We start from the raw sequence: 118,154 nt of genomic DNA on the forward strand, positions 1-118,154 counted from the left end.
CACACACACATATATAAAATTCGAGGAATTGGTGTCACAAAGACAACTAGCTCAGCTTTTGCCAGTGGGAAGGAGGGGGTGAGGGGTGTGTGCTCTCTCTCTCTCCACCCCTCTCCCCTTCTTTCTCCAGCATTAAATGAATGGCATCAGACAGCAAGGGTGGGAGCGGGTATTTATTGTCACATAAATGAGGACGCATTAATGAATGAGCAGGGGTGGGAATGGGACACTCCTCTGTTCTTCCAGATCCTTTTTACTATTAATGATAATAATTTTGAATGCTATTTATATTGTAAAACTTTCTCAGTCTACACTTTCTCTGTAGGACACCTCTCATCCCTGCTGTTCTGCCTGTAGGGATTTAGCTGAAGTAACTTGGGAAGAACACAGCAGGCGGTTAAAGGGTCTGTCACACTGGAGGACTGGGGTTAATCTCCCATCCAGTTCCATCTCATCCTGACTCCCAGGTGCTTCCTCTCTGTTGAGGGTGAGGCGTTTTTGTGGTGCTTCAGTATCCCCATCTCAGGAGGTTGTAAACTGACACTCTGTCCCACGGTGCAGCACAAGGAGCACCGTGCTCACAGAAGAGCGTCCTAGCCATTAAAGCAGCCTTGAAAATACTACTTGCTCTCTGACCCACGCAGTCGTACGATGACAGGTATGTCCCTGGTCCCCAAGCCCTCGTCCCCAGCCTTCCACTGCAGATGGGCAAGTCTCTTTCTGCATGGACCGATACAGATCTCTGGTGACTTCTGGGAGAGAGTGAGGGCACCACTGAAGAGGGAGAAAAGGGCAGGGAAACATTCAGGATCCCACTATGGGATGTCCTGCTCGGACTGGGGGTCTCTTTGGCTCAGCGCTGGGGCTGGGGAGGGGGGGACTACACTGTTCTGCAGCACCTGTGTAGCTGTTGGCCCAGTCATGGTTTTTTGCAGCTACAAAAACATGAGGCTGCTGCAACCTACGCAGCACAGAGCACTTGAAGATGGGGGAGATGCCAGGATGTAGTCCAGCTAGGAATTAGTGCATTTCTGGGTCCATGCTGATGAATTTTGCCAAGTAGGGCTAATAGCTTGGGCACTGCATATGCAAATGCAACTATACTGTGTCCAGAGCTGCCACCTCCAGAAGCTTGGGCTTTCCCCTGGTTACAAGCTCTTCCCTGCTCTCTTTTCCTAACCCAGTCTGGGAACACACACTACAGGATACTGTCCCGGACTCTGACAGGTGAGACAGTAGCTGTTTGACCCCAAATCCTTGCCTGAGTCTGAAAGAGAGGGCTTGTCTACACACACCTGGGCTCCAGAAGGACTAGCAGTATGAATTAATTCTGATAATAGTTATTTCAGTGCCAGTTTGTAAGTATACCAGCCTAGCAAAAGGTTCCTTGTGTCTGAAGTTTGTCGTTTGTTTTTTTTTTTTTTTTTTTTTTAAAAAGCCTAATTATTTTTTCTAACATCATGCAGGCGCCCCCTCCCCCTCCATGAGCACTTCAGCTCCAAGGGATCCCCAGAATTTGTTTTCACCCTGAACGGATAAAGGCCTCAAGAAGTTTAGGTTGCTTTTTTTTTTTTTTTTTTTTTAATTATTTCCCTAAGGACTGGTGCAGATCAGGTCTGATTTATAAACAAGCAGCTCAGCTGTGTAAATGTAGGGACAGAATGTTCAGATAATGTTTCAAAAGGAAAGGAAAAAAAAAAAAAAGTTCTACAGTATTTTTCCTGTAAAGGTTATTACTATATATAGAACAAAAGAGAAACCACCAATGCCAGGGGGATGAGAGGGGTCACCTGCCTTCTGGATAGCCCTTAGATATGGTTAATTGTGTGCAATTTTTTTTTCTTTTTCTTTTTTTTTTTTTTTTTTCTTCAATGTAGTGTTTGTTTGTAGGGGGTGGCAGGGGAGGGGGGGCCTTAATGCTACGGTTTGAGGCTGACTTCACACTCCTAGCACTGACCGGAGCTGCACGATTCCGAATTCTAACTTGAATTTTGTAGAAATGAAACAAATGAAAACAAAACAAATGAAATATTGTTATTACTAGTTTGTAGTATATTTAATTCTTTGGAGTTCTTTTCCTCTATCAGCTATTTGTGTGGCTTTTATTTTTATAGGGTTTTATTTTTTTTTGTTTGTTTTTGTTTTGTTTGGTATATCCCCTGCCCTCAACCGTGTGTTTCTAGCACAACTCAATTCTTGGATATAATGAAGCTCATGTTCCTGGGGCAGAGTGAGGGAACGAGGCCCTGGAATTTCTAGAAATGGGATGGGGCAAAAAGATTTGACTGTAACGGCATTTACTGCAGGTTCTATACTTGTACATTTTTCCCATATTCAACTACTTAGATAGTATGGTGATGGGCTCCAAGAGGAATCCTTGGATGTAACACAAGCCACATCTTGCAAAACAGATGTGTTTATTTTGTACCACTGAAATCAACACGATGTGTATCCGTGACTTTTGTGGGAGCGGGATGGAGCCTGCTGCCTTCAGCACAGCATCCTCAAGGTTTATCCAAAACCTGCCTGTGAGCGTTGTTGACCCTGAAGGCGAGGCGGGGGGGTGTCTGGTTCCAGTGGCACGGCACGGGGTTCACCTGGGCCACTTGTTTCCGTTTGGGATAGACAGGCTGGTTCCCTGCTGTCAGGAGCTGGGAATCTGCACCGGGATGTAGTGGTTTTACTTCTCCCCTTTCCTATCTCACCAGACTCCACTGAGTGAATCACTGCACAACAGTGGGAGAAAGCAGAAGCGTGTGGAGAAAAGGGGGTAAAAGATCTACCAGTGGCCCCACTAACGCTGGCCCACTTTGGCCGGCGCTGGATGTCATAGATCATCCCGGGAGGCAGCTTTAGGCAGGTGCGGCCGGTGTGACTGCAGCAGGATGGGCGCTGGCACGGGGCCCTGTTTCACACGTCCTTCCCGTGTGGCTCTAAGCGTGCAGGAAGGGCCTGTGTTTATCTATGCACACCATTTTTTCCCCCCATGCACCCTACTTCTCCCCCCTAACATCTCAGCCTTTCTCCCAGACTTCTATCACCTCTTCTCCGGGAGCTGGCACAGGGAATGAGATCTCTTCCCTAAGCGGCTACTGCTAACCGTGACGCCCGAGCAGGGCCTGACCCCACGGAGGGTCAGACACCCTCACAGGACAGCGGCCACTCTGCCCTTCCAGACGGGGCCACCCTGGCCCTACCCCCAGAGCGCGTCTCCCTCAACCTTCTCCAAGTCTTGTTTCTGTAAATCTATGTCTCTATTTGCAACAACAACAACAACAAGTCAAGAAAGTTTAAACCCGTCTTTTTATTCTGCCATGTTAAGGCTTTAATTCAGTAGAACTCTTAAGCAGATGCTTTCTGAAGGGGCAGGGCTTCCAGCCCGTGCTTAAGGGCTTTTCTGAACAAAGGCCTCAACAGCACAGAGATCCCTTTTACAGCGAGGTGTTTCTGGCACTTCAAACGATCATATCAATAGGACTGTTAATACAATACCATTGAGATACGTGCTTAAAAGAGTAAGGAGAGCGAGATTCAGCGAACTGTGTGAGGAGGGGGAAAGAGGAGAGAGGAAATGGAACTATTCTGTCCAAAACAAGATAAAAACCAAACAAAATAAACCTTGAGATGGACCCTCCTGATTCTGCTACCATTCACTGCTGAAGAGCAAAAAAAAAATGAACTAAAACCTATTGACTAGATTGTTCATTCTAGCCACAAACTCAACTGGATTAAAGTCTGTGTGGAAGGAATTTTGTAAAGAAAAAAAAAAAAATTTAAAAAAATTTTCCAATGTAGCAAAAAAAAAAAACTTTAAAAAAACAAAAATGAAAAAAAAAGACAAAGAGGGAGGATTCTAGCCTTTTGTAATATCCATATTGCACACTAGGACTATAAGCCATTGCTAGCTCATTTTGAATTTTAAATGTGTAATTTTTTTTGTTTTGTTGTTGTTTTTTTTTTTCTTTCCGTGGGGGAGGGGGGGAAATAAATGCTTGAACCACCAATGCTCTTTTTAATGTTTTATAAATATGTATGTGTATATATATAAATATAAAAATAATATGTATGCACATATATATGTGTGTGTGTATATATCTATATGTATATACATATATATAGATATATAGATATATATATAGGTTTTGAGACAAAAATGCAGAAAGTGAAAAAAAAAACACCCTAAACAGGATGGTGTGCTCTGATTTACTTGAATCTGGTCTCTTCAGCACCTGCGTTATTAAGAACTGAATATTTTTCCACTTGAATTTAGTGCTATTAGAAATTTAATATATGTGTTTTATTTATTTGATTTTTTTTTTGCATGACTGATGCAAGGTTTGACATTTTCACTCAATAAAAACTGGAAAAAAACCCCAAAGTTTTAAGTGATCAAGTTGTCTTCTTGATTGAGGAGGTGGTTTATTTTTTTAAGACCTAACAAGTCTTGGAGCAGTTCGGGTCTTTTAAAGCACCCGTTTTAACAGCCACCGTTTTAGCGCTAGTTCTAAGGTGATAAGTGCAGTAGGAACAGGGTTCTCTTCATACGGACTCTGGCCTCAAGCCTTTTAAGCAGCCTCGTAGTTTTATTTGAAGTGCTCTTGGGGGCCCCTGACAGAAGTGGTGCTTACGTCTCCATGACTTGCTAATCTGGGACCTGGAACTGGAGACGGGACTACTTACATTTTGGCTTTTCCCTTCCTGCCTTGGCCTGCAAACTCTGGGTGGCGAGTTGGGATCCATGGTGGAACTGTGCTTGCAATAACCCACTCGAGACCTTACAATGACATTCAAAGCCCACTAAATCAATAGACGTTTGACTGTCACCCTGACGCAACAGAGAGGAGGAGCATGAATGAACGATCCTGTCTGCGTAAAAGGGTGGGGCTAATAAATCTACTAATCTCCAGTAAAATGCAATGTTGAAGCCATATACTTAGAATTTAGCAACAACGCATAAAGCTGTGTGCTGTGCATCAAAGATCGGAAGGAAAGCGTTCCTTACCTGCCCTCGCCGTAGCTTTTTCCTGCTGCAGAAACTTGTATACGCCATGCGCTTGTGAAGTACGGCAACTGCCGTCTGGGATGAGAAAGTCTTCCAGGCAAGAGGGTGTCCCGCCGGCCACCTGCCCTGGTACAACCGATCCAACAGTCGGGCGTGCTGACTGTAATGGAACAATAGATTAGCTGAACCCACTGCACACTCAATACAGCTTGTCCCCACCATTCTCCTCGCCAAGACTCGTGCCAGGCCTGGGCACTTCCACACCGGAGGTGGGTCTAGAACAGGATTTCAGCAGCAGCCCTGCTCTGCTTGGAGCAGACGGGGACAGGCAGTGGATGCCATTTTATGAAGTATGGGGGACAGTGGGAGAGAGGGGTGGAAGAGTGTGTTTTCACAGCACCTCACATGCTCTAAAGCAATTGCCCTTGTGGTATCTGCCAGGTACCAACATGCCCCTGAGTACTCGCCCCTCAGTGGAAGGCCACTGCAGGACACATCCTAGCAGTCCTTGTGGAAAGTTGTACATATATGAAGATGTAACGGTGCACAAGAGTTGCCTCTGCATTGACTTCACACACACACACACCCCCCCCCCCCGTCACCCAAAGTTTTTTTTTTCACTGGTGAGGCACGGCGATTGCACACAGACCAGCACAGCCCCTGCAGTGCCGGATGAACGCTCCCAGATGCTGGCCTGGCATGAGACACTGCTCTGATGCCTGACCTGCCAAAGTGCTGTTGAGGATGGGGCAATGTCAAAGGTCTTGTTTCACCCAAAGAATGCAAAGAAACCCTCTCCTGTGTGGGTCTCGAAGCAGCTGGGTCTTAGCTCCTCTCTGCCACCCGTCAGAGAACCCAGGAGCAGCAAAGCAGTGCCTGCCAGGCCTGATGCAGTGGCAGCAGTTGCCTCCTTATTAGCAGAGAGGATTAGACTCTCTCTTTCAAAGCCCCCTCGTTGCTCTGCTGCAGCTCCCAGCCATCCTGTTTTCAGATGTCATTATCTGAACATGCTCCTAATCCGACCTTGGAGCACAGAGGTTTGCTCTCGCTGGAGCTCTGCCCACAGCACATGGGATATTTACATGACTGTGTTTCCGGGGCGGGGGGGGAACAGGGGACGTGAACGACACAACTCACTGTTTGAAAGTTCTTGCTGGAACTTGCCTGCTCCCTCTGGAACCGACTGCACTTCATAAAAGACTGACTGTCATGGGAGAAGCTGCAAGTTGAACAAATCAAAGCCTCGCTCTTGCTTTCATCCCAAGCTCTTGCACCCGGTGACGCTGCAGCTCTGCAGCCAGCCCTGGTGAGCCATGGTCAGCAGCAGACACCTGCTGAGGCTGCTTGTGCTAAAGGGAAAAGTGCTTGTGCTTCAGTCAGGACAAAACACGGGCAGTTGCTGCTTCTATTAAAGGTTGATTACATCACGTGTACCCCTGTAACAGCATTTCTTTTGTGAGTGCAGGACCCTACAGTTACACACACGGAGCCACAAAACTACACTGCCTGATTTATGTAAGACACTGGACATCATCCACTTTTCAGCACACTACCAAGTCTTCTGCAGCACCCACAGCGAGAATAGCCTGTGGCACCAGCCCAAACATCAACCTGAAACGGAGAAGCACTGCTTTCCCCTTTCCAAACAATTCAAGACTTTTAACCAACAAACAGAGGCAGCAAAAGTTCAATGGCCTCAAAGATAAAGCAGCAGCATTCAAGGTATTCTAAGACACAGGACGGGAGACCAGATGGTTCTGCTGCTGCTTCCAGCCATCCCGGTGTTTAGATGTCATTACCCAAACATGCCTAGTCCGGCCTTAGCACATGGAGACCTGTCCTTGCTGGAGCCATAGGGGCCAACCAGGACAGAAATAAAGACACCAGTTTATCAGTGTTGGCCAAAAATTAAGGTAATGGCCATTACGGTGGCTCAGAAAGACAATCATCACAATTCATCCAAGCACTTCTCACTGACAGTCTAGCCAGGGTATTTCTAGGGATTACTAGGAAAATAATACTTTGGGTTACACCTCTCCTTATGTCCCTAGCTAGAGTTGTAGGCCATCCAGGGGTCACCCCTGAGCCATGCCATGGGGTACGCAGAGCTGGTGCACGTGCCCAGCGGAACACTGCTCACAGCCCGCTCGGCTGAGTACAGAACACAGTAAAGCACGTCTGACTCTGGGAGGATATTTACTCTAGGAGCACAATGTGTCCTACACCCAGACAGAAGGAAATTCAGAATTCTGATGCTTACTGGTACAGAGGAAAAGCAGCTGTTGTGACGCACAACACATACTGGGCAGAACTTACAGCTTGCAAGGACCAATGCTCAGCACTGGCATAACGACATCAAGAAAGACCTGGAGACTTCCTAAGGAAATAGGTCTGTTAAATAAGCCCATCTTTATACCTCTAGATCAGAGAATCAAATTTGGAACTGAGCAGGATGAAGTCCCTGGGTATCAGTGTGTCTGAGATGCTCCCAGGAGCCCAGTTTCAGGGGAATCCACAGGGCAGGAAAGGGGCGCTACACGTGTGCTGCTGCAGCTTTAGAGAAACCTACTGTTCAGAAAATAGGGCATGTCTCCGATGGGGTGGCAGGGCTGGAGACTCCTAGCTCTCTTAGAAGACTAGCACATCCTCCTCTCTGTAATAGGACAAGAGGCCAGAAGTAGACATTTTGACAAAACAGAGACACAAAGGGGGAATAAACATTCACACAATGGAGAAAAAATTAATTGAGCCAGCTTTTGGTACTGCCCGCGTTGCTCAGGTATGGGAACTAAGATAGAAACCCGCCACTAACAGGTAAGAACCAGCTAATAGATAACAAATGCCTTGAGACTTCCTGGAAAAAATATTTTCAGTGGGCATTCGGTATAACAACACAAAGCAAGAGAGAAGTATTACGACACAGAAGTGAGCAAGAAAGTGTGGACCAAATGTTTAAAGCTAAGACCTTCACCTGACCTCTAAAATTTCCTTCTCGGTTCCACACAAGCCCTTTCCACCAAGTAAGGTTCTGAACCAACAGTCCTGCTCCACGGTACATACCGACTGCATCAGCTGCTTGTGTCACAGCTGAGTTTTGCATTGGCACTTGTGGGCTTTCACACACAGGCACAAAATTGTGTTCACAAACCTGCAGGTGCCTTTTTAAAGACGATGGGAAGCCCTTTTAAAGAATCAGCTCTTGAGGAAAGGGAAGGAGAGGAGCTGTAACCAAATATATCCCCCTCTTAGTCTGCATGCGGTCTGCACAGAAGACTGAAGCTTTCAAACATGACAATAAAATCTCACATCATCTTCAAGGGGAACATCAACTTTAAAGACTTCTCTGAAAGTCAATGATCAGCTTGTACCTATTCCAAACAAAAAAACCATGCAGATTGTTGGGAATATTTTTGGAGTTTCACATAGGCACATACACACATGAATAAATAAATTATTTCTGTCTTTCTCTACAAATCAAGTCAGAACTTGGTTTAATATGACCAAACTTGGAAAGAGTGAGAGCATGCACGAATATATCTGTACACAGGACTTGCATAGCTGCAGCAGAATATGCAGGTTCTCCTAATACTCGTGTGGAGACAAGGACAGTATGCCAGCTTTGGTGAAAGCAGGCACTAACGTGTGAAAGAACTGCATGTGTGATATTTACTATACCTGGTATATTTTATGGGCATCTACAAAAAGGTAAGGATAGGCAAGATGCTTTTGGGTCCCTCTGTTGCAGACACTATTATGTGGAAATCCAATATTCGGGCAGGAAGCTCCTGCTTTTCAGGTCTCTGTCTGCTGTTTTGGACAAACTTTACCAGCACCTGAAAGCTGACAACAGCTGATTCTGAAGGCAACAATCTCTACCAAAGGGGTGAGGACAAAGAGGGGAGAAAGGCACTGAACAGCATTTGTAGGTACAGTAGGTGTCAGAAGAGGTGACAAGTTCTTCAGTCCAGCTCTGGGGCAAGAAGTGGGCTCCCTGGAGTCCCTAATGTGCATCTTCCCTTACAAGGACCAAGTGCCTGTGCAGAAGACGGGAACGTGGCCCCTCCAGAGGCAAATCCCTTCATCTCACCCGGGGGAGGCAGAGTGCTCTGGCCCTTAGTCCCACTCTTGCCCCTGAAGCGCCCCAGACCCATCCTGGCTGCGGAGGGGTGGCCAACAGAGGCGGCTTCCCTCCTTCCTTTTGCTCTTTTTTGGCAGGGAAACTCTTAAACAAACAAATGAAGAAACACTGAGGATTTAAGTAAACAGACAAAGATTTATCTGACAGGCAGCCCGAGCCTTTCCCTGCCCCCTTCCCTTCCCACAGGGCAGGGTGCTGCCTGTGCTCTTGCTGTGAAGCCATCTACCAACAGCACTTGCCCCGAGCCCCAGCTGTCACCAGCAGCCCCTAGGACCCTCCTGTCATCCCAGGCCACAGCCAAGCTCTGCCTAAACCTCAGAGCTCTACAGTTCAAAACATTAGTGAGGATAAAACACAGACATTTGATCTGTGGGCAAAGCAACTTAGGGAGCCCCTCACATGGAAGCAAGCTCATCCATTCAGCCACCAGGCACACACGCTGCAAGCCACCTCTCAGCTAGAGCCAGCGGCACCCACGAGATGGCCGGGGGCCAGCTCTGGCCTGTGGCTGGAGGCCACACCGTGGCCTGAGCCCTGTACCAAGGCCAGTAACAGCCCCCTGTGCAGAGGTGGTTCCCCACAGCTGAGACAGCCCCTCCACATCCCCTACGGAGGGGACACCCACTGCCAGGGGCATTCACCACACTTCTGTTTTACACAAATTAGCAGACCCTGCCTGTGGCTTTCAGAGTTGGGGAAAAGGAGGTAAGAAACAGAAGCAATAGTGTGATGTTCCAGTTGCAGTTGAAACATAAGGCTGCCTCTAGCTCGTTCTGGGGAACAGAAGAGACTGTGAAGCCCCGAATTCCATCTCACACCCAAAACTTGCTGGCTGCTGCGGTGGGAGCGTTGATATTGCAGTACAGCGATGCACAGACACAAAACCATCCAAGTGAACAGGCAAATAAATGGGCATGCAGAGATGCAATCTACTGTCCCTACTGTAAGAGGGCAGGAAGCAAAGAACAGTTCATCTGCACAGGAAAGCTGCAGCAACTGAGCACACGGTCTTTTGTGCATGCACGTATCGGTTGAGACTGCTTAAGTAAAGCAAATCTGTTCAAAGAGATGGAAGAATGTCCACCCAAGAATTTGCTCGGGTTTAATTAAATCAGTTAAAGAAATTAATTTTAAAGAGGTGTTACTCTAGCTCCACACAGATAAAACCTTAGTGCTCACCTACAGAAGCAAAGAGATAAAGTTGGAAGGAGGCTGTTTCTGAAGTGCTTGAAAGAAAAAGGAATGAGCTTAGGCATTAGGAGAGGGACAGGCATGATAGAAGACTGAAAAACCAACACCGGGGATGCTGTACACAACAGACATGCCAAGCAGACAAAGTGACTGAGACAGACAAGCAGGCTGGCAAAGTGACAGGTGCAAAAAGAAAAACAGGCAACAAATAAGCCAGTTGTACTCCTAGATCCTCTGAATCAGCCCTATCCAGCCAATCACCTTCTCACTCGGGTGACACAGTACTAAAGAAAAGCAAGTATTTTACCTAAAACAGAAAAAAATACAGTGTCAAATCCCCCCACACTCCTCTTCAGGCATATTCTTGCAGCCATCATCATAAAATATCTCTCATTATTTGCACAAATATAGAAGAAAAAACATCCTGAAGGGTTAAATCCTTCAGCAGATGCAGAAAGGAAGGGCTTGGTGGGAAAACAGGGGTGTTCTAGGATGCTCCATATTGTAGTAACCCCTGAGCAGTCCTTGCAAAGCATTTGGGGAGATTTTTAGTCTGAAAGACACTTTACAAAAATAAATTGTAATTGAGTTTAATAATCTTCCCCTTTTCAGAAAGGGCCTGACAGATGCTGCCTAGTGCTCACTTCTGCCCCATTTCAAATATTTTTACCTTATTTGGATGAAATATATTATTTTTCTAATGAAAGGAGGTTGGTGTTTTTTTTTTTTTTTTTCCAAAGAGCTGGTTTTCCCTTCGTCCAGCTGGTGCCTTTATTAGGTTAGTGCTTGCTCCCTTTTGGGGATGGGATTGTTTTTTTCCCTGAGCTGGGAGAGACCATGCCAGCCCCTCAATCTACAAGTGCGCAGTTCAGAGCTTCTACTGCACAGCAAGTGGAGGAGCTGGGCCCTGCCCTCCCTCTTCCCCGATACCCCAAATACACCTTGGGTACATTTCTATCATTTTATTTCATTTTTTGCCAGCGCACATAGTGGTAAAAGCCTGCCTTTCATCACAATAATAGGCGGACACAGCTCTAAAGGTGCCTACAGAGGCTGACTCCTGAGGAAAGAGCATAGTCTAGGGATAAGATGATAAAAGGGAAAGTGAAGGAGGCTGGAAGTTCTCTCCTGTGCTCGTAGGTAAATAATTTCCTATGTTTCACCTCCCAGCATCCCTTTACATATGTTTTCAATCCCTGGAGGCCAAGCCTCTCTCTTGCTTTGCACTTTTATCCCACCCAATGGTATGAGAGGTCAAGTCCAGGCTGGAAGACTCTCTGCTCAAGCTTAACATCAGGTTTTGGTGCGCAGGGTCTCCACCACATACAATTTGTGCTTACTGCAAAGCACACAGAAGGGATCTTCCAAAGCTTCCTGTTGTCAAAGCCCTTGGGAAACATGTGCTTTACAACCTGCTGGGTGAGGAGGGTCTAGTCAAGCATGGAGACCTTGACTTTAACACAGCAGGTTTGCAACAAAGAGCTACTCTGGACTTGCTGTCCAGCCTTTGTTTTCCCCAAGCATCACGCTGCCCCACCAAAAGAAAGGCAAAGGCAGCCTCCATTTCTGTAGCAGACATTGCAAATGAGAGCAACGGAGTAGACACAGACTAGGTTTTTCCATTCCCAGCTGCAGGCAGCAGCCCAGCATGTACCATGCTTCCTTCCACCAGTACACATCAGGACAGACCTCCTGGCAACCCTTCTAAAAAACCCCAGACCAGGGAGAGGGAGCCACTGGAAACACAGCCAGTTCCCCCACTCCATTGAAGACAAAATGAAGAGAGAACATAGTTATTAAAAAACACTTACTTCCAGAAGAATCCCAGCTGCAATAAGGAAAGCCCGTGTCCAAAATGTCTGCCTCCAAGCCAGGGCACGCTGGCTAATTGACTGACACAGGCTGCTCCCGGAGCTCGTCTGCCACAGCTGTGCAGCCCAGGCCATTAGGGGACAGTGGCTACAGCTGGGTGCTGTGGCCTTGCACTGTGCTTGCCAAAGCACAGCCAGACACGGGGGCTGGGGGGGAGCTCGCTCCAGGGCACAGCAGTTCGTGGGGGTTGGAAGTTTGTGTGAGCTGCAGGACCTAGCATGAAACCTAGTTCCCAAAGGTGACTTTCTCTGCAACTTGTCTTAGTCACATCTCTGTATTTCCCAGCCAGTATTTTTTACCATCACATGTGGAAACCAAGGCACACTTATAAGTAAAATACTCTGCAAAGCGTCATGCAGCAAAGCAGCAAGATCAGAAGGGATCCTACAGTCCATCCTCTTCCTTCTGCTCCCAAACACTGTTAGGTTTTACACCCCCAATATGCAAAAAGCAGTAAAAAAAATTCTTCCTGCTTCAGACAAAGATGCACATAGGACTTATTTGTCCCATCTAGGGGTGAGGAAGGGTGGACAAAGACAATCAGGAGACATCTCTCTTAACCCTTTCCCACTCTGAATTTTTTGAGTTCCCCACATTTCTCTCCCAGCTATTAAAAAGGGAGCTTTTATATCCTCAAATTACTGGAAAGCACCAGCCTGATACTATTTCCTTTAGGAGAGAGAGCAGAGGCTCCCAGGGTTTCACTGAAGTGTGCTCAAATGACACTGTTTAGGGGAAGCTCCCTTCACCTGCTTTCTATATGCTATTAAGGACTTACAGAAACCATGTTACAAACCCACTGAACTCGCTCACAGGGGTGTTGTTATTCTTCTTCGTGTGTCAAAACAAAGGTTGATTACACAGTAAAACAGAGTACTTGAATAAGTCACATGGAAGGTAAAAGTTGCTGCTGTCTTCCTTGTTCTGCAAAAGAAAGGTTCACTACCTGGTCACCTTTCAGCTAATACGATGCTACTCTCAGTGGCTACTGGTCAGTGGTTAAACATTTCCCAGGGCAGCTGATCTAAGAAGTTTGTTTCTAGTAAAAGAAAAAAAAAAGGAAAAAAATTACAAGTCAGCAGTCAGGCTACACAGTTCATAAGGACCAAAATACTCACCCTGTAACTGTTGCTAAGCTGGAATGACAAGGAACACAGAGACAGAGAAATAAGACTCATGATTCACAACAATACCTGCTGGTAAGAAGGTCTGGCTTCGTCCAAGTTCTCTGCTGGTAGGTTGGATCTCTTCAACAAAGTACACAAACACCCCATCAGCAGCCAGAGGCCCAGAGTTAGATTTTTTGAGCAACAACGGCTATGATGGAGTCTTCTGGGTTTCATCAGGTTGGGGAAAGGAAAAACTGTGACCTATTGAATTGGTAAAGGTTGTAAGAAGCAAAAACTAAGGGAGGGAAAAGGGCAGTTGAAGGAAACTGCCTTTTACTCTGCACCAGAAATTTTGAGGTAAATTAATTGAACACTGGCAACATGGAGGAAAAGGGGGGAAAAATGAACCCGCAGGGATGCTTGTACTGTAAACCTCGTAAGTCACTCTGCAAGGCACATACCTCAGCAACATATTTTCCACATTTCACCAACTGCTGTTGTCCAGGCACTTTCTATTTTCAAAACCTTCTATGTATATAAAATGTACACAGGCAGGACAATACTTTTTCATCACATCCCTGCATTCAGTCGTGTTTTGTTTTCACAAGGATTTTTGGCTTGGAGAAATGAAAAGTGCCATCTCTTAAGAAAAGACTTTCCTTTTAAACACTTTCAAATTTGCCCTGTTTTAGCTAAACGTGACGTTCTTTCTGAACGTTAAACAGTGGAGAGAGAGACGGCGAGGGAGAGGGAGAGAGGGACACACACACACACACACTCACTCCTGGGGAAGATATTCGTCCATTTAAGGAATGAGAAATCATCACATTCAGCAGCAGGTCTAAATACAGTAATATGAAGGTCCCTTTCGCTCCCCCTGAGCAGGAAAATGTCACTGTGTACCAGACACCCAAATACTCAGGAATCAAGTAAATCCCTCATTTTTAAGAAGGGAGCCAAAGACTTCTGTTGAACAAAGATGGGACTGCAGTAGTTACGAATTACTTGCTGTACGCCATTTCTTCCAATGGCTTCTGCACTGACATGGCAGGGTTAGCCCAGTCATGGGATATGGCACAGCATTCCCGCCCGGCAGATAAGACTGAGGGGCCATGGGATATCTCACACGCTGCCTTCAGCACCTCCTGCTGCCGGGGGTGGAAAGGAGCCGGAGGCTGCATTCCACACCCTGCAGAGCCTCCTGCTGGGAGGAAAGGCACCGGAATGGCTGTGTTTTACTCACCGGATGATACATCCATCTCACCCTCTGCAACACTGGAGGCAACCGAGCATTACAGTGGTGTTGGAGCTATTTATATTGTACCTTATATTGCACTTACACCATTCTCGACACTGCCTCCTGCTGATATAACCTAGTACTGGAGCAGCCAGAAAATCAACCATAAAAGTCCTTCAGAAAACATTTTATAAGGACTGAATTTCTGTAATAATCCCTTTCCCCTCCCTCTGCCCCCCTGCATGTGTATTTCTCCCCAAAATAACAGCCACAGTAATCCAGTAACAGCCTGGTGTTAAATAGTGGTAACTCATATTTATTACAATTATATACAATCGTATTTTATATTTGAAATCTATACATGACCACACAGACGAGCACACTTGCTTGGTGAGGACAGTGAGACTCAGTTGTTACAAGAATTGCTCTGCTAAGAGGCTCTGATGCAGTGAATAATATAATTGGACACCACCATTTTACCAGCTGAGAACACAATGCCGCAAATGAGAGGTTTCAAAATTCACTGTTTTAATTTGTGCATAGCCCCAATGGGGCAAAAAAATGGCTGGACTGGGCAAGAAGGGCCAGTGGTGTACCTCAGAGCTGGAACTGTTCTCTCTTCTGTAAAGATTGCTTTGCTGAAGCAGGTGCCTGTCAATGGGTAGGTGCAGGTCTCAGCTGATAATTTAAGATGGGTTTTCTCCTCATTTAGGGAGAAAAACAGGCTGAGAACCATTGCAAAGATTCAGAATTAACCAACTATTTCAGCATCTGGTATCACCTCATACATTCATTCATTCAGGGCAGCTATAAATAAAATGATAGATGTCAGAAACTGATGTGAGCTCCTTGTCTTTGGAGGAGGAAGGGTATCATTGGGACGAGTGGGGTCAACTTCTTTTAAAGCCTTCTTTTACTGGGGAGCAATCAGTAACAAAGCCACCCGTTCTCATGGATTTTACTGTGGCCATGAAACCTGGACTTGGTCCCTAGCAAGAGGCCACTTTGATAAGTGTAAGCTTGTGGGGTACGAATAGTATTCTTTGGACCCCACAGAAATTTAGTGTTTTTAAATGCTAGGTAGTTTCAGGAATTTGAGGCTTGACATAGGCCTTGAAAGAGCCAAGACTAAGATCTGGTGAGGAATTCAGGGTTAAAATGTTCTTTTTTTGGCAACAGAACATCAAGTAGTTTGAGAAATAAAAGAGAGGGTTATTTTGGGAGACGGAGAACTGGTTTGGGCCTTATGTGGGGATTAAAGGCTTGTGAAATCAAATTGCTCAGGACAGATTGGTGTCTGCAATTGGATAGAAGGACCCTGGGATGCAGCAAAGAGGCTGTTTCAGGAGAGATGGCGGTTTTGTAAGAGGACTTATTCTGTAGCTGTGGTGCATGATAAGGCGATTGGTCTTCCAGCCTAGGCAGTGACCCCAGCTCATGGGGAGAATGTGGGTCTGGGAGGGGAGAAGAAGCCACTGCAACACTGCGAAGCCCTGTGGTGAAACAGGGCCCACCTTGTTCACTGGGCAGTCATGACCCCGCTCAAGGTCAATCATGGGAGAATCACTGGAGGGGATAGTGGCACTTCTCTCCACAAAATGGGAGAGGCACCGGGGACAGTGCAGGAGGCTAGGGAAGATGTACAGCAGCAGCAGCAGCAGCCAGGGCGCCTTAGTCAATCTCATTCTCGTTGCTGGCCCCCTCAGGTCTTCGTAGCTTTTCCACCTGCTCATTAATCTGACCATCCCCTCCTCGCCGGTCCTCAGTCTGGACACCCAGACATTCCTCCTCATCCACATGGCTAACATCATCATCCTCATCGTCCTCTTCCTCCTCTTCATTCCTTTTGGTTTCCCTTTTCTCCTCCTCACCCTGCACCTCCATCCGCACTTGGCTCTTGACGTCAATCACTGCCTTGCTGCCCTCCTCCGTGCTCAGCAGATGGCAGTTGACCTTCGAACCCTCAGGGCTGTGGTTCTCCTTGACTGGAGATGAGGTGGTAGACTCGTTGCTGACGGGTGAGATGTCACTGCTGCTGTTATGGTTGGCAACAACAGGGTTGGAGGGTGAGCTTGGCTTCACTGGGATCTGCCATGACGGGATCTTAGGAGCCGAAGGGGAGGGAGGAAACTGCCTCCTTGGAGGGGAAGAGGGGAAGAAAAGGAGAGAGAGGGGCTTTTAATAAAAACACTGAGGGGTTATCATTAGAGAGAATGGTATTTGCACTGGAGAACTCATGTAAAGCAGGACTGGAACTGCAAGTCTCCTTTGTCACAAATGAACAAAACCAAAGCCACTTCACTTCTTCAGCCAGAATCTCAAAGCGCTTTACAAGCACCCGGTAATCAAGCCTGCACACAAGGAAAATACCACAGTTGGGCAATCTGAAGTACTAAAATGTTCTGGTTTGGTCAATCTCACAGAGCAAGCTAGCACACAGGAATGCTTCCTCTGGAAAGACATGGGTGTCCCTTTATAAAACAATCACTAATTAATTGGTAAAGAAAATTCCCACTGGAGCAAGAAGTCAGACACACCAGGTCCTTGTGCCTGAGCCAAGGAATTTCACCACCTGGCTCTTGCCTCCTCTGTGATATACAGCTATTGCATTCTGGCTCATTACAATCCAGAGCCTATGTCCTAGTCCCAGCATGCACTTTACATGTTTGGGCCAGGTCCTGGCTGCCGCAAACTGGTTCAGCTTCTCTGACTTAGTCATGCTAGTTTGCACCAGCTGAGAAAGCTGGCTGCTCTGTCCTCCAGTCCTTTCCAGGTGGGCTTTAAGGATTTGATAATGGCAGGCTAATACCCAGCCCTAAAAGGAGAATCCAAGTACCAAACAGGACAAAGGTAAGTGCAGTGGGGAGCTCTGGTGCCATCCATCATGAGGAGCAAAGCAAAAAAGCATGTCTGATCTATCCCCAAAGAAAATCCCCATCTTTGCTTGCGTATGTGAGAAGTGGGAGTATGACGAGGTATGAGATCAAGCTCTGAAAAGGATGCTGTGTGGCAGGGAGTCCTCATGCCCCTCAGAAGCTGGCTGATGCCATGGGCAAGACCAGAGCAGCAGCTGGCTGTTGTCCTACAGTGAGTGCTCCAACACAGCAAATTACATTTTCTTAGACTGAGCTAGGAACAGTAGTTGCTCTCACCTCCCTCTTCCTGCTGCCACCACCAGCCATTGAAGAACTCTGCTGATCTAACCTCCATCTCCTGTGCGTGCAATAAGCTAACATCTGCATTATTCAACCAGTATCATAAATGCAATCAACAAATTCAATTTGGAGACTTTCTTGGCTCCAGTGTTGCTGCTGCCTCTTCACTGCAGAAACGTTTACCTTATCATTAAAAAACAACCCCCCAAGAAGTTTTCTTTTTTTCCAAAAAGCACTTATCCCCCAGCTGCAGCTTTTCTATTGCTGAAGAGGTGTCATTAAGTAATACCGTCTACCCAGCAGTGATGTTAGTACAACCCAACTTAACAGACGGTAGCTTGGTATGTGTCCTCAGTCCTCCAAAGCTTTCTATGGTGAGTCCTGGGAGGAATGGGATGTGTAGCGAGAATTTAAAAGGATACTAAGGCCAATACACTTTTCAGACTTCTGAAAAGCCCACTTGCTGAGATCTAGAACATATCTAGTCCAATCTTAGACTGATCTTTGAAGCTCATCACTTAGGAAACAGATGACTTGAGTAGATTTAGTTACATGTAGAAGGAGGCAAGGGAACCATATCAGTGTGAAAGGATCAGTAACTGAAAACTGGATAAACTCTTCAGTACCATACTTGGAAAAAAAAAGATTCTTCAAGAACTGAGATCTGATCCCTGTTCTTATGACTGTCCCACAGGCAGGATTTATATCACCCCATTTCAGACATCTCCTACATTGTAAGATGTCTATACCTGAGCTAGCTAATTGAGGGAAACAGGCTCTGCTGAACTGTGGTACTTTTCATCCTGGTTATGCCCTAACCATGAGCAGGTCAGCTGAACTGTATCCAGAAGTGACTCTGTAACAGAATGTAGGTGCAGATGCAGTCAATACCTCAAACTAGGTGACTGTGATGAACGGCAGAGAATTCCTCTACTGTAAACAAAAGGGAAAAATCTTATTAATTACCCACAGTGCTCTTTGATTTAAGGCAAGTTTGAAAAGCATTTTGAGACCTGCAAAGAGAAAGTGATAGTGGAGTGCAAAGTGGTATTATTAAAATTAGCAATAACAGGATATAGAGCTAGTTCCTGTTGGAAATGCCTTTCCTCTCCATGACTGAGAAAATCCCAGAAAGCAACCCTTTCCCCACACAATAATCTGCTCACATATTCCATCCATACCGGTTCAGGAGAAGTCCTTTTAACGAGTAGATCTCAGATTTTAATTCATTAATATTCTGCGACTCCAGAATCCAATTGGTGGAAGTTGTGGCCTAGAACAGGAAAAAGAAGACATAAAGATCAAATTATGAACTGGGAGATAGTTCACAAATGTCACTGCTTTTTATGTTATCTTTCCTCTCTTCCCATCTGGGAATCTCTCAGATCTGAGCAAAACAACTTCCACAATAAAGAAGGACCCAAATGGATCCCACGATGATCAGAAATAATAATTATCTCAAGGTCCTAAGACTATTAAAATATTTGCTTTCTGTTTGGGGGACTAATTAATCTTGTCTCCAACATACCATGCACAACCATTGCTGAAGAGAGATCCATCTCAAGAGGACCTTTATTTTTTTGGTAAGAAGGAGGTCAGCACTTGTGAGGATTCAGACAAAGCTAGGTCTGCGTAGGACGTTTTCTACCAACATATCAGACAGAACAATAAACAAAAACTACATCATTTGACACTGACCTAATGAATGATTTCTAGAGAAGAAGAACTAGAACTAGGATCCTGAAAGGCAGTGGAAGTTGCACTGAATCAGGCCCTTTAGTCTTCCAAGTGACTGCACTTAGCTGAGGCAACAGATTCAAATATTATATATTAACAACTATTTTACAACCATTTGTTCATTTCTCCTAAATTATGAAATAAAGAATCAATTATCTGCACTCTGTGGTGTTTAGAGGTGGGCTGGTAAATCAATGCTTGAAAGTTGCAAAAATGTTCCCTACTAGATGTGAAGAATTAGAGCTACGCTTGAGTTACCAGACTCTATCCCCAGGAAGCAGCTGGACTAGGCACTGTCCTGGATATTCCAAGGCAATGAACGCAATTTGGTGGGGAAAGATGATAAGTAACTCATGGAAGCCTGGTACAGCTGCTCTCCACACTGCATCTCAATTGCTATGGGATATCAGGCAAATATTGGCAGAAATTGGAGTAAGGTAACAACTGAGGAGAACATGCTGCAGATAATATTTTTGTCAATCTTTCTTTTAATCCTTTTGGGAACTTAAGAAATGGGAGGAACATTCTGAAAGACAGATCATGGCCTATCGTTACCCCATCCTATCACTCTAGCAACTCCTGTAGCGATGGGCTGAGTATGGGACCAAAGAACACTCATGTCTACCACTTCCCATAGTAATTTTGGCTAAAAGCCTTAGGAATGAACGCATTTTTAAGCATTGCTCCAGAGATACTCCTAATAAATCCCCTGACAAAGGAAGCCAGGAATAACATAAAACTCCTCCTCAGCAGTTTGTACTAGATGTAGCCAGCACTGGTTGTTCCTACTTATTCTTTAATCAGACTTCAGCTAGCGCTGGGTAACCCTGAACACCTTCACAGCCAGCACTCCTCAGAGTGACTTCTGGGCTGTGAACCCAGTGAGCTGGGAGAGGCTCGGGCTGTAGTAGCTGTGATATACACAGATGCGTTCCCTTGGGATTCACACTCCCAGCCCTCAGACAGCAAGAATCCAGGAGCCACTGTTCTGGCTTTCCAAGACCTTGAAAGCTACAGCAGCACATTAACAAGGGAGTGATTTCCACTCACTGGCCTGCAAAGGACTCAAATTTCCAAAACACATATGGTGCCAGATGCCTAGGATTTAGAAATAAAATCTGACATCTGGGGCTTTTTAGCCAGTCTCTTTAAAAAACAGTTGTAGAAAATTCAAGCCTTGAATTTTTATGTACGTTTTTTAATTACTTAAAGTCCCTCTTTTTAATTTTTTACAGCATGCCAGTAGGAGTTTGAAAAGCAGATATAAAAACTTACATTACAGCTGAGAAAACACAGCTTTTATTCTTTGGTTTGTGGGGTTGCCCAAGTTTTTCTTTGTACACATGAGGTTTAGATATCATAACAATGTGTGCTACCATTTCAGTGCAGGGGGTAGAGAGGGGGGAGGAAAAACTTCTTCAAGACTCTCTAAACCACCAAGACTGTTATGCCCTTTTTCCTTCTTAAAGCTCAACATGTGGTCTTAATCTTAACACTTAAGACCTGAAAACAGTTTTCCAATTTCCGGACTGGCTCCAGGCCACTGACAGGCCACAGTTCCCAAGGAAAATTGAAGCAGAGTGTTGTGACCATAAACTGGCTTTCATGGTTGGGTTTACAGCTGTGCCACTGAGGGATTCCTACTGTACAGTGTGCACACCACACAGTCAGCTGTGGCCCACCAGTTACACACCATCAAAGAGTTTGTACGAGATTAAAGTATAGGTAAGGGAAGAAGACAACTGTTCACGGTAGAGGTAAAAGATTGTCTAAGGGATTGTCTACGGGATTTCACAGCAAAAAGAAAAATCTCTCCCTGTAGAGAGAATACTGCAAGATGACTGGGCCTTGAATAATTACAAGTTTGTGAGTGAGAGAGACTTCGTCTCTATGTGGCTGGTTCACATCCATCCCACCTCACATGTAACCAACACTTACTGGCTGATAGAATGCTTAGACCAATGGCTGCAAAGTACTCTGGAGATGAAAAGCACTAATTCTCATTGCCAGAGAGAAAATCAATTTTGGTTAAAAATGGTTACTTGTAGTTACACATGTAACAACACAAACTAGTCAGAACTGATGGTTTTATTGCCGGGGTCAAGTCAGGAATCAAGGGGAATGGGCCACTGTGAGCCACTAATGTGGTTGTGATGGGGCCACCTGTTACACTGAGGTGACCAAAATCATTGAAACAAGAAACCAAATAGTAAGGATGTTGGGCCATTACCTGGCCCGGATCTGAACAAGTGACTTAACCACAGTACTTCAAGTGTGGGCTTGGCTGAACAGGATTAAGTCATTGTTTTGACAATGTACAAAGGTACAGGAGAAATATAAAGGTGTAAATTACATATTAAACACAAATAAAACCTCTGCACAGCTGGTCTTTACCTCTTTTGGTCAGTGAACTAACAGCACAATTATTTAATCTCAAATGCAATGCACAAGATAAAGAGCTAAGAACAGGTCTGAGGCCTCGGACACACAGGCTGCATACAAAGCTATACAGCAAAGCCCTCTCAGAAGTTAGATATATATCAGTGAGTAGCCAATTAATATCCAGTGCTTTAAACAGACCGCCTATGGAGAAGTCAGATGCAGAGAAACTGGCTGGGGATATGACAGAGTTGAAGGCTGGATTGTGAACCTAGTAAGGTGTTTTCCACGTGCCCACAAAAGAAGCTATGAGAAGATGGTGATGTAAAGGTGAAGAGTTGGAAGTGGATACCTTAGAAGCAGCCAGTTCTTGGGTGAGCTCCTGGATTTTCTGTTGTTGCTGGATTAGCAGTTCCTGGACAGCGGCTAAAGTTGTCTGTAACTGAGTCACTGTGAGGGAAAAAGCAGGAGAGTGTTAAACTGAGATATATGCACATTACGCACTCACACACGTCCTTCCTGCTGTCTAGCTACAAAGATGCCTCTATTCCTACTATATTTAATTTATCTATGCCCGCCTGCTCACTTTAATCCATATGATTTATCTGCACTACGGGTAATCTACCTGCACTGCATCTAACCTCCAGTATTTCTAGTTTATCTTTCCATTGTATAGATGTCTATAGCCCACAGTATATCCGTCCAAAACCTCTCCCTTCTAATTATATTGGTTTATGATTTGTACATCTCCCTGAACTTATACAATGTTTGTATCATTTATCTATCTTGGGCCTCACGCAGGCAAACACTGGGGCTAGCTCCAATCTGGGAAAAGGCTGGTCTCAGGACTGACCTTAGGGTACCATGAGAAATGAAAGATGCTTTTCTTCTCACCCTTCACGAAGAAGTGTAATTAGCATCCTCCCATTCTCAACCCACCAGCTCCTTCACCCCCAACATCTTTAACAAACTCACTGCTGAAAATCACATTTTTATTTCCATCCCACTAACTGAATATACTTTGCGCTTTTCCCCTTTTATTTCAAGAGAACACCCTGTATTCCCCTCCTATACGCCAGCAAACACTGAAGAACTTCTGCTGGACTCAACTCCAGCTGTAGGAGAACTTTTTCTACTTCGGTACTTTATACAAAGCTTCCAGGCAGTAAACAAGCTGATAAAATAAAATAAAATTAAAAACTCTATTGGTGTGACAGGTAACAGCTAATCCAGACCATCATTAGGGCATCGGGTAATGAACAGACACCCTATAGAGTCAATAACAGAGAAGGTGGCTAAGGTCAGGGAGGCACAGTAATTACAGACTCTCCTGACCCTTCCTCGGATTTTCAGATGGAAGGTGGGGGGAAAACACCACAAAAAAACCCCTGAAAACATCAGAGAAGCAGAAATTAAAAATGAACTTTACAGCCCTCCGAAAGGCTGTCATTTTATTCCCCTTATTAATATTCTGAGGTTGGGAGCCTTTCCGTAAAAACATAATTAATTGAGGCCGCGCCGACAGTAAACAAGCAATTTCAAATTAAACCGAAATGACGGCGGCTTCATTTGCAAATGTGAACAGATTCTCAGAGCAGATAAATGAAGTCACCACATAAAGTGGAGATGGAGGGAAAGAAAAGGGTGGGGGTCTTGGCAGCATGGAGGATGCAGGGAGAAAGGCTTTGAGGGGTGAATTGATGGAGTCATTAATCTTTACCTGTCTGTGTCACACTGCCACTCATCTCAGAAATGTTTGACTCGATCCTCTGAAGTTGTTTCCTATCTTCTTTTTGTCCCATGATCAGAGGAAGCAGGTATTTCTGCATGGAGTACAGAAACTTTTTTAGGAAATAGGGATATGCAAAGCGGTTTTTCTAATCTACCTGAAACATCCTCAAAGCCGACCACCTCAGCCTTTACCACAGAGCCAGTAATCATTTATCCACACACCTGGCTGAGAAAAGAAATTCCCTCTACAGTAGGTGTTAAAAGAAGTTGCAGAGAGAAGATATGAGTTCCATGGTTACAATTATGGGGGTGCTAAAAATCAGTTCCTAACTCTATTGAAGGTTTCCTGGGACACCTCTCAGTCCAGAGAAAAATGCATCACAGAGTACAATTTCAGATCTTACACTCTCAAATGTGAACACACTGATGCGTCACAATATCTGAGCTACATCCACAAGGCAAGAAATGTGGAAGTGGGAAGAAGAGGAGAAAGGCCCAGGAAAGGCCAGAGGAAGCACAAGCCAGGGAATGAGAGTTATTATAAAATCTTTTGAACTTTGGCAAGGGAAGGGTTATGAGTCACGGAGGGAAAAGGAGATATCTGGAGCTTAAGGAAGAGAAAGGAAAAGGAGTAGAATTAACAACAGTAGGAGAGAACAAAGGAACCAGGGCTAAAGCGAGTGAGAACTGAGCTACTACAGGATGGGAGGCAGTTCAGTGACACTGTACACAGCCATGAAAGCTACTTCATTTTGCCTTGCAGAGGATGGACTGGATCCAGTAGGTCACAACTCTCCTCTAACTACCATGGATCCCTCTGCGCACTGCTCCTATAAGCTGAATGTGCACTTTAACAAGGGTACAACATGGCAGGTGAAAAAAATGTGAGAGAAGGATGGTCTAGGATGTGGAAATAGCACCGATAATGCCTATCAATTCTTTATCAGCCTGGCTTTTGATCCACGTACACGCACTGCAGGGGCATACATACAGGATGGTTTCTGAGACAGAGCTGATTATCCAAACAGACATGTGTGGGACAGCTTTCTTTTACACTTAATAGCACTGGTTTAAGATTTCACTGTGGCTGTACACAGCTCTTACCCTCACAAAGCACATGTTTACACTCAGACATTCTGAAAAGCAGATGACTTTTGATGACTTTCATAAACAGTTCCCTATTAATCTTCACAGAACACACATGGACAACTATGTTGTATCCTAGCATCCTATCTTTCATATAATTTCATATATTTTCAAACTCCCCCAAAAACCCATGAAGAGCAGAGGGAATTTGCCAACTGTTTCCAAAGACGTCTTACTCCTATAAAAGAATATGGGTCTCTGCTAGGGACACAATGTGCATTATGAGGTTTGGATAGACAGCAGAGCAAGATCTGTAAACAAATAATACAGCACTAGGATACATTAACAGCATCAGTGACATTATGCCAAAAAATTTATGTAAATCATCAATATGTGTTAGATATGTGTCATTTAGTAACAGAAATATATGCAGGTCTGCAAGGCCCAGCAGCTGTTGTCTTAATATCTCTCTGGACACTTATCAGCTCCACCATTCTTTGCAAGAATGAAAAGATCAGTGAGGTTGGCATCACTACTTCAATATAAAAACATAGGGACAACATATCTCAATAAAAAGCCATTCTCTTAAGCCATGTAACTTTACTTGCAGAGATAGAACATGTTGCTTTATCTGTCCTCTCTTTCTTAGCCTGAGACCCAGAAAATTAACGATAGGACAGGATAAGATAACTAGTTTTAAACTAGAGGGCCATCACTTTTATTTGTAAAAGAGACTTTACTAAACAAGACAGTAATTGTTAATTAAAGACCAAACAAACATGAAAACCATCTACCTCTTGTTAAGTCTTCATCTCCGTCCCTTTTTCAAAAATAAAACACACCTTCTACTGGACCAAAGCTCTTTACACTTTGCTGTGTTGACCTGAACCACTTATGTCTTTCTATGCAGCCACAGAATGTGATTGTTTACCAAAGACATTATCTAATGTCACTTACCACATTGCTGGAAAGCAAATGTAGAGTGAAAGAGTATGTTCAACTGGAGAAACATTGCACAAGAAATAAGAAGGGGCTGCTGCCTCTACGGCACACAAGCAGACACATGCCTGGTCTACCTTGTGCTAAGCACATTGGAGTAGAACTACAGGATGTGTGGCAGATCTGGAAATTAGCACTTTCTTTTCAATGTTCTAATCAGTCAAAGAAGATTATTTCCTAACCAAGGTGCAGGATGACCAGCGGACAAATCATTAGACTGTGGCTATGACAGCACTGTCTGCTAGCCAATGCTGGGACAATCCCTTTACTAAACTGTGCTTGGTTTCCCCAACTTAAAAAATTCCAAAATATATATACACGATGAAAATGACCTTGTTTCTAGCATTTTGAGATCCACTGCTAAAAGCTAGTTTTGTTTGCTTGCCACTTTTTGACCCTGCGTTGTCTACATTTCTCAAATATACCAATGGCAGTGCCAGTAAGAACAGAGACTCTTCACCAGCTGGGAACCAACGTGATCATCTGGACACAAGCGGCATAACATTGTTCTCGCAGAGTACAATGTAAGAGTACTAAGGGAGACATTACCTTGAATCCAAAGGCAATTCCTGCCAATATAACAGCCAAGGCCCCACAATCTCGCCATCTGTAGCCACGTGGACCTAAGGGCCAAAATCAAGAAATAATCATAGTCAGAACTGCAGGTGACAATACTTTCATACACCCATTTTATGAGAGAAAAGAGTAATGACTAAAGCCAGTTCTGCTGTTTCTTAGCAGGCATAGATTTACTGAGCAGAGGGTATTAAGGTGCTGGTAGTCCCTCAGGTACAGTGTGAAGGCTGCTGGCCCTAGGACATTGAAACATCTGTGCAGACCTCTAGCATTGACACCAGCCTTGCACAAAGTGTCAAAGGGAGACAAATCACAGCAGCAATTAAAAAAATTCCATTAATCTGTTTTGCCCTATTATTTCCTTGCAGAAGGCACTGTGAACCCTACTGCAGTTTCCCCAGATAACTGTCTATGGGGTTAGTATTAACTAAGGTTAACTCATTACTTTAATACCAATTGTTCCCCACTATCATAATTTTTGAAAATGGGGACAGAGTCAGAGACCCAGAAGAGTGCAGAAAAAAAGAAAGAAGGAAGCATTTTGAGAAAGAAGAGAAATCTATTAGGGGAATAAATGGGTTTATGAACACTGCGTCAGCAATTACGGACCATTTCAATAAGGAAGGATCCAGTGTCTTTCAAATCTGAATTATGAATGGGGACCAAAGCACACACAAACAGCAGAGAGAAAATATGCAATTAAATATCTACAGAGAGAGGCACAGAAGTAGATAAAAGCTTGAGATATTTAACACACAATTCTGCACAGAAGCTTACAGACTCCACAAAGCAAAGCAAAGATAGGGTATGCTCTGCTCCTTCAAGCAGAATCAGAAGATACCTGTAGTTTTCCATCAGCTTTATCCTTTCACCTCCCTCGCAGTTCCCTTAACGAATCTTGTACTGCCCCCGGTTTTCTTTAATAGTAAAGAGGATGCAGAGTGATCTTTCCTAAAGTTCAGTGGCAGGATGTGGGCAGAACTGATGAGGTGGAGGCCGGTGTAGTCTCCAAACAGACAGATCCAAATCTACATGTGACCCACAATGTCTCGGAAATGCATTCTGTTCTCCAAAGTTTCAATTTAGGCTTTCAAAGGGAGTCTTAACTGGCTGAAATGACAGGAAACTCATCTCCCTTCTGCTTTGCTCACCTATTGCCATTTTTCCTGTTGCTGAGATCTTCTACAGGGCATTTCATTGCAAGAGTTACTCCTAATCCCAGCCCTCAGGCTCTACAGACAGGCACTGACTCTCCAATACTGGCACTCAGAGCTTCTTGCTATGTTTTAGGACACAGATCCTCAAATTATCCACTGGCAAGAAATCTGAACAAATTCAAGCAGCTCTGTCAGAACTAGTGAATAGTGTCACCAGCAGTATTTTGGGTTGCTGCAGTTGCAGTTTTGGAGCTTAGGCACATGATCAAATTATCATAACTTTTTAACTTAATGAGTTAACACACGTCAGCTAAGCTGCAGTAACTGGCTGTGTACATGTCAGGATTTAAAATGATCTCCGGCTAATCGTGCTGCAAACCCCATTCCTCCATCCCACCTTCCCCTCCTTACTCTGCTCCCACTGTCATTTCTGGGATCTGAAGTCTCTCAGTTGTCCAGTTCCCTACCCTGAACTTCTGACTACAAATACCCTTCTATGACAATGCAACTTTTTCCAGGCTGAACTGCCTATTTAAAGGGTTAATTAATCTCAGAGGGTCTGTGGGTCCAATTGTGCCCTGTCGATGGCAGCCCTTGCCTGGCTGTCCCTAACTACCTCCCAGCTGTGGTGACCTCTGAGTAGAAAGGAGAGACACCTGTAGGACCCTGTCCGCTTTGCCCCTTCACCTCACTCATCTCTCCCTCCGTTCCTGTAATGCTTGAGCTAAGAACATTTTATTGCCCCCTGGTTTTCATTATTAATGAAAAGGGACCAGAATGATCTTTCCTAAAGTTCAGAGAGTCTATAAAGACAAGAAGCTGAAATGCCATTTTACTCGTTTTAGAGATGTGTGAAATAATTCTGTCTTGTGGCAAAAAAAAGTGAGGGGGGTGGAGAGGGAAAGTGAGTGAGTGAGGGACACAGTAAAGGCTCTGCATTGACCACATCAACTTTACAATGTTATGAAGAATGTCACAGCTCTGCCTAAAATCCACATTCAATCTTCCTTCTTCTCTGCAATACTCTAATATAAAATGTAGGCTGGAGAGAGGGTTAGAATTTTCTCAGTTGTAACCACAGTGCTCACACTGACATCTTTGCATATCCTCAATTTCCCCACTTGTAAAACTGGCATAAAATTCAGAGAAAGTGAAAAAGCACTAATAGCCCAGTTACTCTTCAGTTTAGGCACTGGGGAAGTAACAAACCATCCTACATAAGAGACCCTCAAAAGGCAAATGGAAGGGACGCAGACATTTTCTCCAGCTCTGTGTTTTCTGTAAGTATATTTAATTTTCACAGCAGCAACTGTAAATTGCAGTTCCAGAGTAAACGCTGTTTTTAAGATCCCCATTCATCTCAGAATTAACTTTCCTGACATCAATTAATTAGGCCTGGTGCATCCAAGTAAGGTCAGCCTCACCAGTATCCACATTTAAAACCGCAGAAACTGAGGCTGGAAGAGGTGATCTTCCAAGAGCAAAAGGTGAAGCCATGGAAAGGAGTTGGGAAAAGAAAAAAAAGAGTTCAGATTCTAGTTACCATGTTTAATTGTAAGAGAAAACAGTCTGTATTCTACAGCCTCCCACATAACGAAGACACAGGGGTGGGAGAAGAAGATCCAAATGGCAAGAAAACCAGTAACTGGAGCTGATTTTTAAGCAGGTGTAAAATCTGCACAAAACCCCATAAATGGAGACCATAAACACCATGGGGAAGAACACAGACAATACCTGGATGATAAGCATGCACACTGCACACCTTGCTCAGAAACTCCCCTGAGTTTGCTTGTAATTATAGGGGTTAGAAAAGCAAAAAAAAAAAATAAACCCAATTAATCATTTAAATATTTTAAGTCAGATTTTTGTCCTCACTGCTGGATTAGTATATTTCATAACGCCAACAGCAGACAGCCCTGGTTTTTTACTGGGGGTTCATTTTAGAGCATGTTTAAACTAGTCAGATTGAGTGATGCTTCCAGCAACTAATCGCATGTCAAATAAAAGATATTTTATGTAATAAATTACTGCTACAAGTAATTCAAATGTCATTTATCAGTTTTATTATCAGTCAGGCAAAGTCTTGTTTCTCTATATTAATCAAATTCAAGCTTTTTTTAAGCTTTTTTTTTAAAGCAGTTTTGACACCTCTTGGCAAAAGTACAAACTGGAGGGAAGGAATTACTCCTCCAGAACAGGAGGAGAAATAGTAGAGATGGTATTGAGCTAAAATACAGTGTCTAGAAACTTAACTTAATTCTTGTCTCTTCCTCCCAAAAGTTATTATTGTTTCTCTTAAACCAAACCCAGGAGGAGTTCGGCATACAAGAACTATGCTACTCTGACACTAGCCACTGCTTTTCAGCACAGTACCCTTCTCAGCTGTTTCTCCTTTTTGCTCCGTGGAGGGTAATTCTTTCTCTCTAGTTTTGTGATTTTGTGTAGGGGTGTCAAATCTACCCCCAAAAAAACTTTAAGAAGAACCAAAAATATCAAACACAAAGTGGTTCGCAGTCTTCAAGACCCAAACTCCAGCAGATCAGATGCTGCTTCACAAGAAGCTCGGATGTCTTCTTTGGGGAAGGCAAATATAGCTCATAATCTTTTCCAATATAAGCTCTTCCAATACGAGTTGTTCCCATCAACAAGTCAACTCAGAGATTCGGCAGTCCACCTATCTCTTTAGTTCTTTAGGTATACTTTGCAACTTCAAACCTTGAAGCATTCCAACACTAGTGTCATGAATACTTTGTAAGAAGATAAGCATAACAGATAGACAGAAAAAGTAGTATCTATCTTTCTCTGTACATGACAACCCCTGACAAATCTGCGAAAGATAAATTGACTGAGTAAATTATCACAGAAACAACTATCCTGAAGCAGATTTGGACCAATTCAAAAATATTCATTACAGGATTAGCAGCCAACTGATACAATAACCTACAGCAAACAAGGCACCTTGAAAGAGCACTGAGCCACTGCACAGTCCCATCCATCAGCTCTAGAGAAATTCACATGTTCTTTTTGCAGTTCTGATACCACGGAAAGCACTTAAGAGGAAGACACAAAGATGGATCCATCCTTAACAACACCAGTACTACACCAGTCAAGGACTAGAATAGGGCACAAGTAACACCTAATCAAAACAAACATTTTGATCAAACAAATACCATGTATATTTAGCTATTTATTCTTTTTATACATCCACTTACAGGTTAAGCTTAAATAGAAGGTCTACAAAGAATGGCAAGAGAGGGAAGGAACAATACCCGGTGAACCTATTGTCACTATTTCCCCAATTTTGGGGGTTGCTAAAAAGGACTGGCTCAGATGCAAAAGCTTTTGGTGCAAGTAATTTAGAAAGTACCAATCAGATCACAGAGCTACAGCATCAGTTTACAGTGACAGCCCTACAAAAAGCTTTACTTTGGTGGCATTTTTATTCACCTCTGGTTTCTGAGCATTACAGAATGCTACTTTCAGACTTCTCTTTGGAGCTGTTACTGCGAACATTTTGATGTTTAAATACTAGCTAAGATTCTTACCTAGTAAGAAGAAATTGGGAGCTGGAGCTTTGAGGAAAGCCAAAATAGTAAAAGGAAAAAAAAAAAACAAAGAGGGATAAAGCTGGAAGGGTTAACAACAATGACAATGTTTTCCAGTTTGAATTGCACACTTCCTTTCTGCCCTACTGATATTAGTGGAACGCTATAAGGGAAGATTACCTCTTCCAATATTGGGTTGTGATAAGAGTTAGCTGAATGAGCAATGGATAGCACTAGGAGGGATCTGGCACTATTTCTTCAGCAAGAGACTACATTCTGCTTTTCTGGCATTTTTTTGTGAACTACAGCAGACAGGTATTAGCCCAGCAGGCAGAATTCAGGCCTAGAGTTCACCAGCACACCCAATACAACAGTCAGAAATGTTCCAGTTCTGAGCCCAACTCCATCACAAACGTATTTCTTCCCCAAACTGTGCCAAACCAGAGTATTTAAAAACTCAGAAAGCATGTCTAGGATTGTCTCTAGCAACAGCAAAACTATGCCATAAACCAATAAATGCAGCCCTAAGTGGACTGCTACATCGGTCAATATCTGACCTAGAGCTGTTTAGGAGCAGCATCAAAATCCTATTCTTAATACTTGGCAGGTAAGTGAAGTGATTTTCAAACTGCCAGACACACATGTGAGCTGAACAGCTTCTTTTGATGGATTTTTAATGGTGTGTACTTTGGTTTTTATTGTTTGGAGCTTAGATACTTTTTTGCGAGGTTTGTTTTAAAATGCAAATATATATGTAAATTTTGAGTCTACACAGATTATGTTGAGACTTTAAAAATTCCTTGTGAGTGTATTTTCTACACAAAATCATACAATCACATCCACACAGTCTACACAGAATTTTTGCTGCCACCACTCAGATTATTTAAGATTGAAGAGAGAAAGCTTGTTAAAACTAAGGATCCATATAACTGCTTATTATTATTTGTAACCTGACAGCACTCTTAAAACTCATTTGTACTGGGGGTCCATTGTGCCAGACCTTAAACTCACACACAGGAAGACTAAGTCCTGAAGACCTTATATTCTACCTCACTGATCACGCTGAAAACACACCTCTTGCAAGTAACTGGTCAAGGCATTAACTGTCAAGAGTTCAAGGAGCATTTGGATGACGCTCTTAGTCATGTGGGTTAGTTTTAAGTAGTCCTGCGAGGAGCAGGGAGTTGGACTCCATGATCCTTATAGGTGCCTTCCAATTTGACATATTCCATGATTCTATGAACTGATCGGTTTCCTGACTAGTTCAGAAAATAAGTCCTCTAACTAAAATAAAAACTTTATGATGATGTCCAACAGTTTCTTAAACAGAGTCCGCTGTTGCAGTAACTAAAGATGTAATAGTGTTGCACTTTTACAGGACCTTCTATATATATTAATCATCTAAGTATTAGAAAACCCTACTGATGAAGGGAAGCACGTTTCAGTTTTAGAAGGGAAGACTGAGTCCTACATTGACTAAATGCTTTTCAAGTCCTTATAGTGGGTCAGAATCTAATTTGTATTGACTACACACCTTCAGGTCAAGAAATGTCATAGGCTAGTATGTACGATGTTTGTTTGTAGACACTGATCATTGGTATCTCATTTTCCTTGTGTAATATAATCTTGTCACAGACATCAACAACTATGAAGTGCATGCAAAGTAACACTCGGTGTCCGATTCTGACAAAAAGCATGGCATTAGTTGAACTGAAATGTAGGATTTTGCACAGAAATCTGTGATATTGCTGCAGGAATCACTGCAGAAAGCAACAGGACCAGATGTTTTTCAAAGTGTTACTTACTATATACCACAGGTTGAGAGGGCTGAGTCGGCACCAGCTGTGTAGGAGGACCTGGGGATGGTGGCTCATCCGTGCTTGTGCCCGACTGCTGGAAAGCCAGGTCAATTTCTTCATCTGTCAGGCCTGGGGGAGCAGAGGAAATGAAATCAGTTTAGCACCTTTACCCACTTGATGCACGCATAATTAAATTCTCAAGCCAGGCAGAACCCTTTCAAGCTGCAAAGAATTTTGGCACTGACTTGAGCAGTAATGCCTCCCCAATTTTGGATTCACTGGAATGTCTCCCTCTCTCTTTCTCTGTTGCAATTTAACCTTAAGCGACAGAATATTAGCCTCAACGCTGCTTCCAAATGTGGCTCATTCAATTTCCTTAATTTATCCTTGAGTTTATTGCTGCTTTTGAAGTAGCTTTCTATTGCAATTCTCCATTCTTCCCCCGAAAAAAAGATACCATCAACTGCAAATGTGGCTCATTTTAATCTGTAATGGTGTAAAAAAAAAAAAGAGGGGAAAAAACTAACAATAATGCATGAAAACAGACAGGGAAACAAAAAACTAATTATTGGGTTAGACGACTAATTAGTCTAGATCGTTTCCGAAGACGGGAATAATTTGCTTTATTTTATGACAAATGCAGAAATAAAAAGAAAAAATCAGGACTGACTGTGATTAGTATGAATGGGACACAGAATGTAAGGAGGAAATAAAACTATAACAAAACAGATCAAAACAAGGCCAAGCCCAAACTTTCAGCTTAGCATTGCCCCGGCCTATTGCCGCATGATTAGATTGCCCTAGGGCAGCCTGGTTTTTATTTCACGCAGAGCTGTAGTAACACTGCACACATGGCACATGTTGGTGCAGTCACTCCTGCCATCAGGAAATGCCAGGATGACCATCTGTAATTGGCCACAACATATGGAAAGGATTTGGCCAACAAGGGGGAAAAGAAAAGCAGCTCAAGGATTCACAATGACCAGCATCTGTGAAGAAGGAAGCACAGCTGGATTATTTTTTCCAACAGGAGAAAACATCCTCTAGAAAAAGAATTTAGTACTCAGCTGGCAACCATGATGTGGGGCCTGGACAGCTGTGTATTATTTGTTGTGTTATCCTCCTGCACAGAAGCAGAGAGAAAGCCAGTGTCCCTGCTATGAGGAACATGTGAAGTGATTCAGAACCTTTGACTATACACGCAGCTGTATGCAAAAACCTTCCGAAAGGCTGGAAGTGAGAATACAGATTTAAGGAAAGAGATTTAGAAGCTAAGAGACAGACCACCTGATTCTCAAACAGCTGTTGCAGGGACTGAGCACGGTGGGGAAAATGGTATGAATATGACAGGAGTGGGAGAAAAATGGGGGACTACTTTCTCTCCATCAACCCCACTTGAGATCCATGAAGTACTGCTGGTAGATGAAATTTCTGAACTTAATCCTTTAAAACACTTAGCTTTTTAACATTACAGGGAGATAGAATATAGAAAATGGCCAGGCTTCTGGACGTATTACCTAAGTTTCGAGACATTTTTTCAGCATCTTAAAATTCACTGCGTACTGGGGGTCTAGACAGAATAATCTGTAGCACATACAATATTGCCAGAAATAAATAGCCAAGTCTGTCTCAAATCTGTTATTTAATATCATAAAGCACTAAGACAGTGCTTGTGGTATTCAGAAGGCTTTGTAACTATTAACAGATCTTTTCCCTATTCCTATGAGTATGTGAGATATTGTGAGTTCCTGTGAGATACTATTCTATCTACTCTAGAGTGCAGATACGGATGCACAGAGAAGTGAGGTGATTTCTCAAACATAATAGAATATTGTCAGCGTCAGAAACAGTATCAGAAATTTGAAGTACCTGATCTCTGCTCCTGCAATCTAACAAAATCACTCCTTGACCTGTGTTTGAAGCATTTCTCAAATAGTAAGGAACCAAAACCACACACAGGAGTGTAGAACAAGACTTGCAGTGAGAGTAATAAAAGGCATGAACACAACCCACCCTACTGTTCTAGTTACAAAAGCAGTATTTATGGTGTCTAATCCATGTTAAAAAGCAATGTCCTAATCAGAAAGAAACTGTTTTAACCAGCTCCTAATCATCCAATGTAGGAGAAAGTGTAAATAGATGCCAACACTGCAGATCACTAGCAACTATGGAATTTCGTAAAGAGACAACGTTAGCTCTGGCTGCAAATGTGGCTCCCACTAGAAGAGGGCATTTTGTTCTCTTTCCATGCAAATACAGATAGTCTGATAATATTTAACACTTAGAAATGTACAGACGTTATGGAGGATCCTTACATCATTCTACAAAAAGAGCAGGAAACAATGCTTATTTTTTCCTAACCATACTGCCCCTTCTATTCTCATCCTGTTTGAGAAAAAACACTCCTAAAATCTATTGCGGATGAAATGCAGTTCTAGAAACCAGGAACACTCAAGTATCACCGTTTCCATTAAAACCTTGCTGTACTGTGAAGAAAAAGCTGATGTGAATGACAGAATGATGGGAAACCTTTCACATTTGAGTTCCCGGTTTGAAGCCTGTGCAAAGTAGCGCAAATTAAAACTGTTATTACTTCTCTGGACTATTCTGCTGCCTTGTGAAGTGGTCTTGTTCATGGTACTAGTGGTGTTACACAAAAGAACATCACAACTACATCCCTTCTTAATTATCAGAGAAGACTGGGAGTGCCATCACCTTGGAACACCTCCTTTTTATTCATCTAAACATGATGTTTTTAAGGCCCTGTCATCTTGGCCTCCAAGCATCAAGGGAATAATCTCCCGGAGCTGATTCCTTAAGCATATATATGGAGTAATGTCTGCACTGCAACTAGTCATCTGTGGATTCAGAAATATACCTGTCTTCGTGGCTGTCATTTCTCACACACACTAACAAAAACGTACAAGATATCCTAAGACTGTCTCCAGGCAATTATAACTAACACATCAAAATTCCCTTTGGCCTGCTTTTTTTTTCAGATTCACCACCTACACACATGTATGCACACACTATGAGTTTTCCATGCCCCAAATTATTCAATCTCGATATATTAACTACATAGAACAGTGGGAATTTCTAAAACAGATCAAAGTGTCGTCTGTTCCAGTATCTCACTTTGCTTTATCTTACCACAGTCGTTCTGTCACTGCATTGTATAAAAAAGTAACCACGGTCCATTCATTTTTCTAATCCAGCAGGAAGTTGGTAACCCCAAAATAATACCACTTCCCTCGGATGCAAAAACAGTGCCACAAAAACCAGAGCTTTGTGTCTACTCTCTCATATAGGTATGTCAAGAAAATCACCTCAGTTTAACAGAAGAATTGCTCTAAATTCACTTTCTCAACACTTAGAAAACAAACATTTTAGTTCTTCTGGAGTTGCAGCAAAATCAAGACCATGCAGAATGCAAAAGGTTAAAAGGAACAATAAAGGAAACTGCCAATTGTAAGTGAATTATATTTGGCTTTGAAAGCTGAGCCACGGCTATATTATAAAAGGCATCTCTTTGCGTTGTTTACCATCACCCTGACTAATGCAGACCTTTTTTTTTGTTTTAAATAATCTCATGCAAATTAGACACACACTTCCTTCCAGTTGATTGCTATCTGCAAGGAATAATCTAACCGCAGAGGGTACTGAGCAAGGACTGAGCTGAGGAGAAGGATGCAAGGAAACAGTCTTCATAGCCCTACAGAATGCAAACCTACTCCCTTCCCCCAACCATCCATTTCATTCCTCTACAGCATCACAGCCATTGCAAAGAATTAGTCATAATTTTCACAAAGCCTTAAAATTTCCTTTTCAAGCTCCAGGGTGTTGATTTGAATAATCCAGCACCCATGATTGTTTTGCACTCAAAGGTTCTTGCTGACCCTCTTTTGTGATTGTCACTGCAGCCACTCAATTCTCAGGGATCACTCAGCCTCTGTAAATTGTAGTCAAACACAGAATCAGAGCAAGTCAGGGAATAAAATGAGTTGTCACAAACATCTCTTGGTGCCTGCACCTCAGGTATTGTATAAAAAGCTCCTTTGCCCGAGATCTTTTAAGACCTGGCTGTCTGTTTAGGGCCTTTTATCATATCTACTACTATTTAATATAAGGACCTCATGTACATCAAGATACTGTTCCTCTAGTGACCACTCTGAAGTAGAGGAGTACTTGGAGCAGTACCGTTATCCATATTTTACAGATGAGGAAGAAGTGAGGCGTACAGATATGAGAAGTGCTCCAAGGTCAGAACCGAACCTCTGACAGTCAGAAAATTAAACTCAGGAGATGTGAGTGCCAATCTGTTGTTTTACCATAAATCCATTCTTTTCTATTTTCTGCACGAAACACAGTAGCAATAATTGCAATGCAAAACCCTTGCATGAGCTTAACATGATGAGCTACTAAGTTTTTTCTTCTTCTCTGACACAGGCTCTGACATTTCAGTGACAACCCTATTTCCCATCCCATCCACTGAGCATATCTTTTTCTTCCTTATATTCCTCCTTGTATTGCTCAATCCAATAATTCATGCAAGATTTTTACAACCTGAAGGCAACATTAGTTTTAGGGAGAAAATTTTGGTTAGGAAGAAATTGAGAATTCTGCCATAACTGGGAAAGGTGGCGGAAAGAATTAAGTTCCTTTTGTGGGTTTCCAAAGCCAGCTCTACTACCACTCTGACAGACCATCCTGGAGCAAGCATCACCTAACCCTGTGTGGGGACAAAAGCCAGGGGAGGGTATCCTGTTTTCCTCACACACGCACACACTTTCTCTTAAGAAGAAAACAAGATAGAACCGGGTAACTTGTTTAGTTACAACAAACTATATGACTACCCGAAGTTAGTGCCTGGAATCATATGACTAAAAGGAAGATCTACTGGTAGACACCCTGAAACGACATTACACTCCTGTTCCTGGAAGCCCCTGAGTCAACTCTGCTCAGAAAGAACATGGCCACATTTTAAAAGAATCATCATAAAAACCTTCTGGGATCTGATCCAGACTAATGATTCCACCTGTTCAGTCAGTTACATGCAGTGCTGGGTGATTCTTTTATCAAATGTTTGTCCTATATTCTACCCTGTGCTTAGTTGAACACATTTCTAAAAGGTCAAAAAGGCATAGTCTCCTCATCCGTTTTCTTTCACACATCTTGGTTCACGGGGCATTCATGAGGCTGAGCCCAACCCAACGTTTGAACAAAACCTAAGGTCTCGGAAACATCACTCTGATTTTTTTACCCTTCATTTACATTAAGAGGCTGTATTTGAATGTAAACATCCTGCTGCTGCACTTCCAGCTCAAACTTTGTGTAAAGGAACCCAAACATCAAAGGGAAATTCACTGGTCTCAACTGTCAGGCTGAAAAATGCAGAAATAAAAGTAATTTGAAAAGTTACCGAAAGGGCTTTGAATTCTTACAGGTATATTCATCTACGAGACAGTTAATTATGCAATTGCAGTCTTTAAGAAGCATTATATACTTTAACCCATCAGGGTGACTAAGCAGCAATCAGCACTGATAAAGGTGCTCTAACCTCAGTTCCACAGCACTGAAATAAGGAAGGAAAACCTGACTGTTGGTGCAATGCTAAGAATTATAGTAAGCCACCCAGGAAGGAAAAGGTTAAAATAAAAAGGATTTTGGCATAACAAATATAAATAAATAAATAAAGCTGGCAGCAGTTTCTCTTCCTGGCCAAGCTTTTTGGAGTCTATAATAAAATGAAGTGTAATGGAGGAGAGGAGGGCAATGTCAGAGGGTGAGGGTTTGGGAGAGAGGTTGTTAAGTATCTCCCTCTCCTCAGCTGTGTTTACTCCATTTACAGGACCCCAGGTGATTGATAGACAGACAAAAGAAAAGCAAGCAGATAGTAACCCCCCTCTGGGAGCATCAGTAAAGGGGATAACTCCTGACATCATCTAGAGCCCCAAACTCTCCTTAGCCACTTGTAATTAAAAAGACAGAGCAAGATATGCAAACCAGAGAAAAAGTGAAAGAGGATTTTTTTTTATTTATTATTAACATTTTGTTGGAACAGGAGAGTGCAATAAGGACTCTCAGAGCCGTTAAAAGTCGTCGGGTGACCTGCAGACCCCTATTTCCCAGAGCCTTGTATAAAATTGAATTTTTTAAACATAAATTACACGTAATGACGACACTGTAAAAACTAACAGTAATGGAAAGCTGTGCTGTATTTCATTAGCCTGTATTATTCCGTGCCACCTGATCCAGCCGGGCCTTGTTTATGAGTTAGTGTGTTAGCAGATGCCGATGGAAGCATTTGCTTCGACCTTGCTCTTCTCATTGGGGCATGAAATTACGACGGCAGCACCTTGATATTACAGCCATAAATACAGTAAACTGCAAATTTAAGCCAACGGCTCCTATTGTCTCTGAACATAAAGCTGATCGGTATTTATTTAAAAGGAGAACGAAAAAAAATATTATATATCACCTTGTTTATGGGTCCAGTCCCCCCCCCTTCCCCTAATCTGCCTTATTCACTTGGTTAAATACTAAACAAACAAACTAAATCCTCCCTATTTTCTACTGATTAAATATTCTTATGAAATGAGTATTGTCTTCAGAAAACTGGATCAAAGTATTTTCACTCTGAATAAGAAAGGGCAAGTGACTTGCTTAGCATGTCTTGGAACGGAAAAAACAGGAACAAGTACTACAACTTTTCTTCTCAGTTTTCTATATATGAGAAGTTCAAAACGTAAAATGAAAAAGTTGCTTCTGGTCACTCATTCATGTTTGTGTGTAACACGTATGTGTATGCACATGAGAGAGAGAAAGAAAAATATATTTCCTGCCAGTTGTTTTCTATTTAAAAATATCTCCCTTGTTAATACTATTTCAAAACAAGGAGGAAAGATACAGGGAAAAAAAAATTGCAGTAAGATTAATGGGAGGGGAAAAAAATGCATAGGATTCCTTCTCTGAGGCAGAGACAGCAGGGAGAATGCCTCATTCTCCTCTGGGCATTTTGGGCAAATACCCCTGTTCACTGACAACATACCCACTAAAATTTATTAGAGGGGAAAAAATCAAACACAAAGGCAAAAGGACATTGTAATATCACAAAGCATATCACTGCATAAATCACAGCATTGTAAGTCAGTGCAAAATGTATTTCATTGGTAGTTTCAAGGCAGGGAAAATACAGTTTCACTTGTACTAAGAGAGGTCAGGTCTTCCTCTTCTAATGTAAAGTAAGCTCCTTCCTTATATGTTATCTCTGTTCCACACAGAAAAAAAAGGAAGGGATACCTTAAGTAAAAGCTCCCAATACAAAGCTGTATATTTCAGGGGCCAAAGCACTAAGGGGAGAATATGAGGAACGACATGCAGGATGAAGTGGCTGGATAATGGGACTCAGACTCAGGATTCCGAAATGCAGAAGTCCTACTAGCTGCGGTGGTATCACAGTCTTAACAGGATTTGGACAACTCATTTTTTAAATTAATCTACAACAAATCTTCAGGTAGCAGACAGCATAATTTAACAGGCACAATTTTTGCTTCACAAAAAGTTCAAATTAGAAAAAAGACAAGACAGCAACATGACTCTAAATCAAACAAGATGTGTCCAGAGCCCTCAGTAACCTGAATTACAGAACCAGTAGTTCTGCTACAAAGTCCAGTTAAATTCCTACACAACAAGCGTATGAAAAACCACAGCAAAACTTGCATTTGGGTACCTTCTTCTGAAGACCTATCTATTACAGAGTCATTCTAAGAATACCAATATCAGCAAAAAAGACAGAAGAAACAAGTCTTTCTGTAACATAAATAAAAATCTCTCCTCCTAAAAACGAAGGGAAATTTTATTTTATCACCATCTATGGGTTTTATTTTTAGGTCTCTTGCCTTCTGCTTTTCCTTTGTATTATCATGCAAGCAGAAGAACAGTACCTGACAGAAAGCCTCCTTTGAGCGGACAATGGTAGTGGTGGTCCACCTGTCTATTGCCCTACTGGTGACGAAGAGACAACGCGTGTGACTAAACTGGAAGCCAATGTTGTAACACAGGAACACATGATGTGAGAACACTACATAGAGAACAAAAACCTCTGCATATTAGAAATTATTTCAAATTAATATCTACCTTGGGGTTTGAAGGCTTTGAAGACTCTATGCCAGGATGCCAATTCCAAGGTAGTTTATCAGGAACAGAACATAACCAAGGCTCTGACATTTGTTTAAAAGAAGCCCATATAGGGCAGAAAATCCAGATAATGGAAGAGACACTACTCCAGTAACCATAGTGCTGTCATACTTTGTTACCACAACTGACAACCTCCCTGGAAGTAAGACTATGCATTCAGAGAAAATAGGTATTAGATACGCTAAGCAGGTAAGTTTCCGAGCACACCCAACCTGTGATCTGCAAATGCTTGCTGTTATTCCTGCAGAGAAACAAGTTTCATGGTGGTGGTTCCTGATCCTCATTACTTGTATGATAATACTCTTTAGAGACCCCAAAAAGGCATGCACTGTGCAGGTATTGTGCCAGGTACTGTGCAGAAACAGTCAGACCCAAAGCATTCAACAGTCTATGTGAAAGACAGACAGGTTGGAAAGAAAAACACTGCACGCATAAATGCAGTAACTTATCCAGAGTACGCACCAGGTCTATGAAATTTCCTTTCTATTAAATTGGCAACTATAGCAAAAAACATTCTATAAAGGTAAAAGGATATTAATTTCTTCTACAAGTTCATTTCCAAAAGAAGATCAGTTTGGCACACAGTACTTCAAAAACCTGGAAACTAAACTTCATTACCAAAACTTACCACAGATTTAAAAAACAGCAGTGTCGGAAAATGTTTGTGCTTCAGATCCATTTACTTTGTGTGAAAGAAAAATACTTTGTTAAGCAGCTTGTTGAGCAATAGTAACAAAGTGATTGGCCTGTGGCTATTCTTTGATCTGTGATATTATCTTTAGGAGCTTCTAAGGAGAAAGCCAGAGGTTGTCTTAAATTCTGGTAAGGTAAAACACTGGCATTACAGGAGGCTTGGTTTTGGTCTACCTTTGGAATTCCAATTTTAAACTGTATTTCCAACAACTTGAACCAGCACGTCACAAGAATTCCAGCACTGAAGTAGAAGGAGTTGGCCACTCAACCCAACATCTGTAACTCCAACCTCTCCTTTGTCATTGCAGCAAAGAATAACCAAGCCTTTCAGTGGCAGGGCCCTGAATACGGTCCGTATTAGATTTGACATAGCAGACTGCCCTAATGTGAAGTAACTCCAGATCTGAAGTCACTGCTGATCTGTTATTACTGAACTAGGCTGCCCTGCGATTCTAGAACCACTCTCTTTCTCCCCAACTCGCTTTCAAAAGAAAGGAATTGTGAAGCCATTATAAGGAATTCTTTACCCAGATTTGTCAGAATATCTGAAGGATGACTTTGTTTTATATATAAGAATGAGAAAGCCTGTCCTGATGCCCCATTCCCAGTTCCTTATACTACTCTGGAATTACTGACTGCCCCAAACACTAACAAGAGCACCTGGATATTTTCTACATTAGACAATACCTGTCAGAGAGTAACCTCTGCAGACTAAGATGAACTGCAATGTAAAGAGCAACTTGCCTCAATGTTATTTATTTTCTCTTTTACTTTCAAAACTTTGAACTTTAGAAAGGAACAATGTAAAGAAAGAAAAATTTAGAAAGGAAATGTAAAGAAACCAACACTGGGTGAGGAGTCACGAACACAGCAGCCTAAGTCCTTTTTCTGACAGATATTTCCTCACAACCTTATGGAGCGTCTTTCTCCTCTAATGCAGTTTTTAAAAAGTGGAATCAGTGTTAGACACCTAGGAGTCAGGTATCATCACACTGAGAAGATAAACTCAATTAAGAAAAATACATCTAAATACTACATATTTTATGATTATTATGGTAGAAATGTTTCAGGTAAATCTGGTTTGCACTTCCCCTAGAAAGACAGAGACGCTAATACACTATTATAAAAAGACATGTCAGCAAGTATTCATTACAGATTATAAATCACCCTCGTTCTTCTTTCTTTTGTTTTAGAGAATTTTTTTTACGTGCCATTAAAATATTGTTTGCTGAATGCTACTACAAAGCTAGCCACCTGTAAAATTAAAGGCTGATGCTGCCAATAAGTGTTGAAATACCTTCTGTTTAAAAGGCAAACCTACTTTGTAATTTTTAACACAACTGTATAAATATTTCTCCACCCACCCTTCACAATTTTGTTGGTTACACTGCGTCCATTTAGACAACAACCATCTATGTCATCACACAGGATGTTAATCTTGGGTGGAGAAGAAAGACACAATAGCAAATGAACTTTTAAGAAACCAAGATTACATATTCAAGCAGGGTCCTTCGTGATAAAAGAAGAGTGAAGACAAAAAACATTAGGGGACAAGTCAACAAAATAGCAGAAGTTTCTAAAGATCATTTTTCATCTTTTGATTTGTTTATTGCTATTTTTTTCTGCCCATGTGCCTTCAACAGCTCTTCAGAGTTCTGGAGAAAATTAAAGGAGTCTGGATTAAATGCCCAAAGGACGACTAATGCTAACAATAGTAAAAATAACGAGGTTAAGTGGTGGAAAAACTATGGTGGCCACACATGGAGAACTGGAGTGGTAAGGTAGAAAAGGAGTTTCATCATTGCTCCCTCGGGACATGCACAGAACATACTAACTGCTTCTAGTTCTCTAGGGTTCCGATTACCATGCCAAACACACCTCCAGAGTTTCCTTATTAGTATAATAAAAAGCCTCTACACATTTGTGTTCTATTCCCAGCCTTGCTATTGACCTTGTGTAGGTCATTTAACCTCCATCTGCCTCAGTTTCTACATCTGTAAAACAGGAATAAAATTACACAATATCCTTTGTAAAATGTCTGAGACTGACACAATTATCATGTACAAAGACTAACAGTTTTGAGAATCTATACATACATTATATGCATTTGAGCTAGGTAAGGCATTTGCAACAAATAATTTATTCAAATAACAAGTTTATCCTATTTTTTATGCTTGTAGATCATCTTCGGGAATACTTCTAGATTTCTACTCTCACGGAACTGCACAAGGACTCATCATATCTATCCTTTGCTTTGAGTGAGTGCTAAAATACATGGCATTTCTCTGGTGCCCTTTTGGCTAAGTGTTATCCTCAAAATCCAATCACTGAATGTTGAAAATGGAAATATCAAAATATCTATTTTTTTAACACACACTGTTGTCTTCTAGAGCCTCACAAAAGTTCCAGCTCAGGAGTTAAAACGGGAGTGGCTACAGAGAATTCACACAGAAACTGGAGTGAAGATTAAGAAAGGTTTATGGGCATGTTCCTGCAACATAACACAAGTCAGATCAGTAGGTGAGGCAGCTGAAGCAGCTGAAAAACTTGCTACTAGTATCAACTCATACTGTATGAGGATAGCTCTTGGAGTTCTGGGACCAGGAAATATCCCCTAAACAAAGGAATCACCTCACAAATAAAAAGTTAGTGAATAAAAATGGGAAGATATTCCCTTCTGGGCACTATGTAAGAATGAGTCTCCTTTCCTGGGTGCCAAAAGGTTAATCAACACCACCATACAGGGGTGCCAAAGAGCTTTTCACAGTCGGTATCAATGATGAAGGACCAAGGATGCACTTTGCAGATCCCTCTCTCTCCAGGTAATTTTGCAGAATACAGTCTTGAAGCAGAGGCATCACGCCAGGCACGAGCAGAACACTGTCACAGGGGAAGTGACTGTTTGATGTGCTGTTTAAGGGGCTGCTCTGAACAGCGACTTCTCCCTTGGTCCCCCAGGGATGACACAGCCCCCACACTCCTGAGTGCCAAGTCCACCAGCCAGATACAACAACTTACCCTTTACAGTCACCACAGTAGATGAAGCTCACCAAAAAGACTCCGATGCTTTTCTTCCCCCATTTCCTCCCTGATTTTCTTTTACTGCTAAGTCCTGTCTGTCTCGGGTGGCCTAGCGTGGAAAAAGCTCTCCTTTTATGATGCAGTATCTGGGACAAGGTGAGGCCCTGACTCTGCAGATAACCTAACAAATGGGCAAGAGCAGCTTGTGTTCTTATTGACAGTGCACGTGCTAGTAAATACCACCCTCCAGGGCATTCTCAGTAAACACACAGCCATCCCTAGCTTCCAAGATACACACACGCGCGCAAGCACTTGCTTTACCCGACACTGAACTCACACCTCACAAACAAATTATTTAACTACTCTATCCCCCAAGGAAGACAGTGATCATTTCAAATGCAGCTCCCTGCTCGTCTCTCACATACACGCAACGGCCTGATAGGTTAAATGCTGCCATTTAATTACAGTAATGGAACCTGCTATTTTTTGGTTCCCTTGAATCCTCTCTCGCTCTCTTTTTTAAACACATAGAGAGTCATCTTTTAAACATGTATTTTATATTTCTGAGTTTAACAGCTGCATTCTCCTGGTTACTTGAAGAGCAGGAGCAATGATATTCTGATATTCTTCTCTGTACCTCTCAGTGACTTCACCTTTTAAATGCTACATAAAAAGGAAGACAGGTTGGGGAAGATGCTGTAAGAAGGGATACATGCTAACACTGCAGAGACAAATCTGCCCCTTCATTTACTTAGATGGTTTGTGTTGATTTTACTGAATAAAACTAGCTTAACCTCTCGCACCCCCCCAAAGCAGCTGGGCCCTGGAGAGGATAAGCATGAAAATGCTTTGAAAATCCTATAAACATTAGTACATCACACTGACAGTATGGCACATTTGGTTATATTTTTATATCTATATGATTGGGAGTCAGAATTATCTCAGATCTACCTGTTCTTAATACACCTGACTCGGCCTCCCCACCTAAAATGGGGATGGTATTTCCTCTGTTTCCCACTGAAATTTGTTGTTTGCAAACTGTTTGGAGAATGTAAGGGTCTAACGAAGAGAGAAAATGTAATCAGAAGTACATTAAATTAATCTTATAATCTTGCCATTCCACAAAAGGTGTCACAAGCTTAGGCAGTTAATATTTGAAGAGTACTTTGAATATGCAAAGTGGTATACAGATATGGGATATATGTTTATTAAAATCTTAAGCATGCTGCAAAACACTTCTTTTTCTCAAGTGAATTCAGGAAGGGGGCTGTAGGTGGCCAAAGACTAGAGGGTTTTAGGGTTAGTTATTATTGAAGGAGGACACGTAACACAGTATTACACGAGTAGCACAATAACTATTTGTGGATCTTACATTTCATATTGTGTGGCAATTAGAAAAAATCCAGAAACAAAGCATAAGTACTTCCAAGTCAAAATCAATTCTTACCTATGCTAAGGCCACAATACTCCTAGAAAAATACCCATATTACACCTGTCCTCAGCTTTATTTGTCCTCTAAATGTGAAAAGCTTATTTATTTGTTCCGTGGCAGTTGGCTCACAATCAGCCAGCCAGCCATGCAGCGATATTGCCCATCTTCATTCTCTGGTACAGATATCCACTGGTGTCTCTTAAGGATGGAATCTTAAAAGGTGAGGCAAGGCAGAGACAAAGACAAATTTAATTTTATCACCATAAAAAGGGACATTTCCACATGGGCAGCAAGGACATGAATATCATGTGTATGCGGGGGCGGGGGGATTATAAACGCATTTTTGGCGAAATTCAATAAAGCTGATTCCACTGCATAAGGTCAGCAATTTACTTCTAAAAAATGATATGATTGCAACTTTTAATATAACCCATGTATTTGCTGCAAGATGCTCTAAAAGATTGTGTAATGTAACCACCCGACCTCTCCACAGGAGCAGAGATCACCCCATTTACCCTTTATTGTCTTGCTAAAAGCAATGCACATTTGCACGGTATGACAAAGTCAACAGCTTTTACTTCAGAGAGCCTCAGGTTTCATTGAGAATGAATTCTCTGCTCTCCTCCTAGGGGAGTGGAGTCTCGTCCGGACTAGGTTCCATCGGAAAGAATAAAAAGAATGAACCAAAAACTAAATTCCCCTTTTGGCAAAGGAAAGAACGATTGCACTCCACATTAAAATTAAGAGGGAACAGTGTGGAGCAGAAAAGCAAACAGTAGGATTTCATGTTCACGGGCACCCAAGACATAGTTTTAAACAGAGTAGAAATGATGTCTAAGAGAACCTAGAGAATTATCTCATCCAGGAACTTATTTTATCTTTCCTAGCAGGAAAGTATCATTAGGTCTGAGATGGATTTCAGCAGAAGAGCAACACAGATTACCCTAATTACACTCCTTGTTTCAGCCCCAAGAGAGAAGCCTGTCTCTTTAGGCTTAGAATACCAGGTTCGTTCACAGAGCAGATCAGGAACTGAATTCCTTTACTTGCTGCAGGAAGACTGTGGGGAAACCCTGGGCTGGATGACCATGAAGAGCAAATTCCTTCTATCACAAAAATATTTTTATACAAACGTACATAGATTTCTTCAACTGTCTCAAGGTGAAGCTTGCTTCAAAGGTCAAAGCTGCAGGGCTGGATTAGGATTGCACGCAATCTGCCTGAGCCTTGACATTCTGACATTCTAAAGTTTGCAGCTCTCCCCTCCCAGACACAGCTGACGGAAGTGAATTCTCAGCCTCTCTGCAAGTGTGGCTTTTACTGCAGCAAGCAACTTCAAAAATCACACGCTGCAGCACCAAGAACTCTGAAACAAGCATATCAATTTATATGCTCAGAAACAAGCAAAGCAGTTTATAAACATAACTAACACAAATCTTACTAAGTCAGTAATGCAAAAGTGGAAATTTACCCCATTTTACAGATAAGCAAGCTGAGAACAAGTAACTCACCCAAAGCCAAGCAAGCAGTCATATCTCAAATCTCCAATGCCCGCTTTTAGATTGTAACTACAGAAGTGACTCTCTTTTGGCACTCTGCATTTACTTTCACTTGAAAACGTGATAAATAAACTATTAAATTTACAAGTCAAACACTAAGGCTAATAATTTCAGGACTCAGAATATAACTGACTATTTTAGCATTGTCTTCTAGAATAGATTTCAACTCACTCTGCTGCAATCATATTGGTTTTTCAATGCTACCAAGAATGGAAATATTATTTTGACAGTAAACAAGGCAGATATGACTCAAAACACACTCAGTGAGCAATAGGAGTTAATTTTGCAAAGCCATTTTTAACGGCTCTTTTACATTACATAGTTACTGTCAGAGAGCCAAGTGGAGAGACATCATTAAACCCATGACATTCCAATTATTTGTTAAAATTAAGCTTACAACCAATATTTTGTAGCATGCACAACTTCCCGGGCACCAAACCGGTCTATTCCAATTTATCAATAATTTTCAAGCTACAAAAACATGGCAAAGGTGATTTTGGACTCTTCACTGAAATCGTGAGGAATTTCTGTGGCCCAACAGAAATAGGAGATGTAGCAAACTGTTTATCCAATATACTCTAAATTAATCACCTCTCTTGTTCTGTGGAGTATAGACCTAAATGGTTCAAGATCACTGTGTGCTGCACCTGAAGCGAGAGAGGAAGGATTTTTACTGTAACATTATGGTACCTATTATGTTATTCTATCAACCTATTTTATTATCAGTTACAATATTAAAGACTCCAGTCTAATCAATACAAAGTGATCTGACAGGTCTATAATATTTCATTTAAAAAGTCTGTCATTTTTAATGTTAATCCCTATTTAATATAGAAACAAATTTCCAAATCTCAGCATTTCCACGGATAGAGATGTATCGTTCAACCTAATTTCTAGATACCATTGAGCTACAAAACCCAACTGTTATAAAAGAATGAAATGTACACCGAGTACAATGTTCTTACAAAATAACAAACTCACTTGTAAGTAACTATAGTTTCTCTCAAACAAACACATTTTTATTAATAATATGGCTATTATAAACATTCAAAGGTAGGACAAATGCTGCATCCCATGGCTAGTTATGACTTAACTCATGTCAGGTGTTTTTCTGCCCTCTTGTGAATCACTAGTGACTGGGGCAAGGGTCAAAGATGAGATTTGAACCGATTTCTCCATGTGGATAGGGACTAAATAGATTATTTTCCCAAACTTCCTTCCAAATCTTGAGGAATGATAGTGAATGCATTCTATCAAGCATGAAGATTTTCTTCCTAAAAGCCTGACAACTTAAAGAATAGCCACTTCTGATTCCCCAGGATGTCCTAAGGTTGATCAGTTTATGACATTTTGTTAGCCCTCGTGCTGCAGGTCTCTTCTTGGCAAAGAAGCCAAGAAAATCTGTGAAGTTCATGACAAGTTCAGACGTCACAAACAGTGGTAAAATTGATGGGGCAAAAGAGTCAGCATGATGAATAGGCTGGTACTGAACAGCAAGTGACAGATATGCAGACGGAAGACTGGCAGGACAGGGAGACATCTCCTTCGCAGCAGATGGATAGAGACTCTCAATCATTTTCAGGAAGAAAAAAGAAGGAAACTAATGCAAAATACAGAACTGTGGAACTAATTTCTGGATCATGAGCACATCTATTCTTCTGGATTATGAGAGTCCAGCAGTGGAAATCTTCCCTGTACGTTGAACGTTATCAGCACTGGGCAAACATAGCAGAGTGCCAAAACTGATGTGAGTACCGATAATGCTGATTGAGATAGGAACTGTTGGGAGTTTGTTAGCAATGAAAGCATTCATTCTCCCGATCCCTAATAAGTTCCTTGGGAGACAACCAGATTTCCCCATTTATGCAGGGTTGTATTGACTCAAAGCTTGGATGGGAGGCACCTAAAGAACAAACTGGTTGCATGAAAAGATGTAGAACATATTTTTCTTTAATCTAAGCAAAATATTAAAGGCACGTTAGCTGTCTTTCAAAGTCATAAAGTGAGGTCTAAGCATCTTTAGTAATTAAATATCCCATAGTGCTTTTCAAGAATCTTAGTACATTTTTTACTCGGTAATTACATTCTCTATCCCTAAAGCTCCCTTCTGCAAGATCACTTAGATAAAGTATTCTTCATTTCTCTCTCCTAAAAACCACGTAGTGATGTTAAGCAGCTGCTGTGCTGTACCTCAGAGGTGGATGCTTTTTAGTGGAAAGCACAGTAAGATCTAGATAACCTTATACCCACCATCAAACATGCTCCATGCAAAAAGCTGCAAAGCTTCAATGGTTAATGGGCACACTGTGCTCTAAGAACCTCAGATGAAAAGCATTATGAAAATGTACAATGCACTGACTTCCGTTTAACCTGTACAGTCATTTCTGTAAGTCTACACAAGCTGTTAGACTTACTTTATGCTACTTGAGCACCTGTTGCAAACTTCATAATAATCAGAAAGCACAACCTCCCTGGCTCTACCTATGGTAGTGAACTTGCTCTCATTGCGTGTTAATTTCTTCTACATGCTTAATTCTTGCAAATATATTTTTGCAAAAATTTTTGTTATCGGTATCTGAATTCCAGGTCTCATTGTAGCTTTGCAAGCGCAAGTGATGAGGTCTGTGAAGGCCTTGGCACAAAACACTTATTAGACAGCTAGAGAACAAGTCACCCAATCTGCAAGTGCAAAACAGGACGAGCGCTCGCTCACACAATCACTTGTGCAGTGAAGTTAAGTCTTCACTCCTTCTCTCCACCATCTCTTAAATCCACATCCTGTCAGCAAATATGAAGAGAAGGACAAGTCATCTAGCATTCCTTGAATAGTCTACACTTACGGTCTAATCACACATTCTTCTATCAAACATGGTCATTTGTAGGAAAGCATAAGGTTTGGAGGGCCTAACAGTTTGGCCCAAATAGGTATTTTGACAGCGCAAGTTACTAACTATATTTTTTTTTGTACAAGTTGTCACTGGACTCTACTGGCTTGCATTGTATTTTCTTCTCAAAAAAAAAAAAAAAAAAGCTTTGTAAAAACTGTTCGAGCTTCACTGAGACATGTTAAAGAATTAATTATAAAGTAAAGATGAAGGAGAAAATTAATTTCGGAAACACAAGAGGTTACTTTTCTTTTCCTCCCTTTTCTGGAAGTGGGGGAGGAAAGGCAGTTATTTTCATCTTCATGCTGGGGGCAGGAGTTGGGAGCCGTCCAGTCGATAACCTGGCCATCAGAACAAGGTTTGTAATTAAAAGGTCAGTGACCTGGAAAGCTAGGGCCTCACTCTCAGGGCTTCTCAGTAATGACGACGCTATTAAATTAAGACTGTTATGAAATCAATGCTAAAAAAGCTTTCATGGTAACGAGATTCCATTCAAGGACATGCAAACTGCCTCGTGAAATGGACTTAAATTATAAAAAAGAAAAGTAATAAAAGAGGGTTAAATTGAAATCTGCTGAAGAATTTACTTTCTTTAAAGCCCTCCAGCAGTGGGCCGTGCCCCCTTCTCTCAGGTCCTCGAGGTAATCCACTTGGGTTTCTTTGGCAAAGGAGAGAAGACAGGGGTTCAACTTCCAAGAATGCTGACTACAGAAATAGTAAGAAAATTAAGTCAGTTTTCTACTGGAGATTCTGGGGCTGACAGCATTTGTTTCCAGGGAATCAAGTGTCTTTGAGACACTTTTTTTTTGAGTGTCTTTTGGGAAGGGGCATGCACAATTAAATAATTTATTAATTTCTTCAGAAATCACCACTGGCATCTTGACAGAGGCAAAATTTTCTGGAACTCTGATGCATTGCAAAAAACTGTGCAAGACCTACAGGAAAAACTTGTGTAGTAACTCGCTTCCTATCAGGCAAAGTAATGAAACAGATTAGTGGATACAACACGTAAAAGGGCAATGGTTCCAACAACCTCCAACTCATCTCACCAAGCAAAAGTGCAACTGCTTTTAGAAGCATGTAGCCCATTATGTTACATACATATACAAAAGACCAATCCAGGCAGCGTATCTTCTGACGGCTGTCCAACCTTCTGGGTGGACATTTTCCCAATATAACTCAACAATTATACATTTACTTGCCCTAATGCACTTCTGTTCTCCCATCACCATAATTTCTAAGCTTGTCATATGCTTTTGTCTGTTCCCACAATCCCACTCTGGGAAGGCATTACTGTACTCGTTTTACAGATGAAGAGAACAAGCAACTAAGAAAAAAGTTCTTCATCCATGATTACACAATAGGTCTGTAAACTGACAGTTTTTCCCTTCCCCGCCCCAAAAGACTAGCACCCTGAAAAATAGAGCTCCACATTTATAGTGCACTTCCACCCCCTTTCTCTATCTTGCCAGAAGTTACAGATTCAGAGTAGACAAAATTAACAAGCCACATGAGTTACCGGATGGGTAACTGAGCAGTACAGGACATCTGAGGCACAACAGTTAGATGACAGACACATTTCCACAAGGGTTTAAACCCCACATGCTGTCTAATTACTCCCAAGGCGCCGCTGATTCTGTGGCATGTCATCAGCAGAATCAACGAGTTGGACAAAAAACAAACAGCGTCTTTTTTTCCTTTCTTTTCTTTCAGATACTCTGAGGGGAAACAGCTGTTTTTCCCTTCATCTGAAGAAGTTCATGATAAAAAGGAGGAAATGTCATAAATTACACAAAATGCCAGTGTAAGCTTCAAAGAAAATGATAAACGATTCTAATAACTTCATGTTTCTCATTAATGCCTCTGTATTTGGGAGTTTAAAAAGTGCTTAAGACAACAGAGAAATCTCATCCAACTTTTGAAAGACCTTTTACAAATCCAGGACACCCTCACTCTCCCAACTGTCATCAACACTATCATTCCATGTTCAGGAGAGAGCAGTTCAGCAAAGGCCTGACCTGCAAGTAACGAGGAAAGCCTACTTTCAGCCTCTGCAACTACTGTTTCACAAGAAACCAAACCCAGTCCAGCTGGTGATCCTGCAGAAAATTTCATTTCTCGCTGCACTGAAATTTATTAAACAAAATCAACTTTCTATATTAAATATGAAATAATATTAAAAGGAAATAAAATTTGATTGCCCTTTTTTAGGAAGGAGACGCTTACAAAAAGAAGAAAAATTATAATTCAAGGTGGAACCATCTCTGCAAGTCTCACAAGTGAAATTTCTTAAGCAAAGTCGGGATTGCAGGACCTGAAGCTCACCCACAGCTAATGCTCCAATCCTGTCCCTGTAGCTGGGGTAGTGGGAGGCTCCTGCAGGGATAGGGCACCTGGCTTTTGCCCTCCGCATTCACAGACACAAGGTGATCCAGCCACAAACCTCTCCTGTACGGTTTAACAAAAGTAACTACAAAAGACAAGTTCATACATGGTGTACAACTATCTCTAGATATGAAAATTCCCCTCCACTCAAATTCTTCCAGGGTCCATAAAAAGATTTTCTACTGCAATTTCTGCTTGAAGAAACATGAATCAGAATAACTGTGGAACAAATACAATAGTTCCTCTGCGTTATTACCTACAAAGATAACTTTAAGAGATTCCTGTAACTGAAACGGTTTCTCTACAGAAAATGCTTTTTTGACTGGCAGCGAGGACTTCTCTACCAGACAGCCTATCTGTAAACTGGGGATAAACACTACCATTGGGATGACAATGACTGTGTATCAGAGAACAGGGGGAATAGCCTACCAAACTGTGTAATCCCTCATTTACTCAGGAGTAAACTAGCCACCACATCTACGTTTCAAGAATAATTGCCTCCATCTGGTAGAGCATGTAGGTACCATGACAGTATGTACCTTCTGCTCTCGAGGTCATGAACAGAGGTCATGTTGAAAGCTCAACGTTCAGATTCCATATGGACATATTTCCAGTGACTGTCAGGTACAGGCACTACTGGACCCTGCTCCTTCCTATCTCCTACTGTTAAGTTTTCAAACAAACAATTAGCACAAAGGGAAGGAGGGCTAATTAACAAACAGGAACAAACAAACAGCTCTACCAAACCATTTCTGCTCTTTAGTAATTATTAGCCAAGTAATTCATAAGAAGTATTAGTCAGGACACAGTTTCTCTGTGCCTCCATCTCCCCACTCTTCCTCTTCTCCCAGTCAGGGATTTATTAAAATTAAACAGATTAGATGGAGCTCCTGATACTAAAAACTGTTCAGTGAAGCCTGCGGTGGGGAAGTGCAGAGCAAACACCAGAGACATTTGTCTCTAAATTGCTCTAAATACCTTCTGCAAATGAAATTCTAACCCAGCTGTGTTGAGAGAGAAAATGAGGAATAACTGGTCATTGTCAGCACAGAAGAAGATCAGGCAGTTATAATATTGCACGATATACTGGGGGCTAAGGATCTCTCGGCAACAATAGATTTTGTATCAGGTTACCCCGGGTAATCAGCACAGCTTTTAGGCTCAGCTTTCCTTTGCTTCATTGCTTCGATGATAGAGTTGAAATCCCCAAGCTTTTATGATTAATTACTCCCCGTAGGTCCACATATTTCAAGGAAAAACTCATGGAGCACAGCGGCCAACAAACTCCAAATTTTAATGCCATCCTGATGGCAGAACGGGGCAAGCAGCATACCTATGTGATTGGAATGTTCTCTAACTGGCACTAGGACAAGCAGTGAGAGGATCACACTCAAAATGATCCATGAACTACTTGTCATGACATCATTGCTAAAACAGAAGACTGCCATTCCTTTCTAGGTCCTTTGCTATTCAAGATGAGCAAAGTGGTGCGTATACTTGAACTCTCCATCTCATGACATCAGGTCTCAGGTGTCTCAATAAACAGTTCATAACCCCAAACAGAATAATATATATTTCATAGGCTTCCCTACTTTTCAAAAGTGAAAATCTTTAGCTACAGAATTTGATGTACCCTGAAGTACTTATGACTTCAATGTATAAGTGGGTCACTCCCCTCTGAAGTTTGGAGTTTGTATTTTCAGTATCATTCCAAATGCTTAAAGTGCACCACAGTGCACGTAATTAACTCCAAGGTAAGATTGTCCTTATTATTTACATCTTGTGGTACAGATCTAAGCAATGTGGTCCCAGAAGGGTAGCATAACATGGAGTGAACTTCACCTGAAATGAACTGTAAGTTGTGGACTAAAAACTTTAGAAAGAAAGAAAATAATAACAAAAGATAGTTCCGCTGTGAGTCAGAAAGTAAAATAAATTCTCAGTAGGCAATGGCCAAAGTATGTTCCATCTGTCTAAGACAATATAGTATTTGTCAGGATCTGTTCTATCTCTGCTATAGAAAAGGGCTAAACTCAGTCAGTAGTTTACCATTTCAGCCTGAAAGTCAGATTGACCCCAAGCTTGACCTTAACCTGACCTTGTTTACTTTCACCAAGTCCTTTGCCCTTCATTCCTCTCTCTGGCTCTCTTCAGAAACATTCGACCTTTTCACCTAGAAGTTGGTCATTCTAAAGCCAATGCCACTAAGGTTAGAACTGACCAACTAGTCCACAACTCTAAACTGTCCTCATTGCAGAAAAGATCTGATAATAGTTAACCCAAAAACTTCCAATGTGTCTTCTGCATTCTACAATTCCACATCTGGTGCCAATATTGTTCTAGTCAGTTTGGAAGAAAAGAGATTGGTATTTCTTACAAATTTTAAATTTTTTTTTGAGACAGACTACTTGCTTTGTCCTTAACATCTAATTTTCCATAGCAATACATTTTGGCTTTACACTAATTCAGGCTCCTTTTTTATCACTGAGACCACGAACTTAACAGTCCATACCTTTCTTCTTCAGAAATGCTCTTTTGGTTGCAGGAGGACTTTGGCGAACTCGTGGATTCTGTAAAAACTTCACTGCTGTCACAATCTGATAAGGGTAGGAGGATTGAAGAAACAAAAGAGAGAAAAGATCCAAGTTAGGAATGGTCAAATTCCTATTTTACATTATGCATTCTGTACTGCAAAGTAAGGCATCGCATCCAACACATGGAGATGGTCTGGAGCCGACACCAATCCAACTTTCAGAAACAGTTCAATGAGCGTCAGAGTTTGTGGCTTAACCCTAATCAGACAGCACAATTACTGTATTTCAACCTAGAAGTTTCTTGTTGAATTACTCTTTGAGCAGCTCAACCTGTACAAAAACTCCACTAAGATTTCTTAGGGGTTTCTGTCATTTATATTGTGATCTTCTTACCTAGGTTGGCTCCTATAGTTGAGTGCAACCTTGAGACAACACGTGTGATCACTAGTAAGAACGCTTCCTGTCTATCTGACTTAAAGCTCCATGAAATTCTAAGAGTTTAAGGCATTTTCTACCATCATTCTAATTTACTGAAAGCAATACTTCAGCTTGTCATGACTGGAAAAGAAGCAACTTCACATGTTTTGGATCACATAACAAAAATATCCAAAAAGTCACTTTTCATGACATAAATGGGTAGGCGAGTAGTTAAAATTTATGTTCCACACTGGCAGAAATCACATTAGACATTACTTTTGTCCAAAGACTGACTTCTACATGCTTCTTTAAGGTGATGGAGCACTTAGACCACTTATTCAAACAAAGGATAAAGTATGGGATAATACTCAATGGCATCAACAACAATGGCACTGGTTTTTTTACATTTCCATTTAGTGCCAATGAAAAGTATTTGATTTTTTTCTTCCATGTGGTAGGTCAACTTTCCACATACTCTCCGATACTATCACACACGTTACTGCACTAGTGATTCACTTTACTTTGATACAAAGACATCTGTTCTGACTGTAACATCAGGGGCAATGATGTGCCTGAAATTAACAGCACTTAGGAGATGGACACATCCATGTGAACTAGTGGAAGTGATTCCTTCCTTCCTTTAGAGCTAGAAATAACCACGCATACATGTGGAAGAGGTTTTTTCTCCCCAAGCAGTGGCATAAACCTTCTCCTAAAATGGTGGTATATGCTAGACCTTTGTTAGATAGGTCTTGAAGAGTTTATCTTAAAATAAGAGTTTCTGGAATTCAGTTCCAAGAAGGTTTTCAAAACTTTTCACAGCAGAAAAAGAAGTGAAAAAAATAGCATCACTACTGAAATCACTAAGTTTCACTTTGTGTTTGAATCAAACCCTTCGAATATGCATTTCTGGTCAGAGAGCAAAGTTCTGATGGGTTTAATGGCACTTTCAATGTACTCCTCAGTGCATTCCATCAATGTTTTTTTTTCTTTTAAATTGCATCTCTTATTTCTTTAAATACATTAATCAGGCTAGTGTAGGCAAAACGGATCCATTGGACAATGCAATAAACATGAATTATCATCTATCCAACACGCATAATGGCTTAAAAATACATAATAGCAGGTGTAGTTTAAATGATTAGTTATTACACCTGTGGTGGGTCTGATTCAATTGGGGAAAATCATCTTTAATAGGTTAAAAGGTTTAGATCACCAGGCTTCCCTTAAAGTGGCTGTAGAGAGGGTATGATGGAGTACGCTGTCATTACTAATTCATTTAAGAAAAACATGGGGGATACAGCAAAGAACAGCATAAACGAGCGAATCCAATTTAAACATCAGGTAAAGCAGAAAACACCTTTTAAAAAAGCATGATAAATGAATTTGGAAGAGAGATGAAATTGACATATTTATTTTAACGGGAATTTGACAAAGTCCCAGCACACTTCAAAGTTGGGAAGGTAAAATGGAGGGAGTATTTTTAATTCTTTTCCTTTTCTTATTTTCCTTCACTTTTTTTCCTTAAGTTTACATTCAGTAATTTTGAACCATAAAATACTACAGCAAAATACCCTACATAAAGTACACTTCGGTTTCATTTACGTGCACTTGATCTGTCTCCAGCTGAAATGCAGGTGACGGGCAAATCACAGATTTAAACTGTGCTGATATTGCGATGCCAGATGCAGAAATATAAAGCGCCCAAACTAATAAACTTAAGATAATATGCTGAATAAGAAAGATGCCCAAATGAGCAGACCAACAGATAGGTGAACATATCAAAACCACTTTCCTTCTAACAATAATTACTTGTTTGTTTCTTTAGAAACTCCTCAACGCTCCCTCCCACTTTTAGAGAGCTGGAGACACAGAGGCAAACGGCCTGCAGACCTGAAATTCTGCAAGCTCTCATATTTAATTATCAGGTTTTAAGCATTAAAAACCCTGTAAGAAATATGCAGTATTTTTCATCGTGCTCTTTTGCTCACAACCATGTGAGCATTTTATTGATTCTAACCCTTTATTAAAACTTTTTTTTGCCCTGTAAAAATGTAAACATTTCAGTAGTAAATTTCAGTCCAAAATAAACTTCTATTTTATCTCTTCCCTGCATCACTTCCTCCATTATTCACAACGTTTTTAATCTTAAAACAAAATAAAATTACAAGCAACAACAAACTTCATAAAAAAGAATCCTGGACATGTATTCCTTCCCCCAGTAACCCCATGTTTCTCATATTTCTGTTTGCATTTACCTCTGAACATTCCTCCTATAGGCTAAGCTGAAACTTCTTCATTTTTATAATTCATTTTGTATACATGAGCAACTTAGGAAGCAATTTTGGCCATGTCACAATGCCAATATTTTCACCAGACATACACAAGAACTTTCCTACCTTCTATGGATCATTTTCTTTGCACAAACAAGGGCAACTGCAGTCCATAATTTAAACAACACAAAAAGGAGGAGGAAGATGAGAAGACTTTGCAGTCCTGTGTATAGCAAAAAAAATCATGCAGCAAATAGCACTCTGACTCAGCTGGTAACACTGTTCCATACTATTTCTGTATCATTTGTAACACTTCTCCACATTTTTATAGTATTAGGACACTGCCAAATAATGTGCATTGTATCACTACTCTGATTCTCAGATTGCCAGCACACACTGGCCAGCAAACTAGCTTTATCTAGCGGATCAGGTATGTATTTCTCTTCCTGGAAGACAGTTTATTTGGCTTTTAAAAGCAAGCCAGTTCCATAAACTCGCTATCCCACCACCACTTCTCCTGCAGTGGTATGATACACAAAGACGTTTTTCCTACTGGGTGGTGGTGGGTGGAATCCTGCAGCAGGTCTTGTCCTACAGTTTGATTTTCTAATTAGAAGATAAGTGTAACGATTCATGGATTATATTTGAGTCTGGCCAAATTACATAAATTCAGGCCAAATATTCTGCTTCAATGTCAAAGATATAAAACGGACACGGGAACTTTATTGCAGATGTTGTGGGAGTGCAGCAGGCTGGCGAAATTCTGGGCCAAAGCACAGCACTTTGACGTTATAGCCAAGGTCCCTCACTCCTAATTTCCCTCCCTTTTGTGTTAATGGGGAAGGTAAAACCAGCCTTATTTCTTATTATGCTCAAATCTGCAGGGTTTCCAATGAAGCAATCTAAGCTACTTTATCAGCTTAACTAGCATTAGAAGAATAAAACATGAAATTTAAAATACTGTGGCAAATGAATACCCTCTACCATCTAAAAAAACCCCAAACAACAGAAACAAAACAAAACAAACAAAAAAAAACCCCAAATCCAATCAATCAACAAAAATGTAAAACAAAATCACCTTCATTAATAAAAGTTTGGTAGGATTAGGTAACAGAGTTTCACATGGAAAAAGGAATCAAAAGCCACAGCCTGTAAGAGCTCTAATAGATTTCCTAATACTGGGAACCCTCTGTAGGTTATTACTAAACAGCATTTGTTGATAGACTGAGACTTTGAGATGACCTGTGATGTAAAGGTTGGGTCTGAATTATACGTTGCAAGGGATGGTATTTTGTCTTTCTGAGTGGATCTGTATCTGTTTAAATGCAACACTTCTTTTCATTAAGCAGAGGCGGCACAGGCCATGAACTATGCACAGACAGTTTACATTACATGTGCGGAAGCAATCAACACTGGCAATATACATGACGTATGTAAAAGAAGTTGGAATTAATTTTTTTCCAGTGTATTAAAAAATAATAATATGGCAGTATCAACAAACACTCAACCTATTTCAGCCAGAGCAGAAGGCCACAGCTATAGGGCAAATGGAACTGATCAATATATTAGCCTACAGCAACACCCCCTCAGTGTACGGCTGTATGTTTGCAAGGCTCAGAAGATTAAATTGTCTGTGAAAGGTTTCTGCACTCCTACTCTAAAGGAGATACCCAGAATCCTGTTAACAAGCATCAGGCTAAAGCCAACTTACGTTTTAACAAGGGCTGACTTAAAAGCCTGGCACTGCAACGAACAAGAAAACCCCCTTCAAACAGAAATGCTGCATTTTAGTAAGAAATCAGTGCTCTGCCAGGACTAACTTGACAAATATGGTTATCGGTGGCACACGGAAATAGTTGCAAAGCAGCTGTTAATCAGGGAAACACATCATAGAACGCTGATGCTAGCACTCATGAAAAAATGCAAGGGGCTAATTATGAAGCCATATATCTCACTAAAGAGGCACCGTTCCTTGAGATTCCAGGCAGGGCTCTCGGAGTCGGGGTCCTGGGACACTACACACACAATGTTCTCTCTCTCACACAAGCTTCCTTCTCCCAGGACAAACCTTTTCCCAATTCAGTGTTGTGGGCCCCAGAATTCCTTTGAAATTCATATTTCACAGAAGCTGCTTGTTATTTCTACAGAAATTATCTGCAGGTCAGTCAGGAGAGAGAAAACACTTTAAAGCTGCTATGAGTTCACTGAAATTTATATAAAGCCATACAGAAGCCCAGGAATTCTCTCTGTGAGAGAACCTAGAAACCTACCAAGTTTGGCAGATCTCAAAGTCACACAGAGAAAAGTTTACAAACACAATAAGAATAAAAAGCCCCTCACATAAAACAGAGCAAAGAAAAAAAAAATACAATTTAAAGCAAGATTCACAGGAGTCAGAAAATGAGAAAAGAACAAAGGCAAGGAAGAAACAAGCTTCAAACCTATCTGAGATTAAGAACCCAGAACTAAAAGAATACAGAATAGTAACCAAAAGAAAGGTAATACAAGCTAAAAAGGAAAAATCCCGAGGCGCCCGGAATCTCGGACAGCGGAGAGTTCTATGGATGAAATCTAACTCAAAATCATCAACATCACAGCAACCAGACCAAGGGTAAGGAAACAAATTCCAGCCCTGCATTTATGGCCCGGTTTTCACGCACACTTGAAAGAACACGGCTCCCGAAGGCAGGCAGGGGGGGCGGGCCGGGGGCAGGTGCGTTTGGGTTCCGCGCTCCGAGGAGAAGCAGCGGGGCCGGGAAGAGGCCTCAGCCGGGCGGCGGCGCGGAGCCAGCGCGCCCCCTAGCGCGGAGAGGCGGGCGGGATGAGGGGGCTCCGCGCTGAGGGGCAGACGGGGCCCCGCGCTGAGGGGGCTCCGCGGTGAGCGGGCCCGGCGCTGAGGGGGCCCCGCGGTGAGGCGCTGAGCGGGCCCGGCGCTGAGGCGGCCCCGCGGTGAGGGGCAGGCTTCACCCGCCGGCGAAGCCCAAATTAAGTGTTTTCACTCAGTGGAAATGAAATGTTTTGCAAGATGAAACAGAAAGAAAATTGAGGTTTTAGGTAATTACTAGTTGGCATTTACATATCACAGGCTGGTTCAACACCTATTCATTTTCCTCTTTTATTTTCAATTTTTTAAAATTGCTCATTAAAATGAACACATGACAGGGACGGGGGGAAAAATTACTCTTCCTCTTTTTCCTGAGGACTACAAAATCCAGATCTACTTTAAATACATTTATCTATAATTATCACATACAAAAAAGCCTTACTTAATTTACATTAATAGGGTGACCAAAAAAAAAAAAAATTTTGATAAAAGCCAGAAAAAATCCCAGCTGAGCTGTCTTCGTGTCATCTTGTTGTGCCTACTCTGTCCCAGGAGGGACCCGGACACTGCCATTCCCTGCATGTGCTGGAGGGAGCAGAAATAAGAAGCTGAAAGACCCTTGGGCACAGGGTGCTGTCCTGCTCCCACCAATGTCACCCACCAGGGTAACCCCAGAGGTGGGCTCTCAGATGCTTCCTTTCCCCTCAGTGCAGTTCCCCCTCATTTCTTCTGCTGTTCTCACTCCACACAGTCCCTATTCTCAACTTCTTTGTTCCAGGAGCCACTTCACACTTCCTCCAGCTGTTCATAGCGGCACGACCTCCTCCACCTTCTTTATTCCCATACACCAGCCTTTCCTCACCCAACCTTCCCACTCCCCAGGGATCCCGGGCTGCAGCTCCGGTCACACTTACAGTCTCCCTTAGCTCCGTGGCCTCTCCATTCAGATTCCCATTGTTCAGTTAAATAAATATTTCCTATGCAAAGCTCTTAATTTTCCTGTGCCCTTCAGCTTTTTTTTAATTTTAACCTTGTGAAAATCTTATTTAACCCCACAATGCATTCTAGGATACAATTTGTATGAAAAATGCTATATAAAATAAAGTTTTATTGTGTCATATGTTAAGGACATAAAACATCCCTGATAGAAGTGTACAGGAGCTGACATGATAGACTAATATATTTTAAGGTCTATTGTGTAAATATGTATTTAGGGAATTCTAAAGCATGGTATTATTGACCCAAGTCTCTCTTAAAACACATTGATATATGGAGTAAAAGCCCTTATGAAAAGTAGCAACTTCGTCTGTGTAGTAGTCACCTTTCAAAGTGAAATATCTCTATCATCTTCAGTTTTTTCTGATTCAATTTAAAACATAGTGGACATCTTGACAAAATTCCTGTCTTTTTAAGAGGAATAATATTCAAGTAATACTTACATGCATAAAACTAAAGAGAACAAGAAACTTTTACACATGCTTTAAAAGAAACATACAATAACTATTTTTATGCAGAGAGAAAATGTGCTATGTATTTTTTTTATTTCAGAAAGAAATACACCTCCAAATGAGACTTCCCAAGACCAGGTTTAACACAGTACAAACTGTTACGGGGAAGTGATAAATGCTGGAAAAACATCTTATAAGAAATACGAGCAGAACAGCAAACTAAATGTATTAAACTGATCATGCAGCCACAATAAATTTTAACCAATCAGTAGCCTTTTTTCTAGAGTTCACATATTTTAACTTTTTATTGAAAAGATATAATCTCACTTTCAGAGGAAAAATAAACTTTAAAAATCCCCTTTTTGTGCTTCTGCCTAAGCTTCAGTTGCAAGCTTCCTATAATCCCCAGTACCACCAAAGAAGGTATTGCAGCAAGATGAACGGGAGGGGGTGCGGTGGGAAATAATGCTTGCAATCCAACTGGCAGCAAATTATTTGAAGTTCTGTTTACACAAAAACGGCAATAACCTCAGCGCTGAATGTACTGGATCATTGTGGATAATATATGGACTAGAAGGTCAGTGCCTCATGCAAGTAGCTAAGGTATCCAGCTTCCAAGTGTGGGTGAAGCCAGGGTGCCATGGTAAGGTTAACAAACTGATTCAACGGGGCCTAAGAAGAGAGAAGGTGAAAGGTCAAAACTGATTAAAGAGAATCTGATTTTTATAACTTTTCCTGACAGGACCCAGTTTATACATCTTGCTTCTCCCTTCTTACAGAAGGAAGCTTAGGGATCACTGAGGCTCTGTGCTGTGAAATTAATGTAAGTGTCAAGCTGTTGAGCTGAATCACTCCAAAGGAATGTAATGAGTCAGTGTCCAAGATGCTCACTACAGCAGAACTAAGATCATTCCGTGGCTTCACAGCTAAAAAAAATGCATGATACAGCTTTCAGGGGAGCACATGGCAGCACCTCCAACTCTTTACCTTTCACACTCCTCTCTCCATATTGCCATTACTGAAGAGTTAAAAAAGAAAGCTTCTGAAAGAAATTTCTTTCACCCTATTATCTTCACATGTGCAGAACGTAAGAAACAATGAAGCTGTAATTTATTACATTTTCATTCTTTTAACTATAGGGCAGCCAAGGACTGCTGGAGGTTCATTCTCATGCTTGGGAGCTAGAAGATGATGTAAGGATACGAAGCCCGTGTCACATCTAACAATTGTGCCTGAATACTTAAAATCGTTATTGAATGGTAGACTCCAGAAGGCTAAATCAATCAAAGAGATGCACTAGAACAGGATCATTGTTCAGACTCACTTAGACCCTTCTAATTCCACAGTCAAGGGACTGGAAAATACTAGTAACACAATGGCTTAGATTTAGTGCAAGAGGATCGAAACACTAGAACCCATCTGTGGAAGATGCCATGAAGACATTGTAGACTGAAATGACTCAAATGGACAGGAAAAACCAGCAAGCTGTTATTCCTCGAACCTACTATTTCAAGAACACCATTTAATAGAATTCTTAGTCCATGGGAAATGGAGATTAGAAACTGAGTGTCCTCCTTGCAGCAATAAAACCCCCAACAATTAGGGGTGAACTTGGGGGGGGTGTGTGTACGATGGCATTATTACCTGGAAGATCTGAATGACTGAATGAATAAGGAGATGCTGGAGGAAACTACTTGGATCGCCAGAATCTAACAAACAAAAGGTTTCATGTTGGAAACATTAAAGAAGCTGGAAATTGTGACAGCTGCGCAATAAATCATGCAAACCACAGCAGTTGGGAAGTAATAGCAAAGGAGAAGGACTTAAAACACTGGAAGACCTTCATGTAAATTTAGTATTTTACTTAGAGTTCTTTGGGACAAGAATTGTCCCTTTACTCCGTATTTGCACAGTACTTGGTACTGGTCTGCAACTGGCCTCCTAGACATTTATTGTAACACAAATAATAAAGACTGAGCAGACCATGCACTTTGTTCCTGCTGTTAATTGCCCCATTAAGGGAAAAACTAAGTAAGGGGCAAGAAATCTGATTGGCCAGAGCTGCCTAGTCTATGGGGATTGCAAGGGGAATAATTTTATAGATTCGAAAGCAGCTGCGTCCCTTGTCTTTGTCCAGTTCACAACAGAAAGAAGCTCACATCACTGAATTTCTCCTTCATATGTAGGAACTTGCATGAGCAGCCTCAAAAGCAACTGAGCTTCCCTGTCAACTTTAAGGATGCTTCCTTTACAACGGAGTGAGAAACACGATATAAGGGCAAACATGAGGAACATTTCCACTGTAGCTGTCCGTGCCATAAATATTCACCAAACAACGGGTCCACTTCATTTTCCCCTGGGGTCAATTTGGCATTTTTCATGGATGTTACATTCACTATTTAAAGAAACAAAGCATATAGATGTAAGGACAAATTCCGGATGCTGCTCAACCAATACAGTACCAAAAAGTCATGTGTACTGATCACCGGCTCCTCTTTCTTGGAACACTTGAGTAAGATCCCACCATCCTAAACTGAGTTAAAATGTCCAAGAGAATTAGTTCTATAGAGTATTATACGCAAGCTTAGTTTCTACACAGAAATTTGGGTCCAAACAAGGAAGGCCTACAAAATCAGACAAGGTTCAAGATGGCACTTCTACTGTTTTTTTGTTTCCCTTAAACCCTGGCACAGCCAGCGCGTGTCAGGGACTATTATAATTATACTCTTTAAGTGCTGAAAAATTAATAAACAATTACTCACTTCAGGAAAAAAAAAAAAAAGAAAGCAGCCGTTTCCTTGATAAATGCTGCAGAAAGCATCAACAATCTCTCTGAAATCTGGGTCCACACCACAGCAAGGGATTAACACCAATGTAAGAATGGCCGCTGTTGCTACGGAGAACTGGCACAACCGAAAGCTTGAGTCTGTAACGTTGCGGTTTTCCCAAGACTCTGCACCTGATCCATAGGAGCTAAAAGGCATTTTTCTATCTTTGTAACACAAGAAAGCAAATTCAGTCTTTAATGCTGCTTTGGCCCAAGTACAGGCTGCTCAATCAATTTCTATTAAGCCACAAAGTCCAAAATTGGTGGCATTTGAAATGCACTAGTTCCAATCCTGCTAGGCCAAAAAGGGCTTCCACACTGCCTTTGTGGCTGGAAACTAAGGGTTACTTCTACTGTGATAGGAAGTCAAGCTCAACTTCCCAGGAAACCAGAAGAACGGTAAAAAATACACGCTTTCCTGAACAAATAGGTGAGACACCAAAAGTCTGAGACCTTTATAAATTCTTACGGAAATTTATTTGCAGCCTAAATCTTGACTAAAATCTGCCATTCAATTAGTTCCTCCCTAAAATATTGGCAAGTTCTATATTAATCTCCTTGAGAATCCAGAGGGAACTCAGGTGCACTTGCACTGAAAGGCTTGCAATTTTCTTTAAAAAATTAAATAAAATAAATTCCATATATCCCTTTTTAAGCAGACCCATGCTACTCAGTCTTCTCCCCTCCTTAAATCAATGGTAACCCAATTCAAATGCCTTACAGCCCTGTCTGAGAACTAGTGGAGAGATCAACGCTTTTTATCTTAAGGATTATGGATCGCTACTTGGCTGACTAACATACCCAGCAGCCCATTAGAAATACCACAAAGGGCACACTGTTTCTCCTTCCACCCCTCAGACTTGAGAAAGCAGCATATAAAGCTTCACCCCTTCATGTTGTAGTTCTTAGCCTGCCTGCCTTGTTTCATACTCTAAACATACCAAGATTTATTAACCTTTACAGTAAAAACAAATAAAATAATGATGAAGTAAAAACACAGTGATGTAAGGGCTGCAGCTAGCACCGTTTATCTGTGGAAATCCAATTAGTGCTCAAGTGGCAGAGATACCTGGAAAAGTGCTCACAATCAAATCAAAAAATGATACAAAAACATTAACCTGATGGCTAAAAACTCCACATTTAAACATTTAAAGTAATAAAGGTGCTTTTATTGAGTATTTTCTATATTTCATTAGATCCCAAATTGACGAGGAGCCCTAGAGACGCATTTCCTGGGCTTTTGGATCCTTCTACCAAATGCTTGACTTTGTTGTTGTTGTTATAAAACAAAAAAGAAAGAGTGTTTCTTGCTAGAATAGAAAACTTCTTTCTGCAGCAGCAACTACAGCAACAATCACATATGCAGGAAATGCTGAGAAGCCTATGAAGATATTCTTAGATCTGACACATTCGTTCTGTACTCACCATGACGTGAGCAGAAATGTTGTTTGAATTACTTCTGCATGTAAGAATATCTGGATTTATCTCTATTGTTGTGTTCTACCAGAAATTCTTCTCTCAAAGCCATCGTCTCATGACCCTTGACTGGGAAAGTGACCATATCAATGAGACAGTTGCTAGAAAGACAAATACCCACTGTACACCTTGACAGACTCGGAAAAGAAGATAGGTACTGAATAAATCATGAGATTAGTCAGGCCCCTAGCAGCAGGGCCCTCAGATTAGGTCTGCTTACAAGACTTACAGAAAAAGCACAAAGTACAATGTCCATCTATCCTCCTGAATACTGTGACTCTGCTGCTTTTTGACAGCATTAAATTCACTTAAATGTATTAAAAGAGGAATCAGGAGAGAGTCACTGTCAATGAAGAGAAGACCAAACTTCTGAGTAACAATTTTCTTCATCTCTCTAAAACCACAGAACAAGAGACAACGATACTTCATAAGTTCGCAAACATCTAATAGAACTTTACCCATTGGTTTGCTTCTAGCAAAATGTTGCACTTGCTTCCGGTATCAGTTTATGTGTGCTGCTCTTAAGCTTTATACAGAGGAGGTGAATATATGCATTCAGAACAGACTGCATTAAATGCAAAATAAAATGCACTTAAACTCCATTCCAAGGTGAATTAACTGAGTTAAAAGAAGCAAACTTCCTCGAACTGTGCAGAAAGTACATTTACATTTCAGAAAGAATTTGTATTTTATCCAGCTATTTTTAAAAGTACAAAAGTTTTTACTACTCTTCTAGGGAGATTTCATGATAGATCACTGTCAGGATTTTTACCCAATGCTAAGCCTTAACTTCTGTTTTTTGTAATATGAATCCACTGCTCAGAAATAAATTTAAGACTTAAGAATATCATATGAACATGGCTTGTACTGGGTACCAGAAAAATAGTTATTTCCTGACTTTACTGTTTCACTGGGCTGCTGCTGACACTCAGATGTTGTGGACTGACTGGCCCTACGTGTGGTGTTCTCCTTCTACAGAGAATATTCATGAATCAGCTTTTAGATGCCAAAGAGTACAACCTGTCTTCAGGGAGCAATTTCTACGTCTCTTTAAGTTTAGTGCTTGGTATGTAGCAAATTATAAAGAGGAATGTGATACCTAGGATTTGCACACTGAAGTGTAAGATGTTTAAAATAGAAAATTAAGGACAAAAATCCTGTATCAAACAGATTCAAGACAGCAACGTTCAGATTCCCCTCCTCTCCATCCCCTGTAATCAGCAGGAATGAGTTACTGGGTAAGAATCAGTGGTGAGAGACCTCCGGCTCCTGTCTGGAGTATAAAGAGTCCTGGCTTATTATTCTGCATTTGCATGTGGCAGCAAATGTGTAAATGTTTTAATAATACAAAAATCCCAATAGAGTGGAGGAGGAGGATATGAAAGAAAGAAATACAAGGACATTTACTTTCTTGAGAGTGAGATAGAAAGGAAAAGAGAGAAAGAAGATGACACGATAAGGGACAAAGCAAGCTTTCTGGGGTATATCTGGAAAAAGCTAGAAGAGAAATCATTAGGAAGTCCATAGTGCATCTACAGTGATACAGTGCGGATCAATTCATTTAACACTGCCCTGTACATTTACAGAAAAGTACTTTTGATATAATAAAGGCTCATAAACACACAGAAATTGGGTTAGACCTGTTTCGAATTCCTGCCAAACAATGGTTCAGAAAAATGAAGCTCTATTTTAATTAGCTCGACTCAAGAGTGATTTGATAACAGCAGATGCTGTCTGGATGCTTTCAGCTTGATGGGCTCCACATACATGAACTTAAGAGTGGCTTTGATGCAATTAGATATCTCTCTCTCCTTTAACATGTGTTAAGCTGAACCAATGGCTTGTGTCTATTTAACATCTTGAACTAGAAGGATATTGACACTCTTCCTCATTCTTCTCCAAATGAGTGGAGCTAAAGCTAAGAGAAGGCAGCTGACTTGGGGCTTACACATGCAGTTCCCACAACTTGAGGCCAGAAAGGAAAGGGCACTAATACACTACCCACAATATAATATTAAGATCTTAACGTTAGGTCTGTTTCTACCACAAACCAAATTTCCTGCCATGTAATTTTTACAGGCTTGGTTAGTCTCAGTCAAAAACCTGCCCTATCAGTTGCTGCTTCAACTTACATCATCTTCTGTAAAAACAAGAGGGACTCAACAATAATTCCATACATCCCTTTCAGTTCTATATTCCAGAAGACACTCCATACACACACTGTACCATTAGAGGAACTTCCATTCCGTCATGGTACAGCTCTCCCACCTACTATCCACCATTTTCTCTTACAGGTAACTTCTTCCATTCCTGGAAATATTTGTGCATTGACATCTTAGAGAACCCTTTGCCTTTCTAAAGTGATCTACCTACCTCACTCTGTAGGCATAAAGTACAGGCATTTGCTAAAGGACACATGCAACATAGGAGCTGCTTTAATGCATCAGGGACAAGGCTAATAGGAGGTCTTGATTTGTTAATTATCTGTCAGTTTGTCACAGCTGGGCTGCAAGGAGTGGGTGAGGGGGAATCTTTCTGCTTGGTTCTTTCTCTAAATGCTGAATTAGGCTGTCAAAACCTTCATCCCACCACAAGAGGCTGTGAAAAGAAGAGCCAGACTATCCTTTTCTTCCTCCTTTTCCCAGCAGGATACACTGCTTTAGATGTCCTAGCCTCCCACCATGTCTCCAGAAATGTATATGGCATATATAAAACGACCTTCACACCATCACACCATGCCCAGTTTAGTCAAGGGACATTAGCAGACCTGAGCATGATAAATCAGAGAGGAAATCCCAGTGCCAGGGGAGCACGCAGGAGGCATTTATTCTGCAAGGAGTCCTAAAGTTGCTACCTGCTTGAATCAGCAATTTCAGAGCAGGGTTTTGGAAGGCAGAAAGCTTAGCCTCTGTGAGAGGAGAGAGATAGATACACATGGAGTTATAGAGATAAAGAGGTGGAGTAGTGGCAAGATTCCCTTTCTTCTTACATCTCTGCCCCATGTAATCCTATAAGTAGGGGAAAAAGTTCAGGCTGTCTAATGGGATAAAGCATAGAATACCCCCATGGAGACAAAGCTAGAAAAGCAGAAAGCGGCTGTGATATAGCAGTAGAATTTACTATAAATGCTTATGCCTCTTAAATCCAGCTAAACGTGGCCGTTAAGCCATGAGAGCCTAGGGAGATCCCCACCCACTCCTCTGTTTTCCCTGCAGGCCACGTCCAGAGCATCCCATCACTCAAGTCCTCTCCTCAACAGGCCCTGAATTATGAAAAATCCCCTGCAGGATCTTCCCACATGCAACAGACACACCCCTTTTCTACCACCAGCGATGCTTCTCCCTTTCAGGTGTGGGAGGCTCAAAATTTATTCCATGAACACAGGGGAACTGCCTGCTTGAGATGGGAAAATTGAGGACATTCAGCTCTGGCTTCGTACAGGTGATCAGAAGCTATAAAGTCACCTGAACTGGAAAAAAATTACCATGAGCATTCCCCTAGTCCATTGCAATGTAAAAAAAAGTAGTGACTCAAGTTAATTTTTTTTTTTTTTATTTTACACTTATGGCAGCCAAGGAGCACGTACATATAGTCACTACACAAGTCAAGTTCTCAAAACAGTTTTCTTCAGTGGACCATCTTTGCCTATAGATCGACAAAACTGGTGCTTTTCATCTTTTGAGCTAGAATCCCCTAGAACCAGCATTTCATTTTCTAGCGTGATCCACCTACCAGTATACAGCACGTCAGCCATAAGGGTAGAGCAAGAGCTACGGTGTCCTCGCCTCATTATTTAGTCCTGAGCACTAAAACGAACAATACACTTTTGCACACACAGTCCTACCTTCCTCAAACGGGGCCTACTGAGAAATCCACTGGGGACAAAATAACTGTCTTTATCTTTCACCAGGTAAAGTTAATAGGTCTATTTCTGGGAACATTTGCAGAGCTTGTTCCTGGAAAACAAAATTTGCTAAAGCACTGCTGCTCAAACTTTATGCAAGCTTGACTCCCTTTTGCACTCATCTGTTGGTGACGGCTCATCCCACATTCCTCAGCTGAGACGGCAGCAAGTTCCTTCAGGAAAATGAGAGTTACTAGAATAAATGCTAACTCTTCAAACTAGGAGAAACAGAACTCCTAATAGCAATTACAAGTGGAAAGCTGTTTACTGGCTAGTGACTTTGCGACTGCCTTTGAAGCCTTTTGTATCCCTTTGGGGGTTATAACCTAAGTTTGAGAAGCACTGCTTTAAGGAACTTAACTATAAAGAGACATAGCATTGGTGATGACATAGCATTGTTCCCCACCCCACACCTACAGAAGAGTGTAGGAGCAATTTCCCAGCAAGTCCTGGTGGCCTCAGCCCCTTTGCCTTCAAAAGCTCTGCCCTACAGTGATACAGATTCATGGGTGTTGAGATGATGCTTGAGATAAAGACCCAGTAGCACCGATAATACAACCAATGCAGCAGTCAGCATTAATTATTCCAAACTACTATAGGGCTAAGCCTGTGTCTCTTAAAACATCTGCCTCTCAATCTTCTGGTCTTTAATAAAATCACCCTCCCAGCCATAGGGTGTAACTGGAATTGTACATACGCATGTGCATGCAAAAACATAAATGCATAAGGAGAGATTCAGGTCCTCATTAAAAAATGGAATAAATAAGAATTCACCAAGGAATTCTGCCAGAGTCTGATTTCCAGATCTGGTTTTGCTGCATTCTTGCCCACAGACTGCAGAGTTCTGGGTGCCTCCCTATCCTTCTCCAGCTGCACAGTCCTCTTCAAATTCAGACTTCTTGCACCTATAATTACTAGGTGCCCTGTGCCAGGCTCCTTTAATTAACCAACCCAACTCTTCTCCCTTTGGGATCAGACTAAGCTCTTTTTTATTAGTTCCATCATTAGTTCCATCAGCATCTAGGCCTAAGCAGGATACCTTATACCACTTTCTGAGTGGGGCTGTAGGGTGCAAACGATCTCCAAAGAACCTGCCTGCAGAAGAGGCAAAGAAAGCAAAGCTATGAACCAAGGAGAAATGGCACGAGGGGCTGATACAACACCTTTCAAATTTAATTACATCAGCAAAAATTACACAGCTCAAAATCCTCAGGAAAATGCCTTGCATGAAAGGGGCCTCGGTGTGCCAGTTAGGTGTTGCTACAGTGCTGAAGGTGCTTCAATGCAAAGAGCAGAGAGGCAAGAACAGAATAAAACACCTTACTTGTCATTACACCAGAGCCAACCTTGTGATTTTCAGGGCTCCAAGAAAGAGTGAAGCATTCCTGAGCGAGCAAAGCATTCCTAAGCCTCACTTTCTCCCACTGATACTGTCTTCCTAACAGCTAGGATGGAGTCTAAATTACAGGTTCATGCAATGCCCTAGAAGAAGAAGATTCCCATTTCACTGTTTGTAGTTAAGACTCCATGTTTAGAGTCTAGATACTGTCTAAACAATTCTTCTCCTTACCCTGCATGGCACCATAGAACATCTTGATCTTGCAGGCAGTTTCTTTATCATTCAGTGGTATGTTACCTTTAGCAAAGACACCTTCATTCTCTGAAGCTCTTTCACCTCATTTCTAGACAAACTGCAACACAAATGCAATTAAAAAAAAATGGCAAAATGCACACTGGCCTTTTCTGGACCATGAGATATTAATTCTCTATGTATGTGTTCATGCATGTGGCAGAGAGAGAACGGGAGGTGAAAAGCAAAAGAGCTAGCTAATGTCCTGGGATTTCTTAGGACAGGCGGTCACTCTAGTTGCACAGCTTGACTTCCCCAGAGAGTTTTCTCAAGGAGAAACCAGCCATCGATCTTGGGACACACAACTTCCAGGACCGTTCCTTATCTCAGAACAGCTTCTGCCACGAATTCCTGAATGCGCTTTAATGTTTAAATTATTAAATGCATTAATGTATTTACATTATTCAAGTCTTATGTGCATTTTTCTAAGATAATTTATGTATAAGAGTTTGAATGTCCATGACTGTTAATGTCTACAACCCTTCCTGTTCATTATTGATTCTGGAAGGGAAAAAAAAAGGCAGTGTTTTAATGCCTTATTTTTAATGTATTAAGAGTCTGAATAAGTGCATTCTCTTTTTTCTTTTGTAATTTCATAATTTAAGTAGTGCATTTATTAAACTGACACAGTATGAATTGTGGTGAAGTCTGGCACAGGTCCATGCTGCCAACGCAGCCCAACCGACCATCACGCTACTCTGCAAATCATGTACAAGCTCAGCTCCTCTTACGCCAGCTTTTACTCCCTACCTGAAATCAGAAGGGACAGAGACTACAAAGAAGTCTTTTTAAAATACATTTTCTTCACTATTTACACAGCCTTTCTCTGTCGTCTCCATTTTAAGTCAGTGAAAGTTTTCTTATGCTATTGATGAATTGTTTTAATGTAAACACATTTTTCCAATGAGCTCTGACACACATACTACAGTTTAAAAATTTCTACAGGACCTTTTAAGCCTGGTAGTTCGAAAGCTCTTCAAAAATCTAAACTGACTATAATTTTGTTGTTTCTACACCACAGTTGCACACATCATAAAACCAAAAATTTGCTCACAGCCTAATGTTCACAGACAAATTATATACAGGAATCAGGTCACCTCCACTGTTGAACCACAGTCACTTCTAGAGCAGAATGCAACAGCCATTCAGCAGTAGCTGGCCACCTTGCATGCCAGTTTGGAACAAGAATGCTATAACAGGCAACAGAAACAGCAAAAAAATTCATCTAACACACAATAGAGCTACCTCCGCTCACTCCACCCACACATAAATGGTGTTGTATGGACATGCACTTTATATATAAATTATGTGTAAATGCCTTAGATGTTTAGAGCCAAAAATACTACTTTCAAAGTCCAGTTTTTACTGCCAGACAAATCCACTGCCAGCTGAGCCTACACAGAGCAACAGTGACACCCGATGGCTTTCAGCTTAACCTTCGGACACGCGTTCCCTGTGAGAAGAATCCAGGGGCACCATTTCCTCTGTCAGTATGGTCGCCCCAACTCCAATCACCTACCAGAATCACTCATCAAGAAGCTGAACTGCTGAGAGATAAAACTTGCTGTATGTAGGCACTGTATGTAATTATGAGTGTGTGCATAAGTTTCACAGTACATTCTGCATAATTACAGCCTTGCCTGGCACAGTTGCCAGTGCGAGCATGAACACACACGCACACACATAATGTATGCACAATATTGTGCATATGGACTTGGGAAAAGACAGAGAACAGTGAAAGTTGCTGGCTGTTGTTTTAAGAGCTGACTCTGCCATTTCTAAGGTTAAGTTTGTGTTTTTTTGCTACTCATTACCATTCTTTAACTGTTACAATTTATATCAGCATATAATGTTAAATAATTACAGGGAGCGGAGCTCACTCTAGCGAGGATATAAATGCGCTGTGGGATTCTACAGATTTAAACAAATAACACTCACAGCAGGGGGTGAGCAGATGAATTAGCATTAATATCCTGCCTGGGAGATCCCAGTGCAGTGTTATGGCTTAAATACAGATCTTTTCTGTAACAGTCAATATGACAGCTACTAGCAATACAGCCCAGCACATTCACTAGTCAATATAGCAGCTGCAGCTAAAAGAATGCCCTTGTAATAATCCATACAGCAGCCAGTTAAAATAAATAACTTCCCTTTAACAGTCTATATCACAGCCAACTGCATTAAAACCTTCCCTTTTAAGGTCTATACAATAGTCAGCTAAATGGAAAAATTGGCATCCTTCTTGGCAGCTTCAGAGGGAAGTCAAGCATCAAATGGGCTAGAGACTGAATTCTCCTCTGGTCTCTTGGGGGACGAGTGGGGTCCCTTCCATATCATGCCAGGGGGGAATCCTGCAATGCTGCTATCACAGCTTGCAGTTTAAGTTTTGTGAGAAGATGATTTAAGCCTCCAAAGCCATCACTTCACTATCTTTCACAAGCAATTACATTCACTTTAAAAAATAAAGACCAAACCCAATTTCTTTCCTGATCAGAATAACGAATCAGGTAGATCACAGCTGTCCAGGAGTAGCCAGCACATATATTCATATTTCCTCAGAGTGAAGGCAATACACTTTTTCTAGCACTTTTACCATTAGAGAGATGCCCCATCTCAGTCTAAAAGCAGAACCCGAACTTGAACTCTCTGCTTTAAACCAGTAGCTGCTTTTTTACCCTCTAACAAGAAGCAACAGGCAGAGGTAGGCTAAGAGTCTACCTCCCTTGGACTATATACCACAGCGCTTCATTGTGCAATTGCAAGAAGATTTATATCATAATATAAATCATGATAGAAATGGTTACAAACCATCCAAATCTGAAAACTGAACTGGAGGAAAATCCATGACCACCGTGAATTCTGTCATAAGGCCACTCACCTAGTGGTTTTTTTATATATAGGGTCAGATTCTGTTCTCGCATATATAGATTTTATACTGGTATACCTTCATTCTTCTGTGATGGAGTGGCTGTAGATTTGCACTGAAAATTAACTGACATGCAAAACAAACCTGTAGAACTTTGACAAATTAAAACAACACTTCTTGAGGCAAATTAGAAAGTAAAACACAAAAAACTCATCATACACTTAATACTGAGCTTATAGTTTACAAACCATTGTACAAGCAATAATAAATCTCTACAAAATGAAATGTGTAGATATTTTCCTATTTTCCATACTGCTAGGAGATTTTATTGATACAGAATTCTGCCACTAAAATACTACATTTCCTTGCTTCTTAGAAAGGAGATAGATGACAATTTTGTTAGAAATTGGAATGATAAAGCAAGAATGGCATTTATTCTTTAAAACTCCACAAATGAAAAACATCTGCCTACTTTCTTTTTAAGAAACCTGTCCCTTTGGGTATATATTAAAAAAACATAAACACAAACCAGGGGCCTACAATCCCACCAGATGTTTGGCACCTGGAGCCTTTTCAAGTAATTGATCAAGAAAACAATATTTTTTTTTCAGGTAACAGGAAAAAATTATCTCTAAAATCTTTCACATTGTCAATGCTTTAATTTATTTTATCTCAGATTTTAAGGGAAGACTGCAGCTACAAACACATTCCAGCTCATATAGCCTCCCAAATTAAAAATAAATACACACCACCCCTACTCCAGAAGTAATGGTTTGAAGCTTTGACCATATTTTGCAAAATGACAGTTATTAAAAACAACAAACATGCATCTCAGTGAGTCATCTGGTTTCCAACTTCTGAGTCAAAAGGGGCTGATTCCACACAAACTGAAACCTGGCTCTCTGACTACTTGCATGTTTAACGATTTGTATCTCTGCACCACAGCTTCAGAACAGGATGTGGAAGAAAAGAATGAAAAGGAGATGGGAGAAAGGGGAGGGGAGGGGAAGAGAAAAAAACACTTCTTTACTGGTCCCAGTGTCATTGCAAATAAAGACCATGTCAAGATTTAAACCATAATAATGGAAAGGCTATAAAGGTCCCTGCTATAATGTTTCCTCTGATATTCCCTTTCATAAATGCTCTCTTTATGTTGCATGCTTTGCAATAATACATGTAATGTTTGTGAACTAGCCCCGCTGGGGAAGCTGTATCGTATGAAGCTTCACAGAATACAACATTAGAAGCCAGACAATTCATTTACCAGTTCCTCAACTTTTGTTAGCTGCACCTATCTTCGTCAAGAGAACGCAACAAACATGAGGAGACAAGTATCTAAAACAAGCTCCAAATATGTTTAGCTGGAAACAGGTCTGTATGTACCAACACATGGATATGCATTACGGAGTTAGGAGTTACCTCTTCCTCCAGCGCAATACCTTTCTGGGTGAGACTAAAAGCCTCTTCTCAGATCCTACATGTATAAGCAAGAACCCCAAGCTTGTTCACAGGTATGCCAATCGGATCAATAGCATCCTGAGCTTCCTCTTGGCAGAGACAGTGAAGAACATCAGTGCCAAGAGTATCTGCACAACAGATCACTGCCAGCACCAGTGCTGTGAGCCTCCTGATGGCAGTGCATAAACACACGCGCATGGGGTACTGGTTGCAACACCTCTTTCATTCTGCATGTGCACTGCAAGACCCATTCACTCAGCTGGCACACGGGGCTGCATGGAGCTCAGCTCTGCCTTCCCAGGAGGGCTGACACCAACAGCCTAAGGCATCTCCATGCCTCCCGGCAAGAGAAGTACAGAGAACGCCACCTCTGAAAGAATTTGGATCAGACTGGAATCCCATGGGGCTTTAGTACTGAATTTCCCGAGTGACTGGTACCACTACTTTAACCATACTGGGTTCTTGGTAACTGACCATTAAAGTGAGAACTAAGTCCACCTTTATGGGATTGCAGCAACCTGATGTCAAAAATAGTGTCAGGGGGGTGGGCTCATCTCAGTCTTGACTGTAATTCTCAATCACTGCACAGAAAGTATTTATATCCTGTTGGCAGCATGTGTAACCAATGCGACTCTTCGTGTCAGAGCTGTCAATTACGGGCTTGACTTATGAGGAAAGATTAAATGAGCTAAATATGTAGAGCTTGGCTAAGAGACCAGGATGGGGGTGGGGGAAAAGAGAAATGATGTGATAACTGTCTGCAAACATCTGAAGGGTGCAAACGCTTAAGGAGGAAAGGAATCACTTAGGGTGGCACACAAAACAAACAGGAGAAGCAAGCTGGAAGGAAGACACAGGAAATTCTCACTGTGTAGTAGGGAAACTCCATTCTAGCAAGGTGTACTCTGCTGTAGAGCTGTACCCCAAGGAATACCATCACTCAGGCCATTCAGATGCTTGACAAAATACTAGGAAGTTGATAGCAGAGGAAAATCCTGCTCTCATCAAAAGATAAAGCAGATAACATAAAAAAGTGGGGCGTATTGTGAGTGTGGTTGATGATACAAAACTACCTCTCTTGCTTCTCTCCAGCTGTAAAATCCTTTTACTAAAAAGCCAAGCTTATTTTCATTGTAACTCTTCCAGAAAGGCAACTGTCAAAGTATCAGTGGTGTGTTATGGGATCACAACCGGGAAGAGGACACGGTCTGTACAATTGTAACAAGAGCTATGTAAACACACGTACAAAACCAAAACAAACAAGCAAAACTATTAAGATGTTTGGAAGAATTTGCAATGTAAGTGACATATGGAGAAATACAAGAAACATGAAAAGCAGGGAAGGTCTCTTCTCCAGTAAATTGGTTAGGAACTCCAAATCCAAGAATTATACGAACTCTTAACTTCCTAGTTTGGCAAATCTTGGTTCTGAAGGTGCTGGCATCAGAAGTATCTGAAGGATGCATCCCTGTGCATCAAAGTTGGGAAAAGTTCGTTCAAGTTGTTGAATAACCCATTCTACCTTTTGTGTCCCGGCTACCTTCCTTTTTAACAGGATGAAAATGCAATACATCCTTTGCTCTGAGGCACAAAAAGATACTATAGACATTGCAAATTTTTTCTTATGGCATGATCTCCCAGGTAAAAGTAGGAGGAAGCCAAGAAGTGAAGTTATCACATGTAGACAGTTACGGTCTTGTAAGAATCACGAGCTGTCACTAGACTCTTTGACTGCAGTAACAATGACACAGGCAGCATCTGGATATGGGCAAAACAAGTTCAACTGCTCAGTGGTATTAGACGTAGGAGAGGAATTAAGAATCTCTAGCAACACTTTCCAGGTTAGGAATTTAATAATGTGGAGTCAAGAGGCACTCCAAAGAACCAGTCTCCTGCATAAAGTTATTTCAAGAAGCTAAAAAGGCAGACACTCCTGTGAAGTTCTTAAACTGGTCCCTCCTCTCACTAGGCAGAAAGAACTGTGGGCAATTGCTGCCCTCTACAAGTTGTTCTGCATATAGCATGTTTCCACGCACATGTAGCTGAAATGATACTATTATCTCACCTTGATCCCGTAACCCATCATTACCAAAAGTGCACACTGTGCAGGCATCTCTTTGCTGTGTGCCGTCACCTCTTTGAAATTAACAGGTCCCCTTTCCAGCAGCTGGGATGCACACAACAAAGTGCTCCCCATCTCTCTGAGCAGGGAGAGAGCTGAGCTGCCAACCGATATAGCACGGCCAGCTAACAGCAAAGCAGGCTCTGATCTGTAAAAAACTGTTTGTAGGTGCAGCATGTTTAGACCTCCAAAACATCACATGAACATAAACAAAAAAATTAAATTCATTTTTTCTCAAGGCAAAAATATCAAGTAATGTTAAGTATTTCCTAACTGGGTGCCAGCGGGGTTTTTTTCGATGTCACAAAGCACTGTAATTTCCATTTTACCTTCAGTGAGAGATCTGAGATCTCTGGAAGGCAAATCATACCTAATGCTAAAAAAGATTCTAACGTAACTCTAGTACTTTCACTTCCTTGCATGTTTTGTAAAGAACAACTTAAGAGTATTACAACTATTTTAAAACCATCTTAAAGGTCTTCTAACTGGTAATGTTGGTTTGTCTGAAAAGCACGTAGGAATTGCTTTCAGAGCTCTCTTTTGCACAAGTGCACAGAAAAGATTATAAGCTGCTAACTCACCACACTGTTAGTAATAGAAAATGATTGTACCTACCCCGGCTGTTACGCTGCCTCACCCACTGGCTCTGAAGTGTCGTTTAACCTGTAAGCTCTTAGGGACAGGCAAAGCCATTATTACATTTTGTACACTCTAATAGTGTCTTAACCTGCTTTGGCCTGTAACTACAGCAAGTTTCTAGCTTTCATACATTAACATGTAATGCTACAACAGAAGTTATATTCCAAACTATTATAGTCCATCCTCTTTTAAAATTGGGACTGAAAGGAATTCCAAGAAAACTTTCCCATTGACGTCAGACGAGCAATTTAACTTGACATGACTGTGCTCCTTTAACTATGCTAAGTAAGCAAATTTAAGTCTGTGTGTTTTGCACATATTAATATATTTGTCTTAATCAACAGAGTAAAAGGCATTGACAGATTAAGCGAGTACATTTTGGATGAACAGCAAAAGAAGTAGTCAATGAACACACAGAAGTAAGAGACAAAACCAGGCAAAAACCCAATAATCTCAAACTTATCAGAGGGTCAAACACAAGAGAACTCTGCTTAGTAAATCATAGAATTCTCTTTGCAGCAAACCAAAGGATATTAAGGCAGTCACACACCTCTGGCTCCCTGTTCAGGCCCAATAAAACTGAAATCTGCACAGCAATTGCCCTCCACAGCCTGATGGAATTATTGTCCATCGCTGGGAACCCACAGCAACACATTCAGGACCTCCCCAAACAAACTGAAGCATTATCACAGCACTAGGGTTACTGCCTGTGAGGAGGTCACAACGCTGAAGTCTCTCTCTCTCTCCCCCGCTGACAGTGGTAAATTATCCTGACTAATGTTTCGCTGGGGGCTACAAGTTAGTTGCCTACTGACTCTGGCTGTCTGGAAATCCCCTCTGGATAGATTTACTTTTAGAGAAGCATTCAGTGCAGGCCACCACTCCGAACAAACCCATTCTGGCAGACAGAAAATTTGTACAGTAAACAGGTATAAATCTTGTCTTAAACAATAAAGGGTGGGAAAATGGAAAGGCAAAGTGTGATGGGGAGCATCCCTCCAGCACACTCCACTACCTCACATCATTTCTGGAAACAAAAGTCCTTCTGGAAAAAAAAAAAAAAAAAAAAAAAAAAATAAATCACATTTTCCTACAAATCTACAATAGAATCTTTGAACTTTAAAAGAAAGATAAGGATACTATATGATATCCCTTGCGTAAGAATGTGTTCCAGGAAACAAAGTATGAGTTTTTTAGTGAAAATACCGTTCTTGTCTTCATTCCAAACAACAATTTCAGGCAAAGGAGGATCTTCAAAAAATTCCCATGTATCTCATTTTCTGTAGCGTTTGATCGGGCAGAAACTTAGTAAGAAAAAGAGGGACATGGATTCTCAAAGTGCCCAAAGATTTGTTCATTAAAAGTGGGTTCTGAGTACTCTTAACTAACATTAGCCCCAACAAGCTCTCTCAGATCTTACGAGACAGTTCTGTAACTTTTCCTCATTCCCACTCATGGTTTTGTTCGCATGGTTAAAGACAACGGCGTTGTTAGTGTCAGGCTCCATCAGCTTCTAATTACACCAGTTAGAGCTAAAAGTAGTCAAACTCAAAATCTCAATTGCAAAGCTCCTTCCTCAGAAACCTAAATGAAATTCTTTTTAACCATAGCCTACTGAAGAGGATGCTTAACAGAATAGATAAGGTTTAAAAAAGGCAACTAAACAGAGAGGATCTCATTATTCTATTTTCTGCCACTGAATGCTAAGCACCCAAATCCAGGCAGCTGAGAAAAGGGTAACTTTGTCCAGTTTCAGTTTCAAAAGTTTTATCCATTATAAACACATTTCACAAATTTTACTAGTTTACTAGGAAACCTAGCAACTGAACATAAAAAATGTAGAGGAATTAAATATGCTCATAACCAAGCCCCAACATCACAACTTCAATTTGAAACTGCAACTGACGCTTCAGGAAAGCAAAGATACAAACACCGAATGTGTTCAACAAGGACATACTGACTGATGTGACTTTATGCCAGTGGATACACGATGGATAAAGAGATGTCGGCTCTTTTATGCTCTGCACTTTTTTCATTATTCCTCAATCACCAGAAAAAGGAGGAACTAAAGAAGTAGCAGTATACCACCATCACTTTTAAAATACGTGTAACACGTGGAGAATGAGGGGTAACAGTTTTAAACTGGAAGAGGGGAGATGAAGGTTAGGTATTAGGAAGAAATTCTTTGCTGTGAGGGTGGTGAGAGCTTGGCCCAGGTTGCCCAGAGAAGCTGTGGCTGCCCCATCCCTGGAGGGGTTCAAGGCCAGGTTGGACGGGGCTTTGAGCAACCTGGTCTGGTGGGAGGTGTCCCTGCCCAGGGCAGGGGGATTGGAACTGGATGGTCTTAAAGGTCCGTTCCAACCCAAACCATTCTATGATTCTATGCAAGGGTAGAGGCTCTTCCAAAGACATAAAAAGGGCAGAATGAAGCCCCTGAAATAGAAATTACCTCATTTACCAGGACAACAGATACAGATCTCACATGTATGCCACCAACTTCCTAGGTGAACCTGGCTAAACAATTAACCTGTATATCTCAATTAGCTTTTCTAGAAAATGGAGATAACACAAACATATTCCCTAAACACAGTAATTAATGTCTGCAGTGTACCCTACGATGCTTACTCAAAAAAGGGTGTTAAAAGTATTCTGGCCATTATCATTACCCTTAAAAATTTGAAATACAGTTTAAATAAGGGTGGGGAAAAGCCATGAGGGCACACACCAACAAGCTCTACACTAATTGCTATAGAGACAGCAGTAATGCTTGTTACCTTGTACCTTTCGACAGCCTGTAAAAATGAGAATAAAATGTCCATGTTTCAGTGCTAACTGCTATCATCTGCAGCGAGAAACAGAAAGAAACAGCACATGCTAAAAATAAAAGAAGAAAAGTTAAATAATCCTGCAAAAGAAAATGCCCTGCTCCTCATACCATAACCCAGGGATTTTGTCACTTAGTGAGAAACCAAGAGAATGTTTTACATTTAGAACCCATACTTGTGTATTTACAACTAGTACTTCTTCCAGATACCAAGCACCAGCATGGGAACGAGTATGTTTTGTGGCAGAAAAAAACCAAAACAAAACAACAAACAAGTAGCATGTGGAAAAGCCTTGCTTGTAAATTCTGCTCCCTTAGTTTTTTCCTACAACCCAGGCTTATGTTAGGGGCAATCACATCTATAACCTTCACAGCTGTAATTTAGACTGCAGCAGATACTGCAGAAAACAAAGGCCAACAACAAACATACTCAAGCTCTTGAAAACATCTCAAAAGCAGCACAGAATGGTTAAAAAGCTACAAGACACTGCTAGGGAGAGACAAAACAAACTAAAAAGAGAAGCAGAAAAGATGATACAATTACACTGAAGAGAGAAATTAGACCAAAGAAACAAAGATTCAAGAAGAAAAGGAGATTTTCTAATGCTTTAACCTCACAAAAAGGGGTTTTGTCCTATGTAGTTACATCTTTTGCACATTCCAGGACTTTGAGTGGTTGCAAAAAGACAAACCTATTCCAATTCCACAAGTGTTCAGAGGATTATCACAGTGGCTGCACATACGAGCAGAAAGGGATACAGCAGTGTTCACTGATAAGCTGGACTCAAGGAGAAGCTGATCCCACACTGACGATGACAAACGTGGCTGTAAACAGCAGCAGAGCGAGATGCTGACACTCTGCTAACACAAGGTTACACTTCCCACTATGGAGCTACACGGCAAATTTTAATGGGCCAAGACCGACAGCTAGGGAAATGAGTGTCCGCTCTCTGCTGCAAAAATTATAGCTCTTCCCATCCCCCTCCAACTCATTCTCCACTGTCAGTACTATAACACAATGACCTCTTATTAGGGAGTATTTTTCAGTTGGGACAGTTTATTGTAAGGACACTGGATCACTCAAGGGATTAATGGCATGGACGTGGAGTCCCTTATCTCCAGTTTGGTAGTTCAAAACATCAAAAGTGGGTCGAAGGAAGAGCAATTAGGAGCGTGACATGAGTTTGTAGGGCTCCATTCTGAAGGCCTTGGTAAGGCCATAAACCTTAGCAAGGTAGGCTCTGAAGACCCAAACGATGCGTCAGACTGCATCATGCCACGTGATCTTGCAGAATGCTGAACCCTTTTGCGAACAACTGGAAATCATTGCTTCTCCCGGATTCCTGTTGAAAGCAGCAGGTTGTGGGGGTACAGAGTACTCGGAAGACAGGGCCACCGAGCACAGAGCAGAAGGTATTTAGCACCTTGCAGGATATAATGCCCATTAGAATCACAAATACAATACATACAAAAAGAGTTTGAGCCTACAATGACATCTGCTGATAGCAGTAGAATTCAAACATCTTCCATTGTTTCTTGTGGGTAACACCACTCATGTTCCAAACAGGTCTCAGTCCTATGAAGCACTGAGTACTTTCAGTCACCAATTAAGTCAAAAAAAGTGAGGGGGTAAGTGCAGTCATGAGACTCTTTTCTCCCTCCTCTGGATTCTGCAAGTCTTCTTCAACTGCTTAACACCAGATTTGAAGTCAGCAACGATATGCCTGAGCACATGGCTTTCCCATACAGAGCCATTTGTTGGATTCATGCCACAGTTTGTTCTGGTGTTTCCGTAAACATTTTTATGACATGGCGCCATGTGCCTTCAAGTCTGCTTTAAGGACCGAGATGTACTGCATGCATTAGAAGGCAGCATGCATGATCCTGGGAAGCCACAGTAGTGTGGTGGAAGTTAGGTCATCTGGCTCACAGAACTGAGCTGCTCATTTAATAAGGCTTCTACAGATACTCAGCTGGAAGCAATAATGACTCCTAAGAAAACGTGACAAAGACTGTGAGAGTTTAATAGAAAAAAAAAATTAATGAAAAAATGAGAAAACTTCCACCTTTCAAAGGACTCTAATTAGCTCACATGCAAGACACCATTGTGAAAGCGAAGTTTATGTTGGAGTTCTTTACATTTATAAATATTTTATGTGGTAGGAACACACACCTATACAGAAAGATACACAACTGCTATGTGCTTCCTTTGAGCAATCCCTCAGTTGCATATACAGTAAGAAATTAATTAAATCAAAGGTAATGCTATAATCTGCCTTGAGAAAGAGAACAAACTGTCAACCAGCACAGGCTGTGGTGATCTGCTATTGCTATGACCTTCCTTAGGTGGGGAGGGAGGGAAGGGGGATGATGACACGACAACCAACCCCCAAAAAAACAAACCATCAAGTCCATCACAAAGCACACGGTGCCAATAACAGCTTCAGGTAGTCTCACATACAGATGTCTATGCTATTAAAGGATGGCAGTGTTACTAGACCTGAGAGATTTTCACTGCAGAGCTTAAGAGAACTCACGAACAGCCCTCTACTGATCCTTCCCAGTTTACAGGCTTCACTCCTTTAGAAATCATCTCTGCATCCCCTAGTAAGAGTTACAAGGTAAAAATACTTTGATGTGGCCAGTGCCACACCATTAGGGAAAGTACTTGAGTCTTCTCATTGCAAACAGCTTGTATTCACTATGATCACCAAATGAAAGCCAGAGAAGAAACTCAATTAGAGATTTATATGTTTAGGACAATAACATGGGCTAAGAATTTTGGCAAGGTTTTGCCTGACTTATAGATGGCTGAAGGGGAATGAAAAAAAGAAAAATAAGGTTGTAAAAAAATATATACTGCAGCTCCAGAGAGTGGTGGCTCACTTCCCACTCTGCGTCACCATAAAGATGAAAACAAAACAGGGTTCTCTTAGTTATCCTCATACACAAAAAATCCCAGAGCTCTTTCCAAAACAGTTCTAGAGTGAAAACATTGGATCACATGCACTACCAGCTGCCAGACACTTCTAAGCTAAATCTGAGTGCATCTGAAAGCAAAGACAGCTTGAATGAGGTCTCTGAACAGCAGAGGAGGTTTTTTTATTAGACAATAGCACTAGAATCTCAGTTCAAATTATGCTGCACAGGTCTTTCTTCATAGTCTTTTCTAAATAAGCACTGATCAAGAACATACACTGCACGCACTTATGACAGGCAATCCATGCTCAAGGCCAACTCAGTGGCCTAGGTGACCCATGTCTAACCCCAGAAAGGTTATGGCTGAAGGTCAGAATTCAGAGGTCAACAGCAGGACAACATAAGGCAGTTTACACCTTTTTCACAAATCACCAGCTCCTTAGGGGGAAAAAAACAAAAAACAAAAAACAAACCCAACACAACAATGGATGCAAAATGATGCAGGAAAGGGAAAAACTCATGTATATTATATATCAGCAAGAAATTATATGCTGCTTCTTAAAGAACTTACCAGTGCCTCCCGAGATACTGCATTTTCAGTTGCAGGGCAGGAGCCAGCCTGTAAAGCAAACAGAAGAGTGAGGTTACATTGCCACCTGATGGACACAGTTAGAAATACTTGTCGGTTAAGACCACTCTTCCTACAAGCAGGATTTAGGCAGATACACCTGTTTCTGCTATTAGTAGCAGTTCTATAATGGACAGAAGACAAAAAGGCCAGAATCACAGGCAAAAAATCAGTTCCAGCAGACCCCATTTAAAACAACAGAATTCACAGAATCTGCAGAATTTGCTTTAGGGAGCCAGGAGTTAAGAGCCAGAGGGGCTACTGAAAGATGTCATCAAAGAAATATTTACCCTAACTCAAATCCTGAAATACACGGCGCAGTGAACAAACACAGCATGAAACTGAGACTCCCTCTGCTAAACTCTTAGTGGCAATACTTGTCACACTGGGTGGTATAAGACAGGATATTTTCATCATATACGAAATGAGTGTAATAACTTGCCTGTCCAAAGGGACCTGATGAGTACTTGACATTCACAAAGAATTTTGTGATACTAAAGGGAAGAAATGCTGCAAAAGCCCAAAGTAACACTATTGAAGTGGATACAAAAGTACCTCACTCTGATTCCATGGTTCACGTTTTTCCCCTCTAGGACTGAACTTGACACCAAGCTTCTCCTATTTCCATGATCCAGTAATGCACCCTTTGTTTTCTATACTATTCTTCTAAAGGTTTCAAAGCAACTATGATTTAACTAAACCTCACAATATGTCAGCAATCACAGAATGGTTAGAGTTGGAAGGGACCTTAAAGATCACCTAGTTCCAATCCCTCTGCCCCTCCAGTGTGCCGACCGCACCACACAGCTTGGTGTCATTGGCAACTTGCTGGGGCTGCACTCAATCCCACACCACCAGTACCATCCTTGTTTCATAATTAAGAGACATAGTTTTAGGGCTGAATATCTTACTTTGTACACTAGGAAAGGGTGGTGCACAAGAGGAAAGTGAAACTATTTTGATTAAAGCAGGACAGCAAACCAAAGACTGGACTAGACTTAAAATTCATGAGTTTCCACCCTCCAGGCTCACCTGCAGTTTTGCTCGTATTCACTCACTCATCAAGAACAGACAGAACATCTTAGAATAGTCCCATGTTTTACAGAATTACTCTCTGAGCTTTTCTTCTGCACCAAAAATAAAAAAAAAAAAAAAAGCAGTTTGATCTCTGTGTAACTAGCACATATCAGCTCCCCCAAGGTAGAGGCACCTAGGTTTTACCATAAAATAAACATCTTGGTCAACCATCTACTTTGAAACAGGATTCACATGATGTTAAGATGGTCTAAACCATATTGCCTTTGCTCCGTTTTTTTAATCTTAGGAGAGGTGACACGCAGTTTTATTAATAATGAAGACAAGTTTTGAGGCTCAGGGATCCTATTCATAGAGTACAGGGAAAGATAAAACTTTTAAGTGATAGCATAAAGGTCCTTAAGTGACTTTTTGTCCTTCAATCATACTCATCACTTTTATGCCCCTTCAAAGTATCTCAAGATTTTTTTTTCCATCTACAAAATATGCAAAAAAAAAAAAAAAAAAAATATAGATAAAAGTAACTATTTACCACAAGAGGGTGCCAGAAACTCAAATACACTGCAACTTAGCTGTTTCCAGACAAGCATCATGACCAGGGCCCCGCCAGATCTCACAGGTAGGCAGTGATTCTCTAGAGGCCCTTAGTCTCATTATGTGCAGTCATCATCATTTCTGTTGCTACTCCACCATATATCTGCAAAAATTTCAGCCACTAAGAATTCACTTGACGTAACCACTGCAAACATCAGCTTCAATACCATGCTGGAAATCATACTGCCCGGCCTGTGTGTAGTAGAGACAATGCTACGTGACGCCAAGAAAAGGGGACTTCCCTTTCGACCTTGTCACTGGCTTCCCATTTTTTAAATGCATTGTATATCTGCTTTCAAATCTTTTGTAGCTGGATGGAAGAACAATAACGAACAGTCTCAAGATCCATCCACTCCTCCAAAAATATAGAAAACGTGAGAATCAACACAAGAATATGGCTTGCATGATTTATTAATAAGTTAACTCAACCTGTTTAGGTTGTGGGTAAACTTATTTGGTGCATATGCTTTATCTCATTTCTTCAGTCAAACCCCAGGACTAACACAGGTATCTTACTACGGCTAATACTCTAAAATATTGGGGCCTGACTGATAGCACACTGAAGTCAAAGAAAAGATTCTCATCAAATTCAGTTAGCACAGGGTCAGAATTGCATAGAAGAGGCCAACAAAGAGCAGCACAGATAAAATTCCTGTTGAATACTACTTCATAAAGTTATAGCTGTTAAGTACTATTTCCATGGAATTGTTCCATCAAGCCTCTTGCATTAAGTGTTGAGTTTTCTAAGAATATATGTATTTTGCTCTTCAGTAGCATGTCTCAGGGAAAATTCAAAGCATTTTAGCTACTGAAGCTAACTTTGCAAAGAGAAGAACTACAGATGTGTGGTGCAAACAGTAAAGGCACAAAGGAAGAAAGAAACCACCATGGAATTCATATCCTTGGAAAATTCCCAGAGCATCCTAAGTAATAGAGCTTGCGTGTTCTGCCCTAAGGAGCTGCAGTAGTATTTATGGGCTATCACTTCACACAAAATTTAGCCAATCTGGGAAACTGCCCAAAGAAGGATTTGAAACAAAGCCTAGTTTACTGTGATAAAAAACATGTATTATAATGACAGGTAAAGAGTCTTGATCCTGAAGACAAATATTCAAAAATTCTGACATGCTTGTATATAACCTGATGACATCATATATATGACGAGGTGGATAATTTCTGGTATTTTGACTGCATTGTCCAAAGCTACCAACATTTTAAATGAGATCTGCATTTTCCTTCCAGCAAGATTTCCAAGTACAAGGCACAGTGTAACAGCAAAGGAACTAATCTTACAAGGTGGGGGAAAGAAACCCCCCAGAGCATGTTAGCTCCAAGACAAGTCAGGGAAGATTCCACCTTTCCCTCACAATGGGTGTTCAATAGCCTGTATTTCATGAAAACAGTCCAGAGACCATTTATCTTCATCATAAAAATCATCTTACAGCAGAGAATCCAGAGGCTTAACAGTCAAGACGTGCAGGCAAGCAAGGCAGAAAATTTACCTATCTATTGAGTAACAATGCAGCTAGGGAATGAAGTCTCTGGAGCAACAAATCAGGCATCTTTCAACATCTTTTAAATTTGCTTTAACTACTTCCTTATGTGAAGAAAAAGTGCAGCTAGATGGTAGACTCAATCCAAAGGAAATATAATGAAACTTTCGAAAGAGAACAAGTAAGATTTGGGCCTTTGTACTCTGCTTGTTTCCCCACTAAACCATGTGTAAGAACATCACCAATTATAAAAGATGTTGGAACACCAGCACGTTCTGTTCACCTCATCATCTCTCCTTTCTCAGTCTCTTACATTATATTTATATCTAGTCTGTTTCTAACATAGTGAGCCTTCCAGTTTCATAAAAGAAACAAAAGAATCCCACATACAGAATCCACTCTGCCTGTGCTACCTCAGTGGCTGCACTACCATGATGGTACCAAGTCAAATTCAGCCATTGCCTTTAACAATTTCAAGCCTTTTATGACTCACACAGACCAGCAACACACTGACTTCCAGGCTACAGAATTCTCAGCTTCTGCATATAACGGATAACAAGGATATGTATGGATAACTAGGTATCATTTTGTGTCCCAAACTAAGCAGCTTGGAAGAATTTAGATATAGTTATCTAAACCAACAACTCTATTGCCGATTAATGTTAAAAAAATTCAATTTCTCTCACACTACTGGGATTTACAGTTAAATGGAATACCGCAGGACTGGGTTACCGGCTGGCTGAGCCAAGAAGACACAACAAATATACTGCCAAAGTATTCAGCATCAAAGAAATATTGACAGCCAAGAAAAATCAGAAATGGGTTATTCTGTCCAGAGGCTATACCGTCATCTTGCTCTTCCCTTTCTTTCACTATAAGGAATAGTAACAGAGAGACGGAATCTTTCCTTTTGTTTATTTTTTAGTCAAGACACTGCTAAAGGCCCAAGGAACATGCTTTCTAAGCAAAACCAACTGTTGTAAAATCTCTGGTAGAAATGTCTATTGCCTTTAGAATGTAATTCTATCTATGTAAATGATTACTTTTCAGCTGCAACACTCCCCCCTCCCCACAGTGCTTGAGGCAATATATTAATTCATGAGAATGAGAAAATTAAACTAAGAAAAACAGATAATAAGCCAAAAGATATCTGACACTCCCTTTTCAGCATCTAAACTAACTAGATTTGTAACAGAGAACACAATAGGACGCAAACATAAATACGTTAGGCAAGGCAGTGCTACTACTCATAGCCTTATGTTGAATGTTTGGCAATAAATAAACAAACATCATTGGTGGTAGAAACTAAATATTTTTTTTTAATTCTCTAAACATTTAGTGTGCAATGGGGAGAACGTTTTACACACATACAACGGTGTCAAAACTGCAATGGTTGCATAAGAAGAGAGGCATTTACCTTCTGCTGGACTAATAAATGCTAGACATTTTCATTTTGTTTTATTCCAAAAATTGTCCCCTTAAGACTTCATCTACTGTGCTATATATTCTTCAATTATACCCCCTTTTTCCAGCCAAAGCTGCAAGATTCTCTCAAATCCCCTCCAAGCCAACAGAATCTGAGAGCACTGAACACTTTCAGTATGAGGAATGTGCAACTAGTGCACGACACATACTAGCGGGTGAAGATGGGGATATCTGTCATCAGCAGGCACTGTCAGCCTTGGACCGACAGAACAGCCCCTCACAAGCACACAGTGTGGGGAGGGAGGATGGTTAATAAAAACAGGGCTGCTCCTGGTGTGTGGATGGAGGGGGTACAGATATTGGTATGGCTACCCTTTAGCTGAACTTGAGCGTTACCTCGCACACCTCAAGCAAGGCAGACCACCAGAGCTGCCCTTTAAACAAACTGCCACGAATAAAGGAGCCAAAAGGGGTTCAACTAATTTGCTATTGCCTGAGAATCCAGTATTTTTGCATACAATGTGACAGAATCCAGCAGAGGAGCAGTTAATTGAACATTTTCACCCACAGTGGCTTCAGACCATCTCCCTCCTCAGGAATGGACACGAAATAGCCTCTCTGTGGTGAAAAGTTAACTTTGTAGCCTGAGTATCCTTCCTTATCTCAAATTCTTCCTGACTTAGAATGCAACACAAGCATTAACTCCACTGTGTTATTTACAGACAATGCCTGAAAAACTCTGCACCTTACACATAAGGTAAGAGTTACCATTCCCATTTTTCACTATGGAGACAGTGACACAGTGACTGTCTTGTCCTTAACTTTAAAATCCAGTGCGTGCTCTGCCTATATATATATTAGGCCCATTAAAAAGCAAGACTTTTCCATTTCCAAACATCAAGCCACCTTTTGAGGTAAAGCAACGCTAATTAAATGCCATTTAAAAAAGGGTGCAACGGGAGGATACTCTATCCAAACTCAAGAGTTTCCCGGGCAATCACATTTGCCAATTAAACAGGTTTCTTTCTCAGAAACCTCTAGTCAACTGCCTTGTAGACTGCCCGAGTGGCTTACAGATCAGTCACAGATTGTTTTGAGTTTCCTCATTCCGAAAGCATTCCCTTGAAGCATGAGGAACGGACTGTCATGCCTGCACCTCAAACTACAACTGATGAAAGCCCACGATCAACGCCAAACAGCAAGCCTACTGTGAGTTTGGTAACTTGGCCTTTCACAACCTAGGAGGAGATCTGTGCTGGTTAGTCAGAGAACAAATCTTATGTAATGTATTTCCATTTCAGTTTAGTTTAACAATGTTCCCATCAAAATCAGCCTCCTCAGTCCAAACTAAAAGGATCGACAGAGAAGTTCACACCAATTTAGTCAAATCTACATAAATTGGAATGATTGTATATGAAAGTGTGTCGGTGGCAGACTTTGCTGTTTTCTTCCCTGTTGCTGAAACAGCCAGACCCTTCATCTCCTGCTGGCTGCAGGAGGGCCCTCTGCGGCCACCTAAAGGATTTGGCAAAATTCCATTAGTATCACATACTCAGGAGTCTGAGATACTGGTAAGAAGACAGAGCTGCCAGGAGGCCACTAAATTTGAGGTAGGCAGAGCTTGCAATGAAATACAAATTGCCATGGACCACGAGCAAGCCAGTGCAAGGGACTGGAAACCTACACTACACACAACTCCCTCACGCTTCCATTTTTCCCTATTCATTTCAAGTCCCAATTTTAAAACACCTTAAGCTTTTAGTATGTTTCTTGAGCACGCGCTCAAGCCAGTGAGCTTACATGTCTTTTTTACCCTCCCCATTCAGTTTTTGACAACGCTTACGCTATGTCTGTCATTGCTTTGCCCTTTTATGCTGTTGGTTCAAGGATCCTTCTCCCTCACAGTCGCAAGGCAGAAACATTTTGTCTAACTAGTACTTCACCTCATTCCAAATCCCAGCTGACACATAAACTGCCTCTTTTCTCCCAGGCTGTGCTTCCCCCCGGCCCCCCTCATTCAAGTGCTTTGTTGACTTTCACATACAGACCCTAAAATGAAAAGACGCCCACCGCCTAGGGGCCTGGCCTGACCAGCTCTCCCAGTCCGAGCTGCACTGGGCTGTCTGGCGGAGCGTGCCCACACAGGGCAGGTGCCAAACTACTAAACTAAGCCCCCCGAGAGGCGACGCTCCGCCGCTGCTACCGGGCACAGGGGCTGACGCGATGCCCGCCGAGCCGGGGCGTCCGGGCCCTCCCCGTCAGCGTCCCCCCGGCCGCCAGCAGGCACGGCGGTTCCCCCCGCGGGAGGCAGCCCCTCGGCCGCTCCTCCCGCGCCAGGCGCAGCGCACCTCAGAGAGCCGCCGCCGCCGCCGCATCCCGCCAGGGCCAGCGCCCCCGCGGCCCCTCCGGTGCCAGCGCTCCGGCGCCGACAGGGCCCGCCGCCACTGGGGCTGAGGCGGCGCGAGCCAGTGACCGTTACGGCAGGTGCGGCGGTTGGCGGCGCGCGGGCGGCGGTTGGGGGCAAGGCCACGCGCGCGGGAGGGGAGGAAGGGGGGGGCATGGGAAGGTGAGGGGGGAGCGGCGCGGGCCACCGCACGCGCCCCCCACAGCCGGCCGCGGCGGGAGGCGCGTGGGGGGGGGGGAGCAATATGACGGGGGTGGACGCTGAGGCGCGGCGGCCCCCCCCCCTCGCCCGCTCCCCCGCGGAGGCGGCAGCGGCGGCCTCGGCCCACCCCGCCCCGTCCGTCCCCCCGCCGCCCCCTGCCCGCGCCGAGCGGGCAGAGCGCCGGCCCCGCTTACCTGGCTGGGCTGCTCCGCTTGCTCCGAGGAGGCCATCTTTCCAGGCCCGGCTAATCCATCCCCGCGCGAACGATGGAACGCCCTCACCGCCGTTACTCCCCCCTTCTCCGCGCGCCCCGGCAGGCAGAACGAGTCGAACGCTGAGGCACGGATGCGGCCGGCGGAGGAAGCGCTCCTGCCATGAGCGTCCGGCCTCCCGCCGGGACGGGAGCCAGCGGGCGGGTCTGCTCGGGGCAGGGCTGAGGAGAGCAAGGCGCAGACCGGGAGAGGGTGCGGGTTGCAGCTTCCTCCCTCGCCTGGCCATCCCGGGCTGGGATCTGCAGAGCCCCGCGTCCCAGCGGGCGGGCGGCGGCCATGGCGGCGCCGCTGAAGCGCTGCCTGCTGCGGCGGCGGGACGGGCGGGAGCAGCACGGCGTGGCCGCCTCCTGCCTGCGGGAGCTGCGCGACAAGGGTGAGGGGCTGCCGTCGCCGGGACCCCGCCGGGCTCCCGTGCGGCGCCGGTGGCAGGGCCCAGGCGCGGTGTCCGTGAGGTGGCGGGGCTGGGCCCGGTCTGTGAGAGCAGATCCCCGGGGGGGGGCGAAGGGAGGTGGGGGGTAAGCGTCTGGAAGCGGTTTCACTGAAACGCGCCTTCTGCCATGCGTATGTGAAGGTTTGCATCAATAATATTAATTACTGGAGGGGAAACTGGTGAGTATGTGTTAAAAAGGAGCTGATGTGCAGGGCGGTGTGGAGACCTGGTCTCCAGCCTAAATTACTAGGAGTTGCTCGTCTCTTGTGACGGGTGTAATAAAAGGGCAGTGCGTGTGTCACTTTTCATTGTGTGTATCACAATCTCATGAAGTATTTTTTCTGTTCTGCAGCCAGTAGCATTCTGGCTATCGACAAGGCCAGGGAGCCCATCACCTTGGTACTGGCAGAAGATGGCACCATTGTGGATGATGAAGATTACTTCTTGTGCCTGCCGGCCAACACCAAGTTTGTGGCACTGGCCAAGAATGAGAAATGGTCCAGCAAAAGCTTAGGTACCTCTGTGGCCGAGGGAGCATGGAAGGGGAGGGGTGTTTGGAATACACTTGCTGAAATTAGGCTGTCTCAGGTGGGTCAGGAGTGACCCAGGAAACTGATGGCTCTTGTGTCAGACAGCGGAACAGCCCGGCTCTCGGAGTCTGGGGATGAAGTGGACAGTGCTGTAGAGAAGTGGAAGCAGCTGGCCAGGCAACTGAAGGATGACCTGTCTAATATCATCTTGATGTCTGAAGAAGACCTCCAGGTACAGTGGGGAAACCTCTAATTGCTGTCCTTGGCTCTGCCCATCATCCATTTATCTCACTAGATGGCAGAGAACAGAATAAGTAAATAAGATCTCAAGCTTAATTCAGCTGCTGTTGTTTGGCTGTGGTGCTAGAGTCAAATTTCTCCTTGAGTGGAAACACTTGCAAGTGTCTGAGGAGGATGCTCTTAATCACTGATTGCCTCTTACAACATGGCTTTCCAGTTCTGGCAGGGGGAGGGCAAGATTTGGCTAAATGGCAACTGAGGTGGCTCCTAAGACTGAGCAGCAAGCCAAATCTGTCTGCTCCAGAGGGGTTCAGAGGACTGCTCTCAGTTTGCAGAGCTGATTGATTCGAGTATCTGACTGCTTAACACCTTCTATGTGGCGAGGCATGGAGATAACTGCCTCCTCTTGTCCTCCTGCAGCTTCCCAAGTGCCAGGCTATTGGCTTTCCTGTGTGTATTCCCATGCGCTCTTAATAGTACTTAGATTGTCAGGATTTCTGTTTAAAATGCACATGATACCACACCTTCCTGGATGCCTTTTGGCTTCTGGTAAAGAATGCTGGCTGGTGGAGTGCCACTACAGCCTCCCATAACTAGGTTGACTTGCTGTGACACGAAACCTTGTGAAACACGCTGGGTTTCATGAAGGTGGAGGCTCTGTCGTTCAGGAGGTTTGCTGTTTGTAATGCAATCAGTGTAATGGAATGAGTTACTCAATCAGTCCGTGTAACAGGAGAACTCTCATTGCTTCAAGGTGCTTATTGATGTTCCACGTTCAGACCTGGCGGAAGAACTTGCCCAAAGTCAAACCAAAGTCCAAGTGTTGCAGGACACTCTGCAGCAGGTGCTGGACAGACGGGAAGAAGAACGTCAGTCAAGACAGCTCCTGGAACTCTACCTGGAGGCCTTGAAAAATGAAGACAGTATCTTAAGCAAAGTAGCAGGTAGGGGGCATTAGGATGCTAGAGAAGGAGCTTTACAGAGATGCCTGAAATAGTTGAGTGGAATAAATAAGGCAGCGTGAAGGCCTGGAGTGAGTCACAGCTATTGATGCGCTGGATAAGAATTCTCTGACTGGGTGAGAGCAGGAGTCCTCTCACTGCTGGGTCACATTTCTCACAATGCCTGAAAGTAGAATCCTGGAGGAAAAGCTTAAATCACACAGTCATCCTTAACGTTGTGGATTTCTTATGTTAGAGGATGCACCTAGACAGAATGGGTATTTTATTAATCTCAAAACCATCAAAGCAATCAGGCCACTTTTCCTGTCCTGTGTTTGTCACGGGCTATAATGATTCTGCTGCTTTTCAGAATCTGAGACCGTACCAAGAGCGGAGATGGACGTGGTTGACACAGGTACCAGCAGGACAGGCCCTTCGGCCCAAGCAGCACTCAGTGACCAGATCCTTGCTGCTCTGAAAGAGAAACCTGCTCCAGAGCTCTGCTTGGACAGTCAAGATCTAGAGGTGGGTGAGAATGATATGACCATATTCTGACAAATCTCTCCCTCTGGAGAAAGAGGTTATAGGGGAAGCTCTGCTTGCTTCTGGAGGTTTTAAGTCAATATATTTCAGTCTCAAAGTGGTCAGATTTAATGTATTTCTCTTCCTCAGTAACACTACCTCCTGCTTGGTAATAGCCAGTTGAGACTATTCCAAGCACTCTAGTCTGTCCTCTGAAAAGCCACAAAATAATTTTGGTTTTGATCTCTGCCAAATCATAATCAGCCGGTGCTTCAGCTGTCTTACCAGCAAGGTTTTTTTTGTATGCAGTTGCATCTAGCTATATTTCTTTTATCCCAAATCAAAATAAAGCCCTCCTTATTTTGGAAAACAGCATAAATAAACTCATAGCTTGGAAAGGAAAGTCTAGGTAAACTAACTGTTAGAAAGTGTGTTCTTTCTAATACTATGAACTCGCTCCTCTTGCTTTTTCGTGCTGTAGAAACTAAGTTAACTGCTCTCTATTCCTTTGAAATCTGAATATAGTTTCCAGCTCCTAAATGTTGGTAGAATACTGAAAATTCACTAGCCCACGGGATAGATGATGAAAGCTGGGAACATCTTCAATACCAAATTGCCAGTTTTAAACAGGTGTCTCATTACTGCTCTCCTTCATGTGGGCAGAGGGGTTAGTGGTGGAGGAGCATCGGCAGAAAAGACTTAGAAATCTGTCTTGCTACAGCTGGTCTTGAAAGAAGACACACAAGCCCTGGCCTCGGCACTAAGATGGGACAAGCAGAAGGCTGAAGCTCTGCAGCAAGCCTGTGATCAGGAGCTCTCCAAGCGCCTACAACAAGTCCAGACTTTGCATTCCCTAAGGAGCACGTCAAAGGGGAAGAAAACGCTACCCTGGGGAGATTACCCTGGGCTTAGTTCAAAACGCAAAAAATAAGACTGTAGTGCTGCTGGCAATTTCTTTCTTTTTTTTTTGCATTGGAATCAATACAAGCAAAGACCCATCCCGGGAGCCACAGTTTTCTGGTCATACTGTGGTCTGGCTATACACAAATCTCGACATTGTCCTGAGGCTTAAACTTCTGTGACGATTCAAGTCACGTGTAACCAAAGGGATTTTGACTTTTTGCAGAATACTGGAACAATGGTATTGCTAAACACAGCATGTAAGGGTTCAGCTTTGGTTGGGAGCCAGAAGCTTCCATCAGAAAATGATGGATCTCGCGTTGGAAGCCCCAGGCAGTTTGCTTGCTTTGTCCTCCCAAGGGTGGAAGGCACTTTGTGGCACAGTTAATGAGCAGGGCAAGGGGTTAGCCAGCTGCTGTCTGGCTTTAAATTCCAGCCTGGGATCTAGGAACTTGAATTCTCATGCTAATTTCATCAGTTCAAGAAAATTCCGAGTCCCTTAACTTCTGTGCTTTTCCTGTAAGGAACTCCTGCCTTTTGGGTGCAGTGTAAGCACTAACTTATAAAACCCAGCACAGGTAGAAATACTTGCTTTGTAAGGCTGTGGAGCAGAAGACTTGTATTTGGGCTGTTTGTATTAATCTCCTAATCATTAGTGTAGTATCATGATGCTTTTATATTACCTGGCTTATTTTTAAAATTGTTGAAGTCTTCTAATATCATTAAAACCTTTGTACCTTAATGTTGGAGTAGTTTTGATATTTCCACCAGCTACTATGATTAAAGAATGTGCTGATAAGTACAGTTCCTTATGTGCTGATAAGTTCCTTCCTTTAGGATAGAGGAAGAAGAAATCTGTATTTAACCTGGCCAAAGTATTTAGGTAGAATCCACATTCACCCTGGCGACACCGCACCAGAACTCTCACCTGGCACAATCTGTTCTCTTGTGAGAACAGAAAACGTACGTGAAAAATTCTGAAAAGTGAGCTGAAAGTTCTAGTAGGTACAAATGTTTTCTAGTATCACGCAAACCCCTCTTTATTTAACCTTAAATGGTACAGGATGCCAACAGATGAGTATTCCTGCAGCAGGCATTAAGATGAACCCACTGTATGTAGACATTCCAGTTGAATTAAGGCACACTCAGAGCCAGACTCCCAGTGTAACTAATAAATATTCTAAACAGTTCAGTGCTTTTGAGGAGCTGAGCCAAAATACGTAGGGTAACTTCAGATGGAGCTACCCATATGGGAATTGACTGGACTTAGCGGGGAAGTCTACAGTCAACTTTTTGGTCAGTCTGTTTCGCTAGTGCAAGTAATCGCTTCTTACAAAATACACTTCTGGCTTGTAACATTATAGGCCACGGCAGGTAAAAAGGTTTCCTGCTGCTTTGAATAGCTACAGGCTTTTAATGTTTAAGTCTTTCTGAAATAGCATATATGGCTGTGCATTAACAGAGGTTTTGAAGCATGCTCTGTTGCACTCAAAGCTAATTACACTGGCTAGCAATTGGAATAGCCTGCATTGAGCAGAGTAGCTGTCAGCAAGCTTTTTCTGTGAGCTTATATCTCAGCTTGTGATTACCACTCTCTCCATTATAAACCAGTTTTTCAGTCTTGCTCAAAGCTGCAATGCTTTTCCTTTTTTCAACCAACTTGGCAATGGAAATTCTATTCTTCAAGCTGTAAAAAAGCTGTACGGTAGCACTTGGTTTTATTTGATCAATATTGGATAGTTAACAGCCTATAAAAGGCATGGTTTTTTCCCCCCATCCACTACTGTTTGACAGCTCAAATACAGAGCAAGCATAAAAGGGAGCACATGTAGGGAGTCCAGAGCATTACTCTTTTTCCACTGTGTTATGTACAGCTGCTGAGTGACTCTAGTCCAAAAAGAACACTCTCCTTTTGAGAGGGGTTTTAAACAAGGAGCAGGGCTACACCTAGAAGTTCTGAAGGGTGATAAAAAACATTCCGCCATCTGGTACCTTCTTTATCTTGCGGTAGTATTTAAGGTATAAGTCTTAATAAAATGAGGATCTGATGATTTTAAGCTTGGTTCTGGGGAATTGCCCTAAACTATATCCTTCAGGAAGGAACAAGTGGCTTCAAGGAAGAGTTTGTCTCATGAATCAAGGGCTGAGCAAGAGAAACAGTGTTCAAGTCTTTCCTCCCTTGCTGCATGTTTTAGACTATAATTGGCAAGCACGTTCTTGCTTGATAAAGTTTGCCAACGCAGTAGCTTAAGCAGCCTTCTCATTTCACTTGGCTGTATCTAATACCTTATGTCTTTAAATCTGCTTCTTTTGAATCAAGAGCGTTTGCTAAGGCTACATCCGTCCGGCAGAGGGCAATGGTGACACATTTCCGAGCTCCACTCCGGAGCCACCTTAATACAGTGAAATTAGAAATTTAATGCAACTTACTGAAAATGAAGATTATATACCAGCAGCATCACAGGTGGAAAATGACACAAAACATCTTTTAATTGCCAAGACAATAAGTGAGAGATATGGCTATTAAAAATAAAATATTCAAAATACCTAAGCAAAAGTATCAAAAATGGAAACAAGGAGGAAATCAATTACTGGAGAAACTAAGGAGCAGCATGGAGAGAGTTGCACATACTGAGGTATTTCGGTCAGTGAGAATGTTCTGCTTTACACTCTAAAGGATTTTCTTTCTAATAACAGTAAGATACATTTTTTGTGAGCAATTAAGGCATTTTGGCTGTAAGCTTCACTGAATTCTGACAGACCGTTCATTTTTGGAACAAAAAAAAAAAATCCAACTAATCATGTTCACCTAAAACCCTAAAGATTCATTACTGTTGCTAACCTGGAAGAGGAATCTCTAATACAGTAACTGTGGTTCCTCAAGGATAGTAAGAGAAAATGACCAGCGACATTACTTGAAAGGTGAATCATGCCATGTTGGAATCTTCACTTTCAGTCACGCCTGCTTCTTGTTCCCCAGCAGCTCTCCCTTCCTTAGCTGCACTGGACTTCTTTTTCTTCTTCTCCTTTTGCTCCATGTTACTTGATGCGATCTCCTCACTCTTCTGGGTGATATACTTTAGCTGAGAACAATAAACTAATCAGTCATCTACTGAGGAACTTCACTTATTCATGAGAAATTAGAGACAAATGTTTAAGATAAATTAACGGGGCAAATTCTTATTACAAAAAAGATGACAGACACTCCAAAAAGGCTGACAAACATCAATTAGTTTTAATTTTTGCACAGAGCTCTCAATCTAAGGTGGGGTTGTTCAGCCTGGAGAAAAGGAGGCTGAGGGGAGACCTTATTGCTCTCTACAACTCCCTGAAAGGAGGGTGTCTCTTCTCCCAAGTCACAGGCGATGGGACAAGAGGAAATGGCCTCAAGTTGCGCCGGGGGAGGTTCAGATTGGATATTAGGAAAAATTTTTACACTGAAAGGGAATGGAATTGGAATGGGCATTGGAATGGGCTGCCCAGGGAAGTGGTTGAGGCATCATCCCTGGAGATACTTAAAAGACAGGTTGACATAGTGCTTAGAGACATGGTTTAGTGATGGTTTTTATCAGAGTTAGGTTGATGGTTGGACTAGATGATCTTAGAGGTCCCTTCCAACCTAGACAATTCTATGATTCTATGATAACCTCAGATACTGAAATGTCCTGGCAAGACTAGGATTTATAAACATATTACATCCATCTCTAGAACCAAGAGAGCAACATTAGCAGTTACTCAGAGCTGTAGTTTGCTGAGATATAACCCGAGTACACAAACATTGCAAGATTCCTCTGCACCCAGTTGGCATAAACAGGAACAGAAAATTCAGCTCCAGCATTTACTGTGCGCCTTCTCAGGCAAGTTCATGTTACAGATTTCAAATCACAGATGGAAGGAAAAAATCCCTTCACATAAAATCAAAAGTAGTATCGGAAATATTCTTCACGGAAGCATTAACACATGAGTGAACTTAAGTCCACTGAACATCATACAGATCAGCACATGAGAGAATACAACAGTCTGAATCATCCCTATATTTATTAATAGTAAGAGACTTGGCACCGCAAGGTGGACTGAAGCTATCCCTGACCTTACCCTAAAGCAGAGGAACACATCAGAAAAAAACAAAGCGATTTACTTCCAAGATTGACAATACTGTAGTGTGTCTGTTTATTGCACTTTTGTAGCTGGAACCCCAGCACCCCTGTTGCAACCAGAACATTGCTGTTTGAATTGCAATCAGATCTGTGTTCCCACAGCGAGGCATAGCGTCATGAAGCAAATTTTTAAATGAAAATTTAAAAAAATCCCTGGGTTGTGCCCATCTGTCATCAATAAGCCAGTGTAATTGCTTAAGCAACAGTTGCTTCATCATCCATAGCCTTAATTCAAATGTTCTTAAGAACTAAACAATTGGTTTAAGAATGTTGCGAGACAGAAAATACAGCGAATCTCACCAAAGAAGTGCTCCTTCGAGCCAACAGCTTCACATCTTCTGCAGTGACTGTGCTTCGTTTTGCATGCCTGCACAAAATTAAAAAAGACCCCTTAAAGTGTTTGCCAGCATTGGTTGTAAGAGGCCATACAGCATCTAATTCAGAACACTAACTAGAAGGGTTTAACAGGGAGTCAGTAAACCAAACATGCCTATCTTTTCCAACGATAACACACAGAAACCTACTTCACAAGTTTGTGTACATCCAAGTTCCCACGCTTACTGTGTAAAACCAGTAGAATTTAGCAACCAGAACTTCAAGGACCACTGTTCCATTCCCTTTTACTTGCCAGCAGGTCACTGTGTTAAGTTTTAACTTCTTAAAATGTTCCCCCACCTCCTCGGAGCAACCAGATGACACACAGGCAGGCTAGTAACCATCTGCCACTCCCAAACCATCCAGGACCGCTAGGTATCAACGTATGTGACAATTACATACAGTCAATAATCTAAACAATAACTCGTACCACATCAATGAACTTCCAAGATCAGGAAGAACCTACAGGGGAATATCTATTTCCTAACTTCACAGCCGCTGTTTAATGGGCCAATAGAACCCTTTAAAACTTGAGTTACAAGATGTATTTTAAAGATTATCTAGTTATTGGAGCTGAACACAAAAAAAGCCTTTGTAACAAGCAAGTGTTCCAGTACCTACCTTGCAAACATTTCAAGGTCTTTTGCGAAGTTCTCTGGAGAAAACACAAAGACGCCACATATTTTAAACCGCTCACTCTGAGCAGGAAGAGATACATAATACAGCTCTAGCTGTTACAAAGATCACTGCAAATCAGTTATGGGAAGTTTTAGTTAGTTATCCAAGTTAGATATGAGAAGCGACCATAACTTATTACGTGCCACTCTGTTGCACGGGCAGGTTGTCCACACAATATTTCCACACGCATTTAAATGCTTTTTCCAGGTCTGAAAAACAGACTGACTATTTCTTGTACTTTTAAAAATGCAATGCAAGAAACAATGCACCAGTGATACCTAGTTCCAGTGCTATTTATTTTAAAGCATTGTTTCTCCAGCAATTGTTCTCCAATGAACAGATAACTACGCAAGCTTCTGTACCGCACTGCCTGAAGGTGATCTCCGAGATAGCGGCGATGGTTTGTTTGCTGAATTGCACGTCTTTGTCTTCTGCGACATCCTGGCACAGGCAGCCAACCGTGTAGTGAACCGCAGCCTTCAGCCTCTGAAAGGACCCGGAGCAGTGACAGGTCAGTTCTCTGCAGACTGATGTACAAGTCATAGAATGGTTTGGGTGGGAAGGGACCTTGAAGATCATGTAGTTCCACCTCCCTGCCCTGGGCAGGGACACCTCCCACCAGACCAGGTTGCTCAAAGCCCCCTCCAACCTGGCCTTGAACCCCTCCAGGGATGGGGCAGCCACAGCTTCTCTGGGCAACCTGGGCCAGGCTCTCACCACCCTCACAGGAAAGAACTTCTGCCCCACATCTCAGCTCAATCTCCCCTCTTTCAGTGTCAAACCCTTCCCCCTCGTCCTACGTCTCCCCTCCCTGATCCAGAGTCCCTCCCCAGCTTTCCTGGAGCCCCCTGAGGGACTGGAAGGGGCTCTAAGGTCTCCCCGGAGCCTTCTCCAGGCTGAACCCCCCCGACTCTCAGCCTGTCCCCACAGCAGAGGGGCTCCAGCCCCCCCAGCGTCATCAGGGCTACTTAAAAGGACACGACACAAGGGGCCGTTAACGGACCCCAACACCCCCCACAGCACCGCCTTTAGCACTCAGCGTCTCCTCCTCCCGGAGCCGGCCCCTCGGTACCTGTGTGAGCAGCGACCGCTCCTCAGCCCCCGCCGCCTCCATGGCGCGGCCCGGCCGCCTTTCCCGCCCGGCCCGGGGGGGCGGAGCCGCCGCCATCGCCGTTCCCCGCCCCGCGCAGCCGCAACCGGCCTCCCGACCGACGGACGGACGGACGGACGGCGGCCTCGCACGTTACCCCGCGGGGCCCCTGCCCGGGGCACGGTGCGGGTTGAAGCGGCGCTGACAGCACCCGCCCGGCTGGGACGCGGTACCGGAGGATCCTGCACCCCACCCGGACCCGTACCGGGGCCTCCAGCGGCAGATAACGGATGTGTCCGGCGGAGAGCACGCCCGAGCCGGCGGGAGGGATGTGCGGCGGAACCCGGCGGTGTCCCCATCCCTCCCCTCACCCCGGTAAAAGGAGACCTACAGAGCAAACTCTGCTCGTGGTACAGCGAGACTGTCCCTGGCCGGGCTCAGCACAGCCGGGTTCCAGATGCAGCAGGTATTTTTCTCAGCATTAATATCACACTAAGCACTAGAATAAAATATCCCTTTTTCCCCCAAAACACACCACCTACGCACACAACAAACTGGCTGAAACGGTTCTACTGTCCCCCGGGGTGGTTTCTCTCCGGCTGGAGAGCCCGAACCACAAACGCTGGGGAAACTGACTGCTATTAAACACTCACAACCCTCCAGTTACGACTGTTGCCTGCAATTCGTCACGCATTTAGTTTACACAATTCCTAAATCTTGCACCATAATTTGCAGAAAAGTTGTTTTAAATTGAAAGTAATCTTTTGCTAATTATACAGATACTCAACCAATAACTATACAGCTGTCTTAGCAGAAGTAAATGGAGAAAAAAAAAAAATCAGTGCACAGCACAAAATTTAACACTTGAGAAGTTATGATTAAAAAAAAAAAAGGGGTACAGGCACCCAGGTGAATTTTCAGAAGTCCTGAAGACAACTGGCAGTGGGATTGCAAGATGAGGGTATCAAACAGGGCCAGCTTTGCACGCTACTGCAGGGATTTTTTAATCACCCCCTGGGAAAAGGAGGCAAAATAGCCCAGAGATTTGGGGGAAAGGGTGCAAGCAAACAGCTAAGCCAACAGGTTCTGCCAGAGCTTAACATTGGGAACAACAGTTGGAGGGAGAATGGCTTGGTGACAGGAGTATCAGCCTCGACGCCCTTGACCTGCATTCACGTTTCTGCATGATCCATCCCACCCTTCACCCTTCCACAGAGAACAAAGAGAGCGCACAGCGTGGAAGGCTGTGTGAGGGGGAACACCCAGGAATTCAGCTTTAGGAACCAAGCTACTGCCTGTTACAAATAAACAACAACAACCAAAAAAAGGCCTTTACCTCCCTGAAATCTCGTGCAGCGTTACTGCGCTGTCTGCCATTCTCCACTTCAGCAATTACTGAAATGCAGTCATCTCTATCTTGATCCCTATGAATTTGTGCACTATAATACAATAAAAATATTATGACTTTATGCACTATAATACAATAAAAATATTATTATTTAAAAATGTATCCTATTAAATACTGCACAAAGACATTTCAGCCAGTTTTGGCCAGCAACAGTGCAAAGAAAACACCTCAATACATTTATGAGCAAGTTTATTTAGCTTTCTTATATTATATATATATTGATATATATATATTTATGAAATATACCCACAAGTTATTACAAAAGTGTCCAAACACAAGTTCTAGTACAGTAAAAAGTGGTACTCTAGGAGGAATATCTGAGATCTACAGTATCTTGGCTTCAAGAGGAAATATTTCCACTAGACATTGTAGGCAGAAGAGGACACATTTCCTCCATGACCTGTCCAGTTAGTATGGATAAATACGCCTGGCTTCGATAATAACTCATATGTATGTGCACCAAAGTAATCGCGCTGAGCCTAGGATAAGAACACACACAAAACAGACACGTCAATACCACAGTCATATGAGTACTAGAAGTTGCACTTACTGATACTTGACTATAGGAATATTAGAAATAAGATCTGACTCCAATATTATAACATTCAAAGTTATCTTCTCATTATTAGCAAAATCATTGCAATGAAACATTTACTAATATCTAGTCATTAGGGGTTCCGTAGCAAGACAAGTATCTTATTTCTGCCAGGTACTAATCCAAAAACAAAGCACTTAGATACATCCAGAGGTTCAAAGATACTTCTTTATAAAACATTTTAATTCAAAGATATCATTACCCTTGGTTCACAGATGGAGTATTAATACACGCTGGGCACTGTCATACTCAATATCTCTGGTGTTCTTAACCAGACATCTCATAGAATTTTATTGCTGTGAATTTCAGGTTTAACAGAATTATATTAGGAAATCTATGCCTTTATCTTTACAGTTTTGGGTGATTACGATATATTGCCATCATGGTCTTTAGACCAGTATTTAAATAACAACATGATGATATTTCAGTAGCCAAAAGATCTGCACCTACCTGAATCAGGTTAGCTGGTAATACTTCATGCCTGTATCCATCATAAAAAGAAAGTGCTGTCGTGAAGCAGGGCATAGGGATACCCATCTGTACTCCAGTACTGATCACACGTCGCCAGGAGTCCTGGGAGAGCAGAAAAGAGGGAGGTGGAAAAAAAACAGAAAAAAAAGAAAGAAACAAATCAGTGCTTGCTCAGAGGTGTGTGCAGGCGTATGGGCTATCCTAGTACAATGGCACGTGCTACCTCACGTTATATGAAATCTAATGACCAAGTCTGAGCAAATTCAGCAGTAGATTCCTGATTTTACATAAACATGGTTGATCCAAAAGAAACGGCAACTAAGACAGAGTTAACAAACAGGACAATAAAAGCACAGACATATACTTCACATGCAATCAAACCACGGCCTCGAGTAAGGATGCTGTTCTTTCACATAATCAGTGCATCCCAAAAGCATGAACAGTGGGGAACACACTGAGCCAACACTGAGGCACTTCCAGAACCTCTAACCAAGCACAGTACAAAGCCTGCCCAAGGGCATGAGAGGTCAGCACAATACTTCACACACGTGGATAATCCTCATTTCAACTGTACATCTGATTTAGTAACTTGCGTGGAATATTCAGCTTCAGTTGAAAGAATTATTAATGATAATATATGACTTCTTTGTTGGCCAGATAATCCGGTTTTCGTTCTGCCTGTCAACTCTATCCCAATCAGGAGCCTGTTTGGACGGACCTAGGTCTAGTGAACAGCGGGTCTGGAACACTGTTATTTTGGTGCTACTGCAAACAATGGTAACAGAACAGAGCTTTGTACTCGGTACAACCAAAACCCCAGTGCGCAGTAGGCACAAGATACAGGGCAGTGATGGGAACATTCACAAGACTAGACATTTTTTCTTGACAGTAGTTCTTCTGAATTGCCCGATTTCCACCTATTCTTCTGTAATAGCAAAATGGAAACCTTAAGTTTCTAACAGTAGCTTGGCTAGTATCAGAGAGAACAACCGTGACCCAACAAGGACTATACACTCCTTTGCTCCTGCATTATCTTTAGGTTGATATTACAAATACACCTTGCAACATTACACAAGACCTTAGTTCACCACTTGATGTATCTGGATGCTGATTTATATAGTGCTTCAGTGATGCAACCTTTTTTTTCTTCTTCATTTAGAACTAATGTTCTCCAACTTTGTGATGAAATAGAGGCAAGAGGCATTTGTAGGCAGTTTTTCAAGGACAGGTCACTAACCCTCGTGTCTGGCAAAATTCTAATTTGGACCTCAGTATAAGCCTATCTCATCACAGTAACATTCTTGTTCAATTTCAACCAGCTCCAGCTATGTAGGTTTTTTGCTGTCCTGATCCTGTAAGACTGATATGTTCCACTAAAGAAAGATACCTTGAAGCCATAGATGATGAATTCCTACACCCATACATTATGTAGGGTCCCACAGACAGTCCCAAAGAGCTTCACAATTGTTGAGATCTTTGGGATTAAGGATGCTGTATAAATAGGTTTCAAGGATATTCTCTACCCTTTCATTTTTCAGTCTAAATATACTCATGAAGGTAACTCCTGTGAAAGAAGCTGGTTTTATGTTCTTTCTTCCTTGGAAACCCACCTGACAGTTTTCAACAGCCGTCTTAAAGAAATCATCCAACAGCAAGTTCTGGAGCTCAGGGTTTCGATCAAAAGCATCTTTGATTTTTCCCAGGAACACACTAGGCAGAAAAACATGTAAACCAGGAATAAAATTTCACAGCTTCCAACAAAGGCCTAGAATCCAAACCTTAGCAGTGCCAAAATCTGACTCAGCCAGACTCTGATTCCAAACATTGAGAAAGATGCAAACACAACAAAGACCAAAGAAAATCTGCAGTAGCTAAGCCACCAGAAACTTGGCTTCATCTGGTAACCTTTACTGCTGTCTACAGAAGAAGCCTCTCAGTATCTTACTAGCAGATTAACTCCATGGATTTTCCAAGAAAATCTCCAGGCTTGTCAGTCTAGCACCACATAAACCAAATTGCCTGCTCTTCTCCCCTCAACAACTAAATTACCGCCTCATCTTAATTACCTTCTGATGATGCAGCCTCCCCTCCACATCAGTGCAATGCCACCATAATTCAGTGTCCATCCAAATTCTTTGGCTGCTTGTCTCAGCAGCATGAAACCTTGAGCATATGAGATAATCTTGGAAGCATACAGGGCCTAAAAAAATCAAATTCACATTCCAAGTGAAGAACCACAAAGCCAAACGAGAAACTTCACAGTCTACATGCTCTGTTTAGTCAACATCTCACCAGGGTTGAGTACAGTAGCCACATTCCAGCTGAGAACCAAAATATCCCTTCCAATTGTTGGAAAGTTTGGTCTCAACAGAGAGAAATCAAGAGCCATTATCTTCATTACAAAGACAGGAGTGTTGAGGGGCACTCAAAGTTACTCAAAGTAAGCTCCTGTGCGTGAATTATGACCTCTGCACCCCAGCAAATTGTCACTGCCCACTGTGGCTTTGACTTGAATTCCTTCAGGACTGTTCTTTGGTCAGGAAAGGAATGGCTCACACTACACTTTGCAGACACCACCAGACAACGCACAATGGCACGGCTGAATGCAGGAACCGATCGTCATGAAATGTAAACGCAAGAGCTCCTCACTAGGGTTTACAGCATCCAAAACCTGCTTCAATACACAGGTTTAATGCAGCACTCTGGCAAGCACAATGACTCACCTTGCGTATGTCCTCCAGAAAGGCTTTCTTGTTCCCACCAAATTGAGTCTTTTTAGGCCCATCCAGCAGCTTACTGGCCTGTACTCTCTCATCCTTGAGGGAAGACAGGCACCGTGCAAACACAGCTTCACCTTTAAGTACGGTAGGAAAGAGCAGATAATTAGAAAGTTCAGCATCACTGTTAAGGTCTGAGATACTTGTTCTCAAGCACAAAGAGAGAGCACCACTGAATGATGAGCCCCGTACATACTGGAACAGTCACACGGGAAGAGAGGTGTACAAATAAATTATTTCAACAGCATTACTGAGGGACCAAACTGCCAGTCAGCATAAGCGTTGTGTAAATATTGACTGATACACCTTTCAAATGATAAAGAAAACAAAAAGCCACAAGTCATCCGCATGAAAATTTATCCTCAGGAACCTTCACCAGCTCTGCGCTTTAAAAATTTACATTAGAACCTCTTCCTGTCTATAAAGACACACAGCGTTGCACTGCAGTCTAGGGACAGGCAAGGCTGAAGACTTCACTAATTATTGCATCACGCTTTGAAGATAAAAAGCTCTTGCACAAATGCCAACTCACATGAACTACATGTGCTTTGAAATACACACAGGCAAAATAAGAGAAATTAAGATCAAGAATAAATCTTGCAAGAAGAAATAAGTTTTACAAATCTGGTAGGCCCATAACGCTAGTATTCAGAAGCTCACAAGAAAGTTTTATAACATCACTAAGCAGGTTACTAGATGTCATTTGCCAGGGCTAAGGAGATAGCCAAGCTGTGTCTTCAGCTCCTAAAGAGAAAGCCTGAATGCCAATCTCTTCATCTGGCTTAGTCAATTCCTAATCATGCTGTTTTAAGTTGTACTTCTTTGCAATTGAAGACGGTATTGTTTAATGGAGTGGGGAAAAAAATGTTTCCTTTCCAGGGTCTGACAGAAGGAAAGCAATCAAGTTTGTTATAGTCTTCATACTGAACTTTTCTTCTACCTTTTAAGTGAGTCATGAATAAAAAAAAAAAAAAAAAAAAAAGAAAATAATCAAAAAACCCAACACAAAGAAACAAAAAAAAAAAGATGAATGAGTAATGTTTTCACAAGATGCTGAATTATCCCTGCAGTAGGATTAACAGACCGTATCAAAATCTAAATTGGCTCCTTTCCATTTCTGTAAAAACTTCCTTCTACGCTGGTGAGAAGCAGGGGGAGGGAAATCAGGAAAAAGCAGGAGTAGCATGACTGTGCTTTTACCAGCAGAAGTCTGCAAGTCATGCTTATGCAGTAAAACCACACACGCAGCAACTGCCCTGAAAACAGCCATGTTTGTACAAGGGCTATTGCACACACTTCCCTATCAACTCATTACCTAACAATGCTCCCCTGGCACTGCAGAGGACTAATTAGGGAGTGTCTCCTCTCCACCCTTGAGCTTTGCAAGAACACCAAACAGGAGAATATTAACTGCACAGATGAGAAACACTGTTTGAAGCCTAGAACTGAAAGGCTATAGCAGAGTATTAAAATAATTTACTAAACTTGTTTTGTAAAAATATGTTGTTGGAATGCAGCCCTGTTTCTCTGGTAGCTGTCACTGCAGTTACTCTCTTTTAACCTACTGAATATAGTTTTTCTGTCTTCTAATACAACAGGACTTGACCAGCCAAGGCAAAGGAAAAAAAGGCAGAGAGAGAAAGCATGAAAATTAAAGCCAAGCTGAGAGAAAAGAACCCATTGAGTCATCTTATTTACTCAACAGGAAAGTCTACACTGGACCTGTGGTAAGAGATCACTCTTAACAGTGTTGCAGATGTATTACAACTCCTGTGTCACAATTCCATCCAGAGGCCAGATGAGATAAAAGGGTAGGTAACGAGACTGTTAGGTATGTGTGTGAGCAGGTAAATTCTCACACTTTGGGGATATAATTCAAAGCAATTAAAAAAATACATTTCCATTATCTTAGTTTGCCTTTGGATCAGCAGCCTTATTAGCCACAAAACAAAAACCAGCAGCAGTCCAGAGTATATAAAGAAACACCACAAAAACCAGCAGCCACCATCCCAGGGTAACAGTCTGCTGCTACTCTCCAAAAAATCCATCTGTGCTCCTCAGCCCATAATATGGTTCAGTGCTTGTGTTCCTGTTTAGTCACACTAACGCTGGGTTAGCTAAGTTATACTGAAACACAGAAATCAAAGACTTAAGTAAATATCTGAAAAATAATTCTTAAGCCTTCAGAGAAGCCTAAGTACTTTTCAAGCAACGGTCAAGCAACAGGTTTTGAGGGTGTGCTGGTCCCACTTTTTTTTTTTTTAAACATTTTTAAGGCTATGATGGGATTTGGAGTAGCAGATATGGTGGAGGATTTCTGAGAGGAACGTTGCATCAATCTAGCGTGACACTTCTAGCGTGGCACTTACATTCACCTGTCACCGAGTCATCACCAGCACCGCAAAGATACCACGGACAAATACCAACATTTGGGAAACAAGGTAAAAACAAGCCCAGCAAAGAAAAACAGTAACAGCTCTGAAGGGCAGAAAGACTGCAACAGCTACACCTAGAAGAGTCTCTTCTGCAAGCCAAGCCCTAGCGTAGGCTCATTTCTGAGACTGCTTATTACCATGCTCCTCACTGTGATGTGGTACGTGCAGAGAGGAAAGACAAGGCCAGATGGAACAGCCAGTTACCTATGAGTGTGACAGGGACTCCGTATTCCAGGGCGGAAATCGCTGTCCACTTCCCTGTGCCTTTTTGTCCTGCGCTGTCCTTGATCTTTGGAAGGAGGTATTTGCCATCACTGTCTTGGAATTTGAGAATATTGGCTGTGATTTCAATCAGGAAAGAGTCCAACTCTGTCTTATTCCATTCTTGAAATACCTGGGAAGAGGAGAAAAAGTGCATACACACACACACACACTGATTTACTACGTATCTACTATATATATGAACTGATTCATTGATACAGGCATACATATACATACACATACGTACAGATACAGAAGGGGGTCATGCTATCTCAGTCACTGGTTATCAGTACCCTGCCGCATCTACCAATGACTTCAGCATTGCTGAAAGGCCGTTGCGCAGGAGCCCTGCACTGGAAGGGACAGCCCAGGCTCAGAGCTGCAGAGCACCCAGCTCCAGCGGGGACAGCAGAGGCACAGTCCATCCTCTTGCCTACCATCACAGGCACTGAAGGCTGAAAATGGAACCGCCCTTTCAAGACACACCACACTTGCTGACTTGCTTCAACAAGGTCTTTGCAAGATTTGCCTGCTTGACTATAATGCTCAATATTTTACTAGCTGTAACTAGTAGAATGGGAGAGTTTAGACAACTCTGTAAACATTCAGGTGGAGGTGCTTGCTGCTCCCTACCTCATTTGAAGCTCAGGAATGATGTGCACCGCCCCTGGCAGAAGTCATGTCAGAGAAATTAATTTCATGTACATACAGAGGCTTTACCCAAGCCCAGCTGCCTCCATCAACGGCAAACAGCCACCACAGCTCAAGAAGGCAAGACACAAAAAACAACAGATCACCTTTGACATCTCATCATGGTCCATGCCCACCACATCTTTCATCAGGTGATAGGCCTCACAGATCAGCTGCATGTCTCCATATTCAATCCCATTGTGCACCATCTTCACAAAGTGTCCAGCGCCCTCATCTCCTACCTGTCAGGAAACATCAAAAAATGCCATCAGCGACAGCGCTGTCACCATTTCCAGTGTTTAAAAACTGCCTGTGGCTTCCTCCTGCCTAAACGAAGGAAGAAAGTCCAGCACCAACCGAAAACACTGCGGGTCACAGATCCATTTAGCTCCCCCAGCACATGACCCAGCCATAACGCTTTGTCTTTCCATTGTATGGGGTAAGTTATCAGAGATGGTAGATTTGAACGGTAGATTTGAATGCAGTCAGCCAGAAAACCAACCCACTAACGTTGCTGGTTTTATTAAGGACAAACATGCATGAGCTTCAGCAACCAAACCACCTAAGCAAGGATCTAACCACAAGTTAAGGTCAGCATCAAATAAATATTTACCCAGTCACAACAAGGTTCCCCAGATCCCACTTTAGCAGCAATGCTTTGAAATATCGTCTTGATGTGGGGCCTGTGGGGAGAAATAATATACCTCAGCAGATAGGCAGAGGACACAAACACCACAAGAGAAAAAAAAAAGAAATCCATCCGTATGATGCATCCTTCCGTAACCTGCCAAAAGGCAGCCTGGGGCGAGGGCACGCTGGCAGGTTGATAACTCACCACACAGCAATGTCAAATAAAATGTACGGTTTTCCCAGAATTAGACACTGTTAGCAAGAAATGCAAGAAATAATGCAAGCCCATGTCGTGCTTATAGCACTGTGCAGGCAAGCTTAATGCACTTAAAGGAGCCCAAGTATTATCTTCATTTTAGAAATTGGGAAACAGAGGCAGGTTATGATACAGGCTCACACTCGGAGAGGATCAGTGGTAGAGCTGAAACAAAATCCCATTCTGTTCTATAGCCACAAGAAAAATCCAGGGTGATCTGGAGGAGGAGAGGGAAGGAGGGAAGAAACTCCACAAAGGCAAGTCAGGATATCATTATCTGCATTATTGCAGTAATTAGGAGCTTTCGTCATTGTCAGGCTCCCCGAGCGTAGTAAACTGCTTAGCCAACAGGAGAGCATTTCAGAATGCCAAGTTTGGAGCAAGCTAAAGTGACCACTGGGAAAGGAGCATGGGTGGCACATGGGCTGCAGGTGCTGTGAGATGGCGGGGACAAAGTTCAGCTAACGGTGGCAGATAGAAGCTGGTTTTACTGAGCTCTTTATGGCAAAAAGACGATGAGACAGCACAGTGCTGTTATGTTGTTTCTGGCTTTGCACTGTCAAATTTGAACAGGCTGATATTGGTGTGAAACACTAACGCAAATGGACAGGGACTTAAGAGATTCTAAAGATCAGGTAAATCCTGGACACACCTTTTCTTTCTACATTTACAGAGAGAATAGGCAACCAGGGCTAAAGTCTAATATAAACATTGATGTACAGTCCTTTACACTAACATGAATACAAAACAGCATGGCAGAAACTTGCAGAAAAATTAATATATTCAATAGTCAGTACAAACATGTATTGAAGCCTCCTTTTGTAACGCCTGTCACTTGCAGGGATGTTTGCTGCTGCCTGTTTCATGGTTAACAGCTTTACAGGTCCATAGGGCCCCGAAAGAAAAATCATAATCGAGAAAGGAACTTGTTCAGAATTTAAGCAAAATTCTTTTCTCCCCTGGCACACATTTCTCCCCTCAGATTTCAGTAGGTACTACTTTTGCCTGGAAATTCCTGGAAGAAAAAACTGCCTTTGTTTCGCCTGCCATGAAAGCTCAGCGCTGCCCCGTGACCCCAGCTGGGTTGAGAAATCTTGAGCCTTGAGGAAGTGAGATGGCAACATCGTCTTGTTCTCTCCACACCCACGTCCTCCTCCTTCCCTCCCTCAGCTCTCAACGTGAATAGGAGACAATTGTTACAGAGCATTCTGAAGAAGAATAAAGCAGCTCATGCTTACCAGGCTTCTTTGGCTCCTCCTGGCATGAGTGAAGGACCATATCTGGCACCCTCCTCTCCACCACTAACACCGCTTCCGACAAATAAGATGCCCTTTTCCTTTAGTTCCTTACAACGTCTCTGAAACAAAGAGCAGAACAGCATTATTTAATTTCTTTCAATGCCAGAGCCTTGCAAACAAAGGTTAGCAACTCAGACCTAAAATTAGGTTTTCAATTCTGCTTCGAACATGCTAGAAGACAACCCTAGAGAAAGCCTTCACAAACACCAGAGCGAACATTAGGAAACTTCCTTTTGCTTTGACACAGATCCTTACAAAAGAGATATGCTAAGAAAACAAAGTCCTTATAAGCACCGGATAAAAAAGAGCAGTACCGAGGCTGGAAAAGGCTCAGAATTAAGCGTCAGGTGATACACGCTGTGTGCAAAGGCGTGGGGGAGGCAGATTAGGCCCAAGGTGGAGTAGCTGAGTTCATTGCAGAGTGAAAGTGCAAGCATGGACAGCCCTAAGGGAAACTAATTCCCTCCGAGTGGGAGAGAAGCACAGGCTGACATCCATAAGGGGAGCTGCAAGCTCCCCAACTATTAATCCTCATTCAGTACCTGTTTTTGACTCCGGCATGGCCAACCCACTTATCCAAGATCAGGATGCCAAAGCAGAAAGACTCATACCAGCACCCCTTCTAAGGTTCAGAAGTAACAACATGTAAGAGTCCCAGACACACTAATGTAACTTCTAAAGTTACAGCCTGCTCATAAGCAGGCTTTTTGGGGTTTGGGATTATGGTTTTTTTGAAAGACAGATAATTACTCCGCTGTTTTCATTACCAAGACAGCCAAACCAGCAGTTATGTCTTAATGGATTTCCCCATGGCCGTGTAGGATTGAGATATAACAACAAATCTACAAATATCCTTAGATTTTTAAATCTCCCTGAAAACTCTTTAAGATTCTAACAGGACATTTTCAAGATGTCAATAAAAATATTCTTTGATGATTTGGGCAACTTCTATAAAAATATTCTTATAGAACAGTCCTTAACTACTGTAACTCTTTTTAATAGGCTGCCTGATCTAGTTTTGCAGATGGGAGAAGGCATCTTAAAGACTGACTATTCTGATGATCAGAAGAGAAAGAATCGTGTGTATTTTATTCATCCACTTTGGGCAGAAAACAAGCTTACCGTGGTATCTCTGTACTCAGAATTCCCACCATCAATTATGATGTCCCCAGTCTCCAACAACGGCACCTGCCAAAAATAAATCAGCACTTTGGTTTTCTCCATCTGTTCAAAACCTAATTAATTATGGATAATTGAGATCTTCCAGAGGAAACTTCTCCAAAAGACAGCAAGAAATCACAGGTAGAAAGAATGTCTGCCTCACCAATTTATTGATGAAGTCGTCCACGGCACTTCCAGCCTTCACCAGCAAGATAATGCGACGAGGCTTCTTTAACTTAGAGACCATCTCTTCCAGGCTGTGCGCACCAATCACTTTGGTTCCCTTGGCCTCATTAGCCAGAAAGTCATCCACTTTGGAAACCGTCCTGTTAAAAGCACAAACCTGGGAGAGCAAGAAAACATGTTAATAAAAGCTGCCACCAGAACAGTTGCTTTAGCTCAGACTGCAAATTATACACGCAAGAGTCAACACCACATGCTCTCCCACTTCCACCTTCACTAAATACACAGAGCAGGGCTGAACCTGCAGCATGTCTTTGCAAGCGCCTTGGGAACCTATGGTTAATGGCCAAGCCCAAAGGAAACTTCAGGGAAAAATCACACATAACTAACACATTGGGTGGCTAGCTGAGTACAGGCATGTACTGCTGGTTTTCTCTGGAAACGGGACAAAGGGCAGCCTAGGTTATAACTAAAAGGAGGAAATAACACCCATTAGACCATCATAAGGAAAAAAAAAAAAGAAAAAAACACCCACAAAATGCTCAGCTCCCATCCCAAGTGCTAGTGAGTCAGCCTTTCTGAACAATGTCTTCCTTCACTTACCACGAAGCCATGGTCGTTCATGTTCAAAATAAGGTTTTGACCCATCACGGCCAGTCCAATCAAAGCAATGTCAGCTCTGGAACGTGGAAAAACAAAAAAGCCAGCTAAGCCTCATTAGCAGTGATCCAGCACTAGCGTCCATACCCTCCGTCAGGCTGCTCTCATCTTGTCAACTTGGCCAGCCCACCCCTTTCTAAACGCTGTAGCACATGCTCTGAATGGATTCCGTCAGCCACCACAGCAAAAGATCCTTGTGGCTCCCAGTCAGTCACGGAATCACGGAATTGTCAGAGTTGGAAGGGACCTCTAGAGATCATCCAACTCCCCTGCTAAAGCAGGATTGCCCAGAGCACATCACTCAGGACTGCATCCAGGCAGTCCAACAGACAGAGCGAAGACCAACATATAGCACGTTTGAAGTCACCAAGATTTCTGTCCAACTACCAAAACACAACCAGAGGAGTAAGAAAAGTAAGCTATCCAGAACATCACACCAGGAGGCAGGGAGTGAGTAGCTCTAGTATGTCACCGATGGATCCAGCTCTACCACGGCTCCGTATTTAACAGATGATGCATTAGAACATCATGTCTGAACAGGACACTTTTTTTTTGTTTTGTTTCTGCAACACAAACAGTCTCGGATTTGGGGTGAGAAAGGAGAGCAGGGAAATGGGATATTCTGCCAGAGGTTGCCTAATTCAGCTTGCAAGGGACGTGCAGGCAGAGAACCCCAACCTGCCCACTTCTGTTCCTCGGGTCAGGAACAAGCCTCCTGCCTCACAGCTACGACTCCAAAACCGATTGCTCCCGCGTTTTCATAGAATCATAGAATGGCTTGGGTTGGAAAGGACCTTAAAGATCATCCACTTCCAACCCCCCTGCCACTAGGCCAGATTGCTCAAAAAGCAAGTTTTGTCAAAAATTCTGTCAGCAAACCGGCTTATTCTCTTCCTCATCCCTCAGCCGCCGCAGAACCTCTAACGCTGGAACACCGACCCACCGTCAGGCGGCTGGAGGGCCCGTCCTCCCCTTCCCTCTTCCCGCCAGACACACAGCAGGGACCGCACGGAACCACCCGCTGCCCCCAGGCCAGCCCGCTGACAAGGCTAGGTTTTGCAGAAAGCCGCTCGGCGGCGGCTGGAGGCCGCAAAAGCGGCTGCCGTCCCCCCTCGGCCCGCGGGGGGCACGCTCCCGGCTCTCCCCAAGCCGCCTCCCCGTTAATAGTCTCAGTAAGGCCTTTCCCGCCGGCGGGGGGCACCCCCCGGCCCCCACACCACACCCACGGCCCGCCCGCACTCACTCGGCCATGGCTGCGGCGCTGAGGGATCCGCGGGCGACAGCGGCGGCGTCTCTCGGGGCTCGGCCTGCAGCGCGCGCCCGGCCGGCCCTCAGCCGCGCGGGCGAGGGCGGGGCGAGGCGGAGCGCGCCCATTGGCTCTCCCGGCGAGCCCCGCCTCCCGCCCATGGGCCGATGGCTCGGGCGTCTGCCCCCCTTAAAGGGGCCGCGCACGGTCGGGACCCGCGTCCCCCCTCCCGCACCGGGGCCAGCCGTGCTTGTGGCAACAGCAATACCTACCCCCGGACAGCCCACTCCGCACGCATATTTTGATTTACCTTTAATTATACAGAACTTGTTGCCTGAAACGGCGAACCATCGCCTCGGGTAGCGCAGCTGATGCTTGTCTCTGAAGTGGCCAAGGATTTGGGAAAAGAAAACTTGTCCGTCACCGAGATTAAAATGGGGATTTAGAGAGGGCAGGCAGTCTCCTACCCGTGCTGCAGGACAGTCGGCTGCTTCATCAACACGTACCTACAGTTTAAGCATCTTTACTCTCTATTAAAGGCACCTTCTAAACTGCAAATTGACCCATCAGGTTTTTGCTCCACCTTAGTTTTGGGCATTGAGAGCAGAAAGAATGGGAGAGCAGTAAAACTGCCAGCGGCTTCTCCGAAGCGTTAAATAACTCTTTCTGGTTGCTCTTCTGACAGCTCAAGGGGTTACTCACGTGCCTACTGAAAAAATAAAAATAAAAAACATAGGGAATCTGCAACAGCAGCAAGAAGCCAGCGAAACATCCATGATGGCTTCTCAGCAGCCTGATAAAAGTATTTTGCCATCGCGCAGCAAGTGGTGGCCCATTTTTGTGGGATTTGGGAATGCCCTTTCCAAGCTCCTCACCCTGACTTTTAAAAGCTCCAAGGAACCTTCCGCTTTCAGATTCACCTTTTCCCACCGAGCTGCTGCCCCCTATTCGCTGTTACGGTTCCCTAGCTCGATCACACACGCTTTGTCATTTTTAACTGTCACACAAGCAAGTTGCAGCACTATGACACCCTTTATTTCTCAAGCAAAAGAATCTTCTGAAAGCATCCAAAAACTACTCTTAAATGCTGCGTAACGTAGCGAAGGGAAAAGGATGAGGAAGG

The 118,154-nt window shown here is 42.5% G+C and overlaps 4 protein-coding genes across 4 annotated transcripts; 1 reads left to right on the plus strand and 3 right to left on the minus strand.

Annotated features, from left to right (window-relative positions):
* Nucleotides 1-14,846: 14,846 nt before the first annotated feature.
* Nucleotides 14,847-93,323, minus strand: PEX14 (peroxisomal biogenesis factor 14). Its single transcript, XM_074161574.1, is given in 10 exon segments — nucleotides 14,847-16,686; nucleotides 18,886-18,977; nucleotides 22,173-22,270; nucleotides 23,541-23,643; nucleotides 26,186-26,259; nucleotides 32,720-32,842; nucleotides 55,397-55,481; nucleotides 85,617-85,664; nucleotides 93,020-93,265; nucleotides 93,267-93,323. Coding segments are annotated over 10 exon segments (1,392 nt in total). The 3' UTR covers nucleotides 14,847-16,220.
* On the plus strand, nucleotides 93,150-97,463 carry DFFA (DNA fragmentation factor subunit alpha). Its single transcript, XM_074161575.1, has 6 exons — nucleotides 93,150-93,470; nucleotides 93,880-94,041; nucleotides 94,159-94,289; nucleotides 95,052-95,241; nucleotides 95,609-95,763; nucleotides 96,482-97,463. Exons 1-6 carry the CDS (start codon nucleotides 93,374-93,376, stop codon nucleotides 96,689-96,691), a joined length of 945 nt encoding a protein of 314 aa, XP_074017676.1. The 5' UTR covers nucleotides 93,150-93,373; the 3' UTR covers nucleotides 96,692-97,463.
* Nucleotides 97,464-97,686: 223 nt separating this feature from the next.
* On the minus strand, nucleotides 97,687-103,044 carry CENPS (centromere protein S). The gene is made up of 5 exons (XM_074161430.1): nucleotides 102,943-103,044; nucleotides 102,233-102,356; nucleotides 101,814-101,847; nucleotides 101,118-101,184; nucleotides 97,687-99,743 (listed from the first exon to the last, which is right to left on the minus strand). The coding sequence occupies exons 1-5, from the start codon at nucleotides 103,036-103,038 to the stop codon at nucleotides 99,588-99,590; spliced, it is 477 nt and encodes a 158-aa protein (XP_074017531.1). The 5' UTR covers nucleotides 103,039-103,044; the 3' UTR covers nucleotides 97,687-99,587.
* Nucleotides 103,045-104,727: 1,683 nt separating this feature from the next.
* PGD (phosphogluconate dehydrogenase) lies at nucleotides 104,728-115,803 on the minus strand. Its single transcript, XM_074161429.1, has 12 exons — nucleotides 115,729-115,803; nucleotides 115,106-115,285; nucleotides 114,904-114,969; nucleotides 113,722-113,840; nucleotides 112,211-112,280; nucleotides 111,705-111,839; nucleotides 110,851-111,040; nucleotides 108,158-108,288; nucleotides 107,501-107,634; nucleotides 107,045-107,144; nucleotides 105,414-105,536; nucleotides 104,728-104,847 (listed from the first exon to the last, which is right to left on the minus strand). The coding sequence occupies exons 1-12, from the start codon at nucleotides 115,771-115,773 to the stop codon at nucleotides 104,728-104,730; spliced, it is 1,413 nt and encodes a 470-aa protein (XP_074017530.1). The 5' UTR covers nucleotides 115,774-115,803.
* Nucleotides 115,804-118,154: the final 2,351 nt, after the last annotated feature.

This window comes from Numenius arquata, chromosome 20 (assembly GCF_964106895.1).
Source record: "Numenius arquata chromosome 20, bNumArq3.hap1.1, whole genome shotgun sequence".
Classification (NCBI taxonomy): Eukaryota; Metazoa; Chordata; class Aves; order Charadriiformes; family Scolopacidae; genus Numenius; species Numenius arquata.

Bases quoted from the DNA above. Each gene is read 5' to 3' on its own strand.
- CENPS (XM_074161430.1), bottom strand. From the start codon at position 103,038: ATGGCGGCGGCTCCGCCCCCCCGGGCCGGGCGGGAAAGGCGGCCGGGC. The intron at 101,848-102,232 runs GTACAGAAGCTT...TGTTTTCTCCAG, and splicing joins GATCACCTTCAGGCAGTGCG to AGAACTTCGCAAAAGACCTT. The intron at 99,744-101,117 runs GTGAGATTCGCT...TATTGTTCTCAG, and splicing joins CTCGAAGGAGCACTTCTTTG to CTAAAGTATATCACCCAGAA.
- DFFA (XM_074161575.1), top strand. From the start codon at position 93,374: ATGGCGGCGCCGCTGAAGCGCTGCCTGCTGCGGCGGCGGGACGGGCGG. The intron at 93,471-93,879 runs GTGAGGGGCTGC...TCTGTTCTGCAG, and splicing joins GCGGGAGCTGCGCGACAAGG to CCAGTAGCATTCTGGCTATC. The intron at 95,242-95,608 runs GTAGGGGGCATT...GCTGCTTTTCAG, and splicing joins TATCTTAAGCAAAGTAGCAG to AATCTGAGACCGTACCAAGA.
- PGD (XM_074161429.1), bottom strand. From the start codon at position 115,773: ATGGGTCAAAACCTTATTTTGAACATGAACGACCATGGCTTCGTG. The intron at 111,840-112,210 runs GTAAATATTTAT...GTTTCCTGACAG, and splicing joins GGGAACCTTGTTGTGACTGG to GTAGGAGATGAGGGCGCTGG. The intron at 107,145-107,500 runs GTAATTAAGATG...TTTTCTGCCTAG, and splicing joins GGAGGCTGCATCATCAGAAG to TGTGTTCCTGGGAAAAATCA.